Source organism: Ylistrum balloti, unplaced genomic scaffold (genome assembly GCF_031769215.1).
Source record: "Ylistrum balloti isolate Yb309-2 unplaced genomic scaffold, AGI_CSIRO_Ybal_v1 Utg371184, whole genome shotgun sequence".
Lineage (NCBI taxonomy): Eukaryota > Metazoa > Mollusca > Bivalvia > Pectinida > Pectinidae > Ylistrum > Ylistrum balloti.
In genome coordinates this window covers 557,786-701,964 of record NW_026782645.1, presented here as the reverse complement: position 1 = coordinate 701,964, position 144,179 = coordinate 557,786, and the positions used below count along the sequence as shown (strand labels likewise).

General features: G+C 35.5%; 1 protein-coding gene across 1 annotated transcript; it reads right to left on the bottom strand.

The window, feature by feature from the left end:
- Positions 1-87,744: 87,744 nt before the first annotated feature.
- On the bottom strand, positions 87,745-88,362 carry LOC132561252 (AAC-rich mRNA clone AAC11 protein-like). Its single transcript, XM_060225981.1, has one exon. The coding sequence runs from the start codon at positions 88,360-88,362 to the stop codon at positions 87,745-87,747; it is 618 nt and encodes a 205-aa protein (XP_060081964.1).
- Between the last annotated feature and the right edge of the window lie 55,817 nt (positions 88,363-144,179).

Sequence of the window (144,179 nt, the reverse complement as noted above, 5' to 3'; positions counted from 1 at the left end):
TTTTTTAAAAAAATGGATGTCGCCCATCTAGGATTACACAACAGATATATGAATGTCGAGTTTCATGTCCTGGTTATTCCATTACTATCGCTCCCGCCCTTCTGTTATATATCATAATTAGTAAGCTCAGGGTTTTTTTAAGATAACAATCCCGTTAAGTTGTACATCATGCAGACTTTTGTTTGCGCTAAATTTCTCATATCAATACGATCAAGAAAATTTCAGTGTATCGCAATAGCCGAACAACATACTGAAAAAATCACATCTGCTATACACCTGTGTGTCTTATGTATAATCTTTGAGATTGCAGGTGGTAGACAATACTGGTGGACGTTAAGTCCCCGAAGTTTGCCTTAACCTTCACGCCACGTTTTAGTCCATACACTGGTACTTGACTTTTTTGAAATCATCTATTGTACGAAAATTTAATAATGGGGCTATTGCACCTTCCCTTCTTAATTTTGATATTTCTGAAAAACAATTTAATTTGCAATCAGTCGCCTCCGAGGGTGTTTAAAAGATGCAGGTTGATGGAAATTATGTGGAAGTTTTATGGTCGTCATCGTCGCGACATATTCTATTTCTTTGTGTTATATGAAGCCGGACGTGTTTGATGCTCGTTAGTTTGTCAGTTGGTTCCGTTGTGTTATATGAAGCCGGACGTGTTTAATGCTCGTTAGTTTGTCTGCTGGTTCCGTTGTGTTATATGAAGCCGGACGTGTTTGATGCTCGTTAGTTTGTCTGCTGGTTCCGTTGTGTTATATGAAGCCGGACGTGTTTGATGCTCGTAAGTTTGCCTGCTGGTTCCGTTGTGTTATATGAAGCCGGACGTGTTTGATGCTCGTTAGTTTGCCTGCTGGTTCCGTTGTGTTATATGAAGCCGGACGTGTTTGATGCTCGTAAATTTGCCTGCTGGTTCCGTTGTGTTATATGAAGCCGGACGTGTTTGATGCTCGTTAGTTTGCCTGCTGGTTCCGTTGTGTTATATGAAGCCGGACGTGTTTGATACTCGTTAGTTTGCCTGCTGGTTCCGTTGTACGATATGAAGCCGGACGTGTTTGATGCTCGTTAGTTTGCCTGCTGGTTCCGTTGTGTTATATGAAGCCGGACGTGTTTGATGCTCGTTAGTTTGCCTGCTGGTTCCGTTGTTTTATACGTTGTTTTCCGTTGAGAATGTGACATTACTTACTTGGTTTGGCCAAGGGTTATATGGCGGTTATGTCGATGAAGCAGAAGACGCTTACTCTTCCGGAACATTTGGTCTTTTTTCAGAAATATTCATGTAAATCTTTCTTCAGTTCTTATTTTGCCCAAGTTTTATTGAATTTGAGATTGAATTATGATTATGTTGCCTGGTTGCTATTTTCCTGATGTCTTTTATTCACAGTTTGGGTTTAAGTATCGCAAACAAGTCCTAGTTGGACGCAAAAGCTGTATCATGTAGTTCCAATTCTAAATCTGTAATGAAAACTTTATACTTTTGTACAATTATTCAAATGAATATTAAAAAAATGTGTTCTTGTATAATTTTGACACATTCATGGCCGACACTATTGAATCTATAAATAGAAGAATATTTTCCAGAATTTTAAACAGTGTCTATCCGTGGACACCTGTATTATACAACGTATATTGTAGAAGAGTAGTACGAGACAGCAGCTTGTTATTTCCCTCAGAGTAATTAAAGTGTCCATATCCTTTGAAGAGGCATCCTCTGTAAAGAAACCATCTCTTTCAAGGGAATACCTCCGTCGAGTGACCACCTCTCTAAAGGGAACACCTCCATCGAGTGACCACCTCTCTAAAGGGAACACATCCGTCGAGTGACCACTTCTCTAAAGGGAACATTTCCGTTGAGTGACCACCTCTCTAAAGGGAACATCTCCGTCGAGTGACCACCTCTCTAAGGGGAACACCTCCGTCGAGTGACCACCTCTCTAAAGGGAATACCTCCGTCGAGTGACCACCTCTCTAAAGGGAACACATCCGTCGAGTGACCACTTCTCTAAAGGGAACATTTCCGTCGAGTGACCACCTCTCTAAAGGGAACACCTCCATCGAGTGACCACCTCTCTAAAGGGAACATTTCCGTTGAGTGACCACCTCTCTAAAGTGAACATTTCCGTCGAGTGACCACTTCTCTAAAGGGAACATTTCCGTCGAGTGACCACCTCTCTAAAGGGAACACCTCCATCGAGTGACCACCTCTCTAAAGGGAACACATCCGTCGAGTGACCACTTCTCTAAAGGGAACATTTCCGTCGAGTGACCACCTCTCTAAAGGGAACACCTCCATCGAGTGACCACCTCTCTAAAGGGAACACATCCGTCGAGTGACCACTTCTCTAAAGGGAACATTTCCGTTGAGTGACCACCTCTCTAAAGGGAACACCTCCGTCGAGTGACCACCTCTCTAAAGGGAACACCTCCATCGAGTGACCACCTCTCTAAAGGGAACACATCCGTCGAGTGACCACTTCTCTAAAGGGAACATTTCCGTTGAGTGACCACCTCTCCAAAAGGGAACATCTCCGTCGAGTGACCACCTCTCTAAGGGGAACACCTCCGTCGAGTGACCACCTCTCAAAAGAGAACACCTCCGTCGAGTGACCACCTCTCTAAAGGGAACATCTCCGTCGAGTGACCAACTCTCTAAAGGGAACACATCCGTCGAGTGACCACTTCTCTAAAGGGAACATTTCCGTTGAGTGACCACCTCTCTAAAGTGAACATCTCCGTCGAGTGACCACCTCTCTAAGGGGAACACCTCCGTCGAGTGACCTCCTCTCTAAAGGGAACATCTCCGTCGAGTGACCACCTCTCTAAAGGGAACATCTCCGTCGAGTGTCCACCTCTCAAAAGAGAACACCTCCGTCGAGTGACCACCTCTCTAAAGGGAACATCTCCGTCGAGTGACCACCTCTCTAAAGGGAACACTTACGTCGAGTGACCACCTCTCCAAAGGGAACATCTCCGTCGAGTGACCACCTCTCTAAAGGGAATACCTCAGTCGAGTGACCATCTCTCTAAAGGGAACACATCCGTCGAGTGACCACCTCTCTAAAGGGAACACATCCGTCCAGTGACCACCTCTCGAAAGGGAACATTTCCGTTGAGTGACCACCTCTCTAAAGGGAACATCTCCGTCGAGTGACCACCTCTCTAAAGGGAACACCTCGGTCGAGTGACCATCTCTCTAAAGGGAATACCTCCGTCGAGTGACAACCTCTCTAAAGGGAACACCTCATATGGCAGAGCATTTCTGTAAAGATACTCCATTTGTAAATATCGTTTTTGTTTCTAAAATGCAATTGTAGAGATCAGTCTCTTTACTGAATGTTCATGTAATGATGTAATGATGACGTCAATGCACGTGATATCCGAAGAGGGTTCCCTTTCACGTGCGTAGCCGTGTAGAATCGCATAACAACAAAACTTTTCAGCTCGTAGTGCATTGACCTCGAGTATATATCTAAATACAAAAGTTGGGAGTAGCATTTTTAGAAGCAATTCCGACTGTAACTAAAAATACTTCAATCGATAAACTGTTCAGTTTTTTTTCCAAACATCGTCTCTTATTCGAAAAAGCATTAATTTGAAATGTCTCCTTGATAATATTGTTTAATTTTCCAAGCGTTAAAAGAAGAAAACCTGTGTTTTCCTTTCAAATTTACAATCGATAATAGCGAAAGAAACGTGCCGATGACTTCGCACTCCGACGCAATAAACCCAGGGGGTACTAGAAAGATATAACACCTTTACGCTGTTCCAAGTATTGGCAACAACTAACATACCCACCGGGATCTTCCGCAGGGAATCATGGGTATTATATTAGTCACCGATACACCTGGTTCGCACACAACTCTGAGTTGGTAGACTCTCATTTAACCCACATATATATTTGATGAGAAAGTTCGGGAAAATGACAATTACTACGGTGAAGTTGTAGAACTATTGTTAGGGTCTATAAACACCGAGCACAATCGGGCAGTAATTCCGAAATCTTTATTCAAGTCCCGAGTCTGTACACTTCAGACTTGGTTTACGAGCGGAACGAAAACAAATGGGCTGGTTATTGAAAAAATACCAAAGACACAGACAAAATCTTCATTCTTTAATAGATTTATCCATCAGTCATTCCAACTTGTCCTTAAAATGAATTTCGCGACAATCTGAACTAAAAAATTGAATTGCTTAAGAGTCTTACATGTGTTATTAGATAAAACAGAATTATGTATATTCCAAACTTGGTTAGAAATAGGTTAAAACAATGTCATGTATACATGATTTCTCTTATGCAAAGTGCAAATACATATATGATTCAATATATGCTTTCGTGTCTAAGTTACAAACAAATAAGATTTTTGTTTAAAAAGATATTTTTTTCATATTTCCCTAAAACAAGTTGATATCCAGAAAAAACAAACAAAAAACAAAAACAAAAACAAAGAACAAAAATAATAAGACAAAATACAAAAAAGACCAAAATAATAAATAAATAAATAAATAGATAAACAAAAAACTTGATATGCACTGTATCAACCGAATTGATGTTTGATATTTTTCCTAGTACTAAAAATTCCATCCTGTTTTATCTGGTCATTTATAGCTATAAATATTACCGTTTACTAGCCCTCTGAATTATGATCATTAGTCGAGCTTATGTTTATTTTTTCAATCATCATACCTTTTATCCTTCCTAAAAAATCGACCGACGATTAAATGGAACTATTGTAACTTTCCTCTGTCGCTTTGTTCATCGCTTCTTTTTTCTTTACAATTCTTATCTTTCTGTTACTTTTCAAATGAAATAAACTAGCACACAAGTAAATATGACATTTTTATGCAACTTTAGCACAGAACTGTATAGCTGAAAGTAGGACTCGTCATTGATGTTATATCAGACTGCTGTTTCATCCTTCTAGGACTCGTCAGTGATGTTACATCATACAACTGTTTCGTCCTTTTAGGGCTCGTCAGTGATGTTACATCATACAACTGTTTCGTCCTTCTAGGACTCATCAGTGATGTTACATCATACAACTGTTTCGTCCTTCTAGGATTCGTCAGTGATGTTACATCATACAACTGTTTCGTCTTTCTAGGGCTCGTTAGTGATGCTACATTATACAGCTGTTTCGTCCTTCTAGGATTCGTCAGTGATGCTAAGGACCTAAAACCTGAACCCCAGAAGGAGACCTGAGGAAAACCTAAGGCGATCGGGAAAAAAATGATCTAGAGGTGCTCTCGCCTAGAAATAATGAAATGAGATTTACACTGACTTCCATAAGATAACGTAAATTATTTGTTTTTATTTTTTATTTTGCAAATCGAGGTGCGATGTCTATTTTGGAAATAATACTTTATTAACAGGATCTTGCCAATTAGCCAATTGAGGGGTATTTTTGTGATATTTTTCCTAACGGTTTTGAAACCCCATTGATGCTAAGTATTTTTGTGAACCATGACATGCAGGAGAACATGTCACCGAAATACGGATGATACGCGATATCATAAAAGCTTGATTATGTTTAAAAAGTGTCAAACGATTCCGAGATACACCATGGAAATTAGATAAGATTACAATATCAGCTGAAACAAAAAATGGAACGAAATTCCCGCAAAGTTAACGATAACTCACAGTTTTCTGGCGAAAAAAGTATCCTTAGCAAATACTACTATGAATTTAATCTTCAATTATCACACTGCCAATGAGATTCATAAAACTGTTCCTCGCGACATTTTTACAAAGATTTATTAATAATGTTTTGAAGGGAGAACTTCCGAAGAAATAAAAAAAAACATGTGACATATATATCTGGCTGAAACCTTGGGCTTTCAAGGTCACTTCTTTATAAAAATACACTTAATACTTGATGTGGGTTCTGACTAAACCAAGTATGGTGAGCTTTTCCATACTATGATAAAAACATTTTCTAATTTTTCTTTTTTTAAATTAACTGTCAGATTATTTATTAATTAAAATCGATTTCATGAGTGCTGATATTGTCACAAGATGCTTCTGTGAGAAAGAAATTTCTTATTTCATGACAGTTTGCCAACGGGAAAGAGAATATATTCTGCGTTATCAACACAGGTCCTGTCTGGGGTCGATATAATCTTTTATAAAACCATTTTATTTTATGATCCATATTTAATGTTTGAGCTGTCCACCGATAACCCGGGTGTAATGGTTTCCACTGTAATCACACGTCCCTAAACATCTTGGTATTTCCGGATAGTTTGTGGAACGCATGCTAAATCAATTTATACTGCACTGATAACATGTTGACGGAAAATTTACAAACAGGTGGTGCACAAATTCAATTGTCACATGCATCCCTGATAAACAAAATACAACCCTATTTCACATAAGGGACAATATATATCGAGGCCCATACAGGGCACGAGTCAGAATTTGTCTTCCTTGGTAAACTGCTTTACACCGACTTAAATATCAATGCATCATACATAGAAATGTTGTTGATCTGGAGATTCTGGATATGACACCTGTGTGTTGTGTGATGTGTGTTGTGTGTTGTGTGATGTGTGATGTGTGTTGTGTGTGTGTTGTGTGATGTGTGTTGTGTGATGTGTGTTGTGTGATGTGTGATGTGTGTTGTGTGATGTGTGTTGTGTGTTGTGTGATGTGTGTTGTGTGATGTGTGTTGTGTGATGTGTGTTGTGTTTGTGTGTTGTGTGATGTGTGTTGTGTTTGTGTGTTGTGTGATGTGTGTTGTGTTTGTGTGTTGTGTGATGTGTGTTGTGTTTGTGTGTTGTGTGATGTGTGTTGTGTGATGTGTGATGTGTGATGTGTGTTGTGTGATGTGTGTTGTGTGTTGTGTGATGTGTGTTGTGTGATGTGTGTTGTGTGATGTGTGTTGTGTGATGTGTGATGTGTGATGTGTGTTGTGTGTTGTGTGTTGTGTGTTGTGTGTTGTGTGTTGTGTGTTGTGTGATGTGTGTTGTGTTTGTGTGTTGTGTGTTGTGTAATGTGTGATGTGTGATGTGTGTTGTGTGTTGTGTGATGTGTGATGTGTGTTGTGTGTTGTGTGATGTGTGTTGTGTGATGTGTGTTGTGTGATGTGTGTTGTGTTTGTGTGTTGTGTTTGTGTGGTGTGTGTTGTGTGTTGTGTGATGTGTGATGTGTGATGTGTGTTGTGTGTTGTGTGATGTGTGTTGTGTGTTGTGTGTTGTGTGATGTGTGTTGTGTGATGTGTGATGTGTGTTGTGTTATGTGTGAATTGTGATGTGTGATGTGTGATGTGTGATGTGTGTTGTGTGATGTGTGATGTGTGATGTGTGATGTGTGTTGTGTGTTGTGTGTTGTGTGATGTGTGTTGTGTGATGTGTGTTGTGTGATGTGTGTTGTGTTTGTGTGTTGTGTTTGTGTGGTGTGTGGTGTGTGTTGTGTGATGTGTGATGTGTGATGTGTGTTATGTGTTGTGTGATGTGTGTTGTGTGTTGTGTGTTGTGTGATGTGTGTTGTGTGATGTGTGATGTGTGTTGTGTTATGTGTGAATTGTGTTGTGTGATGTGTGATGTGTGAATTGTGTTGTGTGATGTGTTTTGTGTGATGTTTCATGTGTGTTGTGTGATGTGTTATGTGGGATGTGTGTTGTGTGATGTGGGATGTGGGATGTGGGATGTGTATTGTGTGTTGTGAGATGTGTGATGTGTGTTGTGTGTTGTGTGTTGTGTGATGTGTGATGTGTGATGTGTGATGTGTGTTGTGTGATGTGTGTTGTGTGATGTGTGTTGTGTTTGTGTGTTGTGTGATGTGTGATGTGTGTTGTGTGTTGTGTGATGTGTGTTGTGTGTTGTATTGTGTATTGTGTGATGAGTTATATGTGGTGTGTGATGTGTGTTGTGTTATGTGTTGTGTGATGAGTATTGTGTAATGTGTGTTGTGTGTTGTGTGATGTGTGAATTGTGTTGTGTGATGTGTTTTGCGTGATGTTTCATGTGTGTTGTGTGATGTGTGGTGTGTGATGTTTCATGTGTGTTGTGTGATGTGTTATGTTGGATGTGTGTTGTGTGTTGTGTGATGTGTGTTGTGTGATGTGTGATGTGTGTTGTGTGTTGTGTGATGTGTGTTGTGTGTTGTGTGATGTGTGTTGTGTTTGTGTGTTGTGTGATGTGTGTTGTGTGATGTGTGATGTGTGATGTGTGTTGTGTGATGTGTGTTGTGTGTTGTGTGATGTGTGGTGTGTTATATGTGATGTGTGATGTGTGATATGTGATGTGTGTTTTGTGATGTGTGTTGTGTGTTGTGTGATGTGTGATGTGTGATGTGTGTTTTGTGATGTGTGTTGTGTGTTGTGTGATGTGTGTTGTGTGATGTGTGATGTGTGATGTGTGTTGTGTGATGTGTGTTGTGTGATGTGTGATGTGTGATGTGTGTTTTGTGATGTGTGTTGTGTGATATGTGATGTGTGTTGTGTGTTGTGTGATGTTTCATGTGTGTTGTGTGATGTGTGGTGTGTGATGTTTCATGTGTGTTGTGTGATCTGTTATGTGGGATGTGTGTTGTGTGATGTGGGATGTGGGATGTGGGATGTGTATTGTGCGTTGTGAGATGTGTGATGTGTATTGTGTGATGTGTGTTGTGTGATGTTAGAATTGTGTTGTGTTATTTGTTTTTTATGTGATGTTCCATGTGTGTTGTGTGATGTGTGGTGTGTTATGTGTGATGTGTGATGTGTGATATGTGATGTGTGTTTTGTGATGTGTGTTGTGTGTTGTGTGATATGTGAAGTGTGTTGTGTATTGAGTGATGTGTGATGTGTGATGTGTGTTGTGTGATGTGTGTTGTTTGATGTGTGCTGTGTGTTATGTGTTGTGTGATGAGTATTGTGTGATGTATGTTGTATGTACAATTCGTATCCATGTATGTTTATACATTGTGATTAAGGTGTTCATATCACGTAAACAGACAATTTATTACAATGACCATGTGTAAATTTTGGCCTGGACAGGGGAAAAGTAAAAAAATTGTCTCCCTTTGTTAATTAAATTACAATGTCCTAAGTTTAGATATAACAATCTAACCAAGATATACAAAACATTTAAGCGGGGATTTTTGTATACAAATGTATGTGCGCAATTATATATGAAACTTCAGGTATAAATCTCACTTAATTATATTTTACAACATGTACATGTAAGTAATAATAGAATTGGTCGATTTACTCCGGAAAACATTTAATTGGGCTGGAATAGTGTACAATGGTCCGTTTGGTCTGAATTTCAACTACACGTGATTGTTTGCTAGGTTTATCGACACGCTAAACAATCAGAGTCATGTTTGGTGGGTTCTCCTTGTATAAGCTGGTGACTTGCTCACTTAACAACATACGGGAGGTCCGGCGCATGTCACTTAAAGCAATTAGGGCAAAGTGTCATGCTTAAGGACAATATGCTTAAGGTTTTCGATGCCAAATAATGAGGATGCATTGTGTCCTAGATGTATTTATCATATGTATAACTGTCCGCATTGTATATCTATTCTTGTTATCATGCACGTGTTATGTTTCCTGTAGAAGCTGCGATAGATTTCCGTTTATTTTTTGTTTGTTTGTTTGGTTTTTTTTTTAAGACGTCATTGCCTCTTGGCGTAGTAAGCATTGTGGCATCACTACAGTAAACAATTAGTGAAGATATTACCAAGTCGAATTTGTACCAGATTAAAAAATACTGCTTGTAAGAATGGTTGTAAAGCTTTTTTTAGTGATGGGATCTATATACTTGTTTTATATCGTCGTTTTATAAAATTTCATATGTACGGAAAATCCGAAATGTAGAATTTATAGTTTGTAACAGATTATCGCTTGTTTCCACGAACTAAAACTAACATTTTACACACATTTAATTTCATACAGACTATATCGTAGCGATGTTTCGAAAACTTAATTTTGCATAAACATGTAATTTTGAACGGTTTTAAAATCTTTTAAATTGATGGTGCCGATCAACGGTCTCTGATTGACCTTGACATTGACCGTTGAAGTGTCGTCTGCGCTGAGAAAGATGGTCCCTAATGAATTGTTATTGACATTAAAATGACTTCCTCGTCTACATGGTCTGGTGTCGGCTGGCGCTAACACCAAACACTTCGACCTGTCGAAATCCTTACACTGCCACATGTTTTGTATTTTAAAAAGCCTAAATCTGGTGACAAATATAGCATAGTTCACACTATAGTGCAAAAGAAACACAGATTCTCTGGGAATTCAGGATATTTTTCAATCAAGAATGTCTAAAATATTGTCGACGCTTTATAATCGATCAACGTCTCGATAACCCTGAATAGATGTAACGGACACGACTTGACAATGACTTGGCCATGGACACTTTGATCTATAGGGAGGTTAGATTGTAAAATACCGGAAAATGAGATAGAAAATGATTTATGGACATAAGTGAATATTCGTTTTATCTAGAACTTTTGACAATATCGCCGTTCTGTTTCAAATTAATTTCTTATCAATTATTTGTTGAAATTTATTCGATTTTATGCTGTTTTTCGCACCAGCGACGACTGTTTTTCCGATTCTACACTGAAATGTACGAATGTATTATTTGCAGGATTAATATTAATACTCAAAATTAGTTCAAATGCGTAAAAATACCAAAACATAAACAAGAATTTGAAACAAATTTCTGCGAAATAAAATTTTATCTAACACATACGCAGACACATTTAATTTCTGTTGTTTTGTACACAAGGAGATGCGCAGCGTCCTCATTCGAGAAATATTGGCAGTAATATTTCAGTGATATTTTAGTGAGTGTGTCTTACATTCGGTTAATGTTTCGAGCGATTTTAAATGCGCGTCCACGAAGGACGAAATTGACACCTTTCGTATAATACTTTAATATCATCTGTTTTCACTGGGTTCAATTTTCGTGTTTTTTCAATATTTCATCAAGAGTTAATATAATGAATACATATAGACCAATTAATCCACATATACTAGTATTTGCAGTTCATAGAATCATTCATTCCTAGACTAATGGAATCGACGAAAATGAACTCCCGCGAAAATGGATGATTCTTCAGTATGTTTGAAATAATACTCAAAATAAGTTAACTCTTCATCTTATTAACACGACTTCCCCTCGTTAACTGATATAAGTCATTTAAAACGTTTTACAGAAATTTCCTTTCTACGAAACAATTTTGGTTTTTGTTGTTATTTGCACTTTAATTTTCAAAAATATATCTGAACGTCATTCGTAAGAATGAAACCACTAATTGAATTCAGCAGGTAGCGAATCAGCTTTCACCATAACAGTTTTTGTTTACTTATAAGCATGTAATCTTCAGACAGTAGCCATCAATAGCTGTCTCAGAATTTATCAATATCCGGCGTCGGTTTATTTATTAGTTGCTACCTTGATGTCTCCAGTAGCCTTTCCTCATTGTCACTTTTTCCGACAAATTCTCTTTACTGGAAACATAAAACAAACCAAGTGGTCTCAGTTCGTTCTGATAGCAAAGCAATATAAACATATTTCAATATAGGGGTTAACCCACAGAGACCTTACATATGTTGGTATATAGGATACGAATCAGTGTATAAAGGCATTTAACATACATTTCGCCTGAGATTTTGATTCATCGGTGGTTTTAACGAGGTTCAGAAAGGTCACGTTCTATTAAAACAGCAAATGGCGGAAGACAAAACAGCGAGTGTCCATCAGTATTAGTTTGAAGCTGATAATCTTTATCAATTTTCTCAAAAAGTTCTATAATTTTGTGAACAGTATAAGGATCACAATCCTTGCCCTAAATCAAACGCATGGAAAACAATAACGAAATGTAACCGTTTAATCCATTCTATATATAAAGATATATTCTCTGCCAATATGTCTACCTGTAAATTTGCAGTAATTTAGCTTAACACAATAAAAACATATTTTCGACGGAATTACGACTAGCATCAACGCAAAAAATTGAATTATTTGAAGAAAAAAACATAACATGTAAGAAGGCATATATATATTCATACATATATATATATATATATAGGATGTTTTGTCCCTTATAAAGAACATTCGGCGTCCATCGGCCGAAGGGGTTATCGAGATACCAAATTTTACACCACCACTCTCGATTTAACTTGATAACTTTGTATTTGTATTATGTTCTATATGTGTTGTAATTTATGTAATATTTGTTTGGAAATAGAGGCAGATTGCCTAGAAAATTTGACAATTTGCTTGTCCGTACTGTCGTTATCACTTTATCGATTATATATAGGATTATACAGATATATATTCGTACTGTTTCACTGATTTACAAACAAGTGCAGTGCAGACAACCTGTGAACAACTCCTACTTCCGTGTTCCATCTCCTCTTCATATCGTAGTAATTCTTGGCACGTGGTATGTGGTCATCTACGATCTACACATTTTCTCAAAATATTTAGGTATTGGAGCTTTTAATGAAGGGTTCACAATGATGTGTGAATCCTAGTTATTGGATTTGTAGTATCAAGGTTTCCGTTTCTAAAGAAGAAGAAAAACTCTGCCAGTGAAAGAGAGCCTCCTACACAAGAGTCCCTTTGGAATTGGATTAGATATATTTTGTTGAACTTATGAAAAATGAAATTCTAACTTTGCGAAATAACGCATATTATATTTGTTATACTAGGTCGTTTCGTTATTCTATACCGGATTCCAAAAGCCTCGTGTTTTTCGAGGTCTTCGGTTTACTGTGTATTTGGTTCATGTTTTACCCCCGTTTGCTCGTCCTAAGTTGTTCAAAGGTTAGAGTCAATCGATAGTTAACGAACGCTTTTCATTCAAAATACTGTATATGGGGGAAGTAATAAAAAGACAACATGTCACCACTATGATTCGAACTAGCGACCATCGGTGTTTAGCCGGATACCGCTCGGTGAAAAGGAAAATCCCACTACCATGGGGTAGAAAGGCGACCTCTACACATCGCTTCTACAAAATAAACAGAACCAGTTGTTGATTCATTGAGACAGCTAAAATTGTCACTAAGCTTTCACCACTGGGTTGCTTGTTCAAAGCCGAATTCGTTGGGCAGTCTCAAAGTGCTTTCCTCCACCACCCAAACCCAACACATCCTTAAATGTTTCTGGCTGTTAATAGGACGTAAAGCAAAGCAGTTCAGATTGATATATTTTGAATGTTAATTTCACCTTCATCACTCCTATTTTCCAGTGACGAGTATTAATGTTTTTCACCAAACAACTAATTCACTACACTACCCTTCAAACAAGTGATGTCAGGAATTGGCATTACACGTTTGTTGATCAGGTTAAGCTAATTGTCGTTAATTTACTAGACGAAGTAAACAGTCTACAAGCTAATGGTTTTCATTGTTTTAATTTGTTTCGTTTCTTTCTCAAATAACTGTCTGATAAGTCATACCTCCATGTCGTCACAGATCACGGGTATCATAAAAACACACACTACTTGGATTTCCTATTTTGCTTCCCCTTTAGCGCGTGCTGTTTGTCAACATTAAAGAATGGAACAAAGTTGTCTTTATAAGACAAAATACATACTGGTGCTGCTTCTCTTTTTTCAGTTATCTTTCATCACAGTCAGGACACCAATCAAAATGTACAGATTCTTTGGTATACCAATTCACACGACGGCCCAGAGTCTTCGCCTAATCTTACATCGATGTCCTTTGTCATTCTGGCATCTGTCTATTTAAGCATACGGATTGGTATCTATATACACGCCCCCACCAGATTGACGAGATTTAAGTTTCAGCGGACCAGTTTTAAATGACCTTTTGGCGTTTCGAGTATGCCTAGCATGTCAAAGCTGTATGCTAGATGTTTTCTAGATAACCGAAGGTGATAAAGTCCTTGCACAATAGCGGTATCATTGAATACCGCACTGATGAAGCTATATTATGAGTGACCGACTGCGCATGTCTTTGTGTATGTAAGTAACGTTGTCCATGCACCTGTTGCTTGTATCTGATGTAACTGTATTGATTAAACAGATTACACCTAACGACCACCAAATAAAGGTGATCTAAGGTCAAAAACATATCGAATGAAAAATCGAGAAAAGTTCGAACGGTATTCATAGTTGAGCACGTGATACCTTTATGAAAAAGTCAAAAAGCATCGAAGTACCCTCCGGGTCGGAGTTCAGACATAAATAAATGATACGATACAAAGAGCCCGTTGACCGAGACTTTTGGCTTGTGGTCAGATTCCGAATGATTTCATTACATATTTTATGTGTGATAGATAGAGTAAAACGTTCTGGCAGTCCAAAGTGAAGTCCTAAAGGGGTTGTAACATTGGTGGGGAGGTGTAATCCAAACTTCCATCATACGTTCGAAAATCCTCGGGGAACATCGTATGGTAAATATAATTTCAAAACATATTAGACAAAGCTATGTCGAGGTGTGATCACGGTTATAATAATATCAGCATTTTAATATGTTTCGCCATTCTTGTGTACAGAGCCATCTATGTTCACATCCGGTTCCATCAGACAGTGATACCTGTGGATTAAATAGGTACCCAACAAACACAGGAGTGATCTTAACAGGTCCAAACTGACCAAGAGATGGACTTCAATTCTTCGGACAGCCGGACCACCAGGATATGAGCGGGTAAGCGATGGTCTATTGGTTGGCCGGTTTTAGCATTTTTGTAGTAATTATTCTAAGGTTTTTGACACTATACCGTGTTGAAACCCGCTGGCAATCGGTCGGCATGCATAATGCACGTTCATATCGGGGTTAAGGTGTGACTTTCCTATCGAACGAGCCCTAACAACCTTCCTCCCATACCATTTGTGATTTATCATGGAGATTTCACTTTCAGGATGAAGGCATTCTCTTTTCCCTGATTTACAATGCACTTTACAATATCTTTGAGGATCAGTGGGATGATATACAAGCATAACATTATATATGATCAGTCGAACTCGTAATCTAGAAAATATATCATTTTAGACTAGAAAACATGTCCATATAACTACGCAATTATTCAGTATATTCAAACTTTGCATGCTGAATTGAATACAAAGTACTTTGTACGCCCTTTTCGGTCGGACATTCGCACAAAACCGTCTCAGTGTGTTGTTCTCATGTTGTTTGAAGCGTGACGTTACAAGAAGCTTTATTTCAAAACATCCTTGATTATCCGAAATTATCGGAATAAACATTCATTTGTTTATCTCAGCACGAAACACGGTTAATGATACGGCTACATTGTTATAGTGCGATACTGAAGGAAACCAGTGAATGAAATTAGTGAAAACTGAAGCTATTATCAAACAAAAATTCACAAAAACAGTAATATTTCAACGCAATCAAAACCATTTTTTGTTTTTCACCGTGACGAAATAAAATTTTATTTATAAACGCGAGATGTAAAAGTACGAACGGATGCATAGAACATTTTCCTGAAAACCTTGTATTGTGCGGACAAACCATGACGATATGATTGCAGACAATGGCGATTATCTGAGGTAGTTAGAGCACTAAGGGCTGGTCTATAGATTTTACGTACGTAGTTGCCTGGTGAATGTATAATCGTCTTAGCACTCCCTAAAGTACCATTGCTAACGTATAGTCCGCACAGGCCGTCTGTACCAGGAAGGGCTATACCCAACAGTACACATCATGCGAGTCTCCAAACTTCTTCATTCTCTGTTTACTACCGTAGTGATATATCGAAAAGTCAAAATACACAGACGGTTCAGATGATGACTTTACGAAATATCCATTAGAATGCAGGTTAGGTGAATTACGGTAAAATCTATCAACTCGAGTTTGGTTGTTTTGGGGTCTAGGAACTCCAAACAACATGTAAAATCATATGACGACGTAGTCAAAGAGTTATGGGATCAGTGAAGGACACATTTTTGATGACATCACACCGACATTTCGTAACCGCACAAGGTACTTTACACTCACTGCATGTGACGTCCATAGCCGTGAAGTTTGCAATTTCATAATATCCAAAGTTCCCGGATTAAAAGCTCCCGCGTAAGAAACAAGAACGTGTTTAGAAAAAAGATAAACCTTTTTAGACGCCATTTATGTTACGATTAGTGTCATTGGTAGAAGTTCCATGATCCTTACTGTGGAAATAGTTTATTTAAATCGAGACAATGATTTGTAAAGAACGGTCACTCTAGATCATCTTAAGTACCGTTGAATATTGCGTTCGGTATAGGGTCTTAATGGTAAGGAATTGCCAGGTAGGTTTGGAATCTTGCATAAATTCTTGACATTTAATGGTGTTTACAAAGACAGTTTCCCGTCGAGGTAGGTCTACAGCGACTCCTCTGAAGACAAAGACAGTTTCCCGTCGAGGTAGGTCTACAGTGACTCCTCTGAAGACAAAGACAGTTTCCCGTCGAGGTAGATCTACAGTGACTCCTCTGAGGATTCTTTATAGACTGGATGAAAACAAATCTGTTTAAAGTGTAACATACTCTTCAATAACACAACCTTAGATAATCATTATTTTTGTAAATGACAAACTCCAACACACAATTGCGTTTTTAAGTTTACCCCTTTTTCATGATTTCTGATTTTTCCTACCCGATATCAACAGATATAAATTTTTCTTGTGGCGGTGGAATGCACAATTTAGCGATGATATAGATTTTTCACCTTGGTAGATTCTGGTAAACATTTTGTTTCTGGAGGTTATTGCATGGTGAAGAGATGCGTTCTGTTCTCAAATACTCCTAAATCTGTTAATGAATGCTTTTGAATTATTGTGTTATCCCCTTCCTTAGCTGATTTTTTACTTTTTTTACAATCTGTTGGTTTTTCCTTGGTTGCGTCCTTGGTTTCATGGTCATCACTGACGAATCGTAGAAGGAAGAAACAATTGTAGGATGCAATTGATCTCATCCTGTGACTGTACTATATCTTTGTAAAGTGACGTGCAGCTATTCACCCTGTGATACATTCTTTGAGGAAAGTTCTGACACGTTTAAAGGGTAAAAATATCTATAGAGACTGTTTAAAATAGGATTTTAGTACTAACTTTACTTTCAGATTTAATTATATTTTCCGAGTTTATATGAAATATACCGTGAACACACTTCTTATATATATATATATATATATATATATATATATACAGTATGTGTCTGAAATCCTATGCCATTATATTCGTCGGCATTTCTATAACTGTATAATTATAATAATAGACTTTATTTTCATTCGATTACACATTGAGTCAAAGACTCTTCTCACATGTGGTCGAAAAATATAAAATATACAGTATTTGCAGCATAGTTAAAACATAGAACATTACAAAATGTTTGATAATATCACAGAATATAACATTGATATCACAGAATTTCCGAATTATGAAAGATACATGAGTATTCATTATGATAAATTAAGTATTAAAAGTCATGCATACATAAGATCTCATTTCGCATATAAAGTATGATTATAAACACTAAATACCTAAGTGTCCAATATACATATATGGCAATGTGGCAAAGAGTAAGATTTACCAGAATATACGCTAATATAGCGTGGATTAAAACAAGAGACAGCTTGAATGTTATGATTATATATATAATCACGGAGTGTAAAATGGAAAGCTAAAAGTCTAAAAAAAAATAAAAATAAGAAACATAATTCAATACATGAAAAGTATAACATCAAAAACCAGCAGTATAATATAAGCCAAGGATAATTTAGTCACTGACTACTCTAGTTATTCTGACTATCGATTTGATTAAAATGCTTCCCACATTTTACTTTGAAGGAGCTAAGTTACTTACTGTCAGTGACAGTTGTTGGAAGCTCATTCCAGAGGCCCATTCTATTTAAAGGAGTTGTTGTATTGAAAAATTTCCCCATTGCGGAAGATCTTGTTTGAATGGCATGGACACTACTTACTGGGGTGTGACATTTTAAATAATCAGGACAAAGGTTGTTCATTGTCTTAAATATTAGGACACACTCATTGTATCTAATTCTGTGGTTGAAAGGCAGCCACTTTAATTTGACAAATAATTGTGCACTAGGAGCACTGTAGTCAACATCCAAAATAATCCGTAGTGCTCTTTTTTGGACTTGCTCAAATTTCTTTATTAGATTCTGTGAGCAGTGTCCCCATATATTTGAGCACATCTTGAGTACATCTTGAGCTTGTATATCCCAAGATAAGATGTCATCTATAATCACACCTAAAAGTTTTTCTTTCTAGAAATTTTGTAACTTACAATTACCATTTGAGATATTAAGACCTTTGGAAAGCCTTTGTTTCTTCTGCCTACTACCAATTACCATGGTTTTTTTTCCTGATTTTATAACCATTTTATTGACATTGCTCCAATTTCTAACTTTGTCAAAGTCATCTTGCAGGCATGATTCAGTGACATTAATATAATTGTCTGCTTTTTGCATAGACGTATCATCTGCATACATAAAGAGTTCACATTGATTTGAACAAAGTGACAGGTCATTAACATATACTAAAACATCAAGGGTCCTAGTAAGGATCCTTGAGGAACACCAGTTTTGACTTCAAGGGAATTACTGAGTACATTGCTGAATGAAACGTTTTGGAGTCGATTAGATAAGTAGGAAGCAAAGAAACTCATAGTATTTTTGGAACAGCCATATAATTTCATATTTTGAAGGAGCATCTTGTGGTTTAATAGGTGGAAGGCTTTACGAAAGTCTATATACATTACACCTATAAGATTCCCTTTGTCCAGTTCACCATACCATCGGTTGGTGAGAGCAGTAAGGGCAGTCTGACAGGAGTGCGTTTTACGAAAACCAGACTGGTCATCAAGGAGTAAGTTATGCCTGTTTAAAAACTGGTAAAAAGTAGACTGAATATGTTTCTCTAAAAGTTTAGACAAAACTGGAAGAATGAAAATTGGTCGATAATTCCTGACTGAACATGTCTAACCCTTTTTAAAGACAGGATTTATTTTAGCATGTTTGAATTGGTCAGGAAAAACATTCATTTCAATACACAGGTTTAATAGCTTTGTTACTGAATCAGACACAGAATCCGCTGACATTCGCAGATATTTGGTTGAAATTCCATCTACTTTTTGCTTTTTTAACCAGGGCTGTTACACAATTTCTCCATTTTTATACAGTTCACTATTTGTGAGATGTTTATGGTTATTTCTAATTCTGATTGCTGTTGACAGGTCTTCATTCTACCAATCAGGAATAGTTTTGTATTTTACCCTTTTTTCTTGTAAAGGATGTTAAGGAAAGTTTTACTCCATGATTCGATTGCCTCATTTATATACTCAGTGGATTTCACTTCAGGGAGATCCCAGTGAGCAGAATCTAGGTCATTTTTGAAAACTGATTCATCGAAGTTTTTGGTGCATCGGTATCGAATGGTATTGATTCCAGATGATTTATTGACATCAGAATTCTTTATTGCATACACTGGGTAGTGATCACTAACACTAACTCGGCTACTGTCACACACAGAGAATAAGTCAGGTATGTTTGTCCAAATATGTATCTCAATTGAACTGTCCTGTGAAGGTGATTAAACCTGTCAGAGGTTTAAACTGATTATCATAGACGACGTAATATTTATTGTTTATAACCAATCGACACGATCACGGTATCCGCTAAGTAATTACATTCCTGTGGAGCGATCCTTTTCTTAGAAATCTTTTTTTCTGTTCAGTCGATTTATTTCCCACAAACACAGGAATGATGCATATTTCATTCGATTTCTGAAAAAAACCATCCATGATAATACAACAGTGTAACATCACTAACGAATCATTGAAGGACGAAAAAGCTGTATGATGTAACATAACTGACGAGTCCTAGAAGGACGAAACAGCTGTATGATGTAACATAACTGACGAGCCCTAGAAGGACAAAACAGCTGTATGATGTAACATAACTGACGAGTCCTAGAAGGACGAAACAGCTGTATGATGTAACATAACTGACGAGCCCTAGAAGGACAAATCAGCTGTATGATGTAACATAACTGACGAGCCCTAGAAGGACAAAACAGCTGTATGATGTAACATAACTGACGAGTCCTAGAAGGACGAAACAGCTGTATGATGTAACATAACTGACAAGTCCTAGAAGGACGAAAAAGATGTATGATGTAACATTACTGACGAGTCCTAGAAGGACAAAAAAGGTATATGATGTAACATCATTGACGAGTCATTGAAGGGCGAAAAAGCTGTATGATGTAACATCACTGAGGAATCCTAGAAGGACGAAACAGTCGTATGTTGTAACATCACTGACGAGTCCTAGAAGGACGAAAACAGCTGTATGATGTTGTTTTATTTAAAGTTTGGGTTCATTGTATCTCGCTCTAAATACGCAGTTAAATTTGCTATTCACTTGTGTGTCTTTTGTACAGTCTTCGCGATTGCATGTGGTAGACACTACTGGTGGAACCCCGACATTTGCCGTAACCTGCATGCTTCCTTTTAATTTTAATACATTCGAACAGTGACAGAGATGACAAGTACACCTGTACTTGACGTTGTACTTATATTATCAGACACATTTGTGTATGATACTTTCTTATGCACGAGTGGACCTATGGGTCTAGATTTTGATTGTTTTTGTTTTGATTACTTTTGATTTCCCCAAGTTGTCTTCTAGGCTTGAAAAATTGGCCTTTAGTATCCCTGACGAGTGTTATAAGGACGAAAAGGCTGTATGATGTGACATTCATTGTTTGGCTCTACTGTATTCAACTCTAAATGTGTATTAAAAGGTGCTATTTAACTTGTGTATTTTGTAAAATCTTCATCCAAGTCAGCTCTGTATCATCAACCCATGAATGTCAGCCCTGTAATCGGAAATATACAAGTGATGTAAAGGGGCTGAAGTTGTCTTTCAATACAGCTAGATGAAATTTTAAAATGTTCGATACAAACATTGCAGAGTAACATTAAGAACACGAACTAGGTGAAGTCACATGCGATATGGAGAATTAATGCACTTCACTTAATATTCCCAGTATCCACTTGACTTTTACATTGCTCATGAATGCCAACTGAATGCAGTTCAGTATCTGAATATCTAATCAAAATCTATAAACATAATGAATATTTGATATAGGATAACTGATATTGATTTATTTAAAAGTACCCATAAACAATTTATAATAATTTAATCTATTTTACTGTAAATCTTTAAAATCTTGTAAAATCTTTTGCACCTTTCATAAAGTCTGTTGGTTTTTATTTGCATTAAAAAATATAACAAGATTGTTTCTGCGCTCTTAACATTGTAAACGTCACAGCTCAATACCTTTAAATACTATCTATTAACATTAAGTTATTAACGAAAATGTGGGAAAAGATAATCTTGCGTGGGTTGAAAAGTAGACGCAATGTTCAGACGAGTCAAGATGTAGGGAGATAAATTATGAGTGTAAACTTGATAAATATAACTTGTTATCACTTGAAATGTATTTGTACTCTTAAGAAACACATCGCTGTGAAATGTTGGTTTACATTCAAAATACCAAAGTAAAAAAATCTATGAAAACAGGTAAAATTAGCCATCAGATGTAATTGTATTCTGTGGGAGTTCTGGACGTCTTGTATACTTAGGTTTTACACGAATTATTTACTCCTTTCAGCATTACATCTTCCAGACCGTATCACTCAGACATTGATGTGTCAATCACACGCGGTTATACCGGAGTAGTAATCTATATCACGTGTCAGTGATCATTTTGGTCACATTGAAATTTCTTCTTGCTTGACATCTACTGCGTATTCCTTAGCGTTTTATTTGGAACCCATTTCTATAAATAGATCAGCCTATGTTCATTTCATTAAAGTCGTGTGGCAGATATCGCAACTTTCCAACAATTTTCATTAAAATTGAGGAACTATTTTTTTTAATTCTCAATGCGCATTTGCCAATATACTGCACACTGTATATTGTATTCGGTCTAGGTGTGAAACGGTCAATGCATTCGTGTCTTTCGCACAATTGAAACGTTATATAAAAAGATTATAATGACTACACCATTGACTTTTTGCAAATTTTCTCGACAGGAGTGATTGCTGTTTCGAGCATAACGCATTAGTGCATATATGTACCAACGAAAATTACTTTCACCACGGTTGTCATTGTTGCTTTTTATATATTATGTAATCTCCATGGCAGCATATACACTTGATATAAAAATAACTGTTATAAAACCCAGCATAACGCATGACAAGTATATCAGTACATAACTGAAAAATGGGACGAATCGCATTGGACCAAGCAAACACTAAAGTACTTTTTTACATTTTTGCGATCAGCCCTTTTTTTCTGTTGTTAATTTTGAATTTGAATACAATAAAAAGAACGTTATCATTTAAAACAAGAACATACCGAAATGTTAAAAAACTCAAAAAACAAGATTAATCTAGGTGCCCTACTTAAAGTACATATATAATAAGGCAATGTGTGTGGGAAAGGTAAGCGTCCTCTGCTTCACTAACGGTTAAGTAAATATTAGCCAATCCTTGCCCGTTATTTTACCAAACGTCATCCTCTGTGCCACTTCACATTTTCTGTTTAACCAGTGTTAAGGACGTTTTCAATAAACTTGAAGAACTTTGCTGAATTGTACAAATACAATGCGAGGGTGCGTTTTGCTGCTTTTTTATAATTTCAGGTCGATAATGGATAAATAATAAACAAATAAATAAATAAATGAATAAATAAAGGAGCGTTATGTTTACAATATGAAGTTTTAGTGATTGTGGTTTCGTGCACCGTAGAATTTAATTTCTGAGTTGACCTTGAGGTCGTCGACTCGTGTTTTAAACGCCATTGCCATATTAATAAAACAGCCCAAAACTGAAGGTTAGAATGATGTATAATTAGATATAATTGAAATGTGTCAGTGCCATGTATTGATCTGAGGAGTTCCCCTCCCCCGCCATATCTCTCTCATGGGAGGCGTTCGGAATCCCTTTCTTTTCTTCGCTTCATCGATCGCAACATCATTCCGGTGAGTTTTTATCGGCCTCGCTTTCAGAACATAACTTACTCATCTGGAGTTGTTCATCAGTTGTGAGACAAACAAAAGCTATGAATAAATGTGTTCCTAACTTTCAGGCTGGTCAAACAAACGGAGTGGGTATTGGACAGAGAAATATATTGCATAAGGCTTGTATATGGTAATTAATATTCAAATTCATACCCCAAGAAGTACTAGGGTCATGTTGTGTATTGACCGGTGTTTACAAAAGGTCCTAATTATATTACTCGGGCAATAAATAAGCATGAATGTTTCATACCCACAGTAATTATTTTATCTCTCGTTTTATGCATGACCTCGATCCATATATTACCCATGATGCCTATGTAGCGGTCAGTTTACGCGTTATTTATATCTCTGGACGTTTGATGAACCGGAACTACAAAACCACTTGACTTTTGACCTTTGACATGGCCGAGGTATTTGGAGTGTTTATCCACACGTGTACGTTGGAGTGTGTTAAGTATTTTTTTCTGTTTACATAACATCATCCATTGGATGTAATTCAGAAAGTACGGTACTTGTTACCGTAAATAATCTGGATTTATTTTTATATATCAAAATGTTTGACTGTATTTCATTGATCGGTTAATTGTTGAGTTGGAAATCAACAACTTATCCCAAAGCGAAGTATTGTTCTTTAAGGGAATCAAAACCCCAGAAAGAAGACATACAGTATGTGATACACATTAATGCCAACTACTGTGTACAGTGAACTATCCTTGGATTTTTTAAAAGTGTTGTATCAGAAAACTGGTTAAACTTACAACCGCTATTTCTGTAATGCATTATCGGCAATATCAAGACAACATAGTGGAAAAAGTCTTCAAATTACAATAAACTCGGTGGATTACTTGTCAGCATCTTGTGAGCGACTTTCTGTGATATGTTTAATAAACTCGGTGGATTACTTGTCAGCATCTTGTGAGCGACTTTCTGTGATATGTTTAATAAAGTTTGTGGAATTTAGGAGTAAAAAGCATTGTCCGTCGTTGCCAACTGTGTGAAAACTGTGTGGACTTAAATCTGCATTATGTAAGTACGATTTCTTTATTTTACATTAACACCAAATTAAACACCATGACCTATGCTTAGCATTAATTTATGTATTCCCATCAGTGGTTCATAAAGTAGTTCAGAAACAGTTCAAACAGTATTTTGTGTGAACATGTTTGATAAACTCCGCGATAATGGTAACTTTAATACATACATCACATTAAAAACAAAAGAAGCGATATGGAATTTGATTTTTTAATTCTCTAGAATTGTGTGTAAGTTTTGTACAATATAATTTGTCATTGTCCAGTAGACGCTATGGTGCAATGAAATTCCATTTCCTGTACATGTTCAATCAAACCGATAAAAAGGAATTGTCACCTCTCTTCCCGGGGTGTTCTTTATGTAGCCAAACAGTATGTTAAATGATATCCCATTCTAACATTTCCGTCTACTTTGACGAATTTCGATCATCTTACTTGGTTTTCGTCTAGTTCCTGGACAATTTAGCCCCATTAGGTCTGTAGTGTATTCTTTGAGGGCCTATTTAGAAATCACACACATGCAGCTACAAGCGTAAACAAAATGTATTGCTGAGTCCCTAACGCGGCTGTAATGACGCTTTAAGTGAAGACTCCCGAGAAATCTTCCTCATTTGGATTCTCTAGAGTCTTCATTGGCATGCATTGATACAGAGAATTGCGGAAATTGACCATATACCCACTCGTTGTTATGTAAGGTAAACACAGCTAGAGAGTAAATTGATAATCGTTATTCTCGGCCGAGACATAGACGCCTTGGTCATAATATGTGTATTTGTAAACTGACCTCTGTTGTACCTTTCATATTTAGAATAATATTCAGAATCTATTTTTATAAAGATGTGTACAAAAATTGTTTACCTTGGTTCTGGTTACACATATCTTCGTGTTTACTGTTTTTAGGTAAATCATGTTTACTGTTTACAAAGGCATTACATATATATATTGTAAAATGTCTTCCAAAATTCATATCGAGTACAGTCGAACCTCGTTATCTCGAACTCGTATAAACTCAAAGTATTTCGTCTGTCCCGGCCTGATTCTTTTCAAACGGTCTTGTCGACATCGAAATATCGAAGTTTGTCATATGACCAATCATTTTTGTGATGAGCATAGAACATCAAATAATTTTGAAATTACCTGCAGGGTACTTTGGAATCTATATTTTTATAACACTGATAGGGCATATGTGTTTCAACTGAAATGTTATAATAACAATGTAATAGACTGCAGTAATTGTATAAATTTGCCTGTTGGGAAAATGTTGGTTTAGTCTTTTATAAAACAATAAAGAGAGAAAAATACTATATTCGGAAAAAACTAAACATTCCGGCCTGAAAAAACATCCATGTTTACAAAACTTGGTCAGTTTGATACATGGTTACAAGTACAAGTACGTTATCTGTTTAACTCTCCATCAGACAATACGTTATTGTAACACCAAACCTTGTTCTTGCTTAAGTTTACAAGTCTTGTTTGTATGTCAAAATAATGTGTTTGGTTATATTTCATAATATATTCTACATCGTACTACAACGATCGATCTATACCATTGATCCGACAAAAAACCACCGGAAAAAACAAATCGGTCTAAAGTTCAGTTTGAGTTAAATCAATGGTTTTAATCAATACAATAATATTTAAAACAACGTTTGGATAATAAGCGACAAAGTTTTCCGATGGCTGGAACAACAACAGAGTTCCGAACGTCTGGACAACAGGAAGCACGCGCTGTTTGGGCACCATTGATTGTCTGCTGTGATCATTGCCGTCTTGGGTGACCGTAATTGATCCCCGACACGCTGTAGACAAAACTGTACCTATGAATTATTCGCACGATACCTATACACACAACCTCTCGTGTTGTTCGTTTCCATTGCGTATATATATTGTATTTGGAAAGAAGGACAAATGATGCACATGAAGATACAATTATCAAGCCTAGATACAACATTTAAAAACACGTGACCATGAACATCTCTTATTTATATATTTACCACATAACACTGTTATCAGTTCAATGACACATATATGTATTTGTGTTATGATATCACGTATATTTGATAAAACCTTCCGGTGCTGAAGCTGGCGGAAGATTTCCATTGACTCAATCGTGACGTCATAACGTTATTAGAACGCCATATGCATCGTGATGTCATCATAGAAGGGAGCTAAGGAATGACGATATCGACAATCTAGCTTTTATGTAAGGCTGATATGACGCTGTTTCCGCGAATGCTTGTTAACGTGTCGAAGTCACTGTTCAACATAACAGTCCTGGAAACATGCAGCTTTAACATTTGTCGGTGGTTCAATCGGTTTTTTTTTTTTTTTTTGAAGAGGTAAATGAAAAAGTTACCATTGTTTCATAAATTTTATGTACAAATCGCTATGCACTGTAAACTTGTTTTTACAATGTTCCATTTTTTCCAGTTTTACCAAAACCTTCAAGCTATTCTTTTTTCATGGAAGTCATGAAATAGACTGTTTTTTGTGTATATTTTATTCCAACCTTGAAAATTTTAACCTCCCCAACATATCAATATCAACATTGTACGGATGGACTGCAGTTTAAAATATGTATCTAAGCACGACACTGTTAATAACAAGGAAGGAAATACAAGGAAGTGTTGGCTTGCTAATGACAGGAAGATAGAAACCAAACACTGCCCTTCACCGAAGTGTGATCTTTACCATAGAAACAGCTGGATACCCCAAGGACACTACTGGACGCCTTGTGATGTGTACCAAACTAACCATGAACCGTGATAAACAGGCTCCACCTATTCCCCGTGTGTATAGCATCCGCTTTAGTTGTAATAGAGGTGTCCATTACTGTCACATACATATTCTCACTAGAATTCATTCCCTGTATGAAACTTTTGAGCAAAATATCAAGTTTTTTTTCAAAAAGACAAATAGAAATTATTATCTATAATTCCCATGACCAGTAAAATTTGTAATATCTCATTGCAAGCCTCGTCTTCAGATGACCATCATGGCTGCCATGGCCTTTTCTATATAAGATGGCCAAAACGTTTACCAGATATTCAATAGTGCTCTTCTATACACTGCTTTATTTTTCATCCATTTTTTTTCTTCCTCGTTCCATCAGTGATTAATCTATCCCAAAACGTTCTGATGTTTCTTCGTTCTTTCAATCGTTTATCCAGACGTTATGATAACATCCTATACCATTAACACAACCTCCAGCGAATTCGCTTACTATATCTCTATCTCGGCAACCTCCAGCGAATTCGCTTTCTATATCTCTATCTCGGCAACCTCCAGCGAATTCGCTTACTATATCTCTATCTCGGCAACCTCCAGCGAATTCGCTTTCTATATCTCTATCTCGGCAACCTCCAGCGAATTCGCTTTCTATATCTATATCTCGGCAACCTCCAGCGAATTCGCTTACTTTATCTCTATCTCGGCAACCTCCAGCGAATTCGCTTTCTATATCTCTATCTCGGCAACCTCCAGCGAATTCGCTTTCTATATCTCTATCTCGGCAACCTCCAGCGAATTCGCTTTCTATATCTCTATCTCGGCAACCTCCAGCGAATTCGCTTTCTATATCTCTATCTCGGCAACCTCCAGCGAATTCGCTTTCTATATCTCTATCTCGGCAACCTCCAGCGAATTCGCTTTCTATATCTCTATCTCGGCAACCTCCAGCGAATTCGCTTTCTATATCTCTATCTCGGCAACCTCCAGCGAATTCGCTTTCTATATCTCTATCTCGGCAACCTCCAGCGAATTCGCTTACTATATCTCTATCTCGGTGGAACTTACTCAATGTCGTTGTTATTTTCCTTGTCGCCATTTCACTTTAGCTGTCTTTACTCGTTTCCTTTCTCTCCTCCTGTCATGTAACCAGTGTCACCTTGTCATTCTGTCCTGTATCCTTCTCTATTTTGTTTTTTTTTTATATCCCTTGTTTGTCCACTAACATCTTCATTTGGTCCCAACATTCGTTCCTTCCATGCTCCGATCTCCTGTCAGTTTCTTTAGGTAATACCTCCTCTTCTTCTGTTCTATCTGTGTGTGAACATTACTTGAAAGGTTCCTTGTAAACCGGAATTTGTTATTCTAACTTGTTAAACATATATTTCAACAGGAACCACATTAGCCCTTTCTTTAAACCACCCCTTACAACTGTTCCCCCACCCGTCATAGCCCATCTCGTTCCCAAAAGCAACAGCTTCTATATCGTGTCGAACCTTTCACCGCCTGTAAATGATTATCAATTTTGTCTGTGTACTTCAGAAAATATTTTCAACATAGACTGGCTACGGTAGCGCAGAGCCCAGTCTGGCACTAAAACTCACCTCCTTACTTGTATACGCTAGCCCCATGGGTGCCAAGAAAATCTCCGTCTTCTTGGTGCACGCGTGTTGTGGCATCACTCCCTAGAACAGCGTTTATTCATTAGAAGTATATGTAGTAAAACATTCTTTGTTATCGATTATGAAATTCATCATAAACTTTCCCGGGGGATCAAACTCTCTCAGCTGATCACAAAACGCATGGAATTTTCCTGGCAGTTTTGTATCAGATGTCAAAACTGGCAGTTCCTTCGATAGGTCTTTTGAGGTGTTTCTGTAGCCTAGTCTTCAAAACACGGAAAAGACTAAAACTAAATCCGCGTCAACATTATGCTTGTTAATGCGCCTTAAACAATGGCGTCGCTTGTGAATCGTACTAGACAAAGGATTAAACCGTGACATCCCAACAGAGTGATGCTTTCAAACATTAAAACATTGCATGCATGAATTATGCCTGTGACATCCAAAGGTTGCCCGCTATGCGAGGGTTTGGTGATGATGCTGACGATGGAGATCCATTTAAAATAGACGGGTCAGTATTGTTTTGTTTCATTATCCAGAATGTTTACTTAAAATGGTGCCTCTGCGCAGCGGAATTATGGGAGTTACTTTTTCAACAAATTGTGTCGCACTTGGTTGTAGTGGAGTTTTTGTATTGTTTAAATTGATACACGCCAATCTAAATTTTTTAAAATATCAGATATTTTGTTATTTTAAATAACACTTGGAGTCTTAAGTACGTCTGTACCTAGTAGAAGTTGAACAGATATTGCATAATATTTTTATTGTTTCTGCATGCAAATGAGTCACTGGAAGTCTCGCGAGAATTAGATTGAAGAATTAATGGATTGAGACTTGTCTGATACCTCCGTAAGATTGATATGTTACGTTTAAGCATTATAGACCTGTTCAACTTTAAAGATTCATGAGTTGTTGCCTGCTCTACACAATGCCAATTGTGTTCAGTATCACTTAGAATTCTATATCATAATTAAACTCAATTAACAGTTGCCGATGTTTCCGATTTTATTAAAGGATTCAGATTCTACCCGTCTTTCTTTTAAAATGCTATTTTTACGATCCTCCTCGGCTGTCGTCGAAAACCTGACACTGGAAACGCGTTTGAATATTTCACATTAATCATATTAGCGATAAGAACGCCACCTACCGATCAAGTTTGATACCAAAATAATTTATGACATGTTGTCGCCAGGAGCCTTTGTGACGGTAAGGATAAATCACAATGAGAGATATTGAATATGTGGACACATAGTAATACTTGGTGTGATTTATGAACCAATCTGCTCCCCCAGTAATAGTGGTATCATTACGCGGGTGGTTAACGTAATCTATGAACGGACACTGAAGTATATTGTGTCATAATCCTACTCACAAGCACTGGATGTGATAATTGTTTATTTTTGCAGTGCAGAACATACCAAAACCGATTTCCACGAGGATCCTCGTTTCATCACCTTTTTCTAAACCCAGCGATATTTGTAAAGGCACATCCATATATAGTTTGATAATTTTTCAGACATACAAGATTCTACATACAAGGACGGAGAGAGTACTATTAATTCATGCGGGCGGAGTTGAATAAGCTAAAGGATTTCAGAGGCTTGATTTAATTATTATGTTTTCATTTTTACTAAATCAAAACCTGTCTCAATTGACTGGAAGCATATTTCATATCCGGTTTCATGGGTTCCGGATTATACAGTGTCGATATGAGATGACATTGGTTTCTTTTAGACCTTATTAGTACAGTAAGGTCACACGTGACAGGAAGTCAATACCTGGTAGATATTTAAAATAATTAAACAAACCGTTAACTTAAAAGATTGATTTGAAAAAAAAAACCCAAATATTGCAGATATGAAATGGAATGGTGATGTAGTTGGTATGTATCTTTGTAACAAGAAAAGAACGTTCTGTGTACGATGAAGTATATATCTTCTGTCAATAGAAATGATGTTTATGGTTGAAGTATTCACGGATTTTCGAAAAGCTTAAATCCTTTAAATGAGCTTATGAAATCAAGATGGCTTCCTCTACTGATTTTCATTTACGACATATCGACTTTTTGTCGTTTTATTTCGTCATCGAGAAAAATAAACTCTTGAAAATATATTTTTTCAAGTTACTCAATATCGCAGGAGGTTTCGCAATTGTCATTTTAGTGTTGAGGGTTTTTTAGGTCTGATATGACTGGTTTCATCATGACAACGTAGTCCTGATGGACAGGAATGTGCGTCCTTTTGTGTGAGGCGACTTTATGTCTTTGAAGTAATCCTATTTACACCCGAGACTTGTATCAGGTGTCCTTGAACGACACAAAGACTGCACCACGCATGTTTTTTCTGTAACGGACGACTGGAGTTTTAACCTTGACAGGACGTACTTACTTCCGTTGCGATAAAACTAATTATCTTGTTCATTAGATTAAAACGACAATTTTATAGGACATTGAGTGTTTCTCAAAGCGTTATTATCATCGATTTTCGACCGACATCATATTAAATTTATCTTGATCTTGTATCGGCCTAATTTTAACGTACGGAGGTAGGATAAACGTGGTTATAACGTTAAATGTCAGGTGGTCGTAATGACCAGGTTATTGCACATTGGAAGCCAGAAATCAAAGTCCACGTGAAATACTGCAGCACCTACACCACACTCCAATATCTGTCGCCCATGGTTCGTCGCTCTTTTGAGTAACGAACAGGTGTAGCATCGACGGTTAACTTCTGTGATAATGTTCGTTCTCGTTATTTTTTTGTGACCTTGTTCTCATATGAGAACGTGACATTACTTACTTGATCTAACCAAGCTTTACATGGCGGGTGCCGTCGATATAGCAGAAGACGCTTACTCTTCCAGAACACATTGTCTTTGTCTCCTTGTACTTTTTCTTGGGTATTCGTATAAATAATCCGTATGTCCATATTTGGCCTAGTTTGATTGTTTTCTTGTGGTTTTTTTATATACGACAGTACACTGATATAGTAAGTTCGATTTCGGCAAGGAAAGAGATCCCAATGATATCAAGTTTTGATTACATGAAGTTAAAATGCATATTTATGGGCGATGTTCTACCGAATTTCACCGGACATTGTACGCTCTATTGGTAAAAGTTTGAAAGTAAATACTACAGTGTACAATTCATTCCTGTACCAGTGTAAACGTTAACAAAGCCGCTTTTTCCCGGGTGAAAGTCACATAATTCCACAATTTTATATAATGTTATCAAACAGAAATAGTTGCTTTAAAAATCTTTACTGAATTTCCACATGAACGTTTGTACATCAACACGAACAATGTCTTTATTTCTGCCAAATGTGATGCTTCAACCCTTCGGAACACCCTATATTATTCCTCTTGTTTAATCCTTTATTTTTTCTTACAGTCTCTGTGTATCTACCCTGGGTGTTGTTGACATGTTGGTATTTAATGACATTACGGTGTGTGGTGTGACCATTTAGAGTTAAGTACGTTAATATGTGACCATTTAGAGTCAGGTACGTTTTTATATGACCATTTAGAGTCATGTACGTTTATGTGTGACCATTTAGAGTTAAGCACGTTTATGTGTGACCATTTAGAGTCAGGTACGTTTATGTGTGACCATTTAGAGTTAAGCACGTTTATATATGACCATTTAGAGTCAGGTACGTTTATGTGTGACCATTTAGAGTCAGGTACGTTTGTGTGACCATTTAGAGTTAAGGACGTTTATATGTGACCAGTCAGAGTTAAGCACGTTTATATATGACCATTTAGAGTCAGGTACGTTTATGTGTGACCATTTAGAGTTAAGCACGTTTATATATGACCATTTAGAGTCAGGTACGTTTATGTGTGACCATTTAGAGTCAGGTACGTTTATGTGTGACCATTTAGAGTTAAGCACGTTTATATGTGACCAGTTAGAGTTAAGTACGTTTATATGTGACCATTTAGAGTCGGATACGTTCATATGTGACCATTTAGAGTCAGGTGCGTTTATATGTGACCATTTAGAGTCAGGTGCGTTTATATGTGACCATTTTAATTGAAAGTAATGTTTTCCTCTTTCTATATCCTCTTGCACCTTTTTTGGACTTGCTCATGATGCCAAAATGTTGCGCTAAAACTGCAATACATAAAATTCCGTGAGATAGATATAATACTCTGAAGGAGAATGAAAGGCGTGTAGTGGAGTGTACATTCAGGGAAACAGCAGAAACACCATTCCATTCATTTTCACACTCGCTAGTATATTTCGTTCTCTGGCAGTTCCTGGAAGAAACTTCGGAACACTACACAAGTGTTTGTGAAAAAAACATAAATGTATCCTTTTGAAGTGTTTTTAGTATGAAAGTATTATCAAATATCGTGAAAAACTCATCAAAACCCGTGAAAAACTCATCAAAACTCGTGAAAAACTCATCAAATATCGGGAAAAACTCATCAAATATCGGGAAAAACTCATCAAAAATCGGAAATATCGATTTCCTCTGTATGATGTGAATTACTTATAGAAGTAGACGAATGGAAATTGGAAATGTCAGCTCAGTCAGATAGACCATTCAGTATGTACCTATCCATGATATACTATCTCTGTTTCCTTTATGTCACGTGACCTTATCTCTATTTATTTATTTTCAGATACCTTCGTACTGTTTTTCACTTGTTTAAGATTTTTTCCTTTAAATAAATTCATGATCAACCCCATTATCAGTGTGATAACCTTATTACCTATTTCGAATATAACTTTATGGAGCTATGATTGTCAGAATTCATTGTGAAGTCATTGCTTCATGATGTCATTGCGCCTTCTTAGAGGTTCTATAAATATTGAGAGGCATATATAACACTGTAAGATCCTCTACAAACGTGTCTGTTTTTAGTCTTGGGTTTGAACAATCTAATTGCGATCAGAAGACAATTAGCTGACGTGGCACTTGCTAAAGTTGACATAGATGTATAGAATCGGAAGCAACACTTTACAATTCGTACCTCATCGTATTGTTCTTTAAATGAAATCTAAACGTTATATGACTTCGGCTTTTCTATAAAACATTTTGTTGGTATTTTACATATTTTACATTTTCTTTTGGTTTGATTTACGGTTACGTTATGGATTTCCTTCCTTTCTAAAAAATCGCCTGAGTGATATTTATGTACTAACCTGATTCAAAGTAAGCATTACATAGGTAATACATGGTAAGTATGTGTAAGTGAGGGAAACACAAAAATGGCCAGACTCTGGCCAATCCCTTTTGTATCTTTCTGTTCTGAGCCAAAATACAGGTTATATATTAAAACACTGACCATGTATTCTATTTATCCTGTCACATTGATTGAGAATCAGACTATTTATATTTCTACAGTTTTATCGTTCAATCCTTATTTACCTGACGTTAGGCTGAATTTTGCCTAATGTCGTATGCGGAAATAATTGCTCTGCGCGGGAATATAGTTCAAAACATCCAACAAATATGACAGCAAATTCATGATTTTTAGGTAATAAACTTGTTCTTTATGACATATAAAATAGTTTCAATAGTTGAACGCATTCTTTAAGTAAATGTAGAGAGTAATTCAGTCGAATTAACATACGTGCTAAAATGCAGCTGTTTTCTGTCAGTGCCGAATACAAAACAGTATATATGTGACAGGTGTATTCTGTCAGTGCCGAATACAAAAAAAGTATATATGTGACAGGTGTATTCTGTCAGTGCCGAATACAAAAAAGTATATATGTGACAGGTGTATTCTGTCAGTGCCGAATACAAAAAAGTATATATGTGACAGGTGTATTCTGTCAGTGCCGAATACAAAAAAGTATATATGTGACAGGTGTATTCTGTCAGTGCCGAATACAAAAAAGTATATATGTGACAGGTGTATTCTGTCAGTGCCGAATACAAAAAAGTATATATGTGACAGGTGTATTCTGTCAGTGCCGAATACAAAAAAGTATATATGTGACAGGTGTATTCTGTCAGTGCCGAATACAAAAAGTATATATGTGACAGGTGTATTCTGTCAGAGCCGAATACAAAAAAGTATATATGTGACAGGTGTATTCTGTCAGAGCCGAATACAAAAAAGTATATATGTGACAGGTGTATTCTGAAAACAGCAACGTTTGTACATCAGCGAAAGTGCTCAAACGTTGAATATAATTTTGGTCATAATAATGACATTTGATGACATAGTCGGAAGAGAGTTGGTCTATGTAACGGCGGGTGAGGATCAGAGTTGTAAGCTTCGACGCTCCCTATAGTTTGGTTAATAATGTCAGTTGCTTAGGAAACAGAAAAAAAACTCCCGGTGTTTGTTGCCTTTGATATGTCCTCGGAGAAAGCATTTTTATCCTAATTTCTCAGGATGCGACGGACCTCACGTATGTTGTTCATTGAGGTAACATCTTACTATTACAGTCAGGCATTGTCTCAAAATACCTCTTGCTGTTCACGGGACTGTTAACCCAGAAACAACCAAATGCAACTCATTTCTTAAAGTACATAAGTTCCAGTCGGCTATGATAATGAAAATATAGTTGATAGATTTCCAAGAAATACAGGGATTGATTTTGATGGCTCTCTTCCAGACAAATTAATCCCCTGACAATTCTTTCATTCTGTCCTCCATCACAAAAGCCTTTAATTCGTTATATGTCTGATCAGTCGCTTATATAATTTCTTGTCTCGGCATTATATACATTTACATTTGATAGTGGTAGTCAGAGCTTAAAGCTGTCATATCTATGTAATCATATGAGATTTTATATAGTTTTTTTTTCAGATATATTTTTGTGATTTTCCCCGTTATGATTTCACTTACCTATTGGCCTTCGAGCAATTTCTTCATCAATTAGGCTATAGCTTAATTAAAGTTTAATTAATTTTATGGAATTTTTAAGGATATTGTTAGTTCTTACACCAGGCAGATTTTCTTTCTGAAATTTCTCTTGGTAAAATGTTACATTTCAAAGTCATCAACCTTATTTTTACAATGTCGTCAAAGAGTGTACAAAAGATGTACGTGAGTGATACCTTTTAGTACAAATTTAGAGATAGATACAGTAGAGTCAGATTAAGTAAACTGCAACATACAGCTTTTTCGTCCTTATATGACTCGTCACAGATGCTAAGGGCCTGAATTCCTAAAGTCTAGGAGGCGACGGAGAAAAATAAAAAATGATCGAAAAAGTCCTAATCTAAGCGGGGAGGTGCGCTTGACCCATCACCCAATAAATTTCCTAACTTTCATTTATCAAATAATTTTAGAACAATGTCAAGTATATGCAAATGAATAAATATTTGTGTATGTTAAGTCACAAAAACAACATTTAAGTTCAACCTTCGTCTACTCTTTTAGCATGTAACAACGAGAAACCTATATTTTATTATATATCTTATATTATAGAGTATTGCTTCTGTGTTATTCAAACGACATGCTTTTAACATGTAGCATTAAGTCAATGCTGTACCCGTTGTAGCAAAGCAGCAGCTACTTTCCGTCTGACAATACACAGGGAAATCCCCGAGCATACCGATATTGTGGTATGTTGTGCCCCGAACTATTGCTGAAATGTCTTTGTAGCACGGAATCTTCCATTCAGCCATGTCTGGTATGGAGATCAATGTCTCTTTACTTTCATGGATAAGTGCCCCCACAAACGGGGCTTAAATCACCCGTTCTACATGTGCAGTGCACCAAAGCTACATAGGATGCTGGTCTGGTCCGTACGTTCTAAAAGGCCATATTGACACATTTCATTGCTTTTAGTTTACATGATTTTGTTTTATGTTTGTTTTTGTTTCTTTTTCATTTTTTTATTTGTTTATTTGTATGTGTGGCTTTCTTTTGTTTTTTATGTCCATACAAGGTGTGTTATACTACTTATAACTGACGTCTCTGCTGACAAAGGAAGAAAATTAGAGTTTAAAATTAGCTTGTATTACGAACGTACACGTATTTAAAAAAAATATTTTATTTGACACAGCGTTGAGAGTATATGATATTTACTACGGACCGGTGATGACCTATGAGCGGAAAATTAAACCAGACAGGAAAAAAATAAATACTGTCCTAACTGGGGTGTTGCAACGCTTTTAGACGTCTTCATTGTCACACATGTCGGTATTACCTAATTTTAATTCGTCTTAACGTTTTTTTTTCTAAGTTAACAAAATGACGTCATCTGTTCCCAAATAATGACGTCACGATATTTTTTTCAGGAAATATTCATATCAATTTAACTGTTATTGATGACATTGAAAAAATAAATCTGATAAAACTTTTTTTCTCGAATTAATGCTCCATTGTGTTGATATATTTTATTTTTTTAATACAAAATGAATATTGTTTAAATTGTCATGATCTCGCGACAGCGATCAAAACGTGGACTAATTTCAACAAATCCATGCATAATTCATATACCATGTCAATCCGCTAGAGTATACATGTAAATGCATAGCTTTTAGGACTAATTTCTTTTACATGGCTTAATGTCTCCGAACCGTTTCATGTTTATACAAATATGAAAATATGAGACAATCTTAAAAGCGAGAATGGGGTTCACTGGCATGTAAATAACTATTAAGAAATATATCACCTCTGCGCGTGCTTACAATTTAATTGACCACTGGTGTCAGTCACATGGTGATTGGTTCCCGGTTTAGATCGCCTGTTAAACAATGCGAGTAGGCAAATGTTGAATTACAAATGTTTAGGTGCACATGTACATTATGTAGGTCAGAAAACTCGCATTTTCAACATGTTTTCAAGATTATTTACTTGTACGTTAGTACATTTGTCTCTCGTGTCGTCAACTTCAACAAAACGAGCCCGATCTACAGAAGAGACGTTTACTTAGGACAAAATGCATTTATAATTAACCACACTACCGGTGTGCAACAGTTGTATCCTTAACTTTTAAGATAAATAAATGAAAAAAAAATAATATAAAAAATCTCAATAAAATCTGACCCCAGTCCCATACAATTTATCTTACATACATGTAGTTTATTTAAACATATACACTTCAATTTCTTGCCTTTGAATAAATTGTATCAATGGCACGAAACACTCCTCTTCATTTCCTGTTACAATTATCTTTATATATCTTTATCTTCATTTCCTATTACAATTATCTTTATACATCTTTATCTTCATTTCCTATTACAATTATCTTTATATATCTTTATCTTCATTTCCTATTACAATTATCTTTATATATCTTAATTTCCTATTACAATTATCTTTATATATCTTTATCATTTCCTATTACAATTATCTTTATATATCTTTACAATTATCTTTATATATCTTTATTTCCTATTACAATTATCTTTATCTTAATTTCCTATTACAATTATCTTTATCACCATTTCCTATTACAATTATCTTTATATATCTTTATCTTCATTTCCTATTACAATTATCTTTATATATCTTATCTTCATTTCTGGATTTAAACAGCGACAGGTCACAACACACTTTTTCGAGAGATGCATGTTGAGGTAGACAACACACATACTGTTTAATAACCATTAACATGGTTTTATTTGGAAATATATGTATTTCTTTGTACGAAATGAAATTCGGTGTGTCCGAAGGTCGCTAGTACGCAGGTCATTCGAGAACGTAGCATATCTTACTTTGACTGACCTAAAGATTTTTTAAGACATTGCAAAAACGTCTTTTTGTTTTCATAGGAATGAGCTTTCCGAAAAATAAAAAGCAAATGATAACTGGGTCCAAATATTAGATATAACACTCAACTATATTTTACAGAGCCAGACCCACTCCTCGACCGATATTGTTTTATAAAAAAAAAATCTTGATTTTCTATTTTTCTCGGGTAGCAAAAGTTCTGATTAACCCTGTAATACCGCAATTTTAAAGTAAATCGCTACCAATCTAACGTAATAAATAGTTTTATAAAATAATTCGAAACGACAGTGCTGATTCATAATTTAGCGGGAAGTCCTGACTTCTGACGCATGCGCAAAGAACTGTAAATAAATATGCCGTCTTCCAACATGGCAGAAACACAGGCACTCGAGGCCAGGATATTATTTTTTAAACATTGATTTTTGTTTTAGCACTCATGACTGACGTTATTTAAACGAAATATCAGCAGAATTCAAGTTTATGTGCCGGTTGACAAATCCGAGGTCCACGGTCATTAAAAATACACAAGGCAAGCAACTCCAGATTTTAAAAAATCGACCCCTCGCTTGGAAACTGGCTCAAAAAAAGTAGTTATGATAAGTTCCTTGTAAAACAATATGTATCCGTAGGTAGTGTGTATATTTACCTTTTATTTGGTGCATAACATTAAAGGCAACGAGAAATTCACAATACGTACATGAGATTAACATCTCAATAACCGGAGATTTTATCGTCCATGTAATTATCTTTGACGGAAGTAACATGCCATTTCAAGGGCGGTCACTCCGACTTTTTGGGAGAGGAGTTCCGGATAGCACTATACCAGTGAACAGGTAAGAAAGGTTCCGATGTCATTACGCGCGTAACTTCAAAATAGATATTTTTATTTCTACAAATACATTTGCGGGGATGGAAAAATAATGGCTGGGCAAAGAAAATCACTATGGAAAAAATCATTTAATTTCCAATTTCTAAGTTAATATATTCCCCCAAGATATTTTTCATAAATTGCGCCCTTTTTTCATTATCTGCATGATTTTTTTCTATTTTTTTTTTTTTGAAAAAAAATTCTCATTACCGCCAGCTTGATTGAAAGTTGATGCATTCTGTATAATCCCTTACCATGATATTGTATCCGAGTTGGCAAATGTGGACTTTCTTTGCCCAGCCATTATTTTTCCATCCTCGCAAATGTATTTGTAGAAATAAAAATATCTATTTTGAAGTTACGCGCGTAATGACATCGGAACCTTTCTTACCTGTTCACTGGTATAGTGCTATCCGGAACTCCTCTCCCAAAAAGTCGGAGTGACCGCCCTTGAAATGGCATGTTACTTCCGTCAAAGATAATTACATGGACGATAAAATCTCCGGTTATTGAGATGTTAATCTCATGTACGTATTGTGAATTTCTCGTTGCCTGTAATGTTATGCACCAAATAAAAGGTAAATATACACACTACCTACGGATACATATTGTTTTACAAGGAACTTATCATAACTACTTTTTTTGAGCCAGTTTCCAAGCGAGGGGTCGATTTTTTAAAATCTGGAGTTGCTTGCCTTGTGTATTTTTAATGACCGTGGACCTCGGATTTGTCAACCGGCACATAAACTTGAATTCTGCTGATATTTCGTTTAAATAACGTCAGTCATGAGTGCTAAAACAAAAATCAATGTTTAAAAAATAATATCCTGGCCTCGAGTGCCTGTGGGCAGAAAGCGTGCGAGGGAAGCTCCGCGCCCTCGACCGGCTGGTTCATACTCTGTATCGCTCTCTGTTTGGCTCTCTCGTAAAGTATCACTCTAAAATCATATTCATAAATACTCTATCATCGAATAATCGCTTTAGATAGATCCATTTCGCGATGTTCTATATGTTTGTTACCGTATCGTAGCCCCCATTTGAGGGCCTCCCTGCAATTAATCGTAGTTTTTCTCGTAATCTGCACGTTTTTGTGTCATATCTAAGCATTGAAAGATGTGATCAATACATACAATAGATGATTTTCATGCAGGATATATAGAGTATTGGTTGCATTTATCGGTAAAGTCTCTTTACAAGCGATGTCACATGGACGTACTACTCACCTCTTCCTCCATTTTTGTTTTGGTTCTGACCGCGTCTGAACGTATCACGTGATATTTCCTCATCAATATTCATATCCTGGTGTTGATTAATGAGACTAATTTCGGCATCGATATCTCCGGTACCCTTTCAATTTCAAGTTCGAAACTGTATACAAGTCTTTATTTATATATTATCTATTAGTATACAACAACATTTCCATTACAATATGAAAAAAATATCTATAACCGAGTGGGTCTGGTTCTTTATATTTGCTTAAAATTGCACTTATAACTTTTAACAACAGGCCACAATCTATCAAGTGAAACGTTGATAACGTTGATTCTGCAGTCGGAAAAAGTAACACCAGTCTCGCTTTTGTGACTTTTTTTGCAGGCGAGACAAAATTCGATTTTTCTTAAAATGGTTTGCTAACATGAAGTTATAGTGAAAAACATTTTTTGATCATATCCCCTAAGACGATGACAAGAGTTGAACAGCCGGATTAGTGGTGACTTGATAAACATGAGTCGACTTTGAATGTTTTTGCCTGATCGTAACATTTCATGACTTATCTCCATTGAGGAATAAAACGTAGGTATAATTTTTATTTGCGGTTTTAAACTAGAGCACGTGTCGGTGTTAGCGGAAAATCATCATCATCGTGTAATTTTATTGTCAATAAATTCCTTCTCAAGTAAAGAAAACAAGTAGATGTTAACATGTAATGGGCCTTGGCCCAGTAAACAAAGAATGAAAATATTTAGTAACCTTCTGAAGATTCATTAAGTATATAATCAACTATTCCACTGTGTGGGTTCATGTGTTCTCTTGCTTCAAACTGTACGTGGACACAGGAAGCGATAAAATGTAGGCTCATTGGAAAATCAGGGATATTCTTCAGTGTCTACTTTTTATAGACCTACTTCAACACTTGTTTTTTATCCTTTTGGGTAGGTAATGGTAAATCCTATGACCATCCTTATCAGTAGCCCTCCACTTCTGGACTGAGGGTTGAAGGCCTACTCGGTGCAGTCTCTTTAGATGATCCTGGCTGTTAATCGGACGTAAAGTAACTATAAATAAAACTATCCTTTCTCTTTCCGTTTCATATTTTGTTCCGTTTGTTATGTCCAATACACATTCTAATCGCGACATCGGTTGTTGCGAAGACGTTAAATAGAAGACAAATACATAGTCTGTCTTTAGCTGTAGCTTTACATTTCTGACGATAATGAATTATTAATATTCTAGATGTACTTGAGTATGAAATAGTTTAAGTCAGCGACACTGAAATCGGTTATTTATATACAATGATGGAAGATGTGTTACGCGACACAAAAATAACGTTAATTCTCGTTTCAAACGAGATTTTATCCTACGATTCTTAAGATTCTTGATCACTTAAAGGCTTGACATGTTTCTCTGATTTCGTCCATGCCTATACTAAATTGAAACTTTTAATTAGTTTTCAACATCAGATAAAAGTGTTTACAAATATTAATAAAACACGTTTTTGCTTGCCTCGGTGAATAAGCATGACTGTATATTATGAGGTGTTGTGACGTCATAATATAACAATATGACCCACTTGAACTTATGTGAGACGTACCATTTTAAGTCGTCTTAATGAGTCCTGAATAATAATTATTTATATAAATCGGCTGTTCACTTCAAGACTAATGAGTGTAATACATCCTTGATTCTCCAGGGGTTACCATCACTATCATTCTCTACACCCCTCGATACTCCAGGGGTTACGATCACTATCACTCTCTACATCCCTAGTACATCCCTCGATACTCCAGGGGTTACCATCACTATCACTCTCTATACCCCTCGATACTCTAGGGGTTACGATCACTATCACTCTCTACACCCCTCGATACTCTAGGGGTTACCATCACTATCACTCTCTACACCCCTCGTTACTCGAGGGGTTACCATCACTATCACTCTCTACACCCCCGGTACCACCCTCGATACTCCAGGGGTTACCATCACTTATCACTCTCTACACCCCTTGAACCATCCTCGATACTCCATGGGTTACCATCACTATCACTCTCTACACCCCTCGTTACTCGAGGGGTTACCATCATTAATACTCTCTACATCCCTAGTACACCCCTCAATACTCCAGGGGGTACCATCACTATCACTCTCTACACCTCTGGAACCATCCTCGATACTCCAGGGGTTACCATCACTATCACTCTCTACACCCCTGGAACCATCCTCGATACTCCAGGGGTTACCATCACTATCACTCTCTACACCCCTGGAACCATCCTCGATACTCCAGGGGTTACCATCACTTTCACTCTCTACACCCCAGGAACCATCCCTGATACTCCAGCGGTTACTCTCATTGACTCCCTCTACACTCCTGGAACCATCCTCGATACCCCAGGGGTTACTATCACTATCACTCTCTACACTCCTGGAACCATCCTCGATACCCCAGGGGTTACTATCACTATCACTCTCTACACTCCTGGAACTATCCCTAATACTCCAGGGGTTATGATCATTGTCTCCCTCTACACTCCTGGAACCATCCTCGATACTTCAAGGGTTACTATCACTGTCTTTCTCTACACACCTGGAAAATTTCATGACAAAATTTTAAAGGCACAAGCGAAATAATTTGATTAGTTCTAGGTGGATAAAACTGACCAATCACATGCTAATACTCTCCTTTTGAAGATTACAAAGGAGCGACACCCAACTTAGAAGCCATTACAATATACTGTTACACGACTTCGATATTCGCTTGATGTATATCAAAGGATCAAACTAGTCTTTTCGTGTTTTCCACAAAGTGTCGCACATGGAATCGTTCAATTTTGCCCTGACATGTTCCAGGGGTGCTGAGAGCGATAGTGTTCGTGACCCCTGGAGTATCGAGGATGATTGTAACGGTAAGACAATAAAACCATGTCTTCCTCTCATTATATTTCAACATAACATTTAGTCCGTCTTAAATCCTCATCTAATATGCTAAACATCCTGGTCGGTAGCCTCGTTTTCATTGACTTATCACTAAAGAAATGTCGAGAATAAGTACACAATACTTACTAGGAACTATTGCCTTAATGATTCGCAACACACTTTATCAATACTTTAGTCAGTTAACGTATTTCTGGTATATTGTTATTAAGTTGTAATTACGAAAGGACACAATTAAATTCGATTTCTAAGTCAAGATACATCCTATGTAGAATTGATTAAAGGAACTATTCACTAACTTCAAATGTGTTTCTTCTATTCTAAAAAGCAACACTAAAAACATCGTATTTATAAATTTTGTATGAAATAAAAAGTAAATTGTACTTTAATAAATCTTATTCACGTGTTTGATAATTACAAAAGACGTACATTGTGATTTTCTGCATATTAGACTTTCATGAAATAAGTCTTGCACAAAACACATGACAAATTTTCAAAAATATGATAAAAGACATCTTTCACAGAAAAGAACAATATGTAAACAAGACATCAGGTGAAACAAACAAACAAACAAACATTCTAAAATTAATCTTAATTCTAAACAAATCAAATGACAGATTGTTATGAAAGGCGATCAATGTGAGTAGTCAGAACAATATGATTACTTATAAAGGTTAATGACAGCGCTAATTAAACTGCCAATATTTGGTTAGCGATACCTTTCAGAATTTCAGGAATATCTGAATTTAAGATCATTTGAAGAAGGAGTTAAGATATGAGACAGTTTTAAGATAGAGTAAAATTTGTAGACATCATCAGGCATTTTGCGTGAGAATATGGTAAGCAATTGATTTAATAGGTTCTTCGATACCTGTTTAATTTTTCATTTTCATTTACAATCAAATAATTTGAAATACAAGGGGAAAGTCATATTTCCTCCAAAAGATTTGCTGTAGAAAATGTTTATCATACTTTATAAAATATAACTTCCATTCATAAAAAGTAAGTGTTATTACGTCCAAATATGCTGTGTTTTGATCATCACATGCAGAGAGGATTGTAACCAAGGGAGCTCACTCCTGTGTCTTAGAATTAAAACCACAGTCCTACTGCATCGCAGTCAACTGTCATTTATGTCAGACAACTTTCATTTCTAGTCGTATCCCAGCTTTTGGTAGCAAAGCTGTTTTAGATAAGAGGGCCTAAAATAAACATTTGGGTAGATCAGATTTTCCTTGTCACACTTTCTTCGTCGCCCTTTTAGATGGAAACAGAAATACGTGGTTCGATCAAAGTAAGAATACAGCTGAGATTTGTTCCGAAATTCCGTCGTTATAGAACAATAAAACAGCCTACTAGAGACAAATAACAAAAATAAAATTGTTTATTTTCTTGGTTTTGTGTAAATCTATTTAAAATCATAAAAAAAGAATAAACAGGACAGGCTCGTACTTACTCCTAACTTTCCGTTTGAAATCATTTAATGACGAAAAGCGTCAGGCAAATATTTCTTTTTCTTGAATCAACAAAAATGTATTTGATCATTAAATGGATAAATTATCGTATGATTAGTGATGAAATGATAGCTGATATATTGATATTGGAATACATGTGTTTGATTTTGTTTATATATTACAAATTCACGCCCACAACTGCAAAGTTTCTTTACAGGAAAATTGCTCTGTACCTGAGGGACCAATTGTTCTCAGATAAGGTGACTGTCTTTCGTACTCTGGTCATTTGAAACGACGAGGTAAACATTTGTTTTACTTTTAAATGACCGAAATTTCAAACCTTTTGAGAATTTGTCGTGAAAATCCCTTGCGCTAATACGACATGGTCAGTAATGCACTTGCCTTTTTAAATAGACGTCAGGGGCTCGATTCCTCGAATGAACGTGGAAGAGTATGGGGTCACGTGGACAACTTCCATCAGCACCAAGAAGACTGATTAATTCAAGATGCAACATACTGTAAACCACGTGACAATGAGTAGTAATGCCATGTAAAGCACGTGGTTATAGATATAGACGATTTAGCATGTCAATCATGACGTGAAATGATGGCTTTTGGATCACGTGGATCTGACATGAAGATATGACGTGTCAATGACGTATAGTTATGACGACAAGACCTATAAATCCTAATACAAGTTTATTACAAATCCGGGATTATATGAGTTGATCTACACCGTTAGATTAAAATATACATCATTTGTGACAATAATTGCAATTTCTATAGAATATCGCACATTATCTAAATGTCCTTGTTCTTCTAAGTGCTTATCTAACCTGTTTTAAAAAGAATTTACTGTTAATGGCGATATAATGTTCCATATCTTCACTAAGTCCAGACTAAAAGCGTTTGCTTAGATAGCTTTTCCTAAAGTCCTTTTGTGTCCTGTAAGTGGATCATATCGTTCAAGACTTAACGACAAATTCCTGCTTTGTTTACGGAAATAATTTGCTCGTTATTATAAATGCTTCTATACCAGAGTTGATTTCATGAAATGCGGCTGCCACACATTATTTGCGAACTCAAAATGGATTCGAACTAATGTCTTGTACAGCAGCGGAATCATTGTGCAATGACGAAAAGGCACGATGTCAACGGTTGGTGATGTTAAAATGATAATCAACGTACATGAATTTGAACACGATTTGTTTGCGATAAGACCAGAGAGTGAGTGAATTTCCATTCTTGTTGTCTTTTGTTCTCCTTTGTAGTTGTAATGATTTTCTAACCCAACACACCTGCAAGCCACTTGTAACACATCCTGATGTTTCCCCTGAAACCTTCACACTTGATGTCGACAATCCGATTACTTGTGCCATATTTACTCAGATGTGTAATTGTTTAACTTAGAAGCCAAAGTATACCTCACAGACTCCATTATAAAACACAGAAACAGTAACCAGGCCCTTAAAAGGTCATGTAAAGAAAATATAGAGTCTTGTCTAAGACTTTGTGAAATGTGACAATAACACATCATTCAGCAGGTTGGTTAAACCATTCATACGAGGTAGCGCAGATCTGCTGCTCTTCTGTTTCACAATAAAGGTTTCAGTAAAATATCTTGGTAACTGATGACATATCTGTTCTGATATGCTTTCAGATTGATTTTTGATCAGAGAAAGTGTGTATGTAATGGTTTGAATTATTGTTTAGTAATCCAACAAACTGATGTAAGCAATGAACAAATATTACTGAATACATTTGAAGAAGTTGTGAACTGGTAGTACATACTGTAAATGTACTGATGTATCAAACTTTATCAATGTTGAAGAAATACCGTTAATGATTAATCAACACATTAGCAACATATTGCGATATGTATAAGTGGCATAAACTGCATTTAGCGCAAATTAATTAAAAAAATCGCTTTCACTTGTGTAAAATAGAATTACAAATTTTTGGCATGTTCGTTTACAGTAATTGATTTGTGTAAATAGAACAACAATGTGTTTGGATTGTGCGTTTTGCCTTCAAATTTTGCAGTGTAAACTTCCATTCATAGCAACATTCATATTTGAATTGGTCGTAAAGAGATTAATAAATAAATAGATAAATAAGATGCGAACATGCCTTGATGATAGTCGAGGGAGGGAAATGGTAAATGAGGCAAGATAAGACACCGGAAGTATATAAGCGGAAGTGAGTCACGAAATGTACACGAGATAGTATACACCGGGCCCTGATTTACTAGGTAATATTTATCCATATATTCGTGTAGCCAAGGAAGTATGACTTTGACAGATATTGCAGAGCTGTTTCGTGTAGACGTGATTTTATTGAGCACCATGAAATTTGATGGCATTGTTGTGATTTTTTATCTAAAGGTCAGTTCTGTGTATTTGTGTTTACCACAAACAAGTATATCTCATAAGATGATACCGAATTGCAATAGCCTCGTGGTTCTGTCGGCCTGAACGAGGTTTGATCGCATGCACGCGCATAAAATAAACAAATATAGGGAGTAGTATTCATTTTTTACTTTTTTCCTGCAGTTGTAGGGTTTATTCTGAAATTGTTCTGTGTGGCCTAGGCGTCTGACCGTCTTTATCACTAGCCCTCCATCACTAGATCTGGGTCACGGGTTTGAGTCATACGTAGGGCAGTTGCGGTGTACTGACCCGAGGTCGGTGGTTATTATTGGAAACTCCCGCTTTCTTCCACAACCCAAACCCGACACGTCCTTGAATGACCCTAGCTGTTGATAGGACGTGTAGCATCAATAAACGGATGTACAGTAAACTGTTATGTATATCTCCCTATAACTGCACTGACAAAACTTCGAACTTGTACGTAATTGGTAAACGTGGATACATTGTAGTATATCAAAAATCAAAAGTGAACTGAATAGTAGATTGAAAATTAAAAGTGAACTGAATTGAAGTCTCTTTGGTAGTGGTCGGTCACTAATTTCATTCAATTTCAATGCAAGTGCACAAGTATCTCATCAATTTCTACCAGAGTTGTCGTTCCTAAACACTCACAATATGTTATTGGGGTACCGCAATGCACTCTGGGAAAGATTGGTATCCTATAGCATGTCTTGCATTTTCTCCATCTTACTGTTTTTTTATAAACTAGACACCATTGTGCTGAGAGGTTTTGTACGCATGCGCATGGTCTGTAACATGGATGCGATGGATAGTTGCCATGTCCTTGGCGATGTACACGGTGCCTTTCCCCCAGTCTCACTGTCACCTTTAGATCGTATCATAGTAATTAAAGTTAATCGGGAAATGAGCAGGCTAGCTTTTCCTCCATTAATCTTTTAAAATTGGAGATAAAAATGGCGAATCTTGCCGGGTGCATTCGATTGTGATTAGCAGAAGTCTGTGATTTAACGCTGCCAGTTTACAGTGGTAGTATTGGAAGCGAGCGCAGTACATCGTACACGAACGCGTTGTCGTAAATCCCAGGCTCAGTAGGTGTCACACTCCGGTTAATGAAATTACAGAGTGCAGAATAAAATTTTCCGAAACAGATCCCGACAAAAACAAATGCTTTACTTCTCAGAGATGTGGTCGTTTAACTAGGTTAACACGATTATTGTTGTGTGACTCTTTACTGTTGCAAAACATACAACTCAAGGCCTGTACTCTTCTTGTACATGCACAAGGATTACACCGAAACAAAACAGTTCTACAGTAGGTATTCACTTCTTATCTCTGGTATCGAATGTAGTCATTTGTTTGATGTGTAGAAATCCCACCAGTTAAATTATGGGACACCTGGTCCTGCTGCCCTTTCCTATATTTCATTATATTGCTGGGTTTCAGATAATAGTAAACTGTAATGTTAGATAAAAGTAAGGAAATAAAAAAAATCAATCTTTTCCCTACTTCAAATAGGTAGATTTCTTTAGAATGTTTCTAACCAAGATAGCATTGATATTATCCGTAATGTATCTATCCAAATTTGAGTTGATATAATCCGGAACGTAACTGACCAAGATAACACTGATATTAACCGGAATGTAACTACCCAAGATAACATTATATGATCCAGAATGTAGCAACCCAACATTGATTTCACGGGAATATAATTCTAAAAACAAAATCAATATTAAACTCAATGTAAGACTCATTACTTTCGTTAAATAACACTCAAAGACGTAACACATACAATTCAGGGTTGACTTGTCTATGGCGTTCATTCTCTTCTGGTATAATCCAAACTCCAATTGTGTAAACAAAGTAGGGTAGATACGTCTTTATTTTTATACATTCCTTGTTTATCAAATACTTTATTGAATACAAAATTATAATGAAGTTCAGCTCTATTATGTTTGAGCTGAGTTATATTTGAATATTCATAAAAGAAAAACACAAAAAACAAAAACAAAACAAAAAGCATTTTGATATGGTGAATGTCTTTTTACAGTATTACATGAATTGGATAATAGTTGCGGCAGTTGATAATTAGCAAATTAAATGAATTAGTAAATAAATAGATAATATTTATTTTCTTGACTTTTTCAACAATTTAAATCCCAACAATTGTTTAAATTTTGTTGTAAATAGGTTTGTGAATTGAGACAACTTTTTGTTTCGTAAGAAAGGCGATCTGAATGATTGTTTCACTGTCAGTTTCAATATACAAAACGTTCGTGATACAAAGAGTTATTTCCCTTATTCTGTACAACTCATGGTGAAATTCCAATAGAGGGCGCTGACATCGCATAGTCCGTGTCTACATTTATTTCGGGTTAGAACATTGTTCGTAAACCAAGTTAAAACCAAAACACCTCTGTTAGTGAAGCATCAAACCTCTGGATTTACAAAGAATTGTCTTAGTATTTTCTGCTTGAAATGTTGAGGTTTTGGACAAGTTCCAGTTTTGTGTCTGCCGGTTATTTTTTGTTTACTCCGTCTGGCCTTTCCCTCTCGTGAGAAAACCTCGATTTTAAAATGTGTATTGAAACCATAAATAATGATTAAGTTCCGTTCCGTCACTGTTTTGGAACGTTCTGATGTAATATTTATATGTATTCCAAATTTTCAAGGATGTTTTCGTCTGGATTTCACCATTAACTTTGCAAATTGGACGCTTCTTGACTGTTTTAATACCCACAGCTCACTATCATGGGATTTGTATATATACGGAAACATGGAAATGAAACACTCCAGTTACACATAGTGCAGTTGATGTATTTGTGAAAACATCGTAGCACAATTATTTAAGAGAATTTGGTGAATTTAAAGTCGTGTTACTATATATAGGTCGCTTAAGAGAAATATACAGACATGCGATGCTTCAAATATATATCTGATAAAAAAATCAAAAATATCTTTTCATTATGTCATTTTTAGGGCTTTGGAAATTAAGTGTTAGGGTTACAATCGGTTTCTTTGCTTGCTTGTTGTTTATATTCATGATACAATGTATGTTTCAGTTTAAGAAGTTAATAGACACCCCGTTTCTAATGCAATTCATTGGTGTTTACTTTGCTGTCATTTTAGAACATGACATTACATATTCTACGGCACACTCAGTTTGACCAAAATAACATGCTCAGCTTGACCAAAATTACACTCAGTTTGACCAACATAACATACTCAGTTTGACCAAGATTACATACTCAGTTCACCACGATGACATACTCAGATTTATGAAAATTTATATTGCAAGTGTCGTCGATGAAGCAGAAGACCATTAGCCTTCTGGAACACATGGTCTTATTCTTCTGGCTGTCTTTCAGAAGAGGTCAAGGAAATATTTGTTCATATTTTCCTCGAGACTCGACGAACTGGAGTCCGAATTATGATTTCTTTGAAATGTTTGATTTCTCGTTTTTGTTTTCGTCCTTGACAATCATTGTAATTGTTTAGCAAGGTATTTTCATCGTGGAAACAAAGACGAAATTATTGTTAATATATTTTCATAGGTAGTAGAGATAGATGACAAAAGAAATGAATCGCTAGCGAAAATATACATAGTAATACACAAGGAAAAATAGCCCAAATTTTCGCGAGTACTTGAATTCGTGGTTCGGATATCATCATTTCCATTCCATTTGTACCATATATCAATACTTCATCAGAAGCCTTATTTGTTGTATTTAATTTTCCAGATATAAATTACCACGAAAATAAGTTGTATATAACTAATATGTTATTTTACGATAGACGTACCCGGGAAAACGTAGATGATTTTGTCACATTTATATGATGTACTATACGTAATTTTATCGCATGTCTCTCATCAATAGACGCACCAAACAAATAAATGCTCTAGATCACAACATTCAGATGACGAACAATACTTATTTCAACAGTTCGTCACTATGATACATATATTTTTGATTTTTTCTCTGTCTCTTTTCATTTTGCAATTAATATTAGGCGACTCATGGTAAGAGTGTTGATTTCGATAATGACATTCAGCTGTAGGCAGACAACTCGTTTTCTGTGGCATCTTTCCTATCTGAATGCGCCGTCAGTCTGTCTGAGCTTGTCGTCCGATTGAAAAATACGTCCGTCTGTGTACGATCGGGGTGGGGGGGGGGGGGGGGTGAGAAGTAATACCAATCTGAATCTATCTTTCCATCCAAGAACTACGGAAATGAAAGCAATGATTTCAAATTGATTTGTGACTTTCGAAAATGCAACTGCTTATCCCATTTTTTCAAAATTTAGTTCCATATCTTCAATCGATGTTGATGATTAATGTGTGATGCTGAATTTCTGTGGGAACTTTATATTTTATCCGAGACGAAAAATAGACGTCAAACAGAAGAAAATGAACCATCAATCAGTTTTAACCGCGGATACAATAAAACGTTATTGACATTTATATCAATGATTAGTTTACATAATTTTGTTGCCAAGCAATAAAATGATTTCTTTTTTATGTGCAAAGCACGATGTAGAAGTATTGCGCTGAGTGAAATATGATAACGAGCGGACGATTGTTCTGACTGTTGTGAAGAGGAGTTGGTACTTGAAAGCTTCACTTCGAGTTACTCTGACGTCAATTGGACATGTCACTACGATCCTTCCGCGTGGATTCAATTGTTTGTAAATGGCACTTATATTACTACGCGCATCTGTTTAGACCTCGCGTTTTGTTTTATGTTTTCCCGACATTTTTGTATTACTGCGCGCATCTGTTTAGAATTCGCATTTTCTTATATATTTTCCCGACATTTGCTTATCATTTTTTTCTGATACAAGAATATCATATATTTACAGTGTATCATTGATGTACCAACGAAATTGGCACAATCAATCCTGACTTTTGAAATCTCCTGAAAAAAAATCTAACAATTGTATTGACCTCGATTTACAAGATTGGTGGCGTCAATAAACCAGAAAACGCTTACCCTTCCTGAACTCATGGTGTTATTATCTTCGGTCTATTTGGACATATCCGTGAAATTCTCTCGACATCAGTTTCGTTTTGCCTCTTATAAGATTTAAAATTTAGACCCTAAGGATCACTGACGAGTCGAAACAGCTGTATGGTGTAGCATCACTGACGAGTCCTAGAAGGACGAAACAGCTGTATGGTGTAGTATTACTGACGAGTCCTAGACAGACGGAACAGCTGTATGGTGTAGTTAGTTTATTATTTGGCTTCACTGTATCTACGCTTGTACTGATGTGTATCTTGTGTATCCTTTGCGTAATACAACGTATTTGTCAATGTATTTCATCGATGTTCAGAAGATTTTGACAATAACTTTTGTCGTATCTTATTTTTCGTATTTGCTTAACGTACTAACTTCAGAAAAATTTGGTTTAAAGGTTTTTCAGTGAGTGTTTTATTATATGGCATCTGATATTGTTGTATAGTTAATATAGAGTGTCCATGTAGCACCTCATATGAGCCAATATAAGGTGGAAATTAGTTTTCGTTACCGTAAAAAAATCGCAATCATTGTGCACTGTGTCGGTAATATTTTTTCTGAGTCGATTATTAAGATTTAATCTAACACGTTTGTGTTATTTTAGTTAAAAACGAAAATATGGAAATTTGAACTGATTTATTTCTTCGGCTGGACATTTGGATTTGTATTAAGATTTAATTTGTTGCGTTTCTGATGTCATTCGTTATGTCTTTTTTTTCATTTTTTGCGTTGATTTTCTTCGGCTTGATATGACAGGTTTTAACAAATTAAAGTGAAATTCTATAGTGCAATACGTGACAAAATTCCATTGATTTTTTTTTTTCTCTTTTTATAGTATCAATTTATTTGATATTCAAACTATTGCTCGTTAATATAGATTTTCTCTCGTACCTGCAATACACACCCACAGAGTGACACAATGAGAGGTGGTTTTTTTAACGGCGTATTTTTTATCATTGTGCATAATAATATTGCGAAGGCGATATAAGCAATAAAATTGATACAAAGATTTTAATGACGTCATCTAATTAGTGCACGTTGGAAACCATTTATTGCAAATTAGAGAAATTATTATCACTATGGCAACAGTGTCCTGGTGATCTTGGCGTCATTTGTTGCAGTCTACAACTGATCATTTGTCTACTCTCATATGTACACATTTATTGCCGTTTGTTTCCGCTCTAAATTGATTATCTGAACCATGTTTTGTGCTCCGAACATACGAATATTAATAAATGCAGTGGTGGTAAATCAGTCACGCGTGAAGCGTGACCCGCGGTGAAGATCTAAAGTCTGTGGTTCGACTCTCCTACACATGGTTTTTAGAAGGAAGCTTAGAAACGGACAGTGCCATTGTGGCTATGATATTTGGCAAGACACCTCAACCAGTTACTGTGATCGGCATGTGAAGGGTCTCCTGTATGTTGTTCAGTGAGGTAGCCGGTAGCTACTTGAAGGAGATGCCGCCTCAAAATGTACACAGTCTGCTATCGGGTTGATACACCATCAAAACACATAGAATTGTCTTATTACGTTGCTTCTCATCACTTTTTTTTTTCAACTTCAAATTTCCGTTTTGGGTATGTCTTGGTTCTTTTTTTATACATGCTTGACTGATATTTCGAACTACTTAAGCAACGTTTGATTTTAGATACATTTTAATTTTATTTCTCAGTATATATCGAAAACCATTTACATTGTAGCTCCGTCTTTGTAATACCTCACGCTATACTCAATTTCTATGAAATTAGTACAAACGAACATCATTATCTCGAAGTCGGCAAAACAGTATGAAAACCTCGAGCTATACGAGTATTCATTTTAAGTGAGTTTGAATATTTAGCGTGATATTTGGCCTAAACTGACGAAATACTTCGAATTAAACGAGGTCTTTGAATTATATGAGTTCCCGATAACGATGTTTCACTGTATTTCATATCTTCAACTAATTTGAAAGCATGCACTTGCAGTTATGCTAAACATATAGATCTGCTTGTGTTATAGAGGCTGTTATTTGAGAAAATACTTACGAAATGCATCTTATACTTAAAAATATCTCAGCTCAGCGTAGCTTTTATATCAGATGCATGAGCATTACACGTCAAAGGACGAACAGAATTCCACACTGAACATGATGATGAAATAGCGCAGAAGAATCAGGAATTATGATTAACCCCAAGATTATGAAAGTATCACATTTGGCGACAGTAAAATATAATTAGTTTTGGATACTACTGGATGGTGTATTAAGCTTATAACACAATCGTAGATAAATGATGATTAGGTCGAAACTGTTTTTTATGTTAAAGTGCCATCACACTGAAATATCAAACATGGAAAAATGAACATATATGAAATGTACTACAAGATGTGTTTCTTTATTATGAAGATGTCAACTGGTTATTGAGTCAATCGTATTTGTATTATAGCGCAATCACACTGAAATATCGAAGCTCGGCATTAATGAAATTGTTAACTAAAGGCTTATTGCTTTTTGTACGTAGTCCAGTCATAAGAATTAAAATCTTACTAACCATGATTATTTTTCCGCCTCCTTGAAGGAGACATTAGGGCATCTCAATCGGACGGAAAAGATTATTAAGTCTAAGTTCACGATGCTTGCCGAATGCTTGCATTTTGATCATCTTTTCCCCAGGGTTGAGAGCTATTTATCTTTCTTTCTTTTAGCCAGTTGGTCGAAAAAGGTATATTTTCCTTGCCCCCGTGTTTCATCATTGGCTGTGATGTCATATCATTGTCCTGGCAGGGGAACCCGTCCCCCCTCCCTCCTGACATGGGAACCCTCACTCACGGGAACCCCCACACCCGGGAACCCTCCTGATAAATATCATTGGAGCTGTGGTTTCCGAGCGGTTCAGACGCCTGGTCGCTTTTATTACTACCCCTCCATCGCTGGGTCGCGGATTCGGGACCTACCTGGGGCAGTCACTACTCCTCCACCGCTGGGTCGCGGATTCGGGACCTACCTGGGGCAGTCACTACCCCTCCACCGCTGGGTCGCGGGTTCGAGACCTACCTGAGACTGACCAATGATGAGTGTTTTTTCTTCCGTAAGCCGATTTTCCTCTACCACCACAACCTGGCACGTCCTTAAATGACGCTGGCTGTAAAAAGGACGTAAATCAATAACAAAAAAAAATAAATAAATAAATAAACTAATTCTACTGTTCAAATGTACAATGAAAAGCTTAAAACAATTTGATACTGATTCCTGTCATCCTGCCGGCGGTGTGCTATCTCATTTAATGATACGCTATGCCAGAACTTACGAGAGATCTGTCATTCTTTGAAAGTTTCACAAAGACAGATAAAATGCAGGTTACATTCATCAAAGATGCCAGCTTGTAGCACGCGTACACACCTCATACTAAACAGCTTGGTTTTTCTATTGTGCTGCTTCTGATGCCAACGCTGTGTTTACCTCTGAGGCGAGCACGCCATTCGTCTTTCCGTTAAGAATAGAACCGCAGGGACACGAAAGCAATACAAGCACGTGTTAAATAAATTGCATGCTATATATAGCGTAAAGGACATTTAAAGACAAGTTATTCATGAATCATGAATATTTTCTTTTTTTCCTTGTCCTTCTTAATTCTCGACAACTCCGTCGATCCTTGAATATCCACCTTTAACTTAGGATTAAGTTGTCATAAATAGGGTTCTCATTTGAAAAAAAAAATGAAAAAAAGAAAACAAGAAAATGCCTTCATGGAAACATAATCATCATTTAGACCCAAATTCAATAATTCTAGACCAAAATATGAACAAAAGAAAGATTAACATGGAGTGAAAAAGAACATTGAGGATCCAGATTTACAAGTCTTGCAGCCTCCCGGTAAGCTGGTCTTATTCTCCCACTATTTGCCTTAAATACCTCCTTTCTGAAATTTTGTGTTAATTTCAGTTTCGAGTTTGAAAGATTATTTCGCTGACATCTTGATATTCTCATTTTTGAGTTTTTGTTTGTTTTTGTTTTGTTTTGTTTTGTTTTTTTTTTTTTTTCTAAAAGTCTTTACTTTTAGAAAAAAAATAAAAACAAAAAAAATCACGTATAAATCATTAAGTAACTTTTTTTCGTTCTAGAGTTACGGCCTTTACCTCGCCACTTTACCTAGGACACTCCTCACTAAGGCCATAGACAGAGAATCACAACGTACCAATGCAGATATCTTGAGAGAAAACTGCAATAAGAACGACAAAGGTTGATCCCAAATATTACAACTGGTGCAACTACTAAAAAGTCCATAGAATTTTTCACCCAGTGCAATTTGTGATTGGGGTTTGATATTTCTTTTATCTATCTAAAACAGACATGGGTAATGTTTTAAAGCCTACCATTGTGTGTTGAAGTTAGATGTGGGTTGATAAATTCGTAAAACGTTTAAAGATGTTCCCGAACCTTGCCTTCGCAAGAAAGACGGGTTGGCTTCCAAAAAGTCAACTGTAAAATGATCTATTACATCTTTAGAAGTGCTTGTAAATGTGTACTTCTACCACTGCAACCTATTGTACTCTTTCAATACGTAACGCAAGGACGGTAGATCTGGCTGCCAAGAAAATTATACTAGGAAGAAAAGAGAACGCAGAAAAATGGGAATTCCAATAAACTTTTGTGTTAAGGTGTGAATTTTCTATTTGGACATGTACATCGTTTGCAGTCCTTTAGTTCTGCAGTCGAACAGACAGCACAAACTCTCGTACATCTACTGTACGACCAGTGTGTGTAACAAAGCGTGGCCGAATCGACTTCAAAAAATGTTACCATCTTGTGTATCTGTTTTCTTTAGATTATACCATCTCGTCACACTATTTTCGACTTCAGTGTAAAACCTCGTGCAGCCGAAAAGTTGGTCGATTCCTTGCCATCTCGTACACTACGAGGGTCATTTCTGTCACACATAAATCTTCTACTGATGGTGTTATAAGATGAAGGTGACCGCGTAGTCATCGAAACGTCACACTCTTATCATCTACTGGTTGTGGTATAAGATGAAGGTGACCGCGTAGTCATCGAAACGTCACACTCTAATCTTATACTGGTTGTGTTATAAGATGAAGGTGACCGTGTAGTCATCGAAACGTCACACTCTAATCTTATACTGGTTGTGTTATAAGATGAAAGGGACCGTGTACTCATCGAAACGTCACACTCTAATCTTCTACTGGTTGTGTTATAAGATGAAGGTGACCGCGTAGTCATCGAAACGTCACACTCTAATCATCTACTTGTTGTGTGATAAGATGAAGGTGACCGTGTAGTCATCGAAACGTCACACTCTAATCATCTACTTGTTGTGTTATAAGATGAAGGTGACCGTGTAGTCATCGAAACGTCACACTCTAGTCTTCTACTGGTTGTGTTTTAAGATGAAGGTGACCGTGTAGTCATCGAAACGTCACACTCTAATCTTCTACTGGTTGTGTTATAAGATGAAAGTGACCGTGTAGTCATCGAAACGTCACACTCTAATCTTCTACTGGTTGTGTTATAAGATGAAGGTGACCGCGTAGTCATCGAAACGTCACACTCTAATCATCTACTTGTTGTGTGATAAGATGAAGGTGACCGTGTAGTCATCGAAACGTCACACTCTAATCATCTACTTGTTGTGTTATAAGATGAAGGTGACCGTGTAGTCATCGAAACGTCACACTCTAACCTTCTACTGGTTGTGATATAAGATGAAGGTGACCGTGTAGTCATCGAAACGTCACACTCTAATCTTATACTGGTTGTGTTATAAGATGAAGGTGACCGTGTAGTCATCGAAACGTCACACTCTAATCTTCTACTGGTTGTGTTATAAGATGAAGGTGACCGTGTAGTCATCGAAACGTCACACTCTAATCTTCTACTGGTTGTGTTATAAGATGAAGGTGACCGTGTAGTCATCGAAACGTCACACTCTAATATTCTACTGGTTGTGTTATAAGATGAAGGTGACCGTGTAGTCATCGAAACGTCACACTCTAATCTTCTACTGGTTGTGTTATAAGATGAAGGTGACCGTGTAGTCATCGAAACGTCACACTCTAATATTCTACTGGTTGTGTTATAAGATGAAGGTGACCGTGTAGTCATTGAAACGTCACACTCTAATTTTCTACTGGTTGTGTTATAAGATGAAGGTGACCGTGTAGTCATTGAAACGTCACACTCTAATATTCTACTGGTTGTGTTCTTCTATTCTACTTACACTTCCAACATGAAGAAAATGTTCCGAAATATTATATCGATGTTGTAGTGTACGTCATATTTGGTTTGTCAGCCTGATGTTCTTATCGAATCCTGAAAAAAAACCCACAAATATCTTTCTTCTCCATTGTATACCTAAGATATCATTGTGCTGAATACATTGCATTCAGATATTATCTTGTGTTATAAGTTAGACGATAAGAGACTATACTGATAGTGATGATATGGTGGCAAACATGTGACAGTTTAACACGTTTAAGTTTATATTTGGTACATTGTTTACCAATGTAAGTGTGTATATGTGGCATTGTTTACCAATGTAAGTGTGTATATGTGGCATTGTTTACCAATGTAAGTGTGTATATGTGACATTGTTTATATGTGTGTATATTTGTGGAATTTTTTACACACGTAAGTGTGTAATGTGGCATTGTTTACATGTGTAAGTGTGTATATGTGGCATTGTTTACACGTGTAAGTGTGTATATGTGGCATTGTTAAGATGTGTAACTGTGTATATGTGGCATTTTTTACACGTGTAAGTGTGTATATGCGGCATTGTTTACACGTGTAAGTGAGTATATGTGGCATTGTTTACATATGTAATTGTGTATATGTGGCATTGTTCACACGTGCAAATATGTATAAGCGCCATTGTTTACACGTGTAAGTGTGTATATGTGGCATTGCTGACACGCGTAAGTGTGTATATGTGGCATTGTTAAGATGTGTAAGTGTGTATATGTGGCATTTTTTACACGTGTAAGTGTGTATATGTGGCATTGTTTACACGTGTAAGTGTGTATATGTGGCATTGTTTACACGTGTAAGTGCGTATATGTGGCATTTTTTACACGTGTAAGTGTGTATATGTGGCATTTGTTACACGTGTAAGTGTGCATATGTGGCATTTTTTACATATGTAAGTGTGTATATGTGGCATTGTTTACATATGTAAGTGTGTATAAGTGTCATTGTTTACATGTGTAAGTGCGTATATGTGGCATTGTTTACACGTGTATATTTGTGGCATTGTATACACGTGTAGCTGTGTGTTTGCATTAAGAACGTTGTATACGTGTGTAAGCGTGTTTTTGAATTGTGGCACTGTTTACACGTATATGTATTTATAATGTGAGATTGTTTACACGTGGATGTTTGTATTCGTGACATTGTCTGTAAGTGTGTGTCTGCTAGATGTTGCTTACACATTTGTTTGTGACATCATTAACACTGTCCGTGGTAGATTTTGTACGGTTGTTAACGTGTATTTATGTTACAGTGCAGTTATTGTTTACACGTGTGTGCATTTTCATTGTGGCATTGTTTGCACGTGCGAGTGTGTTTTTGCACCTGTGTTATTGTTTACACGTTTAAGAGGGTGATAAACTGATTACAGACATCACCTGTTTCTGCAGGCTTTTGTCGTTTTGTTGTCATTACTGAAGCACACACAACGTTCTGTGTTCCCACAGTTAATCACTGCTGTTAATACCCAACAGTAACAGAGCCAAGGTACTACAACATGCTATTTATTTCTATGAAGGCAGGTTCTACTTTTTTACTTTGCTGCTCCGTTAGCTTTTTGTATTCACAGCTTATGGTTGTGCGGCCAATAAACGAAGCTTTAAAAGGAATGTGTAAGGTTCCAACAGTACAAAGCAAATGACATATTCAGTTCATTTGAAGTTTTCCAATGTAAATTTAAAAGAAAATATCTTCTTACGAAATAGCAATAGCAATCTTTAACCGTCAAAATCCAATATGGCTCCCTGTCGACCATGTTGTTTTCTAGAACGTTTCAGGTTCGATGACAAGCGGACGACGAACAAAGTACGAACCTTACTGCCCACTGCTTGATTGTGGTGTGTTAATTAAAAATATGTATGGGGTTTACGTGACTAGAATTAGTCTAGAATAATTTGGATAACATTAGTTAGAGCATGGACCGTGCATAGACTTGAATTGTAACCAGAGATGAGTATACCTTAACATTACAAAGAGATGAGAGTTATAGTAAGAAACAGCATTTACATTAACATGACGAAACATATAAAAAAATATCTTATACATATATACAACATCCGCCTGCGTGGGATGTATTAAGTAGAAATTTATAATATCTTATATAGGTTTGTACTTCTTAAAAGTACTGCTATATTGGGTGAATTTTCACATGAAGGTCATCCGGCTCTGACCATATTGACCAATTGCTGTATAATCAATGACTTCCGGTCAGTGGAGTGTCCAACTCTCCGACGGATTACGTCCAAACACCAGTGCTTAGCGGGGAGTCAAATGGAATTTGTAAAGATCGGCTTTCTGGGAAACTCTATCAAATTGCCTCTAATTAAAGCGTACCTTAGCGTGTGGGCCAGTAACTTAATTATATCCGATATTTCCTTAACTCAATACCGGAACATCCTCTCTCTGTGCTTATATACAGACATAATCCATCTTGACATTGTATCTCTGGAAGTATTGTTAGCTTACTATGAAATAAAAGTATTATTATTTCCGGTTTTGATTCCTCTTAATTTTTGAAAAGGTCCCGACATTGATAATGTATGTACCGTCTGCAGCATTTATCGTAATAACATAAGAATTTATAAGGAAAATAAATAATAATTTTAGATTTAAGTTCTTTTAGTCTGCTACTGAGGTTTGCCATACGTGCTTATTTGGAGAAAAAACCATCCTTTGCTTAAAAGCAGAACTGGAAAATAGTGTCGTTTATCTATATAAATGTTTGTTAGGCAGTTGACTTTGTTTCTCTGTTGAATGTTTGTGTCTTATTTAGATACAAAAATAAATTTTTGATTTTATCGTAGTTGTTGTAAAAAATTAACATTGTTGTTTTGTATGTTAGTCAGTAGTAATATTTCAACAAATGTACCAACTGTCGTAACAAACAGATAAAGTCGGAAAAATTAAAGATATTTTTAAATCAATCCCATGACTACCCCTGAAACAGCTAGAGAAATACTAAAGCTAGCAGGTTCATGGCCCCTCCGTCACCAAAACCTATATTACATATTGTTCATGGCCCCTCCGTCACCAAAACCTATATTACATATTGTTCATGGCCCTCCGTCACCAAAACCTATATTACATATTGTTCATGGCCCCTCCGTCACCAAAACCTATATTACATATTGTTCATGGCCCCTCCGTCACCAAAACCTATATTACATATTGTTCATGGCCCCTCCGTCACCAAAACCTATATTACATATTGTTCATGGCCCTCCGTCACCAAAACCTATATTACATATTGTTCATGGCCCCTCCGTCACCAGAACCTATATTACATATTGTTCATGGCCCCTCCGTCACCAAAACCTATATTACATATTGTTCATGGCCCCTTCGTCACCAAAACCTATGTTACATATTGTTCATGGCCCCTTCGTCACCAAAACCTATATTACATATTGTTCATGGCCCATCCGTCACCAAAAACTATATTACATATTGTTCATGGCCCCTCCGTCACCAAAACCTATATTACATATTGTTCATGGCCCCTCCGTCACCAAAACCTATATTACATATTGTTCATGGCCCTGCCCTTTTGTTATATCGCCTGGACAACAAATTCCAACCCAGTGATAAATTGTGTGATATCCTGACTATACGATCGTAATATTGATAAGGTTTTCTCGTGTGAACCAAAAAGGTTTTAAGAAATTGTATTAGTTCCTGAAATAGACTTTCTTAAAAACATTTCGTTGATTAAATTCAAACACATAAACTGTTCAATTTATAGTCGTATTCCTATCAAAATATGGATGTATAGATTATCAACGCCTTCGGGTCGGCTTTAATTTCTAACCATCGCGAGACCACACCGAGATTACATCATCGGGAGATTAGCTGCTGAAACCCCTTCCCATTTATGGATGTCGTTGCTTGTCAACAAAAGGAGTCACAAGCTTCGTACCGGACCAAGACAAACACACTTAATGCTCCGACCGACCGACCGTGTTTTACTTGTCTACTCGTTATCAATACTAGTTCAATAAACCAATATTTTCTTAAATATCTATAAAAACAAACATACAGTCCAACCAGTTAGAGTGTGTGCAACGTCCCAAGCGCTTTTATCACGCAGATCAATAACTCGGCGTAGTGGTGCGTTTGGGTCTCTGTGTTCATGAGAGTGTGTATCATTACAGGATCATTAAAATATAATGTCGCTGTATTCCTTCATAGGCCTGTTGTTGTTCATCCGGGTTCTTTGAATCCATGCAAGGCCGCTTAGTGATGTGATAATCTTTATTAGTGAGGTAACTCCAGATTGTAAAATTGGAGTGCGCGCCATTCTGCTTTGTCCGTAGATGGTTCATACTCTTGGACAAACTACTATACCAAAAACAAGAGAAGGAGACTGAGTGGAGAAGGCCTCCATGAGCTTTGGTACTTGTATCTAGACGCTGTTTTGGTTTTTCAGCTGTTGAGGAGAATAAAGCCTTAGTACTATGCTCCATTCAGACCAGGTGTATTTGTGTCAACATCGTCTGCAAAAGGCCCTCGCTTGTCATTACTCTATACGCCAATATTTTGCATTCTTGGTGCAAATTTGAGTTTATTGGGATTTTCACTTTGAATGGATTTGAATGAAAATTCTCCCTTATTGGAGGGTACACAAGAAATCGTCGGAGAGGCCACCGGAACGAGCTATGCATGACTATTCAAAGTAAGTTTTTTTTATAAACATAGTATCTGTTAAATCCATTTATGCCTTGCCCCAGATTTTTACCTCATATTTAGATGTTCCAATCATAAGGGGAATCAATGGGCACCCACTCTCTATGACAGTAAGTAATTATACAAATATATTACTATATACACGTAAATTCCCTTGGGAGCCGGTGGTAGCATATTTCTATACTCCATAAATACCAGTACAGCGCTTCAATGCCTTCCATCAATGGAGTTCCATCAGCCGTGTTTGCCATACGTACGGTACCAATATACCGGAATGTTTCAGTTTTTGTGTACGGCATGGGGTCGCGTAAGATGTCGCCCGGGATAGCGGCCTCACTTCTCCGGTTGTAGTCAATTTTTATGTCAATAAAAGCCACCTTTATTGTGTTTTGCGGACATTCAATTATTTCTTGTTTAAATGTCGTAGCATTGCGTTCCATTCATGGTGAATTTCTTTATTTTATCTTTCTTTATTTTATCTCCCAATATTATTATTTTCTGTTCACGTGTTTTATTCAAATATGTCCAAACTTTTACAATTTTTGACATGCATGGTTTTGTAATTCTTTTATATCTTATGTATTGGTGTTGAAGATGGACTTCAAAATTAATAGGATTCTGTGCTCTCTCCTTATCGCGTGGAAGTTGCAAAATAATGTTTGTTATCATTTAACGAGATATAATATAAAATTACAACTTTCCTATTGCCCTTTGTGTGAAAATATGCCTTCAGCGAGATCATTTTCTAAGTACGTTTATGTTTGTAAGTAAAACAGATTAGAGAAAGAATGAGTATTGGATTAAAAGAGCTGGAAACTGGCCCCGTTACAAAATTTAACTGTTTTTGCAGCATTAAATGCATCTCTGTATTTAACTAATACTGTTCTATTTTCGCTTTAAAAGATATAAATAATAGACGATGTTTTCAGTTTCTAGTGTCTATGGGAAGAGAAACTGTTCAACATATTTATACATATAGTAATGAAAGTGTAAAGACTAAATCACAATACGTCGGTGATCTTACGTGTTTTGATCGCTTTATCGTTAAAATGAAATCGTGAATGAACTTGAGAGTGACAAAACGTTGTTATATAACGTCTGTACAAATGATTCAAGAACTTCTGTCCTGGAAATAATTTAATTCTTGGTTTATGGTAAAAGATCAGAAAATTAATATTGTGCTTGATTTTTGAAAAGATTCGATGCATCCCCCATCTTGGAATTCAAAGAGTACAAATACAATAGCTCCCGAAATCTACTTTGAAAATAAGAAAAAAATCATAATACTACAAGTTTGCTGATATATGTTGTTAGCACCGTGGTCATGGCATACGCCTATGTATGGTGTTTTGTAAAACCGAAAGTATTGCCATTATTTCTTTAATATCCTGAATATCTATGAAAAAAGGATACCAAAAAATTGTTTATTTTTGTTTTTTGACATTCTTTTCGGCAATTTTGATTTTCCTCAAATGCCCCCTATGTTTCAATAATTTAAGTAGGATGAAACAGATGTATGATGTAGCATTACTGACGAGTCCTATGAGGACGAAACAGTTCTATGATGTAGCATTACAGACGAATCCTAGAAGGACGAAACAGTTGTATGATGTAGCATTACAGACGAATCCTACAAGGACGAAACAGCTGTATGATGTAGCGTTACAGACGAATCCTACAAGGACGAAACAGCTGTATGATGTAGTAATTCACTGTTTTGATCTCTTGACTTCCTTAACTTTTAACTTATATTCAAAAGTGCTCTTCACGTGTGTGTCTTTTGTATAATCTTCCATACATCTGCTTTTGTTAGTGAACAAGTGTCATTTGTTTTTTTTGTTGCAAGATTAAAGAAAAAGTAAATATTGTTTATATTCTGTTTTCTCGACAACTGCTTCTACAAAAGACGAACAAGTACAAAATAAAACCAGGAAATGAACTGCAATATACATATGTTTTTTTTCTTTTTTAGGACTTATCTGTGATAAGAGGGGCCTAAACTGTTGTATGTGTATATGTTTACTGATGGAAATAGAGTTATACGTCAAATGATAGATTGTAAGGTGTACTGACACGTTACTTCAATAAATTATTTACCATCATTGGATTATCTAAAACGAGAGTCAGGTGCACATGCATTGTCTTTACCGTAAACACGTGATCCCGTGTGTTCTATTTGTTCTAGATGCATGGTCAAATTAATTTGCTGAATGCCGCCGTAAACGCGTATTTCTTGATCATTTAAAAAAAATCAAATTATAATTATTTGTAATTTCTACAAAAGAAAAAACAACAACAACAAAACGAATATTTAATCTGATGTCCTCATGGAAACTAACATTACATTTTTCGCGTGCTTTTGAAATGACTTTAATTTGTCGAAATATCTTTATTTATGAACGTGGCTGTTTTAAGTAATAATATTGCGTAGTCAATAATATTTCGGACTGTCATCATAATGATATTGATTTTAATTATACTACAAATGAAATGAACATATCTTGAACTATTGTCCCGTATCCATATACCAGTGTTAAACAGACACGTACTGAATAGAAACCCCCATTATAACAGAAAAATATCCTATAAGTTTAAATAAATAAACTCTATCATTAACACTATAATTCTTTAACAAACAAACTTTGTAAATCAAAGTGGATGTTATATTGTCAAGGCCGATTTGTAAAAGTTTTCTAAATGAGCATTTAATGTGGAGTTTCAATTCATTCGAATTGTGACACAGTTCAGAATATACACATGCAGTTGAGTTGGTTCTAAAATTATTAGATTTATGAAAACTGCGAAATATATTGAATCATAGAGCTAATGCACTTCCCTATCTAGATTTTGACTTCTCTTTCGATCACTTTGAATTTTCCTCATTCGCCTCCAAGGCTTCAGCATTTAGGCCCTTAGCATCACTGACGAGTCCTAGAAGGACGGAACAGCGGTATGATGTAGCATCACAGACGAGTCCTAGAAGGAAGAAACAGCTGTGTGATGTAGCATCACAGACGAGTCCTAGAAGGAAGAAACAGCTGTATGATGTAGCATCACAGACGAGTCCTAGAAGGAAGAAACAGCTGTGTGATGTAGCATCACAGACGAGTCCTAGAAGGAAGAAACAGCTGTGTGATGTAGTATTACTGACGAGTCCTAGAAGGACGAAACAGCGGTATGATGTAGCATTACAGAAGAGTCCTAGAAGGAAGAAACAGCTGTGTGATGTAACATCACAGACGAGTCCTAGAAGGAAGAAACAGCTGTGTGATGTAACATCACAGACGAGTCCTAGAAGGAAGAAACAGCTGTGTGATGTAACATCACAGACGAGTCCTAGAAGGAAGAAACAGCTGTGTGATGTAGCATCACAGACGAGTCCTAGAAGGAAGAAACAGCTGTATGATGTAGCATCACAGACGAGTCCTAGAAGGAAGAAACATCTGTGTGATGTAGCATCACAGACGAGTCCTAGAAGGAAGAAACAGCTGTGTGATGTAGTATTACTGACGAGTCCTAGAAGGACGAAACAGCGGTATGATGTAGCATTACAGACGAGTCCTAGAAGGAAGAAACAGCTGTGTGATGTAACATCACAGACGAGTCCTAGAAGGAAGAAACAGCTGTGTGATGTAGTATTACTGACGAGTCCTAGAAGAACGAAACAGCGGTATGATGTAGCATTACAGACGAGTCCTAGAAGGAAGAAACAGCTGTGTGATGTAACATCACAGACGAGTCCTAGAAGGAAGAAACAGCTGTGTGATGTAACATCACAGACGAGTCCTAGAAGGAAGAAACAGCTGTGTGATGTAACATCACAGACGAGTCCTAGAAGGACGAAACAGCTGTATGATGTAGCATCACAGACGAGTCCTAGAAGGACGAAACAACTGTATGATGTAGCATCACAGACGAGTCCTAGAAGGACGAAACAGCTGTGTGATGTAGCATCACAGACGAGTCCTAGAAGGAAGAAACAGCTGTGTGATGTAACATCACAGACGAGTCCTAGAAGGACGAAACAGCTGTATGATGTAACATCACTGACGAGTCCTAGAAGGAAGAAACAGCTGTGTGATGTAACATCACTGACGAGTCCTAGAAGGAAGAAACAGCTGTATGATGTAGCATTACAGACGAGTCCTAGAAGGAAGAAACAGCTGTGTGATGTAACATCACTGACGAGTCCTAGAAGGAAGAAACAGCTGTATGATGTAGCATTACAGACGAGTCCTAGAAGGAAGAAACAGCTGTGTGATGTAACATCACAGACGAGTCCCAGAAGGACGAAACAGCTGTATGATGTAACATCACTGACGAGTCCTAGAAGGAAGAAACAGCTGTATGATGTAGCATTACAGACGAGTCCTAGAAGGAAGAAACAGCTGTGTGATGTAGCATTACAGACGAGTCCTAGAAGGAAGAAACAGCTGTATGATGTAGCATTACAGACGAGTCCTAGAAGGAAGAAACAGCTGTGTGATGTAACATCACTGACGAGTCCTAGAAGGAAGAAACAGCTGTATGATGTAGCATTACAGACGAGTCCTAGAAGGAAGAAACAGCTGTGTGATGTAACATCACAGACGAGTCCTAGAAGGACGAAACAGCTGTATGATGTAACATCACTGACGAGTCCTAGAAGGAAGAAACAGCTGTGTGATGTAGCATTACAGACGAGTCCTAGAAGGAAGAAACAGCTGTGTGATGTAGCATTACAGACGAGTCCTAGAAGGAAGAAACAGCTGTATGATGTAGCATTACAGACGAGTCCTAGAAGGAAGAAACAGCTGTGTGATGTAACATCACAGACGAGTCCTAGAAGGAAGAAACAGCTGTATGATGTATGTTTTTTTCCTCTACTGATTCTAACTTTTAATCTTTATTCAAAAGTGCTATTCACATGTACGCCTTTTGTACAATCCTCCGTATATCCGCTTTTGAAAAGTGCACAAGTGAACATTTCCAATGCCGACCTTATGACCTGTTTGTGTTAATGCATACACATGAGCATTATGGTTTCTAAATCGACATTGCCTAATTACAAAAGAAACCACTAACCAACGTAGCAAACGGAACGTGCAGTCATTGGAGGAGAAATGGTCTCTTATGTAGTAAGATGATACGGGTGTTTCTAGCTTCTATCTCGATCTTAAGACGTCTAGTCTCTTAATTACGGTGCCCACAATCAAATATATATGATATACGTTTGTTCCGAATAAGAAACATGTACATTTGTAAATAATGTATTTTCATAGTCCATTTCACATAATACTATGCCCTGTGTTAGCAATTTTCTTGGTTTTCTCCAAAAAAAGAACACGGTCATACTTTTTTTAAAAAGGGGGAAATTACAACGTATATACTCCGAAAAGACAACTTAAAATGCATTATTTGATAAAATAGTGGAAAATCGGTTATTCCAGTGTAAATCAAGCAAACGACACGGAACTGTTAATCGGTGTCGTCACATGTTGAACATGAAAGATGCATCAGGGTGCAGACAATATTTTTCTCTGTAGCTGCAGGGAGAACATTGTCAAACAATTAACTAATTACAGCTTATTGGATCGGCGTTCTGTGTATTTTTTATTATTTTTTTTTTGTCAGGAAATAGAATACAATTATTTTATGATTAACTTTAACAACTCTGCGTATGTTTCAAATATCTCACACATTAATAGTGGAGAACGTACATCCATTTATATCAATGCGAATGCTTTGATAAATCAGATTTGCCAAACTGTTACGTGAAACGATTGATAATGGGAGAGCAGAGAATTTGATATTACCATTTACGTATGTAACAAGTCAGCGGTAAGGTACAAGGAGATTGTCCCACATTACAGTTTTTGAAGACTATGTCTGAAACGTTTTTTTTTTTTTTTTTGTCCAGGCACTGTATTTTTAAGAATCTGTTATCTTGGGACTTGTGAAATTTCATGAATCTGTTATCTTGGGACTTGTGAAATTTCATGAATCTGTTATCTTGGGACTTGTGAAGTTTCATGAATCTGTTATTAAATTCGGTTATTTCTTTAACTGGATGCTAGATATTACGAAGGTGTTATTGATTCATTGACATCGCTGATCTTTATCAACATTAGAAACCTTTTAAAATTTTCTTTTTAGGGAATTTCAATCTTTAAATAATCTGTCGTGATACATTTCTTAGGACGCGATACGTTAAAATTGAATATCCTAATCGAACAATATGATTTTAATTCTTTTGAAATGGATTTTCTGCAATATTATACAGTCGAACCTCGTTATCTCGAACTCGTATAACTCGAAGACCACGTCAAATTCGAAGTATTTCGTCTGTTCCGGCAAAACTTTTCACTGAACATTCGATCTCTCTCTAAGTTTTCTAACGGCGCTGTCGATTTTAAGTTTCATTTCGCAGCTCTTTATCTACAACATAATCTCATTATTCCTATAAAAAAATGGCGTCTTCTTACATTTGTTTGAAATTTAATATTAATGAAAAATGAATATCGGCTCCAATTAATCTCTTGCTGTAAATAAGCGAATATATCATTAGATTGATATGTTCAGTCAACAATATCTAAACTATGGTACCATCACTTTTATCTTTGTCCGGATCAATGCATTTCAAACATTTCTCCTAAAGCTGTCGTTCATTGTTTAGTTCCCCGGTAAAAGGCCGTGCCATGGAATTATCTTGATTTAGAAAAAAATGTTCCTGCCAATTGAAGTCAACGAAAAGTTCCTTATTGTGGGTTTCCATCAACAAAATATGTTTTCCGATCTAATTAAAATGACTTCATCATGAATTAATGACGAGGAGATGTTAAACGAGATATGTGCAATATTTGATAACTAGATGATATTCCAGATCAGAACCCGTGACGCGCGTGAGGTATCAACATCACTTGATAATTAACTAATTAATACTCTCATACATTAAAGATTTCCTTCACTCGTTGTAATGAAAGTCACTTTTTCACCTCTCTAGTATGGCGTTCAGAAATAAAAGCACTGAGAAAATCAACGTTGAAACAAAACATACCTGTTACGTAATTTTATTACTTATTTTGGATAAAACGAATCGAAATGTATTAATATCTAAGTTGAAAAAAACCTTCAATTTTATGTGACGTATTCTAGGAATATGATTGTTGAGGACTGGGCATATGTCTTTTTACGCGCGATGTGTAAAACCGTAGATTCCTTTGCATGCCACGGCCTGCCCGGCATTTCTCGACATGTTTTGTGAATGCTCTGTATGAACCCAATGTTTGTTGAGTAAATACATATGGAATATGTGGAGATAAATGTGTGATCAATATGCCACTCTGTAGAACAGTTATATTCTATAGAACTGGCTGGCTTTGTCAGGCTTCACCAGACGAGAAACTCGCCGCTTTATACAGTGTGTAAGCCATTGTCGACGGTAGATCGTCTCGACATATAAACTAAACATAATTAAAACATCCCCACAGTCGATCAATGTACATTGATTGACACTTAATGAGGTAAATATTTGAACGCGTTAACCTCAATGCAGTATTAACCTATATAAGAGAATGATGAGAATTTGTTTTATACCGGTTCCTTGGCTAAAGACTTTGGACGCTCTCTTGCCATGTAAAACTCTGACATGATTATAAGGCTAGCATGTGTTGTGCACACTTAAACATGGATGTCATATGGGATTCAAAGTATGTGGAATAATGAATAGCACAACGTAATTCTTCAAGGAATCTTTAATGAAAGTAGAGGTTAAAGTATAGAAATACATGGGAGAGTTGTGAACACCTATTTTGGTATATAGATGAACAAAGAATAGGAAGAGAAAAGTGTTAATTTTGAATATTGAAAGATTAACAAAGAATATACTTATACAGTATGTATTAACCAACAAGAAAACACCAATAACCCAACATACTCACAATTCAAAATCAAATTCAATAAAGCCAAAAATGTGAACGAAGAAAGATTTACACAGAGATTCCTGAAAAAAGAACAAGGAGAAAAAGATCAGGTGTTCCGGAAGAATAAACATCTTCTGCTTCATCGACGACACCCGCCGTGTAAATCTTGATCAATCTAAGTTAGTAATGTCATGTTCTCAAATGGGAACTAGGAAACCAATAGGCAAACTAACGAGCATTACACACTTGCCGTCTTTTGTATGCAAGGTTCAGTAGGTTTACTATATCTTGAAAAAGCAAACAAACTAAAAACAAAAACAAAAAAGAAAAAGAAATGAAGGTGTACTAAACAGAAATGTGTATATTTACATCTATTGTATACATCAACAAAAGAGAGAGGGTTTGATAAATAAATAATACTTAAGGAGTATATGACAAATAGGTATTATATATCATGTATTTCAAAGTCTTGTCGATTTCCATGAAAACTAAGACTTTCCATATATCATTATAAACTACACCAGGCTGGTAATAATATTCATATTCTGTCTTTTCGATGAGGCTAGAATTTCTAAGATGCAGTTGAGCTGAAATAGACTGTTTGGTAGCGTGAATCTGACCTTATACACACTGGAAACAGACAATTTGGTGAAAAACGGATCCCTGGTGTCGCTTTGTATTTATCGCCTGAATAATGATGTTGCATGTATTTACAATATAAAAAAGTTCACGCATCTGACTTTTACCCTATTCAGAGATGGTAAATGTGAGATGCAGGCATTTGCTATCAGTTTTATCTGAGTTACATCCGCACAGCTTCAGCAACCGTCCTCCCAAGGGGGACAATAAACATGCATTTGCATGTAATTTCCCTCATCAGATTCTAATGAAAAATGGTCTCTTGGTAGTTTCACCATCACTACCATTATAACGTTAAAGACAAACTCCTAGACGAAATTAGTTGGCTGTTAAACCCGATAACATCTGTGTGCATACCGTTTGATTGTTCATTTAGAGTGCAACGGAGATGTGTTGGTAAAAGAAACTCTTTATAAAGCTTACAGCAAAACTCAACCTTGCACTTTCAAATCAAAAGTAGGAAGAATTCACCGAACAAATGTTTGATAGATTGTACCGATACTGCTATAACACTGACAAACGTTTAAAAAGTGGGATACCTCAAAACAGTATGTCATAGTCGTTCTAAATGATATAGCGTAATGAGTTGTTTATAGTTTCGAAACACTGCCATATTCCAAGGAAATGTGTGATGCAGTTTGTAAGTTATTATAAAAAGACGGATTTTTTTCTTGCTAAACTGGGTGTTGTCATACTATGAAATAGCCAATACTTGCACCCGGTGAAGATATTTGCCGAAATATTGCATTCTCATTTCAAAGTTTTGTTATCAGGGAGAAACATAATCTTTCCAGATTCCTGTCTATTTGTCTATTGCACGCAGGTATTCCTCAAAGGATTCTCCTTTTTCATTTTTTTCTGTGCGAAAATGAAACCCATACCCACATAGACAAAACTTATTAGTCTTTTTTTCAAACCTTTTGAACAGAAAGAAACGTTCAATCTTACATATGAATTATTCACTGGAAACGAAATTAGGCGAATTGCCTCTGTTAGAATTTACGCTAGACATGCTTATTTGCCGGCAGCAGATGTTAATGAGCTTGTGCAGAAACAAAAAGGACAGCACAACAAAGGATTAGCATACGTTATCTGGTTCGTGTGGGTAGTGCGCCAGCTGGTGAGGAAAATGGTTACACCTCCATCAAGTCATGTTATCATGTGTAGATCTGATTCATTTCACGTCTTCATCAGGTTACATATTCATCTGGTTAAGTCTTCATCAGGTTACATATTCATCTGGTTAAGTCTTCATCAGATTACATATTCATCTGGTTAAGTCTTCATCAGGTTACATATTCATCTGGTTAAGTCTTCATCTGGTTACATCTTCATCTTTTTATGCCTAAATCTACTTTTGACTCAATCACTTGATTGCATCTCAGTCAAATTTCTAGGTATCTAGTTGATGTGTTTTCCTTCCTTTCACTATCAACATTCCTATTCTAACACAAATTTCTATTTGTCTGATGGCGCAATGGGTAGTTCCTTACGATGAACGTATGTATGTCCTATATAGGAACCCTTGTGTACAATCATTAGAGCAAAATAAACAACTAATGCTTATGGAATTTTCTTTAATCAATGTTTTCAATATTGTTAGAAATAAACATTCTAATTAAATGGCACTAGCTTAATTGTGTAATACGTAACGTAAAATACGTTATTATAAGTAATTTTATGTCATGGTGTTTACAATATATATTCAAAATTTATGTCTGGATTTGAAAGTCAATGGAGTAATATGGGATTATTGTTTGAAAGTGTTACTTCATTTAGTCAAAATCAGTGTATACAAAATACATCTGATATTGAAAGTCAATTCCTGTATTCGAACCTATCATTAATATCAAAGTGCCTGACAGGGAATGACCAATGACACCCGGTAGGCTGATATTGTTTGTATTTTCTGTCTTTGAGACAAGTTTACATGAATTATCAATGCAGCTATTTACAACCAATTTAATAGGTATCGTTTATGTAAGGCATTGTTTTTTTTATATAAACCAATAAGCATGTGTTCCTGACATGACAAAACGCCAGAAATCTTCATAGAAAACAATATAGCCAATCAGAGATGTTGGTTTGTCTGTCTGCGGTGCTATGATTTGCTATTTCCGGCTTCTGTAGAGACAGTCGCTTTGAGCAGTGCCAAAGTCGGTTTGTATTATTCATACAGCTAGTATTAGGCCGTGAAAACTGCCGCCAAAATGAAAGAAAATTGCGTTGTGATAAAGAGTAAAGGTGCTAGCCTTGTAACACTCCTGTATGACCAGTCATGACATTCACGTCTATGGCAAGAACACATTGCAGCCGTTTCGATTTCTATTTTCACACGCAAGCACATTAATTGTATCTAATTTGATTTTGATATTGTCACTTTACTGCATCAACCGTTCTATGTTTTGAAGATCTCCGATAGAGATATTGGCACTTAAATATTTTTAGTTTTTTGGTGTGAGATTTTATGAAACAAGTGTTAGAGAATATAAAACATGTTTTAATGTCAACAAGAGGCAGCCATTTTCTCGTGTTATCTACAATCTTTGACGTAACGTCATTTTCAATAATGTGACATCATAGATGTCAAATTCCCGCAGTCAATGGAAAACGTTGCAGAGTATATTACATTAGTGATATTCATGCAAACATTTGGCATGATCTTATTCACTGGACAACATACCAAATATGTGATAAACTATGCATGCAATATTATGTATTGTGACATTATAAAATGATGACGTCAAACAATTTACGACCATTCATTAGCTTAGAGGGGTTCTCTTTTCGTTATTTACCATCTAATAAACTACTGTCTCCACAAATAAAGAGGGCCAGTCAGATTTATGAGCAATGTCTTGACTTCCTATCAATCTTATAACCTTCTAAATGTTTTCTTTATACCTTTCCAATACCATGGAGATACTGAACTCGTACAGTTTTTTTTCATATTAGGCATGTTGCATTGGTAACATAAACAGTAAAAAATCAGTTTATTTCATTTCACCCGTAAATAGATAAAGTCTTTCGAATATCGAAGTTCCATTCCGCTAAGTTTAAAAGATTAATGGAAATATTTTGATTGCAATTAATTTTCTTTTCCTCTTTGCATACCATAATGACATCGACGGGCATGTTTTCATCTATAACGCCACGCTGCCTAATATGGAAACACATACAGTCACCACGTGACGTCTATTACCGAATAACATGTGTAGATTTCATTCAGAAGTGAAGTAAAATCTAGATTAAACTTTAGAATATATCAAAGCCACGCTGAGATGAAATGGAACTTGCAAATTATGATTATATTTCTTTCACACACTGAGAAACCTCCTTACATAACATATCATTTGTCGGTATTTATATATTTTTGTAGTAATAGTCTTCATTTATCTGATTATCGTTTTTAGCAACTACGTGAAAAGGAAACATATTTTACCTTCATTTTTAATCAGAATATATCATACAGTTCATTGATGGGTGGGTAAGAAAACACTTCTGTAAATAGGTAGAAACAAACTTGACAAATATGTGCATAAAATATTGCTCCCGGTAAGGGAAAACATTTCTCATGTGTATAGGTAGGAAAACTCTTTTCGTGTGTATAGGTAGGAAAACACTTCTCGTGTGTATAAGTAGGAAAACACTTCTCGTGTGTACAGGTAGGAAAACACTTCTCGTGTGTATAGGTAGGAAAACACTTCTCATGTGTATAGGTAGGAAAACACTTCTCATGTGTATAGGTAGGAAAACACTTTTCGTGTGTATAGGTAGGAAAACACTTCTCGTGTGTATAGGTAGGAAAACACTTCTCGTGTGTATAGGTAGGAAAACACTTCTCATGTGTACAGGTAGGAAAACACTTCTCGTGTGTATAGGTAGGAAAACAAGGAAAACACTTCTCGTGTGTATAGGTAGGAAAACACTTCTCATGTGTATAGGTAGGAAAACACTTCTCGTGTGTATAGGTAGGAAAACACTGCTCGTGTGTATATGTAGGAAAACACTGCTCGTGTATATAGGTAGGAAAACACTGCTCGTGTATATAGGTAGGAAAACACTTCTCGTGTACATAGGTAGGAAAACACTTCTGGTGTGTATAGGTAGGAAAACACTTCTCATGTGTACAGGTAGGAAAACACTTCTGGTGTGTATAGGTAGGAAAACACTTCTCGTGTGTATAGGTAGGAAAACACTTCTCATGTGTATAGGTAGGAAAACTCTTCTCGTGTGTATAGGTAGGAAAACACTTCACATGTGTATAGGTAGGAAAACACTTCTCGTGTGTATAGGTAGGAAAACACTTCTGGTGTGTATAGGTAGGAAAACACTTCTGGTGTGTATAGGTAGGAAAACACTTCTCGTGTGTATAGGTAGGAAAACTCTTCTCGTGTGTATAGGTAGGAAAACACTGCTCGTGTGTATAGGTAGGTAAACACTTCTCGTGTGTATAGGTAGGAAAACACTTCTCGTGTATATAGGTAGGAAAACACTGCTCGTGTATATAGGTAGGAAAACACTTTTCGTGTGTATAGGTAGGAAAACACTTCTCGTGTGTATAGGTAGGAAAACACTTCTCGTGTGTATATGTAGGAAACACTTCTGGTGTGTATATGTAGGAAAACACTTCTCGTGTGTATAGTTAGGAAAACACTTCTCGTGTGTATATGTAGGAAAACACTTCTCGTGTGTATAGGTAGGAAAACACTTCTCCTGTGTAGATGTAGGAAAACTCTTCTCGTGTGTATAGGTAGGAAAACACTTCTCCTGTGTAGATGTAGGAAAACACTTCTCGTGTGTATAGGTAGGAAAACTCTTCTCGTGTGTATAGGTAGGAAAACACTTCTCCTGTGTATAGGTAGGAAAACTCTTCTCGTGATTATAGGTAGGAAAACACTTCTCGTGTGTATAGGTAGGAAAACACTTCTCGTGTAAATTGGTAGGAAAACATTTCTGTTAATAGGTAAGAAAAACACCTGCGTTAATATGTAGGAAAAATAGTAACGAGTTGATTTAATTGCGATGGGAAATATTTATTCAAGTTTTGCAATTTATATTTAGTTTCTTGATTAGAGCGTGGGATTAACTGAAATATTGTAATTATCATATAATTGATTTATGCTATACAGTAATTCATCAAATTTTCGTTGAATTTTCAATATATTCACCCTGGTTTCCAAAGTGCCGTTGCCTCGCTACTAATCACACTTGACGTCATCCGAGTTCATTCCGTACATTTTATTAGCAATTTAAACATCCTATATCGCTTGTGTAAGATACATACACTCTGCTGTAAGTAACGGACAATATATATCTCAGATTGGGCTTAATTATGAAATATTCAATGACAACCGAAAACAAAGGGATTTTGTTGTACGGATCTAACGAAACCATACACAGCCGAGATCAAAAGAATGTTTCAGAACTCGAAGAGCTGCATCATTAATAAGAAAACTCAAAACGGTATCCCAAAATGTAGAAAAAGATGACATTGACTATATCTTATTAACAATATGGCATCAAATCACCAACACGTGTTACTTGATGAGGAATATTAACTTATCAATAAGTTATATTGGGTATAAAAGTGTCAGTATTGGGTATTGTCACCATGTTTCTGGTGTTGTTCTCATGTCAGTCGTATCATACCATTGGCCAGACGCCGGAGTTTGTTCTGAGGAAACCTCTGTCACTGCTGAATCAATGATGACTATAACTCTTCATTTGTTTGGCATTTTGGATCCAATGCATTGCATTTTTGTCCGAGATAGTTCCACACATTGCTTAACTGGATTCATGTCTGGTGACCATGCAGGCGGTGAGAGCATTTCTTTCACTTCTTGTTCAAGAAAGTCTTTTAATAGTCTGGTTCTGTGTTTTTTGTCATAGGCTATGTCAATATGCCAATGGATAGGCATTGAAATGAGGAACAACCAGAGGTTGAGGAATCAGATTTCGGTACCTCTGCCCATTTTAAGTATTCAGTAAATCTCCAAACAGTAACACCCACAACCCCAAGAATTTGTGTAGGGTGTGCCGTATTACTCAAAACACGGATCATGCCGCCTGTTGGACTATGTAAAACCCGGCTTTTATCCCAACAGTGGTCTATTAACTAGGACCTTAAATTCCATGTCCGATGATCAATTGCCCAATGCAGTTTTGCTTGTTTGTTCCTTCAAATCAACAGATGCCGTTTAACTGATCAACAAGAGCGAAGTCGACTCTTGTCCAAATGACGGCTAACGCGAACATGGACGTTACATTTTCCTTTGAGCCTGTTGACAGTGGTAAATGGAGTTTGCCTTGCCTGTCTACACAGAATTTCATTTTCTCTATCTGTAGTCTTGGAACGCCTGTTAACATGCCCGGTTTCGTTAAGAGGCTCCATAAGCCGGGAAATAGCAGAAGCACTGACAAACAAGAGTTGACACTTGCCTGTATATTACACCACTTTAAACCATTCCAGAAGCTTAACATCTTTCAGCATTTGTAAATTTTCGATGTTCAACTTTCAAATACACCATGAGGACGTGTACAATTTATCAGTAATACACGTGTAAACATTACTATAGGTGAAAAAGAAAATCTCAGTTTAACCCGGTTTAAGATGGGTGTATGATTTGATGGCATACGGCCCCAAATGCCTAAGGGAGACACTCTTTGGAGTACAAGGTTTATTTTTAAAAATTAAAAAAGCAATTTTGATTAAAAGTTCATATTGTATTTGAAAGCCTCTAACTTATAGCCAAGTGCACATATGAATCTATTCTGATCTCCTTTACATACAAAGATATATACATATATTATATATATTTATGGTTTGATAGAGAAGTATATATGTATTGTGTCAGAGCTAGTTAATAGCAAAATCGATATCGTCAACACTTAATCTACCGGTCTGATTCATCAACGCGCTTGTATATATTGTACATGCTCATGTCGCTTATCAATGATGTCCCCACTCATTAACTCATAAGATTCACTAATCGAACGTGTTCAATTAATATCCTGTTTCATCGGGATGTCTTGTATTATGTACAACACATTCTACTTGACCTCAAATGAAAGGGTATACTTAATAAAAAACCATTAGGGGACACCACGTTTTATACTGCTTAGATGAGGATGAATATTTTTCAGTTGGTTGTCATGTAGATTTCACAGAAATAAACATAAGAAATAAGTTATATGAATTCAATGATAGCTTTATTGTCTAAGGAAGGAGTACAACCAAAGAGAAATTTTGGTTGAGGTAAACATGGCGGCTGGGTAACCAAGAAAGACGGAAGACTAACATGGAAGTTATACATTATTTAACGTATCAATTTTGTCGGTAGAATTGCCTAGCGGGGAGCTCAATACTTGGAAGTTAAAGAAAGTTAAGTTGGAGAACTGTAGTCACCCTATATTGGTTCCACTAATAGGAAATCGCACGCCGAAGTGTATCGGCTGTTAGGTACTGCCTGAGGTCGACATCGGCAATTGGTTCAGTGTGCCCTCCTAGTAAACACGGACCAGTATATAGTAACTCGGCGGTCCTTTTCTTACCCTCATGTGCAAAGTGCTGGGTGTTTAAATTTGTACTTATGTCAGGGAGCAAATACCTCACATATTTGTTAGAGGAGATCTATTTGGTCTTTAAAAATGAAATACTTATTTCATGTCCTACCAAGCCAGGGTTTTTTAAAAATAAATAAATAAATGAACTAAATAAAAAGATCTCCCCAAAGGAGAAAAAAACAGAAAAATATACAATATATGTTTCTATAATAAGTCGTTTTCTGAAATGTTAAAAAAAGGAAATTCGAATAAGTTAAAGACATATCAAAGTATTAGCGAAGCAGAGAAAGGTAAGTATTCCGAAACACTAGGTCTTATTCGCGTTGTAACTTTTTCAGGAGTCTCCGTGTTAATCTTTCCTTTGTTCATATTTTGTCTTAATTTTATCATTTTTTTAAATTAAAAAAAAATGTTTAAAGATTATGTTGACATGTTGGGATTTTCTTTTCTTGACCGATGTTGACCAGCAATTTTAAAGACTTTTTGATATTCTTGGAACAAAAATATTCTTTTTGCGAAAAGTGTTTCATTTCTTTACTATACCCGATGAACTTCAAAAAACACATCCGCCTATAGATATACAGTGCATCACTGACTTGGGAATAAAGAATGAAAGATCAGGCTGCAGGAATCTGCTTTTGTCTAACCAGCCATATTTGCCGATTTATTCATTTTGACAATATTAGAATATTTCAATAGTGTCAGCATCAATAACGCTTGATGCGCTGGTGCGGTCAGGGAATCTCGCTACAAAAGAAAAAAACATCTTCAAAGCCAAGACGGACCGACCCACGTAAAGGGAAGTCCAGATCAATAGATCTATGATCCTTGTCATAATATTGTATCATTTACGACTGCCATGTTGCCAACTTTGTATATGTAAAGTGATATGTATATCTATTACACGCACATGGCACCTGATATTTCGCCCGAATGCTTACAGATATCGAACATCATTTTCTTTATTTCAGAGAATATAACAAGTTTTTATTTCGTTGTTTAATTTTGAAGTCAGACGTGTTTGGTTCTCATTAGTGTGTCTTGTCATAACGTCGTTATTCATCGTGTTCTAATTTTGAAATTACTTACTTAGATTGACAAAGATTGAAACAGGGGTGTCGTCGATGAAGCAGAAGACGTTTCCCCTTCCACAACACCTGTTTTTGTTTCCCTTGATCATTTTCAGGAGTCGGTAAAATGCTTAAAGTCTGATTTTATCCTTGTTTAATCGAATTTGAATAGAAATTCAATTCAATTCTTTTCCTCTGTTGTTGCTATTTTTAAACATACCTTGATAGCCATACTGCTTCAAAAGTAACAAACAGATTTGTCTCAAATGAGTGATGGCAGGTTTCAGAGTAAAATTACCACTGTTTCCAGTAAGCGATATGACCTTCTCAGACAGGCATCTGTTAGACAGTAACTAGGTCAGGCAGTTAGCCAGTCTAGTCATTGGTCGTAATTGGAAAAAGAGACATAACCGACAATGCTTGTAGGAAGATTAATTTACCCTCAGCGACATAACACGTCTGTAATATGGACGAAATGTATAGTTTAATGTATCCTAGCGGCTTGTCTTGTTTGTTGGTACTTAGAAATAAAATGACAAAAATGACACCCATTAGCATCTTTGAATACAAATTTAGGATGAGATACAACGTTTTGTCAATCATGAATTAAACTTCACCATACATCTATTTATTCGTCCTTCTTAGACTCATCGTTAATGCTAAGAACCTGAATTATGAAGCCAAGAGAGGGTGGGATGGGGTGGGGTGGTTGGTGGTGAGGGAGGGGGCCGGGGAAACTTTCTTGTACATTCACGTGATCTACTTTGTACACGGATATATTTCAATATTCAAAAATACTTAACGGACGAATATAGTGGCGAATAGTAGTGAAGCACAGATAGTGAAATTAGCACTAAGATTTGGAAGTTGTCCCCTGCCCGAAGCGGTAATGAGTATGTCGGTCGTTCGGTCTCTGGAGAGAGTTTGGTCTGGTGACTTCAAATAGACAGTACAATTAACACGGTCGTCCTCGTAGTTGCTATTAGCATCTGTACTCACGCCATTGTTAGTCAGTCTACTGTATACACGTGTCGAACTCAGATTTTGGACATTGTATTGCACGCAACTGGTCATTTTCTATTATGACATTTTTTTCAGAATCCTCTGAACTTAAAAAACAAATGTAAATATAATGTTTTTTTTTTTTTTTTTGCTTTGATGTGTGTTCGTACACATTACTCGCTACACATATCAAACACGGGTGCCATTTCGACAGGAAATTCAAATCTGAAACTTGGGATTACCATACATTACTGTATGTGATGCACTGTGTTCATTGATATTTGAACATTGAAACACAACTGATGAAGGAGAACAATGTTTGACTCGTGTCCTATTAGGGCCTCGAACGCGCCAAATCGCTTACCCAAGTAATTCGACAACTGCCAAATCAACTACACTACCCTCGACACACCAAAAAGCATGCTTGCAAGTAATAGTGACAGACAGCCAGAAATTCTTGACATGATCTGTGTATATATATTTATATATATGCATTATATTGTTATGCAAATTGCCGCAATGACCTACATACAACCGTTTATTTAACGATTTTTTGTTTGAATTTTGAGTTTGTTACAGAGGTTTCGGTGTCGTTTTTATCATTATAACATGATAGATAAAAGGCACTATGTATCATATGTCATAATAACAGACTATTAAAATAATCACGCTGTATATATCACAACGATCTTTTGTAATTATTTTGAGACATACCTTACAAAAGATACACATTTGTTTGACATCATAAAAAAATGTACCGAAAATTGTCAAAAGAAAAAATAATAGCAGAACAAATGCAAATAGGCGATATTTAAATGATGTTGATATTTATGTGAATTGTGACATATTTTTATGATATATTGAAAGTCCACGCCAAACATACTCGTTTCTCACGAAACCCAATCAGACACGACAAGGTTATTCATTATAAGGTCTTGTCAGTGTTTTTTTTTCACAATTACAAATATTAGGTCAGCTAAGCAACATATTTAAAGCAATACAGGAACCGTTTGGTATAGTGATGATTATAACAGTAAGGTTGGGGATCATACTGATAGTAATGATTATAACAGTAAGGTCGGGGATCATACTGATAGTAATGATTATAACAGTAAGGTCGGGGATCATACCGATAGTGATGATTATAACAGTAAGGTCGGGGATCATACCGATAGTGATGATTATAACAGTAAGGTCGGGGATCATACTGATAGTGATGATTATAACAGTAAGGTCGGGGATCATACTGATAGTGATGATTATAACAGTAAGGTCGGGGATCATACTGATAGTGATGATTATAACAGTAAGGTCGGGGATCATACTGATAGTGATGATTATAACAGTAAGGTCGGGGATCATACTGATAGATAGTGATGATTATAACAGGGTCGGGGATTGACTGATAGTGATGATTATAACAGTAAGGTCCCGGATCATACAGATAGTGATGATTATAACAGTAAGGTCGGGGATCATACCGATAGTGATAATTTTAACAGTAAGGTCGGGGATCATACTGATAGTGATGATTATAACAGTAAGGTCGGGGATCATACTGATAGTGATGATTATAACAGTAAGGTCGGGGATCATACTGATAGTAATGATTATAACAGTAAGGTCGGGGATCATACTGATAGTGATGATTATAACAGTAAGGTCGGGGATCATACTGATAGTGATGATTATAACAGTAAGGTCGGGGATCATACTGATAGTGATGATTATAACAGTAAGGTCGGGGATCATACTGATAGTGATGATTATAACAGTAAGGTCGGGGATCATACTGATAGTAATGATTATAACAGTAAGGTCGGGGATCATACTGATAGTGATGATTATAACAGTAAGGTCGGGGATCATACTGATAGTGATGATTATAACAGTAAGGTCGGGGATCATACTGATAGTAATGATTATAACAGTAAGGTCGGGGATCATACTGATAGTGATGATTATAACAGTAAGGTCGGGGATCATACTGATAGTAATGATTATAACAGTAAGGTCGGGGATCATACTGATAGTAATGATTATAACAGTAAGGTCGGGGATCATACTGATAGTAATGATTATAACAGTAAGGTCGGGGATCATACTGATAGTAATGATTATAACAGTAAGGTCGGGGATCATACTGATAGTAATGATTATAACAGTAAGGTCGGGGATCATACTGATAGTAATGATTATATAGATTATAACAGTAAGGTCATACTGATAGTATAACAGTAAGGTCGGATAGTATGATTATAACATAAGGTCGGGGATCATACTGATAGTGATGATTATAACAGTAAGGTCGGGGATCATACTGATAGTAATGATTATAACAGTAAGGTCGGGGATCATACTGATAGTAATGATTATAACAGTAAGGTCGGGGATCATACTGATAGTAATGATTATAACAGTAAGGTCGGGGATCATACAGATAGTAATGATTATAACAGTAAGTTCGGGGATCATACTGATAGTAATGATTATAACAGTAAGGTCGGGGATCATACTGATAGTAATGATTATAACAGTAAGGTCGGGGATCATACTGATAGTAATGATTATAACAGTAAGGTCGGGGATCATACTGATAGTAATGATTATAACAGTAAGGTCGGGGATCATACTGATAGTAATGATTATAACAGTAAGGTCGGGGATCATACTGATAGTAAAACAGGGACCGTTTGGTATAGTGATGATTATAACAGTAAGGTCGGGGATCATACTGATAGTAATGATTATAACAGTAAGGTCGGGGATCATACTGATAGTGATGATTATAACAGTAAGGTCGGGGATCATACTGATAGTAATGATTATAACAGTAAGGTCGGGGATCATACTGATAGTAATGATTATAACAGTAAGGTCGGGGATCATACTGATAGTAATGATTATAACAGTAATGTCGGGGATCATACTGATAGTAAAACAGTGATGATTATAACAGTAAGGTCGGGGATCATACTGATAGTAATGATTATAACAGTAAGGTCGGGGATCATACTGATAGTAATGATTATAACAGTAAGGTCGGGGATCATACTGATAGTAATGATTATAACAGTAAGGTCGGGGATCATACTGATAGTGATGATTATAACAGTAAGGTCGGGGATCATACTGATAGTAATGATTATAACAGTAAGGTCGGGGATCATACTGATAGTAATGATTATAACAGTAAGGTCGGGGATCATACTGATAGTAATGATTATAACAGTAAGGTCGGGGATCATACCGATAGTGATGATTATAACAGTAAGGTCGGGGATCATACTGATAGTAATGATTATAACAGTAAGGTCGGGGATCATACTGATAGTAATGATTATAACAGTAAGGTCGGGGATCATACTGATAGTAATGATTATAACAGTAAGGTCGGGGATCATACTGATAGTAATGATTATAACAGTAAGGTCGGGGATCATACTGATAGTAATGATTATAACAGTAAGGTCGGGGATCATACTGATAGTAATGATTATAACAGTAAGGTCGGGGATCATACTGATAGTGATGATTATAACAGTAAGGTCGGGGATCATACTGATAGTAAAACAGGGACCGTTTGATATAGTATAACAGTAAGGTCGGGGATCATACTGATAGTAATGATTATAACAGTAAGGTCGGGGAACATACCGATAGTAATGATTATAACAGTAAGGTCGGGGATCATACTGATAGTAATGATTATAACAGTAAGGTCGGGGATCATACTGATAGTAATGATTATAACAGTAAGGTCGGGGATCATACTGATAGTAAAACAGGGACCGTTTGATATAGTGATGATTATAACAGTAAGGTTGGGGATCATACTGATAGTAATGATTATAACAGTAAGGTCGGGGATCATACTGATAGTAATGATTATAACAGTAAGGTCGGGATTATAACGGGTCGGGGATCATACTGATAGTGATGATTATAACAGTAAGGTCGGGGATCATACTGATAGTAATGATTATAACAGTAAGGTCGGGGATCATACTGATAGTAATGATTATAACAGTAAGGTCGGGGATCATACTGATAGTGATGATTATAACAGTAAGGTCGGGGATCATACCGATAGTGATGATTATAACAGTAAGGTCGGGGATCATACTGATAGTAATGATTATAACAGTAAGGTCGGGGATCATACTGATAGTAAAACAGGGACCGTTTGATATAGTGATGATTATAACAGTAAGGTCGGGGATCATACTGATAGTAATGATTATAACAGTAAGGTCGGGGATCATACTGATAGTAATGATTATAACAGTAAGTTCGGGGATCATGCTGATAGTAATGATTATAACAGTAAGGTCGGGGATCATACTGATAGTAAATTATAACAGTAAGGTCGGGGAATCCTTGAATAAATTTTCTTTTGTTTAGTAATGATTATAACAGTAATTTCATTGATAGTAATTCCAAGTAAGGTCGGGGATCTACTGATCTATGAACAGTAAGTCGGGGATCATACTGATAGTAATGATTATAACAGTAAGGTCATTATTCTGGTTTTTTTATAACAGTAAGGTAGCATATACTTAGCATAAATTATAACAGTAAGGTGAGATCAAAGAAACTTTACATCACTACTAAGGTCGGGGATAGTAATGATTATAACAGTAAGGTCGGGGATCATACTGATAGTGAAGCATCTTTTTTTTTTTTTTAATTGAAGAAAGTAGAAAATGATTTAGTCATACAGACTACAACGATATTATCTTAGTTTTGTTTATCATGTCCCGACATCTCAGGCATGAATGCAATTGAAACCATTTCATGCGTATTTTTCATTTTTATAAAAAGTGTAGTCTTTAATCTCCTCCCTCTTTTGCACGATCATTTCGTTTTTGATCTCTCTTTGATTTTCATCATAATTTTTCATTTAATTTCATAAATTTAGCTAAAATGGAACGATTCAAAATCGCAATAATATGAATTTTGTAAAAACAATTTTACATGTTACGTCTCCTTACGTTGCAGACAACTCTTTAAGGCTTTGGATTTAACGACATGTAATTGCGCGATATTCTCGTTGTCACTTCAATATGAAACATATCGGTCAATAATTGAATTATTTCAATATTGTCATCTTCATCAGAGCAAAAAAAGAAAATTGAGTAGATTTCACATACGATTGGTATTAGATGTGCTTATTGTATATGTACAGCTTGACTTGTGTCCTCGCGTGACAGTTACGTAAATATGATCCCCAATACACGTGATCGATTTCGGCCAATTAGACTATACTTAAATCCGACACCACCTATGGGACGAATGTAAGCTTTATTGATCATGTGATGCAATTCATCTTTGTCGAAAATGGATTCTTCAAGTCTTGTCATATATACTTGTATACTTAGTGTTAAAGTCCCATAATGCTATGGTTAAAATACATCGTAAATAGTTATTGAATTACATAAGCAAATATAGAATACGCTGTGGGAAGTGAAAGTAATCAATCAAACAGACTGCACATTGGTCTGTAGATATTATGAAACATACATGTTAGTTAAGATTTGAAAAGAATTGATATTTTTCTGATGCCTATATACATATATTTTAAAACGGGGTGTAAAAAACTATACATATTAAACGATATATCAGTCGTAAATACAATATATACTGTATCATAAAACAAGATATATCACAGAAATGATTTATTTTGCGTGTGTTGCTTTTCCGGAATATCCTATTCATAGAAGTTTGAGAAACTTACTGTGATAAATAAGTACAAAACAACAATGGATATTTAGTTTACTTTTCAGGTAGGTGCTTCACATATTGTTTATCTATTTCATTTTCTTGAAGACATAATCATATCTTAAACTCAAGTTAAATAAAAACAAGGGCAAAATAGGATGGAACAAAGAAAAATTAACACGGAGATTCCTGAAATAAAACAAGGAGAATAAGACCAGGTGTTTCCGAAGTGTAAGCGTCCTCTGATGGTATATCCAAGTAAGTAACGTTGACCTCAATGAAACCAATGTATACAACAACGGAACCAGCAGGCAAACAAACGAGCATCAAACACGTCCACCTTCATATGGAACAAAGAAATAAAATATTTCTCAATGAGATCAGAATGGCGACCATTAAATGTCCCCATTTAATTATTGAAGAAGATGATGTGGTATTTGATCTGATGAATCCAAGCTTGTCATCACATTCGGACCATGGCCGTGAGGAGGGTATTTGTAAGGAAAAGGGAAAAATATTAGCTGTCATTTAGTATTTATCGTTTCGCAACAACCATTGGGGCCTGTAGATGAAGACTAATGATAGTGAGATGACATAAATAATAGGATAGGGAAACTGTAACAAAATCTCAAACGACTTTTTATATAACACGCATATATTGTTTTGTGACACAAACAATGTACTACATTTAAAATCATTCGAATGATGGTAACATTACACATATACATATGTACTTGAGGTTCTATGATTTTTTGTATCGTGTGGTATCTAACCTCTGTATCCAATGTATGGCTTTATTGTATTCCTTCGCCTTCTCAGTTCCGTTACTTTATATTCCTAGGGTAAACAATGCGTTGTACAATGGCTTAACAGCTGTATGGTTTACTCTCATATCCGGCTCTACTCCATTCATGGAGTTGTCTTCTTTTTTGTTTAAATGTCCTTCCGGTTCCTGTTGTTGTCTTTGTTTGTACTAATGTCCCTCAGGTTCCTGTTGTTGTCTTTGTTTGTACTAATGTCCCTCCGGTTCCTGTTGTTGTCTTTGTTTGTACAAATGTCCCTCCGGTTCCTGTTGTTGTCTTTGTTTGTACTAATGTCCCTCCGGTTCCTGTTCTTGTCTTTTTGTCTGTACTAATGTCCCTCAGGTTCCTGTTGTTGTCTTTGTTTGTACTATTGTCCCTCCGGTTCCTGTTGTTGTCTTTGTTTGTACAAATGTCCCTCCGGTTCCTGTTGTTGTCTGTGTTTGTACTAATGTCCCTCCGGTTCCTGTTGTTGTCTGTGTTTGTACTAATGTCCCTCCAGTTCCTGTTGTTGTCTGTGTTTGTACTAATGTCCCTCCGGTTCCTGTTGTTGTCTTTGTTTGTACAAATGTCCCTCCGGTTCCAGTTGTTGTCTGTGTTTGTACTAATGTCCCTCCGGTTCCTGTTGTTGTCTGTGTTTGTACTAATGTCCCTCCAGTTCCTGTTGTTGTCTGTGTTTGTACTAATGTCCCTCCGGTTCCTGGTGTTGTCTTTTTGTTTGTACTGATATCCGTCTTGTTGGATTTGTTGTCTTCCCTTTTGTTGTGATATCCTGTCAGTTGCTTTTGTTGATTCTCCCATGGATGCTATGTTTCCATAATTTCAAATGGCTGATCGTCTATTTCTCCTCAGTTTCTGTTGTTACTTTTGTCGTCTTTCTATTCTGTCCGTTTGGTTTGATATCTTAATTCCATATTATCTTTCATTCATTTTCAATGTCTCGTCGTTTCTTGCAGTTTTGATACAGTCGAAACTCGTCATCTCTAACTCGACAAGACCATGTATTCGATTTAAGTGAGTTCGAAAGTTTTGTGTAAGCTGGTAAGCTGATAAAGAGCTGCGAAATGAAACTTAAAGTCGACAGCACCGTTAGAAAACTTAGAGAGATCGAATGTTCAGTAAAAAGTTTTGCCGGAACAGACGAAATGATTCAAATTAATCGGGGTCTTCGAGTTAAACGAGTTCGAGATAACGAGGTTCGACTGTAGTCTCCTTCGGTCGTCAATTTTCTTCCACTTCATCTTGTTGTTTCACCAATTTCATCATTTTCTTTCTTCTGACGTTCCTCTTGCAGGTCAACGATATTGTGTATCATTTCTACTCCATTTTACATCTCTGCTTATTTCTACATCGCTCTAAGGATACCAGCAGTAATTTGACAGAGAACTATATACATGTACGTACAGTAGTATAGTCACTGTGGGACAAATGGTCAGGACATAAAACCCTCTCAGATTACACATTATATTGATTTTTATTGAGCGGAAGAACATACTTACATATATATCACTACAGTCTATACTGTTATATACCTATAGCCGCATACTCATCGCGTGACAATGGAACTATTACAGAGATGACTTTTTAAGCTCGGATAAGTGCTAGATATCATAATAACACATCAAAAACGACAATGCTTTGTTTACTATTGTTTAAATTGTAAATTATGCTTTAATCTAATGAAAATTAAAGGTATCAATTTGATGTCATTTTAAACAAATTCTTAAATGTATTTTCTGCATGATTGTGCAGCCTTCGATTCAAAGGAAACTTATCACGCAATGGTTCGAAAGCTTTGCTCACATGCATTCGCCATGAATGGTCCGTCAGTTCGTGCCATGCCTATAAATATACATAACGTTACTTTCTGGGAGTGAAAGAGATCACGTGATTAACTTGTGTAAGTATATACATATACTTTGGTTATATGCGAGTTCACATGTAGCCTCCTGTTTTACATACCAATAGATGTTTATGTTTGAAGCATATATGGACATTGTATGGTAAGTAGTGAACATATATGTCTCCACATTTAATTGAATCTGCACATTTATGATAAGTATTTTTGTATGAAAGTTTTCATGAAAATTGACTGTGTCAAAGTACCAGGGCGTGGTCAGGTATGAATATACAGTATCGTGAGTCGGTATTTGAGGGAGATCGGTATCACGTGGTATTTTCTACACCGGAAATGAAATGAGTATCTACAAAATGTATAGTATCACAAAATATGTGTGTAGTATACCCGGGCGTACCCACTACACTCTGTCTGTACTATCGTTCTGCTTTTAGGATAGATATATTCGCTGCTGATATAGACTTTTCTGTTCATTATTCTCTGTTTACATAACTCTCCTTTTGAAAAGTGCTGTGATATTCACAGATATATTTAGAAATCAAGCGGAGAGGTGATACTGATGTGCATTCCATTATCTTAAATCGATGTACATTTTAATCAAGCTCTTAATTTTCCTGAATGATGTTGTTCGTTTGATGTCTATAGTTATCAAACGCTAATATGACTTTGATTTCAAAACCATTGCAAGCATGTAATTAACAAAGACTCGATCATTTTGAGACAGGGCTGTATTTTGTAATGAACTCTTGGATAAAAATAATGAACTGATATAACAATCATCAGCTTCCTTATTTTAGGTGTGGATTAATTAGTTTTGTTTAACCAGACGTTCTGTTTTTGTGTTACAGAGATTGTACGGAACCCTATTGATCCGCTTATATACTCACATTGTTGTTGAATACAATATTATAAGCATGTTTTTACAATAATTATTACATATTTGGTCTTCTAAAACGTTCTCTTCGCCAAGATTATGTCATTCAATTTCCGGTTTTGGCTATCGCTCTGATTGCGCTATTCGAGCTTCTCGGTCCTGTTCCTTGAACGGTACGATAAGTTCTGTTGATTGATTTTTTCCCTGATAGGACGTAGTGATTCCCAGTAGAAACGGTATTTCCGGCGCAGGCGGGACATTTCAATCAATGCGCCTTACTGCATGTGTCCGTGATACGAACGTTATATAATAATCAATAAAATATTATGAAATGTAGAGTGAAATGAAAAGTTCAATGGGAGAATGTTTCACCTGTGTAACACTGAACAAGACTTTTTTGTGATCGACAATGGCGACTGGAAGAAACGCTAGACTAATGAATCGTATCAATAAGGCGTTGTCAGAAGGTCATGTGATCAGATTTCTGTTTATAGCCCAGGGTAGCTATCTATATGATCAGTTAGACACAACAGCGATCGACCAAACTACAGCATTGTCAGCAAAGTCTTCAAATCTTAGGCCAATTATAAAAATATATGTGTTGTTAACAGACATTATTTGAATTTATTGTATACTGAAAAAAGATTTTTTAAGGAAAAAATAGATGTTTCATTAATATTGAAAAGCTTCATCACTAGTAGTTCTGTTTTACTAAATTGTATAAAGACATTATTGGGGATGGATCTGGACATTTGTTGTCATAAAATGGCTAGCGACAGAAAGTGACTTATATTTACAATACTTATTTAATCGTTCAATAAAACTAGTGCGAAATATCAGCAAAACAACGATTTTCATGGCGACTACTGAACCAGGAGAATGAGACCAGCTAGTTGTACTGCTGTCCATCTTTCTCGGAAAAGATTTTATAACATTTCAACGAAGGCGTTCTTTCTGTTTAGAATGGGGTATTCCGGCGTACAGAGTGGAAAATCAAGTGTTCTTATAGAAGAAATGTTTTTTAAAAAGGGTGTTGAAGATTGTTTGACAGCTTTTCAGAGTTCTTTGAAATTCACACACACATAATTCTACATCTAGCATGAAGGGTATCACAATAAGACTGTAACCCAGATTTAGAACGATCATGTAAACACCATGTATCATAAAAACCAAGAAATTTGAGTCCCATGAAAATATATGAACAGTTATTCCAATCAATTTGATTTTGATACGAGATGGCCTAAATTTACATTTTTTGCAATAAAGAGCTGATTTAATTACGTTCTGTATCTGAGTGTGAAATCAATGAATAAAAATCTCAAAACTCTTAACATTTGACCAGCTGATTAAAAATATAAAAGGGAATACCAAAATGTTACTAAAATTTTAGTTATGAAACACAATAGGACCTTTATAATAGACTTCGAAAATTTTTAATTTTTTATTTGAATTTAATCAAAAATAATTAAATATATCAAATAGCTTAGGGCTCGTCAGTGGTACTAAGGGCCGAAATCATTAACAAAGCTCTTTATCCATAGACAAATCTAAAAACAAGAAACATAAGCATGGGGACCGAAAGTGATACCAGGTGTTGTGGACGTTGCTCTTCAATTTATTGTAAATCTTGGTCAATTCAAGTAAGTAACGCCAATAAGTTAAATGGGGAACACATTATTAAGAATCGACAAGGTTTACAAATACAACATTGAACTGAATTAACTTCGCACAGAGATATGAAATATTTCAAAATGAGATCGTGATGGCTACTTTACGATTTTACACAAAACTTTAGGCTACGCTATTCAAGAAGAGAAGCCCCGATGATGACAAACCTGATATGACATCATTGCTTCAACATTTCGTATATTAACTTGTGTGTTAGAAATCCATTAAGCACATGTACAAAGTATGTTTGAAAAATATGCAGATATTTATTATCAATCCTTATAATTATTGTTCGTTTAATCAACGTTTATTCCGCTTCTAGAAATTTCATGCAGTTACTGTAAAATAATGGATTGTCGTGGACGATTTCTTCTCGTAGATTTGATGGAAACTCTTAATTCGTATCTCCATGAACTATTAACAAAATATAAATAGATTTTACTGAGCTGTATTTGTCGACGAAATCAAGTGTCCACGAAAGAGTTATTTTTCGAAAAATAAACCACGGAAATTACGCACAACGAAAATATATTGTCGGGCAGTAATTGGCTGTATGGTATTTTAATTCAAATTTGTATGGAAAAGTAAGTCTTTTGTACAATCTATTGACACTGCTGGGTGTGACAGTGGGCGGTGAGGATGCGGTGGAGGACATAATACACTTCTATTAGACATGTCGCGCTCAATATAATAGTGTCACGGTCCTGATTATATACATGACTTTTTTATGACGTTATTGAAGTTATCTTTATTCAATGTAGAAAATATCGATTCATTTTAATACTGATTCATGGATTCCCTTCCTTCACTTGTATTTTACATTTTACTCTCTGTCACGTGAAAGCGTTCTGTCGAATCACTGACAGAACTGCGGTATAATGCAGTTCATTACTCGGCCACACTGTAACTACTTTACAACTGTTAATTTTCGTAGTTGTTTTATTTTCGTTCAGTTTTTGTTATTTTAGCCTACATAACGATAAGTTCTATATTAGTGAACATTGGTATCCAGTTGCGTGTCTTTTGTGATAGAATATTGGAATTTTATGCCTTCTTCCATTTTTTCTTCTTGACTTAATAATAACAGAGATCATTATCTATTTCAACGCCTCCGCCAGGATTCGAACCAATGACCTCTGACTTACTAATCTTAAGCTCAACCCATCGAACTAAAGAGAAGTTCTCTCTTGCTGAGCGGTATATCGCGGCTAGTATTTTACCAGGGTTACTTGATGTATATGATAGTAAACATATCTCATTCGTTAAACCTTTAGATAACCGTAATATCTTTATGTTTCAATATCAAATTCATGAAAATTAGACGATTATCTGAATTGTTTTCAGAATAATGTAGCCATGACTAGACATAATTACAGACAACTCTATCATCATTGTCTGCCGGTACAGGATATTATTTCAGCAGTGTATAACGGTACTATGTACAAATTTTATCATATTTCGGTATGTAAAAATCGATACAGATTTTCTCGCAACAATAGCCCTATATATTTCCAATAATTTAGTCGAAGATTATACCGGATACAAACTGTGCGAGAGACACACAAGCGAACAACACCACTTAAGAATTACGTACACTTCAAATTGTAGTCGGTCATACAGCATGGTTGTCCTTCGAGTAGATCTCGTCGCTGATGCTAATCGCCTATATTTTGGATCCTATCGCGACTGAAGACAATCCAAACTGGCTGAGAGAAATGGCAAATTTAAGATTTGGAGGTGAACCAGGCCAATGATAAAATTGATTTCGTGATGGTCATATATGCAATTATATCAGAAAACGTTAAGCGCTTGTAAATATTCTGAGCCGTACTACCTTTCGAATAAAGTTGTATGTAGGTTACGGCAAAGCACGGGCAGAAATAGGTAACCTACAACCGTCTACTCATTTCTCAGCTCAGGTGCCTTCTTTGTGAGTTTAACTTAATCGATATTTTAGGGTTATTTTTTATTATGAATAAATCAGTCTCACACCAATTTATTTAGATGAGTTTTCTTCAGCCTTTTCGTTCCAAATCATTCAAACTGAATTTCAAATATGGCAATATTTATCACCATTTTGTCATATCACGTTAAGTTAGGGATTTTCCCAACCAATATCAAAGGTACACAATGTAGCTCTTTAAATGTATCTGCCTTTCTTGTCATAGTTAAAGAGTATTTCTTACGTTAATTGTTATTAAGTTGAAGGGCATCAAGATATATTTTGCGTTACTGTACAAATTGTACTATATGAATGTAGTTTTCCTGAAAGTAATCAAGAATATTGTTTCTCTGGATAAATGTCATTTTTACGCCATCCACCATCTTATTCTATCCTCGAATGTAGCTTAGTGAATAATCTCTAAACACAGCATCCTTTAACAATTCAGTTACAATTCAATAACTGTAAACCAGCAAGTGTATCCGTTATACAAACATGTGTGTGTGAAAGTTCACCGTATACACCCGTATCAATTATCGTGAACCCTCTTATATTCTGCCGCTGTGCAAACATATAAGCGCCCATATTACCAGATCTTGGACGGGTACACGTGAATTTTAGCATGTTCTGCATGCTTGCCTAGTGGCTACTGTTTTTCTTACTCTTGCACTGAATACTTTGAAAAAAAACACATGATAAAAAGGAAACAATAAAACTGACACACTTAAGGTTTTAAAGGTTGCTAAATTTACTTTCGTACGGAGAAATATTTCTATCTATAAGTTGATGACTTAACTGTGAAATTACACTTAAATAAAGCAACATGATGTTCATTCTCTTCAGTTGTGTAGTATCGATTTTTCCAGTGCGTTTGGTGTTTGGTACAGATTCGAGGATTTCTGGGCCACGATGCCGTACATCTTATTTTCCTATTGTGTGCCCCAAGATATATGAGTATTCCCTCCCCCTCCCATGCTTTCTCAGTCAAGATGGATGTCCTTGTACTCCGCATCGTGCGTTTTGGTTAACCCACAACGCCTTTCAAATAATTTGTTACAAGCGTCGATATGACCTCTGTAGAAGCGTCGCATTGAACCAACAATCAATGCTTTATTAAGTATAGATAATGTGATATTTAAATGTCCTATTTTTGTGTATTCGATTCCTCCAGGAAAGGGGTAATAATTGTAACAATAAATTAAAACTGCTGCCTTGGATCTTGCAACACAGAAGAGTTCCAAAAGCAATGTATTCTTAGTGGTAATCCATATTATAAATTAGGGTTAAGGTCACTAAGGTCAAAAACTGTAGTATTTAGAGATGTACGTTGTGATCCATTCTGTAAAACTGTATTTTTATTGTTCAAATTTTCGCGGTTTAAAAAAAAAACTTTGATGCAAAAGGGCTGTATTTAAGCAGAATTCATGATATGGGCTATAGTCATTATCAATATTATTTCTAATATGTCTATTTTTTTCGCAGTTTCATTATATCCTGAATATAGCGGGAATTCGAACTCATCGAAAATAACCACTTGACAGTATACGGTTGATAGAAGACTCAAACGTATCTCTGCAGTGTTACTTCAGCATTGGTACATTTTGTAGAATCAAAGGTCACTTAGAATAAATAACGGTAGGTATAGAACTTAAATAGCCAGTATGTAATTTATATTGCGTACCTTAGACGTAATCGACCCAGACACATCAATTCTAGTTTTAAACTTTGCCTCATTATCTAGTAAATAGTAAAACATGTCTATACCGAATTATCAATAAGTGGTATAGAAGGCCTGAGGTTCAGTACAATTGTCTATACTACTCGTCCTCAGATCACGTAAGGACACACACACATCAATTTGCTACCAAGATGGCAATACTTAACCTATTTTAACATTTCTCTAATAAAGACACATCTACATTTTTATGTCCTTGCTATTGATTCGTCGAGGGCATATATTAGTAGTGTTAACCTTTCCCGCCATTTTGTTAAAATTTTATTTTCTTTTTTCACATAAATGGTAAAACAATATAAGAGATCCTTGCATAATTCCAGTACGAATTAAACAGATCTTTGAGGAGAGAAATTCAGTTCTATTCATTTTCTTTACCATAGATTTTGCAAACAATAGTTTAATCTTTTTAAGAGCCATGTGTACACATATTACCACAGCCAATGCAATTAAAACTTCCAAACTTTTCTTTGCTTTCCGCCAGTAGCACATCTAGTGCAAATTTCCAGCGACAATTTAATGTGAAAAATAATGCAGCAACATTTTAAAGTAAGATATCTGTGCAAATGAGTTGATCTCGGAAATGATAGATGATTTTACAAATGGCCAATCGATAATAACATTCCATTGAAAAATTCATATTGTATCGATTGTATCATGGCGTCCCAAAATAAACAAAATTATAACACAGAAAACATTTAGTACCATTATAAAGGTGTGGTGTTGGAACGTAACTCTAATAAAACAATAAATCGGCACGTAGGGTTAAAAATAGAAGAGGTTGACTTACCCTACAGTTAAATAGTAACGTAGAACAATTTAAAAGGACAATTAGTCAACCAGGTAGATTTTTGAATCTACTAAGACATTCGATATTAATTGGATTTTGACGTTCTCGTGTCCATGTGCGTCTTATAAATACATTGTTATCGGTGATTAGGTCACCCAGGAACTCTTTTATAGTGTCATCACATTGAAATATCCTAACTAGGACACGGAGAACACTGGTATCACATTGATTTCCTGAGATATAAACTGAGCTATCCTCTCGTTCTATAATAAAGATGAAAGTTTGTTATTTTGGATTTACAGACGTTTTACTAACGGATACATTTTTGGATGTTACTTAACACGAGTAATATCAGTGGCACCCATCCTAGATATTGTTGCCTTCTATTTTGATTAATTATTTATATATTGTTATACATAGAAGTCTTACAAAGAAATTAATGTAAAGGAATAGATTTACTTTCCATTATCTTTTTTCACTTGATTAAGACTTCTACGTTCCCGTAAGTTTCACATAGAACACACACACACACACACACCCTCACACACACACACACACACACACACACACACACACCACCCCTCTCAATATTTATATATTTTGATGAGGATTTGTTATGTAATAATATTATATTTCTTATATCATCCTTGTACAACAAAACACATACGGTTTCCTGATAAAAAGTTTCACAAAGGACACCCCTCCTCTATCCCGCCCTGTATGTGTTTGTTTTTATTTTCTTATCTCTTGGTGAGGATTTGTAATGTAATAGTGTTATATTTTCCTATATAGTTCTTGCACAACAAAACTTGTGCGGTTTCCTGGTAAAGATATTGCGCCATGATAACAGTTGCCTTGCCGAGTCTTTCCTACCTGAGATGATCATGTTACAGTTAACACATCAGCCACAAGTCACTGGGACCGAACGCAGTCACTAACAAGCTTCAGTTAGGTCAATATTACTGAGACTAGTAGCTTCGCTCGGTCGTTTGTTTATGCCCAAATAAGGACAGTCTGTCAAGACCTAAAGCAATTCTCACCTGTTTCACCGATCTCATGTAAAATACATAAGATTCCGCCAGCAAACTACACTTCCGGTCGTCTAGGGAAATACAATAAAACTGTTATATTCTGTGGTTTTGATTAACTCTGTGTTGGCATACAGATTTACGAAGCCATGAAATTAACCTTTCATCAAAACACGAGACTAATCAAAGATTTCAAATCTAAAAATAGTTTTTACCTTTATATTGGTTGCATAGAATTCAGACGTACAGCCAGGTGTTCTAGATTGTTCTGATACGTATCTGAACAGCTCTTAGTATCATACTTTATGTTCTCGTCATAGTTGTTTTGCCATTTCAATCTTTTTAGGCGTTCAATATTCATTTCAATCTTTCTAGGCAGTGATTTGTCATTTCAATCCTTGTAGGCAGTGTTTTGTCATTTCAATCTTTTTAGGTAGTGGTTTGTCATTTCAATCTTTCTAGGCAGTGTTTTGTCATTTCAATCCTTGTAGGCAGTGTTTTGTCATTTCAATCCTTTTATGCAGTGGTTTGTCATTTCAATCCTTTTAGGCAGTGGTTTGTCATTTCAATCCTTTTAGGCAGTGGTTTGTCATTTCAATCTTTTTATGCAGTGGTTTGTCATTTCAATCCTTTTATGCAGTGGTTTGTCATTTCAATCCTTTTAGGCAGTGGTTTGTCATTTCAATCCTTTTAGGCAGTGTTTTGTCATTTCAATCCTTTTATGCAGTGGTTTGTCATTTCAATCCTTTTAGGCAGTGGTTTGTCATTTCAATTTTTTTAGGTAGTGGTTTGTCATTTCAATTTTTTCAGGCGTTAAATATTCATTTAAATATTTTTAGGCAGTGGTTTGTCATTTCAATCTTTTTAGGCAGTGGTTTGTCATTTCAATCTTTTTAGGCAGTGGTTTGTCATTTCAATCTTTTAAGGCATGTTTTGTTGTTTCTATTCTATTCAATTTATAAATTATCAAATTGTTTCTTTTCTATGATCAGTAATGAAGGGATAACTTTTTTACCGATGAAACTGTTCACTTTCCTTGGCTACTGTTTTCTTGTTCAGGTATCTGAATATGTTTGTATTTACTAAACTCAACATTTCTTTTGATGATGAGGGTTATACGTTATTCTCTGCTTTACAAAGTCGCCATGTATCATTTTGCCTAAATAATACTTCTGTGCAGAAACATTGTTTTAGTGATTATCTTTCTACTTGAATACCTTAACACTACAATGGTGGTTGATTTTTTAGTAAAGATTTACATTTCGTATATAAGAAAATGATGTAATACGATTACTTTCCATATATAGAACAATGGGGGACCGTCAACTGCACTGGGTCTATCTTGAGACGTGACGAAATCAGCGCGCGTTCTGGCTTTTGTCTTAGGTGTTCTGGTAACCGTAGCAACTAATAAACTGTCACAAACAAGCGTCTCACCAGTCAGGAACATTGGCTGTATGACCTGTGTGCCTTTGTTACAGCGCTGGTCCATTTTCATTGTTTTACGAACCTCGGGCTCAAGAACTGCAGGCAGCTCGACACGTAGTCGTCAGAGCGTTTGAAATCAATATGGATACATGTACACATATAACTAGGTCAACTTTAATGTTGATCTGTATAGCTTGTCTGATAATAGATTTTCAACGTGAAGGCTTAATATTGCTGACAAAGTTTGGCGTCCGACGAGACCATAAAGAACATGCAGATCCACACATATACATTGTATACAAATGTTGATATGGCGCAGTTCCTGTCTGGCTGTGATTCTAAATATGATAAACTCAGACTCTTTCACGTCTATAATAATGAAATGTTTTTAATTTTTTTAAACGTATGTGGCAAAAGGCTTTTTATTGGAATTCTTCAAACTACACCAGACATGATATGACACTGTTCGCAACATTTCTGAAAATGGAATGTTTTCTTTTTTCTGCAGACAGCTCCAACTCATCACGCCCTATATAAGCTCTCTTGCCTTATTGATACTATATATTTGTTCACCTTGAATTATATCCGTTTTATTTTCTTGTCAATTTCGTGAGTGATTTATGCATATCATCTCATTGAAACGATTATTTTTGTGAAAACATCAGTTTTGATCTGATCACACGAAACATCGAGTTAGAATCTGTTTACAGTGAGAGCCGATTCTGTAGGTTGTGTGGAGCTAGTCTCTTTGTATATTAACGTTAAGTCCCTGTGTTGATGTTTGATATGATGGCTTGCCGTAGCTAGTGTGTTTGCTGATCATTAAGCAATAATGCGCCTGGCGCTGTAATTCACGGTGCGTATTGTTCCATTTCTAGAAACACCACGTTATATTTGGCAGTTTTATGCGGTATATGATATCATGTAAATATGTACAGGTGTTTTAAAAATCTGACAAATATTTATCTTGTTGTTCATATGAATATTTGGAAGTTAGCTCACAAAGTCCATCTTTTTGTTTCCTTATCGATTTGTTGGTGATCCTTCCATATATATATATATCTTTGCACCCATGATCTATGGTCTATGTGTTTGATGCTTTTTATTATATTTAGTGGTTTCTTTCTCACTTTGAGAACGTGGTATGCAATGTACTTTGATTGTACAAGATTTACATCCACAGACGGACACCTTGTCTTAGGATCATTACATTATCTTCAATCCAAAGTTTTGATATAACCAATCACTGATAACGTCGTGAAAGCAGACATCTGATTGGCCGAGCAAAAACCTAAGTTTAATTATTGTTTCATGATCCCCGCTCCAGGTAGTATTCCTCTTCTACTTATTCGTCATTCATAAAACTTGAGTTTGAATTAAGATTCTGTTGGCATGTCGTTGTTTGTTTCATCAATACCAACGGTGTTACACAATATTGCTACTTCACATATCGTCCACTCTGGATGTTTCAGGGCTTCATGATGTTCTTTCTTTTGTGTTGGTGTCTCTAAAACTCATTTTTAATTTTTCTTTAGGATTTCAAACGTCCTTATTTTGTTTACTTAATCTATAAAAAAAATCATCCATGTTTAGCTTCATTACTTTGGTAATAAAACGTGTTTTGTATGTACTTAAGTGAAAACTTTTTTCATTTTCCGACAAGGTCTAATTTGTCTTCTGTTCTTATCTGGCTTTTAAAATTTATATCTTGACGAGATGTACTTTTCGTATTTCTTGGGTAATGTTTGAGATTTGCTTTCCAACGTCTTAGCATTTGGTGAGAAATTCCTTCTTTCAGGTAGTATATCGTTATAGGAAACGTACGACTATGCTTCGTTCCATCGATTGCAGTAGTCACGGCGTTCTCTAGAGAACATTCAATCAATTACAAACTGTTTCATCAGATATACTGACCAGTAAGAGAAGCTTAAGTGTTATTGTTGGTCGCCACGCTAGACAACGAACTAGAAATAAGGGAGATAATGCATGAAGCTTTATCTAATAGGGAACATCACAGGCGGTAAATCCCAAGTATGTGCATTCTATGCTATGTATATAGTTACACTGCTCAAACACAAAATGACAAGAAGGTCCGAACTGTAGTTTTCACTTTGTCCTCGTGCGATATGTTGTTGCACATGTTTTCTTGCACCTAGTGATTCCGCTTAAATTATTTACCTTGTTCTTTTTTCAGAACCTGACATTTCTTACCATTCGTTTTGTGTCTTCTGTGCAACCTGGTTTGAACAAAATTTAGATAGCGGGTGTCGTCGATGAAGCAAAGGACACTTACCGAAATACTTCGGGTGTTGTTGTTGTTGTTGTTGTTGTTGTTGTTGTTGTTGTTGTTGTTGTTGTTGTTGTTGTTGTTGTTGTTGTTGTTGTTGTTGTTGTTGTTGTTGTTGTATTGTTTTGAAGGATATGTGTGTAAAAGTAGAATAAGACCAAGTGTATGAGTAAGCGTCTTCTGCTTCATCGACGACACCCGCCATGTAATCCTTAGTCATTTCGGATAAGAAATGAGAACAAGGTATACAACAATGAAACCAAAGGCAAAACTAACATGCATCAAACATGTCTAGGTCAATTTTATCACTATGGTAACCGTAAAATAGTAAATTTGTCTTTTGTTTTGATTTTAAATGACTATACTACTAACCCTTTTTTATTTCTTGTTTACATCGCTAGCGATTAACTCCAAATATGGTAATACAGATAAATGGAACAAACAGGGTAGACTTTTTTAACACCATAAGATATTGAGATGTTTACTGTTTACATACTCTGTTTACGTCTAGAATGCTGTATGAACTCTGGACCGTATTCTGTTTATTTACATGTATAGTAGTAGCCATGACTATTGCTTATTCGCCAATCTTAACTGTATCAGGGGACTGTGACAGATATTTTTGTTGTAAATGTAATGAAGATGATACACAAATATACTTAAAACACATTTCCTTCGTTCTAAGCTTTGTTGATTGTTATTATCTGGAAAAACAAACAAAATATTTTTCAATAAAGAAGTTGACAAAACCTTTTTCATATTACACAGTACATAATTATCTGAATGGCCTTACTGATAATCATATATAATGATATTATCGCTATAAAAAGGTAGGTCGTTCCAGACCTAATTAGGACACAAACTCAATTAATATCCTGTTTAGTTCGATGTTTAATCAGGTCGGATATTGGATCGCATATGGGTCCCGTACTTTGTAGCGAGAATTGTATCTAGATAAGGCGATGCTTACGTCATTAAAGTCTCGCGAGAATACAGTCACAAGAGATAGGTTTTTTATCATTTTTTTTAGTATTATGATTTAATGCATCAATAAAAAAATCAATAGAATTTCTCAGTTCATTTTTTTAATTATCAATTTATTAACAAGAAAAAACATATATCATGTCCAGACAGTTTCAATATGTCAAAATAGTCCAACAATATTAACATGGGAAAAAATAAAAATTTGTTGAATTTACTTTTCTCAAATAAACAATTGGCTTATCCACACAAGTTGCTCTCCGCGTGTCTGATATCAAATGTCACGTGACTGTAGTGAAATGTTTATCAAAGAAATAGATAACTAGCAATAATTGATCCTAGGATGTATTTTGGTGACACTGAAGAATATAAAGATACTTTAGAACCCATTTTGCGCTAGATCCTTTTCTTTGAGAAATATGATGCAGAATTCAAAGGTCTTTGGACACCTCTTATCTGTTTTATATATTGTCGAATAATCCCATTTAGGAAAATTGATGCAACCGATCGGCTGGATCGGAGCGAGCCTTTCTTAAGTATTGAAAACTCTTCTGTCACTCTATTTATGTGTGAAATGACAAACATTCAAGTGAATGAGATTAGTAATAATCAATTATGTGCTTACAGTATCAAAAACCTGTGATTTGGGGAAATTCTGAGTGAACAAAAACGCAATTCATTTTCAAATGAAAAGCTGGCTAAATATGACTATCTTCTCTTTCCGTGTTGGTTTCGTACAAAATTAAGGCTTCTGTTGATTTTTGTATGGGGTGATTTCCCAACGAGTCCGTTGGTGTCTGGGGATACATTTTTAGCGTTATTTTCGTACGAATGTTTAGAGTCCAAGGTTTTCTTCGTCAGTTAATGGTCTTTGCTGGTATAATTAGAGCTGACACAAAGTTTTCGCTTGGGAACTTCATAGTCGTCATAAACGTTTGTCCGAAATTCTTCTTGCACCTTATTGTCTAATATTATTCATAGCGAGCTGAGTTCTTGGACGTGTTGACCATGCATCAATGTTTACATTAAATTGTACTGCTGTCTCGTACAGATGTTTACGACAAGTGTCACAATGTCCCTTACTTTAGTGGAAATTCCACTACTCAACTACCTTGTGTATTTCACAAGTGAGACATGCACTGTAACTTCATCGCACATCAGTTTTATTTTATTTTGAATTGTACTGTCCCATAATTTAAGGCACACTGGAAAAAATCCTAAAGATCTAGAATATCCATTTGTACATATATTTTTACAATGATTATATGTCTGTAACACTACATTAAACAATGGTCAGACTTTATACACATGTACATATGTTAAATTGGGATATCTTTTACACTGTGTATGTTACATTGGGATATCTTTTACACTGTGTATGTTACATTGGGATATCTTTTACACTGTGTATGTTACATTGGGATATCTTTTACACTGTGTATGTAACATTGGGATATCTTTTACACTGTGTATGTTACATTGGGATATCTTTTACACTGTGTATGTTACATTGGGATATCTTTTACACTGTGTATGTTACATTGGGATATCTTTTACACTGTGTATGTTACATTGGGATATCTTTTACACTGTGTATGTTACATTGGGATATCTTTTACACTGTGTATGTTACATTGGGATATCTTTTACACTGTATATGTTACATTGGGATATCTTTTACACTGTGTATGTTACATTGGGATATCTTTTACACTGTGTATGTTACATTGGGATATCTTTTACACTGTGTATGTTACATTGGGATATCTTTTACACTGTGTATGTTAAAGAGTGAATGGACATCAGATCTGTCTGTAATCTAATACCGGAAGAACAAATAAGTACAAGTTTTATCCAAACATTTCGGCATGTCTTCTATTAAAAGAGTCCATGACAAGGTTTGTAGTTTTCAGACTGTCAATTGTTTAAACATTTAAATAGTGATAATAGCAATTTTTACTTTTGTAATCTACAGAAAACGTCAGTCCTGCAACCTCTACCCTGATTAAGATTTGTTGGTAACATTGGCAATTGGTTTTACAATGCCTTCTCAGTGTGTGTTCATTGAAAAGACGCGGAAATGATGACTTGTGTATATTTTCCACACGATATTTCCCTTGATAAATTGCAGATACTGTGGCACTTGATCAACTACACATTACTGTTAAAGTTTGATGGATATCATGTTCGAAGCTAAAGTGTTATCCTCTTAACACGTTTTCCATTCACTCTGCTGAAAACAAGTTTATTGTTCCCAAGAGACGCTTTAAACTGATCACTGTCATTTAGACGCTTGAAATATTAATGATAGTAATTAACTTGTGTGTCTTATATTAGATCTTTCCACGTGTATGCGTAGCGTTTAGTGAATAACGCGTCATGTCTTGAATCAATTAATTATTAATTGATACGAAAGGAAACACCTACGGTGTCCAATGTAAACAAGACACGCTTCAGAGATTTCCGAGTGGTTGTCATCCGGAAGGCATCGCATGATATTTAAACGCCTGTTGTCGTTGGATTTTCAGAGGAATAGATAATCATACTGTCGTATTCATTTATGTCAAGATATTTCCTGATTCTACCATGGTTTTCCATGTTACATAAGACACAAACCTAAAGTCTGTGTTACATGTATTAGTGGAAGGATGTCGTGGAATCTCTCTCCATCTCTCATTGAGATCAGGCATTCATGTTTATCTGAATGTTATTATATATATATATTATTTTTTTTTTTTTGTATTTTTTTGTTTTTTGTATCATCATCATCATCATCATCATCATCCTCATCATCATCATCATCATTATCATCATCATCATCATCTTCATCATCATCATCATCATCATCATCATCATCATCATCATCATCATCATCATCATCATCATCATCATCATCATCATTATCATCATCATCATCATCATCATCATCATCATCATCATCATCATCAACAACAACAACAACAACAACAACAACAACATCATCATTATCTTTGACAATGTGCATAATCAAATAGCATAAAACATGTTCATAAGACTGTTGGGTTTTTATCGCACGAATTAGGTGATTACGATCATGACCAGTATGCAAAATCCATTCCCTAAAAACTAGGTCAGATATAGATGTAGCCCTACCCTAAAACAGCCAATAGCTTTTCCTTTTTTGTTTTCGGTTAAGTCTAGATAAACGAGATTGAACGAGACTTACATGGGGTGCGTTCGATTCATTCAATCAGATATAGACATGTTCCAAAAGAGGCAGTGCTAATTGGGCCATCTGCTGTTTGTCATCGAACTCTCTCGGATAGCTTCTTATTGAACACTAGGCCCTCTGTTTTCTTGTTCTGTGTGTAAATGGGTGTCTGTGAAGTAGACGGTATGTTCGAGCGTTTTCAGGGGTTTCTTAATCCAAGGATTTAAGAATTCTAGTGGTACAATTGTGAAAGACATTGCCATGCCTTATGTGAGGTTGGGCAGCAATATAGATATGTATAATTATATACTGCAGTTACAAGCTAGATAGCGCCAACTTCAACAGCGGTTAAACTATTTACTGTATTGTAAATGCTTTCAATTTTTTAATTGTCTTATCTTTAGTATGCGTAATTGTCACCAAATATTTTACAAATCAGACAGCCGGTTTTTGAAAGAGATATCAGAAATCGGCATTTCGTTATTATGAATGGAAGCGTTTTCCGGCCACATGGTGTTTTATCTTAACTTGAAATTTCGAGTTAGTCATCCGAAATTCTTAATTAGTAATCCGAAATCTTGAGTTAGTAAGTAGAAATTTAGAGTTGTTATCTCGAAATTTCAGGTTAATATCTCAAAATTCAATAACTCATAATTTCGACTTACTAACTCAGAATTTCGGATTGCTAATACGAAATTTCGAGTTCCTATCTCGAAATTTCGCGTTGCTATCTCGAAATTTCGGGTTAAGATATCAAAATTACTAACTCGAAATTTTGAGTTACTAATTCAAAAATTTTGCTATCTCGAAATTGCTATCTCGAAATTTCCAACAACCACCCAGACCAATCAATCTGAAAACTACCAACAACCACCCAGAACCAACCATTAAAACTAGACAACAATCAATCCATGAAAACTACCAACAACCACCCAGACCAATCAATCAACCATGAAAACTACCAACAACCACCAAACCAATCAATCAACCATGAAAACTACCAACAACCACCCAGACCAATCAATCAACCATGAAAACTACCAACAACCACCCAGACCAATCAATCAACCATGAAAACTACCGACAACCACCCAGACCAATCAATCAACCATGAAAACTACCAACAACCACCCAGACCAATCAATCAACCATGAAAACTACCAACAACCACCAAACCAATCAATGAACCATGAAAACTACCAACAACCACCCAGACCAACAACCACTCAGACCAATCAATCAACCATAAAACTACCACAACCACCCAGACCAATCAATCAACCATGAACCAAAAACTACCAACAACCACCCAGACCAATCAATCAACCATGAAAACTACCAACAACCACCCAGACCATCAATCAACCATGAAACCAACAACCAACAACCATGAAAACTACAACAACCACCCAGACCAATCAATCAACCAAAAACTACCACAACCACCCAGACCAATCAATCAACCATGAAAACAATCAACCAATCAATCAACCATGAAAACTACCAACAACCACTCAGACCAATCAATCAACCATGAAAACTACCAACAATCACCAAACCAATCAATCAACCATGAAAACTACCAACAACCACCCAGACCAATCAATCAACCATGAAAACATGAAAACTACCAACAACCACCCAATCAATCAACCATGACCAATCAATCAACCATTAAAACCACCAACCAATCAATCAACCATGAAAACCAATCAATCAACCATGAAAACAACCAACAACCACCCAGACCAATCAATCAGCCATGAAAACTACCAACAACCACCCAGACCAATCAATCAACCATGAAAACTACCAACAACCACCCAGACCAATCAATCAACCATGAAAACTACCAACAACCACCCAGACCAATCAATCAACCATGAAAACTACCAACAACCACCCAGACCAATCAATCAACCATGAAAACTACCAACAACCACCCAGACCAATCAATCAACCATTAAAACTACCAACAACCACCAAACCAATCAATGAACCATGAAAACTACCAACAACCACCCAGACCAATCAATCAACCATGAAAACTACCAACAACCACCCAGACCAATCAATCAACCATGAAAACTACCAACAACCACTCAGACCAATCAATCAACCATGAAAACTACCAACAACCACCCAGACCAATCAATCAACCATGAAAACTACCAACAACCACTCAGACCAATCAATCAACCATGAAAACTACCAACAACCACCCAGACCAACCAATCAACCATGAAATTGCTGATGTTCATTGAATGATTAAACAAAGCATGATTTTACTTTGTTGAAAGTGTTGGAAAATCGATGTATTTATAACTGGCCAACAACCATGAAAACTACCAACAACCACCCAGACCAATCAATCAACCATTAAAACTACCAACAACCACCAAACCAATCAATGAACCATGATTCTGTCGACATTATTTTGAAATGCATTCTCGCTGGATGGTAATACTATAACATTTCCAGTTTAAAATTTTTCACAAAACACGTACATAAAATGGATGATCCTTTCGTTTCTATTTCTGTAAGTATGATGTTGATATCCAGTATCAACGGTGTTTATCAAAACAATATTCTGTTTTGATGTGTTATTAACCGAGTTTATTTCCACTGATCGTGATATCCGGGCAGACCCACATTGACCTTCACTGTATTATCATTACACAGATTCCTGGAAGTCGTTACAGCATAACACAAGGTATATCATTCCCTCTTGCTAAGTGCCTGTTTATATTTCGAAATTCATTTGTACGTCACAACATTTTTTTTAAATCTCTCTATGACATTTAACATGTGCTGTATGGTTACATCAAAATAGGAAATAAGCATATTACCATATATGGTGTGGTTAATACTGCAGCGTAACCATTCTCTCATCAAAATTGATTTAGCGAAATTCTTAAATCAAAATCGTGTCGATTTCATATTTGAAAATGAACATTCATAAAATAGAAAATGACGACAATTTTGTGCTATAGGACCTGTTGTCACAGTTGGTACACAAAATGTACCCAGTGTTTGGTGTAAGTACAAATGTTTGTGCTATAGAACCTGTTGTCACAGTTGGTACACAAAATGTACCCAGTGTTTGGTGTAAGTACAAATGTTTGTGCTATAGAACCTGTTGTCACAGTTGGTACACAAAATGTACCCAGTGTTTGGTGTAAGTACAAATGTTTGTGCTATAGAACCTGTTGTCACAGTTGGTACACAAAATGTACCCAGTGTTTGGTGTAAGTACAAATGTTTGTGCTATAGAACCTGTTGTCACAGTTGGTACACAAAATGTACCCAGTGTTTGGTGTAAGACTTTGGTGAGGCTTTCGGCCTAATTCTTATATATTTTTATATAATAATAAAACGTAATTATAATCCCCCTTCACCTATTGATTGATTTTCTGTTGATATGATTTGTTTCATTCCTCTTACTGAAAGCTAATAAATTACGGCAATAAGCCCTAAGTCCTCTTAAGACTTAAAACTCCCAAGATATTATCAACATTTCCCGGATCAATGGTCAAATGGCCACAATATGCAATGCTAAATTTAGTGGTCATTTCAGAGATTAGGGGAGGTAACTCGTACAGGCCGATGTTTTGATGTTGTATCTCATATCGATTAGGTTGTAATGACCCTGATGTTGATCTGTTTACGTCTCCGATCACCATCCTAGTCACTTGCAGACTAAGATCGATAATACATATTTATGACGTATTTATATTTATATATGACGTAGATATATTTGATTACTGTGTCCTAGAACTCGAATCAAGCCCAGATTTTAAAATTCGTTACCAGATTTGTATCCGATTAGAACTGTTAAAATTGAAACAATTTGACACCTCTTGTGGTAGAGAAACGTTAGATATATCTAACAGGACTGACGAATTATCCAATTCATGTTTTGATATATGATGTGAAAATCTTAATTTATTTATGAAGGGTTTTGATATCTCATATACAGCGATTCTTACAACCCCTGGGGCATTAGTCTTATCATATATTACGTTTTAACAAATTGGGGATACTCTAACTTATTAAGAGACGAATTTGCGTTTCGTTTATATTTCAAGTTTGATATTTGCGTTTCGTTTATATTTCAAGTTTGATATTTCACTTATACCTCATCTTGATTCAGCTCGGTCATCTTTTATTTTCATTATAAATCTTCAAATGTGTCATTGCTTGAAGAATATTGTTTTTTTATGTGAACGGTATCATTGTCTTTTATGCCACTTCCTTAAAATTTTTTTTTACCACAAATGGTAGATATGATCATTCAAAATGAGAATAAAGACACGTGATATATGAAATTGCTATTCTTGATCAAAATCTTTCTTTGTGTGAATTTTTATATGTAAAATGTAAAGACATGTTCCCAGATATGTTTAGAATGGTAGCTTATAGTTCACAAGAGTACCATATCTGACGCTTTCTTCCAGTGTGTTTTCAAAACTTCATACATGATTAAATCTTTCTTTCGTTCATTTTGTACTCGTTTACTCGATTTCGAGTAAACTATCTTTGTTTTGTCGTGTTGGATTACCCGGTAATTTCGTAGATATGAACGAACGAACAAATGAAAACGAATGAAATAATGTATGACATGCAAACATTTTGATTCGATATAAACATTCGTTAACTTATTATTAAATTATTGTTAAATCATTATTAAAATGATATTCTGTTTTAATCCTCAGAGAGCTAAGTCTGACGACAGTTCTGTATGCTGACAAGCTGTCGTCTGCGAGTTCTCTTTCCTAGCGCAGTGTTGGAACTATTTTCACTGCCAAGACCAGAATCAATCGGCGCGGAATAATAAGAAATTAACCCATTACTACGCAAGGAGATTTTGATCCGTAGGGGATGTTTGAACGACAGGATTCAGTTAAATACGTAACATCAACTTGTAGCGTTAAATAACTCAATTGTAATGACCGGTTGCCATGCGAACTATATGTTTTGTAAACTAACCAATGGTTCGTCTGTGAAGATTTTCTATGTATTCTTACTCTGCGCGTGGGCTATTAAGTCGTTATATCCAATATCGATCAAAGGCATTAATAGAAAATGGATGGTTTTGTGTGTAAGAGATTAAATTGTGTTCTAGGGACCAGCCAAAACCGATGGGCTGTTATTAATTAGGTCATCACAGCTATACATTCAGGGCACTACACAGATACTTGAAGCGAAAATATGACTTAATTTCACTTGATTGAATAACATGTTTATTTACATGTAAACATATAAAAATCAGACTGAAATAGCGACACTAAGGTTCTTAACCCTATGCTAATAATGTAAGACGGTAAGACATAGATTTGATTGACCTTACACTGGAATAAGAAGACGTGTTATATTTTGTCTAAGTACTCTATTAAAGATCAGTTTCTATTCAGGTCTACAATTTATATTTGGATTATTGATCTGTGTATTCATCTATCTAATGACAAATCTATGGCTTTAAGATTGTGAAATCTGCTCGAGGTTTGTACGTAACCTGAAGAACATGTTTTATTTAATTCATCAAGTTTCACTAGGAATACAGTCCACCCTCATACATTCTCGAAAATTATAAAATTCATTTTTTTTTCATTCGTAGCACCTCCTTATTTTGTTTTATAAAACTATTGACCAATGTGGATCTTCCTCATCCGTCTCCTAGGATTCAACAGTTCATGCCCTTAATGTCCTATAAGGACGAAACAGCTGTTTGATGAAGTTTCATTTATTGTTTGGCTCTACTGTATCCATTTCTAAATCTGTATTAAACTTTGCACTTTTCACTTATTTTTCTCTTGGATAGTCTTTGTCTTTCCAGATTTTTTTTGTCTTCGGAACAGTTTAGAAACGTCGATTTTGAGCCTTTTCACGAAGGTGAAGTTCAGGCCTGAGATTATTTGGAAGAGAAATGTTATTGTAAGCACCGTGATGTTGACTTATTGTAGAAATTATTCATTTGGAGCTAATTTGGGGAATATTATGAAGATATTATAAGAACCGTTGAACGGGCTTATTTCATAGACCGAAATGACTGTAATCGTTTCAGCTAATTGAACTGGCCGTGAGTTCTGTGGCCTGTACGGAAACGTTATGCTGTAATCCTACTGAAATGTCTATTAACGATGGGTAAGTTTATTAAAGGGATATGCTCGGTTATTATCATGTTGGATGATTATTAAGGGATGAATTTATACACGGCATGGATACCAACCTATTAGAAGCCGTTGGTCCATGTTGATGCATAAATCAAAACTACAAGTATTTAAATTGTCCGTTAAGTGGTCACTCAGACCAACGGGAGCAGTAACAATGGGTCAGTGGTCAGTTAGAGAATGAATCGTGTCTACATCTGCTAGCTTAAGACCATCCTGTCAACGTAGGAGGTATACATATTATACGATATGGAGCTTGCAGCAAAAAGTGAATCCCTTCTGTCGCTTCATCAGGAGATATCCAAGACGACACCAGTACACGCCGAGAGGTAAACAGACTAGAAATAAGCATTAGGCAAAATCGATGTTCTTTAATGGGTTCCGAATGGATGCTACATGTTAAAATGTTTCATATGTGTGCTATAATTGCTAATCGATAGAAATGGATGGCCTGATATCTACATGTCTCCCGTTAATCTCCAATATAACAAGAATAAAAGTCGCCTGAACACAGAAATTTCGTAGGAGTTTACAGTCCTATTAGGAGACAGTAGCAATACATCGGAACACGACACAAAGTATACTAAATGTTTTGTTTTTTATCTATTTTTTTTTTTTTTTTTTTTGGTTTTTCTTCTTTTTTTTTTTCATTATTCAGTGTACAGTTTTCTCTCTTCACATACGTCTTCATACTAAACCCACCTTGCTGTAAATCTGAAACATATATTTTAATTTGAGACGAAGGCTCAAAGCGTTACAGATTTTAAATTCCCCAACTAGAGTTTAGTTGAACTTAGTGCAAAGGAAAAATGACTTTGTAAGTACATATCATCGGGTTGTCGTTTGTAAGTACATATCATCGAGTTGTCGTTTGTAAGTACATCTCATCGAGTTGTCGTTTGTAAGTACATATCATCGAGTTGTCGTTTGTATATCATCGAGTTGTCGTTTGTATATCATCGAGTTGTCGTTTGTAAGTACATATCATCGAATTGCCGTTTGTAAGTACATATCATCGAGTTATCGAGTTGTCGTTTGTAAGTACATATCATCGAGTCTTCGTTTGTAAGTACATATCATCGAGTTGTCGTTTGTAAGTACATCTCATCGAGTTGCCGTTTGTAAGTACATATCATCGAGTTATCGAGTTGTCATTTGTAAGTACATCTCATCGAGTCTTCGTTTGTATATCATCGAGTTGTCGTTTGTAAGTACATATCATCGAGTTGTCGTTTGTAAGTACATCTCATCGAGTTGTCGTTTGTAAGTACATCTCATCGAGTTATCGAGTTGTCGTTTGTAAGTACATATCATCGAGTCTTCGTTTGTAAGTACATATCATCGAGTCGTCGTTTGTTGGTCAAACATACTTAAACCAAAAACGACGGACTGAAGTGGTGTTGTTGATTATATATATAACGTATCGGCATATATATGTTGTTTATAATTCTTAAGATAAAATGTTTCGCACAATATGTGAAGTATTTGCTATTGGTTAAGATACCATCACGTGGCCACTGAACGAGACTTTTCAATACCTATTGGGTGTCTATTTCAGAGATTTTTATTATCCCATCGATGGTTATGATATACTGCGCCTTCGAGCATAGAGGGGGAAAATTTACTTGACATTAATCCTACGAACTAGATTAAGACGTTGCATGTCTCTGAGCATGTATGTCATTTCCCCGTTCAGTATTGATCGAGTGGTTCCATTCCACGGTATGTTGTACTTGTGTTGAGTTTGTAGTTACTCGTCACAGCGTTTCATTGTATAGCTTTCATAAATTCTTTGACATTTATTTTGAACAATTTCAACTCAAGTTGTTTAGTGTGACACTTATAAAAACAAACAGAAAGCATAATCCATGCTGTATTCAATAATATTAGGGCAAAATATGTGCAAGAGAGGGATACACATGGAGACTCGTGAAAATGGTAACAGTACCAGGTATTGTGGAATATTATGCCCGTCATGTTCACCTTGGTCAATCAACGTAAGAAATGCCACGCTTCCAAATAAGAACAATGTATACAACAACAGAGCCAACTAACGAATCCTCTACAGCCGGAAGAGCAGTTATTGTTTGTCTATACTGTAACTAGTGTTGTATCCTTCACTTGTCATTTATGCACATCCTCTTACGAGGAGAATGTAGATTTACATTTACAAATATCCCTTGACGGATTAGTTGAATTTTGACAATCTAGTATTACGTTTAGACAAGTGCACAAGATGTTTAACGAGGACTTGTACACTTTTGTTGTTCCACGTTTTCTTACACTGACCTGTATCTCTATAATGAACTCTTAGCAGTAGGACTTCCTGTTCTAAGACGTATGTTATGTCTGGTCTTTTTCCTGTTATATCTGGTCTTTTCCAGTTATATCTGGTCTTTTTCCTGTTATATCTGGTCTTTTTTCTGTTATGTCTGGTCTTTTCCTGTTATATCTGGTCTTTTTTCTGTTATGTCTGGTCTTTTCCTGTTATATCTGGTCTTTTCCTGTTATGTCTGGTCTTTTTTCTGTTATATCTGGTCTTTTACCTGTTATGTCTGGACTTTTTCCTGTTATGTCTGGACTTTTTCCTGTCATGTCTGGTCTTTTTCCTGTTATGTATGTTTCCTGTTATATCTGGACTTTTTCCTGTTATGTATGTTTCCTGTTATGTCTGGACTTTTTTCTGTTATGTATGTTTCCTGTTATGTCTGGACTTTTTCCTGTTATGTATGTTTTCTGTTATGTCTGGACTATTTCCTGTTATGTCTGGACTTTTCCCTGTTATGTATGTTTCCTGTTATGTCTGGTCTTTTTCCTGTTATGTCTGGTCTTTTTCCTGTTATGTATGTTTCCTGTTGTGTCTGGACTTTTTCCTGTTATATCTGGTCTTTTCCTGTTATGTCTGGTCTTTTTCCTGTTATGTCTGGACTTTTTCCTGTTATGTCTGGTCTTTTTCCTGTTATTTGTGGTCTTTTCCTGTTATATCAGGTCTTTTTCCTGTTATGTCTGGTCTTTTTCCTGTTAGGTATGTTTCCTGTTATGTGTGGTCTTTTCCTGTTATGTCTGGTCTTTTTCCTGTTATGTCTGGTCTTTTTCCTGTTATGTATGTTTCCTGTTATGTCTGGACTTGTTCCTGTTATGTCTGGACTTTTTTCTGTTATGTATGTTTCCTGTTATGTATGTTTCCTGTGATGTCTGGACTTTTTCCTGTTATGTATGTTTCCTGTTATATCTGGACTTTTTCCTGTTATATCTGGTCTTTTTCCTGTTATGTATGTTTCCTGTTATGTCTAGTCTTTTTCCTGTTATGTATGTTTCCTGTTATATCTGGACTTTTTCCTGTTATATCTGGTCTTTTCCCTGTGATGTCTGGACTTTTTCCTGTTATATCTGGTCTTTTCCTGTTATATCTGGTCTTTTTCCTGTTATGTATGTTTCCTGTTATGTCTGGACTTTTTCCTGTTATATCTGGTCTTTTCCTGTTATATCTGGTCTTTTTCCTGTTATGTATGTTTCCTGTTATGTCTGGTCTTTTTCCTGTTATGTCTGGTCTTTTTCCTGTTATGTATTTTTCTTGTTATATCTGGTCTTTTTCCTGTTATATCTGGTCTTTTTCCTGTTATATCTGGTCTTTTCCTGTTATGTATGTTTCCTGTTATGTCTGGTCTTTTTCCTGTTATGTCTGGTCTTTTTCTTGTTATATCTTTTTCCTGGTCTTTTTCCTGTTATATCTATATCTGGTCTTTTTCCTGTTATATCTGGTCTTTTTCTTGTTATATCTGGTCTTTTCCTGTTATGTATGTTTCCTATTATATCTGGTCTTTTTCCTGTTATATCTGGTCTTTTCCTGTTATGTATGTTTCCTGTTATGTCTGGTCTTTTCCTGTTATGTATGTTTCCTGTTATGTCTGGACTTTTTCCTGTTATGTATGTTTCCTGTTATGTCTGGTCTTTTTTCCTGTTAGGTATGTTTCCTGTTATGTCTGGACTTTTTCCTGTTATGTCTACACTTTTTCCTGTTATATCTGGTCTTTTTCTTGTTATATCTGGTCTTTTCCTGTTATGTCTGGTCTTTTTCCTGTTATGTATGGTTCCTGTTATGTATGTTTCCTGTTATATCTGGTCTTTTCCTGTTATGTCTGGACTTTTTCCTGTTATGTATGTTTCCTGTTATGTCTGGTCTTTTTCCTGTTATGTATGTTTCCTGTTATGTATGTTTCCTGTTATATCTGGTCTTTTCCTGTTATGTATGTTTCCTGTTATATCTGGTCTTTTTCCTGTTATGTCTGGTCTTTTCCTGTTATATCTGGTCTTTTTCCTGTTATGTCTGGTCTTTTCCTGTTATATCTGGTCTTTTCCTGTTATCTCTGGTCTTTTCCTGTTATGTATGTTTCCTGTTATGTCTGGTCTTTTCCTGTTATGTCTGGTCTTTTCCTGTTATGTATGTTTCCTGTTATATCTGGTCTTTTCCTGTTATGTATGTTTCCTGTTATGTCTGGTCTTTTCCTGTTATGTCTGGTCTTTTTCCTGTTATGTCTGGTCTTTTCCTGTTATGTATGTTTCCTGTTATGTCTGTTATGTCTGTTTCCTGTTATTTTTTCCTGTTATGTATGTTTTTTCCTGTTATGTATGTTTCCTGTTATGTCTGGTCTTTTTTCCTGTTATGTATGTTTCCTGTTATGTCTGGACTTTTTCCTGTTATGTCTACACTTTTTCCTGTTATATCTGGTCTTTTTCTTGTTATATCTGGTCTTTTCCTGTTATGTCTGGTCTTTTTCCTGTTATGTATGTTTCCTGTTATGTCTGGTCTTTTCCTGTTATGTCTGGTCTTTTCCTGTTATGTATGTTTCCTGTTATGTCTGGTCTTTTTCCTGTTATGTATGTTTCCTGTTATGTCTGGTCTTTTCCTGTTATGTCTGGTCTTTTCCTGTTATGTATGTTTCCTGTTATGTCTTTTTCCTGTTATGTCTGGTTTCCTGTTATATCTGTTATGTCTTTTTTTCTTTTTCCTGTTATGTATGTTTCCTGTTATGTCTGGTCTTTTTCCTGTTATGTCTGGTCTTTTTCCTGTTATGTATGTTTCCTGTTATGTCTGGTCTTTTCCTGTTATTTCTGGTCTTTTTCCTGTTATATCTGGTCTTTTCCTGTTATGTCTGGTCTTTTTCCTGTTATATCTGGTCTTTTCCTGTTATGTCTGGTCTTTTTCCTGTTATGTCTGGTCTTTTCCTGTTATGTATGTTTCCTGTTATGTCTGGACTTTTTCCTGTTATGTATGTTTCCTGTTATGTCTGGTCTTTTTCCTGTTATGTCTGGTCTTTTTCCTGTTATATCTGGTCTTCTCCTGTTATGTCTGGTCTTTTTCCTGTTATGTCTGGTCTTTTTCCTGTTATATCTGGTCTTCTCCTGTTATGTCTGGTCTTTTTCCTGTTATGTCTGGTCTTTTTCCTGTTATGTATGTTTCCTGTTATGTCTGGTCTTTTTCCTGTTATATCTGGTCTTCTCCTGTTATGTCTGGTCTTTTTCCTGTTATGTCTGGTCTTTTTCCTGTTATGTCTGGTCTTTTTCCTGTTATGTCTGGTCTTTTTCCTGTTATGTATGTTTCCTGTTATGTCTGGTCTTTTTCCTGTTATGTCTGGTCTTTTTCCTGTTATGCCTGGTCTTTTTCCTGTTATGCCTGGTCTTTTTCCTGTTATGCCTGGTCTTTTTCCTGTTATGCCTGGTCTTGTTTTCCGTTTTGTGATCTGTTTGCTGCTTTGTTAATGTTTTTGGGTTTTTTTTTTTTTCGTTTTTGTTTTGATGTTTAAATACATATGTTGATATTCTCTTCTTTTTTATTGTTGTTATAATCTTTGGTATATATTATCGACAGCAACGTTACGCACCAATATGTAGAAAGCAAGACACTTATCATTACTGAACACCTGGTCCTATCTTCTTTGCTTTTATAAGGAAGAAGGAGGTAATTTGCAGTATCATTCTGTTGAATTGCCGTTTGTTTCCTTTTTTCTGGTATAGACTGTCAGTGTGTTCTAGAACTCTGGTATAGCTTATTTGGATAGGTATGATGTTTTACGGATATATAAAAGAATGTACAACAGGGATTTATCCAAGTGTGCTTAACACCATGTGCTACCATAGCAGGCTCTACAAATAACGTTCACTTACCATTGCCTTCTCTTTGCTCGAAAAGGAAGGAAAGGATAAGTGATGTATGAAAGATGTTATGTTAAGGAACTCGATTGAAAAGGATGGATGGAAATTCCAGTTTTGCTAAATTCTTTTCTGATCTATTCTATCGCAACAAAATGAGACAAAATCACAAAATGCAGTGTGTTTTATCTAACAACAATCCATCAGATATATACAGTGCATAAATACCATGGGATTATCAGCTACACTAAAATGGTATTTTCATTCCCGTCTCGTTGATTAGGAACTAAACGCAACCCAATCCGGTCTCGGAATAAAAATACCAACTTAATTATAGGCATATATAAACACCATAATAATTGCGAGAAACATGAACCCCTAGAATATTCCTGTATTCATTAGAGAATGCTAGCAGAAAACACAGTAGTAATTAAGCCGTCCTTTAGTAAAGACACAAGTCCTTTTGGTTAACCAATACTCCATACAGCGACCATGTCCAAGATTGAAACACGAGGTGCCCTTAGCAACATGGTGGCACATGGCAAAATGCAAACAGCCATCGATCCAGAGGCAGTTAATTGTTTTCTTCCGTTTTGTTCTTAAACTAACCGTCATTGCGTTGTATTCAGTGGATTAAAAGAACTGTGCGATGATGTAAAATTGTCGAGGTCAGCGTCATGTTTTGTAATTAATTGTTTCTGACTAAAGAATTTTAAAAAGGCGATATTGGTCATTGGTTCATGCTTTGTATGTGATAAATTGTCCAAACTAAAAAGTCAGATAGAAGTATCTCAACATTAATTATCTGTTAATTGAATTTGACACGTGATCAATTGGCTGCGACTAAAATGGCTTTAACGAGCACGAAATTCGTGTACGTACTTGACTTAATTAGTTTTGTATGTTATCAATTTATTCTTTTTTACTTGTTTTGTTTCTGGAAGTTAACGTACTTCTTTAAACAATTGTTGGCCATAGGTTCATTTAGACTACTTCTTGTTACAACTGTTAATGATAAAATGACACGCGCCTCGGGGTAAGTATGATTCTATACAAAATTACCAACTATTACCCAATCATTAGGTATTCAAAAAATGTCTGATTCGTATTAAAAATGTATATGTTGTTGAAACAGCTGAACTCGTTGCGGTATTTTAACAGTATAATTAATGTGTCCTTCCTTCAAATACCTTTAGACACGCTATCTAAACCTCCGTCAAATGTGCGGGATTGACATTTGAAGTTCATGGAATTAAGGCCTACACTGGCACCATTCCAGGGCCTGGGGACATCGTCGTGTGATAATACGTTTTCCCAATGGCCATGACCTTCGTAGTACATAAGAGCAGTCTAGAATGGTATTTAGAAGTTGCCCATAAGAAGTTCATTTTTTAGAATGCAGTGTGTTGTGATGAACTCCTATGGGACGCTGATCGAGAGCTGACCAACTGACCGGGCCAAGGAATCTTACCTGATCATCACATATGAACGTCCGAAACTATCCATGATAATTATAACATTCTTTAAAGGGGAATTACAATATGTATTCGATACGAGCGTTTTTTACTTTACAATGTTTGATACAACAGCGTTAAACTTTTAAGATAAAAAGTACAAAATAACGGAGGGCAGCAATTGAGTTATCTATTGTATTCAATAAAGTTCTACCAAAACGAGGCTGGTATATAAGTGATTGTCTCTGTGACATGATATTATTACATCTCGTCACAGTTCCTGTTGTCCACTCCCAAAATATGGTTCCACAGTTCAGCACTCTGCAAAGGCTAGTACATGATACCCAATTATCAGCCTTTAATTCGTATGTTTTATTATCATTCTGAAGGGTCCTACATTTTCTGTATCTTACTATAACTAATGCAGGTATAAAAACGCTGTTGCACAAATCTGTGTACAACTTTTTTTCAATTAATTAGGGTTTCTCATATGACGTTTGTCTATTTATACACAACAAATTGTTTAGTAATCGTCATATGACGTTTGTCTATTTATACACAACAAATTGTTTAGTAATCGTCATATGACGTTTGTCTATTTATACACAACAAATTGTTTAGTAATCGTCATATGACGTTTGTCTATTTATACACAACAAATTGTTTAGTAATCGTCATATTTGATATCATACATAACAAAAACAAAACAATCACACCAGGCATGCCTATAGTAAATTACAATGTTTCACGACAGACATAGTTGCTAAAAAGGGATGAATTAGGACGAAGTTAATATACCTAAAAAAGAATGAAACACCAAGCTTCACAAGCAATATATCACTCAGCATTTGATATATTGGATAGAAATTAATCCTTTTTCGTTATTATTTACATAAATTCAGTTGAATGCGTTTGTTGGTTTAAACAAATATCTACAAAAAGATGGACAGAAATGTTTTGAATCTAGTATTGACATAAACTATATGGAGGGCAAAATCACAATAGTTGTTCGGTATTATCACTAGGAAAACTTAGAAAGAAAATGGACCACCATATGATATATTCTAATTGTTCGAATAATAACCGTCATGTCATATTTATTTAATTGGTTTTTCTATAAACGTACATTTCCATGAAGTCTGACCCGAAGACAATTAAGCATTATTGCCTCTCGTGCCAAGAATGCCGCTTTTCAATGATCTCCTTGTCCAAACCGAAATAGAAACATTTTAATTTGTCTGTAAGCCTTAACAACGCTCCAAAATTGTTTTCTTGTCGAAAGAAACGTACCGCAAACATACTTAAGTATACCTAATCAATGAAATTGAATTATTTGGAGAAGTTTGATACGTCGTGCATACACTGTGCTACATCGATTATAGGCCGCGTGTGGTAATTGCTTGATAAATAGTTTATACTAAAGTAAGGGCAGTGTGTGAGACCCGCCTTAATATAACACACGTGTTCACTTGATACTGACCCGTCAGTGTAGATAAAGAACATGTATTCCACTTTTTTCAAGAGTGAATACTGTTCACATCATGTCATATTGACGCCTTATTAATTACTTAATTGTCATCACACGGTTTACTTGTGAACTTGTTGATTTGAAGATTAGAACTGTTCTATACTAGCTTTTACACGTAAGACTACAAACATTGTAACAAAGGCAAACAATTGAATAACACATTTTCATACAAATTAAGACAGTAGATCCAAGCAGTGAATTAAACTGCATCATACAGCTGTTCGCCCTTCTAGGACTCGACAGTGATGCTACATTATACAGCTGTTCGTCCTTCTAGGACTCGAAAGTGATGCTACATCATACAGCTGTTCGCCCTTCTAGGACTCGACAGTGATGCTACATCATACAGCTGTTCGTCCTTCTAGGACTCGACAATTCGCCCTTCTAGGACTCGACAGTGATGCCACATCATACAGCTGTTCGCCCTTCTAGGACTCGACAATTCGCCCTTCTAGGACTCGACAGTGATGCCACATCATACAGCTGTTCGCCCTTCTAGGACTCGACAGTGATGCTAAGAGTTTCAATTTCAAAGCCTAGGAAGCGACTGAGGAAAACCGGTGTTCGAAAGAAATAAAAAATAAATGAGGTGCACAAGTCCCACAATAAAATGAATTTCGTCTTTTTATTTTTCTCTTATTGCAACATTAAATACTTGCGTATGATCTGATCCAAGCCATCATACGAATGAATTATATCGTGGCACCTTGATTTTGGCAAACCTCGGGGACTTAAAATCCACCAACTGTGTCTACCACTTGCTATCTTAAAGATTGTAAAATTGACACAAGTGAATATCACCTTTTCATTATTTAAAGTTAAACACAATAGAGCCAAACAACGAATTATAATGTCGAGACCTAAAAGGACGAAACAGCTGTACGATTCCGGTTCTACTGAATATTATATTTGTATCGAGAGGCATTGTTCAGATGTAATCTTTTATAATCTGTCGATTTCATGAAGCAAGTCAATGTACTGTTTGGCTTTACTGTATCTTATCCTAAATTTATGTTGACATATGCTATTAATGTTTTGTATAATCCTTTCAAATTACTGTTACATTAAAGAATAACAATGATGTATTTATAGTTCGCGGCAAACGTTAAGAAATGTTTGATTAAAATAGTGTAAGGGATGTAGCTATGACCTGGATTTTCATGATGACGTCATGTCCGGTAATTGGATGTTATATCTAGAATATTTAATCTATTGATCGGCAGTTAACTTATCTATAAACATTTATACCAGGAATTCCCTATATTGTCTTCTCCTTAGAATTTTAATCATAATCACCATACGACTTAAAAGTACCTTAATAAAACAGGAAAAGGGCGAAATGATGTACCAAAACTTGATTAAAACTTAGAAAATAATTTTATTTTTGTTTTGTAACAAGGAGATATTAGGTCTTGTTTGCTGATAATGACTCTGTTGGAGTTTGATGGTCAAATTGATGATGCCATTTGAAATATTTGAACAACCTGTGTGAGATATATAAATATTCATGCTTTCAATTTTCGTCGGTATGCCTCGAAGTTTCATTCGGGAGCACGTGAGTTAAAATTGGCTTATATTTCTATCACTTTCCCTTCCGGATCACCTGGTCTTCCTCTTTGTACCTTACACATACTGATCCCGGTTTATTGATGTTTAGTTTACATGATGTTTGTATGTTAGAACAGTGACGTCATAAGGGGGCCGTAACGTTGTACATCTCTGGATATTTCCTTCTTCATCTGTGATATCGTTCATAAGTACAATATGCAAAATAGGGGATTGCTTTTATGTATTTTTCCTATACGCTGAAACGTTTTTACTGCGGAGGCCAGAAATTGATGATTGTAATGTCATAACATGAATGATGACGTCACGTCAAGAAGTAAAAATGACACAACAAAATGGTCTCCGCCGTGTGGTTTTGTCCTTCATGTTGTGAATTGTCAAAATGTTAGTTTTCTGAGTTATGTGGTGAAAGGTTAAGTTTATATTTATTCCATATGGGATATTCTTTCACATATCTTTAAGTTTTAATATTGATTGACTCGCACAATTCATGCCTTAATCGTTTCATTAAGTGTCTCGTTCACTGGAAATCGTTGATGTATTTCATGGATAAAATGTTCTGGCGATCTGCAAAATCAATATTTCTACTATATGACGTCATTTACTTGTTTGAAGAGTTAATTACATCAACCATACAGATACTAAAACGTTTATTTATATTCAACGTTTTCCTTTCTCTGGAAAAAAAACTAAGTTCTAGAAAATGATCCCATCACATGGATGTCCCTCGGCGTTATGATTTATAAGGAAAGGATTTTTCACCGGGAAATATCTAAATCAGTTGATAGATCTTGTTTCAATTATCTTTACGGAATAACCACATGAGGTTATTCACTTAAGGCGAAATATACGGTTATCTCAAATTATATGTGACACACCCCATACTTAATAACTCATTGCGTCTATATGCACAACAGGTACACGTGTTTGCGACATTGGTTCTGTCATTTGGTATGGATTCATGCTTCTAAACATATGATCTATAATTTTCATTTCGTCTGTTGCACTGTACATATCCTTGTGAAAGCTCAGACCATAATTATGATGACCGCCAAAAATGTTTTGGTCACTCTAAAGTGTCATAACCTGGACCCGTCTGAATGACACCTGGTCTAGTCACAGAGAAATTTAACAGTGCCGTTTAGATTTAGCGTCCGCCGAGAAAAATTACTAATTTCATAGACGTTTGTGACCCATGGTAAGGAATAATTTTTCCGTGTTTGGGTTGACACCTTTTTTGACTTTTGTAATTATTGACAGAAGGTAACTATTACCTCGGGACAAATCTCTAGCTTCATTGGTTTTTAGCTTTTCCAACAATAGAACAAGATATACGTTTGTCTATAGCAATACTGAACCAAAGCTTTGTACAATCTTATATACACGTACATACATGAGTGTTAATTATAAACACGAGTGTAAATTATAAAAACGAAGGTAAATTATAAACACGAGGGCTAAATTATAAAAACCGAGTATACATTATATACACAAGTGTAAATTTATACAAGAGTTTAAATCATAAACACGAGTGTAAATTATATACACATGTGTAAATTATAAACACGAGTGTAAATTATATACACATATGCAAATTATAAACACGAGTGTAAATTATAAACACGAGTGTAAATTATAAAAACGAAGGTAAATTATAAACACGAGTGTAAATTATAAAAAAAAAACGAAGGTAAATTATAAACACGAGTGTAAATTATAAACACGAGTGTAAATTATAAAAACGAAGGTAAATTATAAACACGAGTGTAAATTATAAAAAAAACGAAGGTAAATTATAAACACGAGTGTAAATTATAAACACGAGTGTAAATTATAAACACGAGTGTAAATTATAAACACGAGTGTAAATTATAAACACGAGTGTAAATTATATACACATGTGCAAATTATAAACACGAGTGTAAATTATAAAAAAAACGAAGGTAAATTATAAACACGAGTGTAAATTATAAAAACGGAGGTAAATTATAAACACGAGTATATATTATATACACAAGTGTAAATTTTATACAAGAGTGTAAATGATAAACACGAGTGTAAATTATATACACATGTGCAAATTATAAACACGAGTGTAAATTATAAACACGATTGTAAATTATATACACGAGCGTAAATTATAAAGACGATTGTAAATTATATACACGAGCGTAAATTATAAACACGATGGAAATTATAAAAACGAAGGTAAATTATAAACACGAGGGCTAAATTATAAAAACCGAGTATACATTATATACACAAGTGTAAATTTATACAAGAGTTTAAATCATAAACACGAGTGTAAATCATATACACATGTGTAAATTATAAACACGAGTGTAAATTATATACACATGTGCAAATTATAAACACGAGTGTAAATAATAAACAAGATTGTAAATTATATACACGAGTGTAAATTATAAACACGAGTGTAAATAATAAACAAGATTGTAAATTATATACACGAGTGTAAATTATAAACACGAGTGTAAATAATAAACAAGATTGTAAATTATAAACACGAGTGTAAATAATAAACAAGATTGTAAATTATATACACGAGTGTAAATTATAAACACGAGTGTAAATGATAAACAAGAGAACTTTTCGTATTATCAAGAAAAAATGCTTACCTGTACCTAATTAAAACATGGTTAGAAAATTGTTCGACGCATCAAGAAAAATATCTTACCTGTACATGATTTAAAAATGATTAGAGAAATTTTGGCGGTATTAAGAAAAATATCTTACCTGTGTATGATTTAAAAATGGTTAGAAAAATTTTCGTAGTGTTAAGAAAAAATTCTGATCTGTATATGAATTAAAAAATCTCTGTTGCTGAGATGCTTTCATTTTTAACGATATAAGGAGCCATATTTAGACTTGATCCGGACGGCGAATGAGCTGGTTAATGACTAGTAAATAATTAGCGGGTAATTTCAAATCTATATACAAAGTCAGTGAGCTTAAAATCGATATCAAAACACCTTTATAAGTATATTTATCTTCTGCACTATACAGGGCTTCATGCTTCGTTTGCTTTGTAAGGACATTTCAACACATGAATCTGCCCATCACAGCAAAAACGCAATTAATCAGCTCTTATTGACTGGAACTGATGTAAATAATTTAATAAAAGCACTAGGAATATAAATCCAAGAACACAATAGCAATCTTCTCTGTAAAATTCCAATAAACATCCAATAAACACGGCCGGCAACAAAACCATCCCGATACACATTACAGTGATGTGTGTATCAACTTATCACTAACAGTAGAGCTAGCGTTCGCTCCCGCATGGCACAGACAAATCATCTGCTTAGTCTTAGCTGTGTAGCTCGTAAATTTTGCATAACATTAGCGTTAAAATAGAATTATAGGACTTGTAAAAAACGTGTTTTTGTTTTAATTGTGTTTAAAGACAAACTCTAATAACGATTTGTTTCGAAAGCAAAGATGGTCGAACTTGAAAAAAAAATAAAATTCAATTTCAGCATTATGTATTTATCTGCATGTACGCATTTAATCATTAAACATATTTCACCTTTTAATATGACAGATGAAATTCATAAAAGAGTAAGGAGTTTAAACAAAGCAATAAAATATTAATGATCAGTGATGTCCAGTATATGACAATTTTAAGTTGTACATAAGTTGTGTTTCGATAAATACCAGAACATTTTTCAGTTGTAGTGGGCAAAGGAAAACCGAAGCATTTCCTTGGTCCCCGTCAATCTTCACACCAAAAATTAGAACTCACTTAAATCAAATACTCGGTTATCTCGAATTGTTTCCGTGGATTTCGAGATAACAAGGTTCGACTGCAAGTGTAACAAGTGAACACATAGCACTATTTTCTCTCTCGTTGCTATTTTCAAAGTTCGATATAACTATGCTGTCTTTTTTTACTTTATTTTCATGGTAACAGTTTTCAATGATCAATTACAAAGCACGAATGCATGAAATGGATAGGTCAGAAGGGTGTTATGTTTTTATTTAATAACTTGATGAAAACGCATTCTAAGGATTCTCAATTTGTGCACATCTCTTAACTACTAACCGCCAAATCATTTCTACCTTAACAGCAATTAAAAAGTATATTGGGAAAATTCCTAGTTATGATTTGAATATTTCGTTCCAATCGTTTCCATGCTTGATAACGATATGTGCAGATGTTTAACTTAAATTTAATTGAAATGTCTGCTTGATAACGATATGTGCACATGTTTAACTTAAATTTAATTGAAATGTCTGCTTGATAACGATATGTGCACATGTTTAACTTAAATTTAATTGAAATGTCTGCTTGATAACGATATGTACACATGTTTAACTTAAATCTAATTGAAATGTCTGCTTGATAACGATATGTACACATGTTTAACTTAAATCTAATTGAAATGTCTGCTTGATAACGATATGTGCACATGTTTAACTTCAATCTAATTGAAATGTCTGCTTGATAACGATATGTACACACGTTTAACTTAAATCTAATTGAAATGTCTGCTTGATAACGATATGTGCAGATGTTTAACTTAAATCTAATTGAAATGTCTGCTTGATAACGATATGTGCACATGTTTAACTTAAATCTAATTGAAATGTCTGCTTGATAACGATATGCACACATGTTTAACTTAAATCTAATTGAAATGTCTGCTTGATAACGATATGTGCACATGTTTAACTTAAATCTAATTGAAATGTCTGCTTGATAACGATATGTGCACATGTTTAACTTAAATCTAATTGAAATGTCTGCTTGATAACGATATGTGCACATGTTTAACTTAAATCTAATTGAAATGTCTGCTTGATAACGATATGTGCACATGTTTAACTTAAATCTAATTGAAATGTCTGCTTGATAACGATATGTGCACATGTTTAACTTAAATCTAATTGAAATGTCTGCTTGATAACGATATGTACACACGTTTAACTTAAATCTAATTGAAATGTCTGCTTGATAACGATATGTGCAGATGTTTAACTTAAATCTAATTGAAATGTCTGCTTGATAACGATATGTGCACATGTTTAACTTAAATCTAATTGAAATGTCTGCTTGATAACGATATGCACACATGTTTAACTTAAATCTAATTGAAATGTCTGCTTGATAACGATATGTGCACATGTTTAACTTAAATCTAATTGAAATGTCTGCTTGATAACGATATGTGCACATGTTTAACTTAAATCTAATTGAAATGTCTGCTTGATAACGATATGTGCACATGTTTAACTTAAATCTAATTGAAATGTCTGCTTGATAACGATATGTGCACATGTTTAACTTAAATCTAATTGAAATGTCTGCTTGATAACGATATGTGCACATGTTTAACTTAAATCTAATTGAAATGTCTGCTTGATAACGATATGTGCAGATTGGTTATTTGATTTGCGATGAACTATTGTTTAAAGCCAATTAAAACGTTTCAACAATAATGACTAAATATATCAGGAATGCACACTAAGTTGAACAACATGAAGACTATTATATAAATCAGCTTTAAGTTTCATATCAAAAAATAATTTGATGCAAAATGATTTCATAATTGATATATATTTTTATATATATATATATTCCTTCATCTAAAAATTCAGTCATCAATAGAATGTTAGCATTTTTCTGAAATATTTTGTAGAGTATGATAACTTTTGCCCCCTTTTGGAGCCCCTTTTATCAAAATCTAGAGCCTTTCTCACCAGAAGCTTCACCTCTTGTACCCTACGTTAATGTAATTTTGTTTACATATCTGTCCTGTTTGATAGCGTTGGATCTGACCAAAATGGCAACCGTTGAAGAAATCATATCAGATGGCGAATGTTATACAGAGCATATGCTGAGTGGTATTTTCATTGCATTTAGCGAGTTTGACGGTGCCTGCTCCTCTGACACTCAGTCAAGACCTTATAGTGCGGAGAATTACTTGATATGTTTAGATTTGAAAGTGTGGCTGTTCCATAGCGCGTGCCAAAATGCAATCACGTGAATGACGTTAATAAACGAGATTTCATTTGACCACACTAGCATGAGCATTCTTTATTCAACCCGAGTTAGCTAAATGGTTTTCCTATCTGTCGATCCCGTTGAATACGCAGGACCGCATGCCTTAAATTGGATATACTGACGGTCCACATCCACTCCGTCAAAGTGGTGAAATGACATTTTATCAAGAAATTGGAAGATTTCTTGACATTTCCAGATAATTATTCTTGTAATATTAGTTTTTTCCGAGCAGACATTGATTGTAGACTTGGTGAGAGTCTGTGACGGATTGTTACTATACCTAATTTCTAACCAATATCGGAAGGCTCCCATACAATCTATTCCCGGGACTGATGCTATCGGATATTTAATGCATATTGTCTGCATTCTACTTAAGTAGTAGATTCATCCGAGACGTAATTATATCTTCCTGATATTATCACGACAACAGACCAGTTTTTTTTTAGTTCAAAACAAAGTTTGAATGGAGATAAAATACTAAGGTAATGAAAACTTAATATGGTGATATATTATTGGCTATTGTTTGGATCATTAGTTGTCCTAAATTATAGAAATAAACAGCCATTAATGTACCAGACCGATAGAGCGATCTTTTGTGGCTAGTGTTAAGTGGACAAACATATAATTTACACAAGAAAATTATACTACTTAAAGTAGTCTTCAGAGAATGGACATTTTCGGGAAAATGGTTTACAGGGAGTGATAGAGATAACATGCTGACTCTCTTGGGTGTGTTAATACAGTTGTCCATATTACCAGTTTGACGCCGGTTCTAAGTACGACAAATCTTCGTGGATCCCTAGGGAGACAGACGAGAGACGGGACAAGCACCAAATGTTTAGGGATATTTGTACAATACAAGTCTACAGCGACCCCTTGGGGTCTATATATTGTTACTAGATAGGGCGTCAGTGATTTGTACTTTTTTATCACTTCTGACAAAACAACATCATATCGACGTTTTTATTATTCAAAAACCTACTTTATGGGGTGTTGTGTTACTACACACACGTGACTTAACACTGGACATATCAAAAGGAACGTGTATTTGGCGGACACGTAGAAAGCATCTATGAAGGGAGATTGATACATATTTTGAAACCTGATCTAAGGATTCAGATCACGTGTTTTTTACGACATTTTCTGAATAGTGACATGATGAATGATAATAACGGGTTTGCAATAGCATGAATGAAAGCTATGAAAATATCTTTAGCTATTTCCGGTCTTTCATTGTGAGCCACTTCCGGATCAATGTTGTGTCAGTGTGATTTTCAGTCAATAGCCACTAAAACAGGAGAGCAATGTCCTTCAAGTTCCTATGCCTAGTGACACTCTAGTGGTCATCGATCTAACGATGTGACGTCATAGCCCAAAAACCTGTTTGAAACACCAGTGACCGTAGCATTATCACCTCCTGCTGACCAACAACAGATGCTAGGCGGGAAAGTCCACGCGCGTTTCTGAATTTAGCTCTCCACTTTTTTCTTTCTCGTGACAACATTTTCCCGATGTTTCTATGTCCGTTAATTGCTGGGTTCTAATCAGAGCTGTGCGTGGTGATAGCTTGGTGATTGCCGAGTCGAGAGACAAGGCACAGGTGCTATCCAGGACAGGATTGATTTTTCCTCAGAGACTTACAACTAGCAATTGCTTTGCCTATATACTGCTGATCATCTCTGGCTATATCCCGCTTAGCCTTCATTCCCACCGACTCGTTTTCCATAAGACATTAGACTTAATACGTCAAGTATATAGAACAGTGAGTCTCGCCGACTTGCTGTGTGTAACGTTGTCTTCGTTGTCGCCCCCTGGATGCGAGGCAGTGTCACGCCGCGTGCTTGTGGAGCGTGCGTCTCATCAAGCGGGAACTGCCAGCTTTGTGACAACAAACAATGCGATATTCATCAGCCGGGTTTGCTGTCTATTAACGGGAGACGAACTATTCATTCTTTAATGATATCGAACAAGTGGCACTCTCCGGACATGATACCCGATGATTTGGTACTAACTGAGTGACAATGCTTCACAGTTTTCAGCATCATCACGGTCTGTAAGTATATGTTGTTAGGGATATCATAATTATCAATATTATTTACCCATCTACCCTTGTCAGCTGCTGGAGCCAGTCATGAGGGGGACATAGAATCAATACAAATCATGTCCCACAGGTAAGTTTTAGTTCGTGTGTCGTAACATGTACCTATGTAGTGTAGATGACTCTCATGTAAAGCACCCTCATGTTTTCCTAAAACTATTTACATCCGGTTTTAACCATATGGATCGGGTTTATGTGCTAACATAAATGAACATGTTGCGAAATCACTGCTAACTGAATTTCAGGCAAATGTTTCAAGCAATTTTTTTTTGTGAGTGCCAGATGAATTACTGCTATTTTCGTTATTGATCGATTTGTCATCAGATGCAGATTGGCTAAAGCTGGTAGCAGTTCTATAAGAAAAAAATACATTTATTTCTGACGTGATATGTAAGGTCTGCATAAACAATCTGTTAGCACTGTTTTATACATGTCTAATACATCGTTAAAATGCCACATTAGTCGACTAGGGAACTGTAACACCAATACGTGATTATAGTCGCTGTTCGTTTTAAATATGGCGACGGACACTGACACTACCATGTGCCGAGCTTCGGTGTACACTCGTGTCGATATAGGTCACCTATCGATTCAGTAGGGAGATATAGTGTTGATTTTGTTTAAGGATTATCATTTCGTCACATGGTATAATGATAGGTTCGTTGTAACATTGTCAATGGCAACCAGACGATTGCATGTTGAATATAAAATATTACTCCAATTGATTCCGTGGGTTATGAATAGAGCTTAAATGCTTGCGTATAAATGATGGTCAAAATTATGATATTCAATTACGTTTGGTTATTTAGACATTCAACTTATAAATAGTTATTACATCATAAAGACAAAATGAATGCCAGGTTTTAAGCTGTGTATACACCACACCGATGTTTAATTGGAACCGGCTACAGAGATATTTACATAACAAGCATGTGATATACCACATGATTGATCATGTGATCTGTCAGAACAGTCGGGTTTTATAACATTTTGTTTGGAATTTGAGATTGAGATGCAAAGTAAGTGAACTAGTTCAAACTAATAGTTAATTTTGCAGTTGTCTTATGGTATTCAGTAAAAGGTTTTTGTGTTTTTTATAAATATTTATTCTTGCTGTTGAAAAGAATGGCGATGTATATTTTTTTCGACTCGATAGAACATGATATGGGGATTTTAATCTTTATGTTATCAATTGTATTCAACAAAGTCAAAGGTGTTTAAATCCAAAGGCTAGAGTATCATGGTAAATGTTTTAAAAGGTTTCATTGACCGTGTGCTATGTCGTGGTTTATATCTCATAGAGTTGTGTCAAAGGTTTAGATATCATGGTTCATATTTCATAGTGTTGCTTCAAGTGTAAGGATTTCGCAGGCTGTCACATCGTGGTACACATATCACATACATTTTGAATATATTGTATATTTGATGTCTTTGATTTGATTTGATAACTTAATATTTATTCATATTGACGCTTAATCTTCACTTGGGATTAATTACCTTATAACAAATAAAATTACCTATTTTCCTCGATTCCGGTAGAAGCCTTTAGAAATGCTTAATTGTATGTATGACAGATTAGCTAACAATGATTTATGATAAATGATACAAATCGTCACAAACGGGAAGGATCGGACGAAAGACATACAAGTAATAACTACGTATAAAATACTTATAAAGTACTGTAACCATTGTAATTTTAGAGCGAGGTTTTTTCGCTATTTTCGAGCATGACATAAAATCGCAAAAATTTATATTCAAAACATATTCCATGGAAAAAAATGTGATCTGTTTGATGCAAACCGCGAATAAGATATCGTTTTGTTTCCAGCCGTTTGAAATATCTCTTAAGATATTAACCATTGAAATAAGGAAATTCTTCAGTACATGTTTTTGTCCTGAATTAAACAGCTTTATACATTTATCAGTCGACCTTATTTAACTCGTCAATAATGTTCGAGATTGACAGGGTCCAGAAAATTAAAATATTTTTCCGACAAATGACAGACCATTAGGGACAGAAGGAAAACATACATCTAAAAGATAGAGGGATATAGAGAATGCAAATAGATAATCTATCATCGTTATTACATAATATTTGTTATGACACGTGCGTGATCTGTGATTGACTGAAGCTTGTTTCTAGTATGACGTCATAGCTTTATGACGTCATATGCATTCTGAGGTCAACCAAAAAGTGATGAAATTCCCAATATCTATTTTGTACACGATTCATGTATCAATCAAACAAACCACTTCTAATTTCAATATCTGAAAGATCTATTTAGAGACATGTAATAGCTTGTTTAAGTAAATTTTTCACTGTGACGTTTACGATGAATGTTCGACTTTTAAAGTGTCGACTCACTCTTAGAAAAATTGAAGACTTATACAACGAAATGTTAAAGAAAAATATATATATTTCGATATCATTTTCAATAAAAAGAAAGGGACAATTAATACTTTCATATACTGATTTACAATTATATCAAGAAAAAAATTGTTCTTATTTACAAGCATGATATTTTTTTTCAAATATCGAGAGAAAAAAAGAATCATTTGTACATTTATGTTTTAATTTACAAACATAATATGATTTTAAATATAAAGAAAAAGAACGGCTTGTACTTTTATATTTTAGCAGAAAGCTCCGGCATTGTACGGGTCCCTTAGACTGATTAGGATACCTATAAAGCGGATTCATGTGAGTAGTACAGTTACAACCATTCTGTAGTATTCACAAGCCGCTTTGTCAGTTTTACAAATTTAAAAATATGTGTACTTCCCAAGGCTAATATAAACTTAACAGAGTACACATGTTTCTTTCTATGATTTTATTTTATATCTCAGTTCCACTAGTCTAGCGCTTTTTTTTAAATTTAGAATTTTTCTTGTTATTATCGAAATTTTCCTCTGTTTTATTGTTATATGGGTTTTTACATTGTAGTTCGTTTTTTTTCCAGTTATCACAGTAATATTTCTTTTCGAAATTTAGAATTTCTGATTTACCAACCAACTTGAATTAAACTAAGTTATGAAAAACAATAGAGATATGTAGTGTGACTTGATAAGCCATTTCACTTAACGATAGCACATCATTATCAAGGTTGCCGAAACTGATATCTGGTATTATTGTAAACACAGTGATACACAATTACACCTTATAATCTCGCTTCAATCATTTGGTTGTCATGGCAACTGTTCCAATTGTGTTTCATGAGAAATCAACATGGAAATAGATATGTTAGTTTTAGTATTGGAGATTTCGACAGCAAGTACAAGTCCGTTGTTGCTGTGCCTGTTTGAACACGATAACTAGGCCTGGCCGTCCATACTGGAAATAAACAATTTACATTGAAGTAAGGGTTCGGTAGGAACAAGATGGCGTGGTTGTAAGGTCAAATACCCTGGTCTTAAACAAACCCAGCTAACTTAACGTTTGATAAAAACAAGGTGTTTACAGACTCCCCAACAAATAATCTGCCTTCACGCTAGGTCTGACGGACTATCATACAACTGTACAAGTGAAACAGAAGAATATGTGAAAAAGTGTACTGATTGTTAGTGTCCCTATCAGATAGGAGAGACACGTGCCGGAAATCACGTGAATATATAGTTATGGTTATCATGTCCAGTCCGTATGAATTATTCTAAGACACTTTATGTTTTCTATTGAAATAATAATAATTATAATACATCATTGGAAACTTAGATAAAGTTGGAACGCCATTAATGTTTCTTGTGGTATCATTAACATAACTTTTCAATGTTTTTATCCGTAATTACAAAGTCAATGTTATATGGTGTTACAACGGTATATCATATTCCTGTCTGTAACCAACTTGTATTATGATAAAGAATAAGGGTCAGTAATGGCGTAGGCCTAAGAGTCTGTAAGGTGGACTACTATAATAGATATGTTTAGGACTAAGAGTGTGTAAGGTGGACTACTACAATAGATATGTTTAGGACTAAGAGTCTGTAAGGTGGACTACTATAATAGATATGTTTAGGACTAAGAGTCTGTAAGGTGGACTACTATAATAGATATGTTTAGGACTAAGAGTCTGTCAGGTGGACTACTATAATAGATATGTTTAGGACTAAGAGTCTGTAAGGTGTACTACTATAATAGATATGTTTAGGACTAAGAGTCTGTAAGGTGTACTACTACAATAGATATGTTTAGGACTAAGAGTCTGTAAGGTGGACTACTACAATAGATATGTTTAGGACTGAGAGTCTGTAAGGTGTACTACTATAATAGATATGTTTAGGACTAAGAGTGTGTAAGGTGGACTACTATAATAGATATGTTTAGGACTAAGAGTCTGTGAGGTAGACTACTATAATAGATATTTTTAGGACTAAGAGTCTGTGAGGTAGACTACTATAATAGATATTTTTAGGACTAAGAGTCTGTGAGGTGTACTACTATAATATATATGTTTAGGACTAAGAGTCTGTAAGGTGTACTACTATAATAGATATGTTTAGGACTAAGAGTCTGTAAGGTGTACTACTATAATAGATATGTTTAGGACTAAGAGTGTGTAAGGTGGACTACTATAATAGATATGTTTAGGACTAAGAGTGTGTAAGGTGGACTGTGGACTACTATATAATAGATATGTTTAGGACTAAGAGTCTGTGAGGTTGACTACTATAATAGATATTTTTAGGACTAAGAGTCTGTGAGGTGTACTACTATAATATATATGTTTAGGACTAAGAGTCTGTAAGGTGTACTGCTATAATAGATATGTTTAGGACTAAGAGTCTGTAAGGTGTACTACTATAATAGATATGTTTAGGACTAAGAGTGTGTAAGGTGGACTACTATAATAGATATGTTTAGGACTAAGAGTCTGTAAGGTGGACTACTATAATAGATATGTTTAGGACTAAGAGTCTGTAAGGTGTACTACTATAATAGATATGTTTAGGACTAAGAGTCTGTAAGGTGGACTACTATAATAGATATGTTTAGGACTGAGAGTCTGTAAGGTGTACTACTATAATAGATATGTTTAGGACTAAGAGTCTGTAAGGTGGACTACTATAATAGATATGTTTAGGACTAAGAGTCTGTAAGGTGGACTACTATAATAGATATGTTTAGGACTTTGAGTCTGTAAGTTGGACTACTATAATAGATATGTTTAGGACTGAGAGTCTGTAAGGTGGACTACTATAATAGATATGTTTAGGACTGAGAGTCTGTAAGGTGTACTACTATAATAGATATGTTTAGGACTGAGAGTCTGTAAGGACTGAGAGTCTGTAAGGTGTACTACTATAGTAGATATGTTTAGGACTAAGAGTCTGTAAGGTGGACTACTATAATAGATATGTTTAGGACTAAGAGTCTGTAAGGTGTACTACTATAATATATATGTTTAGGACTAAGAGTCTGTAAGGTGTACTACTATAAAATAAATGTAAGTAAACAGATTATTTCCTTTTTATTATTCCATATTGTAGTACATATTGATGATCAGTTTTCATTTCTTTTTCCAGGATAAGATACCTTACTTTTCATACTATGTAGTTTGTAATTTCCATCAGTCGAAATTTCAGCAGTTTTCTTTCAAAACGACTGAATGATATTTCAACGATTTAAAATTTCGCGATCAAATTGTAAAAAGACTTTAATATACCGCGAAAAAGTAAAAATAGCGTCCCAGCAAAAGTGTTGGGCAATACAGCAAGTTAAGGAAATGAAAAACAAAACCATTTCAGATAAACGTTTTCGGAGATGTATTTAATTGATATTATAGATACAATAAAAGTATCAAAAATGGCCGCCATTACTGCCTTCACTGTTAGAAAATTAATCAATGTTTTAATTGATTTTGAATACAATATTTTGGTTTCGGTAGGGCGACATTAATCTGTTTGTGAAAATATCAATTATCATGACTTGCTTTACTATTAACATGAAATATTCTTTAACTTCAATTAAGAATAAATTGGAGTGGCTTCCGTACTAAAAGTCAGTCATAGTCACAATGGACTTTTAGAAAAAAAATCGTGTTTGTTGTTTCAATCAAATTAACGTTATATCTAATGGTTTGTTGTTACCAGGACAACAAGACGCTAACATCAAAATATGTTTCCAGATAACACGCGACGGCAGTGATCATTAGACATTCGTATAGTAAAATGTACCTATCCAAACCACAATACTCAGGGTTATTGGAAAGATCATTTACAAAGTCTCGTTTTTCAATACATTGGTAAAATATCACTGTTAAAATACATTAATTTTGTCAACAAATAGCTTTCCACACGAACGTTCAAAATACTTGACGCACACTAAGTCCTGAATGACGTATAATTCTATGCTTGTTGTCATTACATGCCAGCACCAAAAGTTCGGAAGACGTTTCTCATTTTGGTATCGTAGATTGATCTGAGGAAAATGGCAGATTTACTGTCGCGAGTACAATATATAATACCAGTTAGGACAGCTCTAATGGTCGTCTAGGACATTCATAACACGTTTAGGACATGTGGGGCGTTTCACTGACGGGTTTTGTATTAAATCGTTATAGATAGAAAACTACTTTCTTCACGTGTCAGGTTGGGGACGGTGTTTGATATATGGCTGGTAACGTTTGGTGTAGTTCGATGGTGGAAATAAGTTCAGTTCGTTTATAGTTGTGTTACGATAAAGTGCCTTCTCTCATTTGGTGACAAAGTAAATTTAATGATAGTGTAAAATCTGTGATGATTACTTTGAAGTCTGTCTCTCATTCAATCATATTTTTTTTCTTTTTGACTCTTGGAATTTACTGCAATAACGATATCAATTAAATAATTTCATTTTGTCGGATCCTGACAGTTCATTTACAGGTACATCAACCGCTAAAATGTGCCAGTCTTCCTTAACAATAAAAAGATAATCTCATTTCAGTTCATCGCCATAAAGCACCCATACTGCATTCACGTTCCCAGAAAATGAATTTAAGCCAATATCGTAAGCCATTGTTGATTACTTATCATAAACCTTTTAAGAGCAATATTTGAAGAGTATTATCACAGACCATTTACAAATGCCTGTCAAATTGCTAGGACAGTCTACTAATCAATTTTCTCTATTTGTATAAGCAATTTGGCAGGAGGCTTTCAAATAGAATATTTGAATATTTCACAATACGTTCCATAGCATTGTGAGGTATCTAGTCAGGTTGTATGATGTTTATACTAACCCAGTTTATCTACTATTTAATTTTAGCCAAATTTGTTAGTTTCCGTATAACTTTTTGATGTTACACGACCATACTTAATGTCTAGAATTAACATACTCATTGGTTCGAATTTATCTTTTGCACTCCATTTTGTTTGTATAATCTGTATATAGACACTCTTTGAATCGGATTCAAATGTTATGCTATTTCTTATTTTCTACAGTGTTGTGAAATGACGGGTTTTGTATTAAATCGCATGTCAGGTTGGGGACGGTGTGTGATATATGGCTGGTAACGTTTGGTGTAGTACGATGGTGGAAATCACTTCAGTTCGTTTATAGTTGTGTTTGAAATGAGTATAGGATAAGTGATTTCTCTCATTTGGTGACAAAGTAAATTTTATTACATTTCATTAAATTTTACTACATTTTATTTTATTTTTTATTACATTCACTAAATGACACTTCTCTAAAACCTTGAAGTTGATTCCATTCCATTAGGCGCCGTTATTCCATAACCTCTGACATGTAATTACAATTTTCTTATTTTTTTAAAAAAATTATTTCCTGTTTCTAACTACGAATTTTTTATATACATCAACTTTATTGATACAAATACTGCCTTTCTATATAATGTGACCATGCGTTGTATCACAAACTATTTTACCAAAGTTTCATTGCTGTTTGTCGTCGATGAGACAGAACACGTTTACCCTACCGGAACACCTGGTCTTATTCAAGAGTACTTTTGCAAGGATCTTCATGAGAATTTTTCTTTGTTCATAATATTGATAAATCTAGAGATTGCATTCCGATTCCGATAACGTGTTCTTATTATCATTTTTTTTTTTCGTTGAAGGCTGATGATTGATAAATTCATAAATTACAAAATGCTGACGTTAGGAAATCCAGCCTTCACTAAAACCCGCTGTCCACGCACGTGGAAAATTGTATACACCGGGAAAAGTAGTGGGTTTGAACTATGTAAATTGACTGATTATTGAATTGCCAGTCCTGACATGGTGACGTTTATGTGATTGTTAACATAGAATCACGCCTTTATGCCAGTCGTCAACTGCTTTTACGTGTTAGTCAGAATTCCCGACATTATAGTAAGGTATAGTGACACAATGGGTTAATCAACGTAGGCTACCGTTGTGGGAGTTTATCAGCAAATGTCGCACTTTTTCCTCCTGCGTTGAAAGTATAACCTTTTCAAAAAGTATTAAGCATTAAAACCGATAAACAGCAACTCCTGATTGCAGATAAAAAAAAAACATCCAAGCTTTTATGAAGATATACAATTGGTGTAATTGTTTAAATAAATTGTCTTTTATCTTTAATTCATATCAGATATACTGTACATTGAGCAGAAGATTTTACCGAACACCTTATCTATGTTATATGTACTTTTTTTATTGTTTCAATGCGACTTGTCCTTTTCTTCTAATTTTGCCCTCGTTTCCTCGATTTTTAATTTAGTGAAAGATTTATCAACATGTCGGTATTGTATTTTTGTTAAAAAATGTTACTATGTTTTCTAAATAAAATATGAAACAAATCATTACATTTTTTACCCATTCCTAAAGCCACATGTTATTTATCAATTTGGAAATTTAAGAAAAAAATATCCGCAGCTATATCAAAATCATTCATTCCTGGCGTTTTATAACTAAATCCCCTAAATAATGAGTGAATAGTAGAAGGAAGCACAAAGAAATGTTGTTTTAAACGCGATGCTAATTACAATATACATTTACCTCATTAGGAAACTGTCATTTTGTCATGGAAATAAACTAGGATGGTTTGTAAGAAGAAAGTTTGTTCAGCTATTTGATATGCATATCTTTCATTTTATCATACGTTTTATAGACTAATTGGTAAAAGATGAAATATTCAGGTCTGGAATTTTTTCATGACATTTATTAGCAGAAGATTATATACCATTGGATATTGATCTTTTGTTTTCTCGGCAATTTCAGTTACCAACGGTTCATATTGTTTTCTCGCAAACTACAGTTACCAGTGGTTGATGTTGTTTTCTCGGTAACTTCAGATACCAATGGGTCATGTTATTTTCTCGGCAATTACAGTTACCAATGGTTCATGTTGTTTTCTCGGCAACGACAGTTACCAGTGGTTGATGTTGTTTTCTCGGCAACTTCAGTTACCAATGAGTCATGTTGTATTCTCTGCAATTTCAGTTACCAATGGTTCATGTTGTTTTCTCGGTAACTTCAGATACCAATGGGTCATGTTATTTTCTCGGCAATTACAGTTACCAATGGGTCATGTTGTATTCTCTGCAATTTCAGTTACCAATGGTTCATGTTGTTTTCTCGGCAACTTCAGATACCAATGGGTCATGTTGTTTTCTCAGCAACTTCAGTTACCAATGGTTCATGTTGTTTTCTCGGCAACTTCAGTTACCAATGGTTCATGTTGTTTTCTCAGCAACTTCAGTTACCAATTGGTCATGTTGTTTACTCGGCAACTACAGTTACCAATGGGTCATGTTGTTAGCTCAGCAACTTCAGTTACCAATTGGTCATGTTGTTTACTCGGCAACTACAGTTACCAATGGTTCATGTTGTTAGCTCAGCAACTTCAGTTACCAATGGGTCATGTTGTTAGCTCAGCAACTTCAGTTACCAATGGTTCATGTTGTTAGCTCAGCAACATCAGTTAATTTTGCTTTAGGTTACCTTTAATTCGTTCGTTGTATTAAACTGGGTATTCACCATCAAATAATCCGAGGAAACCCATTTTGGATATTACATGCTGTACATAACTATTTCTCTGTTGGTTTTCGAGAACTGCAGTCGTGGTGAATGTCCTGGTGGCTACAGACATTGTTCGTACCCTACCAAGGGTCATCACCGGCACGTCCATTCACAATACAGTAGTAACAATTATTAGATTTGGCCTAATCACATTTTACAGAAATGTCAATTCTCTTTACCCTAATTGGTCAGATTTTGCCTTGATTCCCCCTTCAGACTGAGTTTGGTTCGTCCAGATCAGTGGTAAAAGCAATCCATTATTTCATAAAAGGGAACACAGGGGTTGAAATGCTTCCAACAGCCAGACGAAATATCCGTGATGGAATAGTAGTACTTTGGTGACAATTCAATTTTTCCTGATAAGACCGAACAAGATAAATTCCCCCCAACAATGACCATCGACGGTGAAAGGTATATATGACCGGCCACCACACTTACGTCCTTACTGGCCATACTGGTCACTATTGACCACTTCCTGTAATTCGCCCCCTGATGGTTTGGTCCGATAATGTCGAAGGTCGTTGAAGGTCGATGTGTATGTCAGATGTATATTGAGGATGTGTTATGAATGATTCTGATATTTTCATGATCAAATGAGTTTTACCAATGTTTAAATAATACAAAATTCTAAAATAAACGAAAGCCACTGCTATTTGCCATCTTATTTAATCTTATAAATTATTTTGCTGGTTTCCAGAGACGAATGATCCTTTTTGGAGTTTATAGATTAGCAATAGACACTACCATAAAAGAATGTAAAACAGCCATCTAAGTTATCAATGCTTTTTAGTCGGTAAAGGCACTGGTGTAGATCTTAACGCCTTTTCTTTATTGGCGTGAGCTAGCAGGCAAGCCAATTTATCGAGAGCTGTCGAGGGATTCCGGTCCGTATTGACTCCGCTGTATTATTGTTTTTCAGCCGCCAAATCCTGATTTAGAAAAAACCATTACAAATTGGATTTCTGGTATCCGACCCTTTCCTGAAAATTAAAGCTCAAACAGGACCACAGGGAGCTCAGCTGACCATTCCATAAATAGGAAAAGGGTGCTTTACAATACTATCGTTAATAAAACTATTTATATGCCTCTTTTGTCGCATCGTCCAAAAATCAGTTCAAAATCAAACATAGCTCTTAAAACTCTCTAAATGTTCTGAAGTCATTAGTTTATTTTCTTTTCCTCTCGGAAGTTAAAAATACGTCAAGAGCACCTCAACATATTATGTTAATGAGATAATAAATTGTTAAAAGGCTTTCAGGTGGTTACCATGTATGCGTCACAAATTTGGCAAAAAACGATACTTTTTACGAGTTTGGGATATAAATAACCTTCGACACGCAAGATAACCATTTTTCTCTTTATCATTTAAAAATAAAAAATTTATTGAATACAACCTATTAAAAAATTAGAAACGTAATATATGACGTCATATTCTGATTTTTTGTCAAGTACACTCTTCTTAATAAGCAATTCGTGCAAATATTGTCTTTATCTATTTGCGCTTAATTATCGAAATTTGTGCTCAGAAAACGATTAAAATAAGGGTATCGAATAAATACCGTCAGGTAAAAAGTATAAAGCACAACTGTCTATCATAAGTGAATGTCAATTGAATAAATCTATTTCTGGAAATAAATGGTTTTCAATATCTGGATTGATAAAGTGGCATATTCACGGCTGATCTTATCATACTTAATTCAGATATTATTAATGCAGGTAAGAAAATCTTTACGTCTGCTAATTTTTTTTTTTAAAGGTAAACGATGTCATGATTTTGTTGCTGTTGCTATGTACGATGATATAAAAAGAGACAAATACGTAACAGAATAACACCTTTCACGGCCAATTTGGAAACTGACATTGTGGAGCTGCAAATTTAGAAACTGATACTGTGGAGCCAAATTATTATGAAATTGTATTCAACGATGGTCTCCATGAGAGTTTTTTTTTTTTTTTTTTTTACAATTCTAACATAATATTATGGGATAGCGAGTAATGAACACTCATAGTCCGACACCAAAAGATCGTTTGAATATACCATATATGGTTAAATGATACGTTCTGACATTAAAATAAATATGATACACATGATATTATGTCATCAAAGTTGTTCTTTGAAATATGCTTGATTTTGTGTAAACCTGACTGATGACACCGAATGCTCATGTGGAAACCCTTTGGAAAATGATTTTCAGTTTTTCTTTCATTTTCCCAATTATGAACAGCATAAACGATTGCTTTTCCTTAACCTAGAAAATGTTTTGGATTTTTTTGAAATTAGACTTATTTTTTCTGGACAAATCAAATATATCTGCAGACGCTAAAGGTGTACATTTAAGAAATGTGCACAATTTCATCAAATCTAGTAACATATTTTAAATCACAATCTAATTAATCTGTTTCTATTTCTGGGATCCAATTTGTATGTAATCATATATCCAAGACCTCTTTGTTTTCCCATATGCTGTAATTGTTATTTTATTTTGAGAAAGAGCGTAAATAACGTTGTAATAACTTGTGTTCAATCCCATTGCTGATGATTATGACAATGAAATAAGTTTGAATTCAAAATATTTATCGGATAATTTAATACAAATCGATATTATCACTTGGAAGTAACATTGATACACATATGTAATATAACACTTATCAATATGCCAAGATCAACATGATAAAATCCCGGATATCATTCAAGTTCTATTTCTAAATCCATGAATGCACATATAGTTTTCACATTGTTATTCGGTCGAAATGAGCAAGCCAAGTGAGGATATTTAGCACACATGAATGGTTTGATATATTGGCTCAATTGAGCGATTAATTACGTGTCAGCGTTTTTAAAATAAAACTGAAAACCACTTAATGTGATTTGAATGTGGCATTGAAAGTTTTTAAAAGGTAAACGATGTCATGATTTTTTTAGCTTCATCCAACTGGATAAAATTAGATACGCGAAACACAGACAGAGGTGAAATGTGTATTAAACCATCGAGTAAATAAATACAATATAGCATGAATTCCCACCATTGTATAGATGATAGGTGTCATAGTGTTAAAATCACGCTTAGAAATCTATAAGCATAGTGAAACGACTAAGGACATATGACCCGTTTATATTTTGTTTTGCCGATCGCCTTCCAACCACCCAAAACACCTATGCGCAAACAACAAGAAAATATCATCTTGATAGCAAAACCCGAACTCGATATCAAAGGATCGAGGGACCGGCGTGAAACATGGAAACATTTACTCGGAAACCCTCGAAAGAGAATAAGACTAGGTATTCCGAAAGGGAACAAGTCTTCTACCAGACAGATTTAAACCTTGGTAAATCCAAGTAAACAAAAAACATACACGTAGCGATTTGGACCAATGTTAAATTTGTACTGCATCGTAGAATAAAATTGTGACAAATTAACCGTTTTTGAATGTTGATTTAACACTCCCTCTCACTATCCTCTCGACCATGTAGTGTTAGTGTGCTGAGTGGGATAGTTGACTATTATAATAATAATACTGACTGGACCATTATCTTTGCGCAGAAAGTATAGAAAAGATTAATGATGATACAGATCATTCCTTCTCACCATTTTTTGGTTCCCTAAAATTGATTTCGGTGGCACTTTCTCCTGTATCTGTCGTTTAAAAAGGGGGTGAAACAATGCCATTCGGGAGGATTTCCTTTTACCAATATATCGGATGGAAAATAAACTCTTTCTTACACATTTATCACTATTTTCTTAAAAATAGAAGTAAACGGGACTAAGAAAAATCTAAATCTTTTTAATTACTTCATTATCATTTTTGTACATATTACAAATTGATTGATTGATTGATCGATCGATCGATCGTTAGATTGATTGATTGATGGATT

Bases quoted from the DNA above. Each gene is read 5' to 3' on its own strand.
- LOC132561252 (XM_060225981.1), bottom strand. From the start codon at position 88,362: ATGGGAGAATCAACAAAAGCAACTGACAGGATATCACAACAAAAGGGA.